The sequence below is a fragment of the Electrona antarctica genome (genome assembly GCF_951216825.1).
Source record: "Electrona antarctica genome assembly, chromosome: 12".
NCBI lineage: Eukaryota > Metazoa > Chordata > Actinopteri > Myctophiformes > Myctophidae > Electrona > Electrona antarctica.
In genome coordinates, this window is record NC_136793.1 from 18,253,343 (window position 1) to 18,376,184 (window position 122,842).

Genomic DNA, 122,842 nt, shown 5'->3' on the forward strand with positions numbered 1-122,842 from the left:
TTTCTAAAACTATGAAACATTTCAAAGATTCCTTTTCAGGCAAACATGTCCACCGTAAGATGAACCTAAATAGGTTTGAATGGGGATTCTAGGTGTAAGTATGTAGGACTAGTAGCATGCCAAAGTTATAATTTTTTTCGGACGGCATACTATAGCATGTCGTTTTTCGTGATTTTGGACTATTTGAAAAAAAGATGAAAATCATGAAAAAACGACATACTATGGTCATGGTTTCGGACGGCATACTATAGCATGTCGTTTTTCATGATTTTGGAGGATTTGAAAAAAATATAAAAATCATGAAAAAACGACATACTATAGTCCATGGTTTGGGACGGCATAATATATTTTGTTATATTTTCATGATTTTGGGACACTATGTCAGAGCCAGGACTTGAACCTGCAGCCTCCTGATTCCCAGGCAGGCTCTGTACCCAGTGAGCCACTGTGCATGCTGTTCTTAAAAGGCCGAATAGATAATGACAGAAGAGCCAGAGACTTGTTTCCATTGTGGTTCATAAACATTTGAACGTCTAGAGATAAACAACAGCAAAATAAACAATAGACAAATCTCCTGTTATTTTATTTTTTGTATTTTATTTTTGTATCAATGTTGTACTCAAAAGGGAACAGCAGACTGTGTTGTGGCAGGTAGCAAGTAGATCAGTGACTTAGCACACTGACTACATGATCTGGAAATTGTGGGTTCAAACCCCACTCAAATCTTTACTTGCCAAAATCTGCCAATGACCCCCATTCTGAATTTCTCAAATTTAAAAGCACTATATTTCTAAAACGATGAAACATTTCAAAGATTCCTATTCAGGCAAACATGTCCACCGTAAGATGAACCTAAATTGGTTTGAATGGGGTTTCTAGGTGTAAGTATGTAGGACTAGTAGCATGCCAAAGTTTGTGCTATTGCCATTGGGAATGCATTGGGCGTTTAACTAAAATAACTCAGAAACTACAAAACATTTCAAAGTAAAAAGTTCCAGCATGTGTCTCCACAGAAAGCTGAATTATAAAAAGTGTGAATGGAGTTTCTAGGTGAAAGTGCTTTTTTGACGTGCCAATATCTGCCATTGAGCCCCATTGTAAATGTCTCAAATTTGAAAGCACTATATTTCTAAAACGATGAAACATTTCAAAGATTCCTTTTCAGGCAAACATGTCCACCGTAAGATGAACCTAAATAGGTTTGAATGGGGTTTCTAGGTGTAAGTATGTAGGACTAGTAGCATGCCAAAGTTTGTGCTATTGCCATTGGTAATGCATTGGGCTTTTAACTTAAATCTCTCAGAAACTACAAAACATTTCAAAGTAAAAAGTTCCAGCATGTGTCTCCACAGAAAGCTGAATTATAAAAAGTGTGAATGGAGTTTCTAGGTGAAAGTGTTTTTTTGACGTGCCAATATCTGCCATTGAGCCCCATTGTAAATGACTCAAAGCACTATATTTCTAAAATGATAAAACATTTCAAAGATTCCTTTTCAGGCAAACATGTCCACCGTAAGATGAACCTAAATAGGTTTGAATGGGGTTTCTAGGTGTAAGTATGTAGGACTAGTAGCATGCCAAAGTTTGTGCTATTGCCATTGGGAATGCATTGGGCGTTTAACTTAAATAACTCAGAAACTACAAAACATTTCAAAGTAAAAAGTTCCAGCATGTGTCTCCACAGAAAGCTGAATTATAAAAAGTGTGAATGGAGTTTCTAGGTGAAAGTGCTTTTTTGACGTGCCAATATCTGCCATTGAGCCCCATTGTAAATGTCTCAAATTTGAAAGCACTATATTTCTAAAACGATGAAACATTTCAAAGATTCCTTTTCAGGCAAACATGTCCACCGTAAGATGAACCTAAATAGGTTTGAATGGGGTTTCTAGGTGTAAGTATGTAGGACTAGTAGCATGCCAAAGTTTGTGCTATTGCCATTGGTAATGCATTGGGCTTTTAACTTAAATCTCTCAGAAACTACAAAACATTTCAAAGTAAAAAGTTCCAGCATGTGTCTCCACAGAAAGCTGAATTATAAAAAGTGTGAATGGAGTTTCTAGGTGAAAGTGCTTTTTTGACGTGCCAATATCTGCCATTGAGCCCCATTGTAAATGTCTCAAATTTGAAAGCACTATATTTCTAAAACGATGAAACATTTCAAAGATTCCTTTTCAGGCAAACATGTCCACCGTAAGATGAACCTAAATAGGTTTGAATGGGGTTTCTAGGTGTAAGTATGTAGGACTAGTAGCATGCCAAAGTTTGTGCTATTGCCATTGGGAATGCATTGGGCGTTTAACTTAAATAACTCAGAAACTACAAAACATTTCAAAGTAAAAAGTTCCAGCATGTGTCTCCACAGAAAGCTGAATTATAAAAAGTGTGAATGGAGTTTCTAGGTGAAAGTGCTTTTTTGACGTGCCAATATCTGCCATTGAGCCCCATTGTAAATGTCTCAAATTTGAAAGCACTATATTTCTAAAACGATGAAACATTTCAAAGATTCCTTTTCAGGCAAACATGTCCACCGTAAGATGAACCTAAATAGGTTTGAATGGGGTTTCTAGATGTAAGTATGTAGGACTAGTAGCATGCCAAAGTTTGTGCTATTGCCATTGGTAATGCATTGGGCTTTTAACTTAAATCTCTCAGAAACTACAAAACATTTCAAAGTAAAAAGTTCCAGCATGTGTCTCCACAGAAAGCTGAATTATAAAAAGTGTGAATGGAGTTTCTAGGTGAAAGTGCTTTTTTGACGTGCCAATATCTGCCATTGAGCCCCATTGTAAATGTCTCAAATTTGAAAGCACTATATTTCTAAAACGATGAAACATTTCAAAGATTCCTTTTCAGGCAAACATGTCCACCGTAAGATTAACCTAAATAGGTTTGAATGGGGTTTCTAGGTGTAAGTATGTAGGACTAGTAGCATGCCAAAGTTTGTGCTATTGCCATTGGTAATGCATTGGGCTTTTAACTTAAATCTCTCAGAAACTACAAAACATTTCAAAGTAAAAAGTTCCAGCATGTGTCTCCACAGTAAGCTGAATTATAAAAAGTGTGAATGGAGTTTCTAGGTGAAAGTGCTTTTTTGACGTGCCAATATCTGCCATTGAGCCCCATTGTAAATGTCTAAAATTTGAAAGCACTATATTTCTAAAACGATGAAACATTTCAAAGATTCCTTTTCAGGCAAACATGTCCACCGTAAGATGAACCTAAATAGGTTTGAATGGGGTTTCTAGGTGTAAGTATGTAGGACTAGTAGCATGCCAAAGTTTGTGCTATTGCCATTGGGAATGCATTGGGCGTTTAACTTAAATAACTCAGAAACTACAAAACATTTCAAAGTAAAAAGTTCCAGCATGTGTCTCCACAGAAAGCTGAATTATAAAAAGTGTGAATGGAGTTTCTAGGTGAAAGTGCTTTTTTGACGTGCCAATATCTGCCATTGAGGCCCATTGTAAATGTCTCAAATTTGAAAGCACTATATTTCTAAAACGATGAAACATTTCAAAGATTCCTTTTCAGGCAAACATGTCCACCGTAAGATGAACCTAAATAGGTTTGAATGGGGTTTCTAGGTGTAAGTATGTAGGACTAGTAGCATGCCAAAGTTTGTGCTATTGCCATTGGGAATGCATTGGGCGTTTAACTTAAATAACTCAGAAACTACAAAACATTTCAAAGTAAAAAGTTCCAGCATGTGTCTCCACAGAAAGCTGAATTATAAAAAGTGTGAATGGAATTTCTAGGTGAAAGTGCTTTTTTGACCATTGTAAATGTCTCAAATTTGAAAGCACTATATTTCTAAACGATGAAACATTTCAAAGATTCCTTTTCAGGCAAACATGTCCACCGTAAGATGAACCTAAATAGGTTTGAATGGGGTTTCTAGGTGTAAGTATGTAGGACTAGTAGCATGCCAACGTTTGTGCTATTGCCATTGGGAATGCATTGGGCGTTTAACTTAAATAACTCAGAAACTACAAAACATTTCAAAGTAAAAAGTTCCAGCATGTGTCTCCACAGAAAGCTGAATTATAAAACATGTGAATGGAGTTTCTAGGTGAAAGATATTTTGACGTGCCACTATCTGCCATTATAAATTTCTCAAATTGAAAGCACTATATTTCTAAAACTTTGAAACATTTCAAAGATTCCTTTTCAGGCAAACATGTCCACCGTAAGATGAACCTGAATAGGTTTGAATGGGGATTCTAGGTGTAAGTATGTAGGACTAGTAGCCTGCCAAAGTTATAATGTTTTTCGGACGGCATACTATAGCATGTCGTTTTTCGTGATTTTGGATTATTTGAAAAAAAGATGAAAATCATGAAAAAACGACATACTATGGTCATGGTTTCGGACGGCATACAATAGCATGTCGTTTTTCATGATTTTGGAGGATTTAAAAAAAAGGTGAAAATCATGAAAAAATTACATACTATATATAGTCCATGGTTTGGGACGGCATAATATATTTTGTCATATTTTCATGATTTTGGGACACAATGTCAGAGCCAGGACTTGAACCTGCAGCCTCCTGATTCCCAGGCAGGCTCTGTACCCAGTGAGCCACTGTGCATGCTGTTCTTAAAAGGCCGAATAGATAATGACAGAAGAGCCAGAGACTTGTTTCCATTGTGGTTCATAAACATTCGAACGTCTAGAGATAAACAACAGCAAAATAAACAATAGACAAATCTCCTGTTATTTTATTTTTTGTATTTTATTTTTGTATCAATGTTGTACTCAAAGGGAACAGCAGACTGTGTTGTGGCAGGTAGCAAGTAGATCAGTGACTTAGCACACTGGCTGCATGATCTGGAGATTGTGGGTTCAAACCCCACTCAAATCTTTACTTGCCAAAATCTGCCAATGACCCCCATTCTGAATTTCTCAAATTTAAAAGCACTATATTTCTAAAACGATGAAACATTTCAAAGATTCCTTTTCAGGCAAACATGTCCACCGTAAGATGAACCTAAATAGGTTTGAATGGGGTTTCTAGGTGTAAGTATGTAGGACTAGTAGCATGCCAAAGTTTGTGCTATTGCCATTGGGAATGCATTGGGCGTTTAACTTAAATAACTCAGAAACTACAAAACATTTCAAAGTAAAAAGTTCCAGCATGTGTCTCCACAGAAAGCTGAATTATAAAAAGTGTGAATGGAATTTCTAGGTGAAAGTGCTTTTTTGACCATTGTAAATGTCTCAAATTTGAAAGCACTATATTTCTAAAACGATGAAACATTTCAAAGATTCCTTTTCAGGCAAACATGTCCACCGTAAGATGAACCTAAATAGGTTTGAATGGGGTTTCTAGGTGTAAGTATGTAGGACTAGTAGCATGCCAAAGTTTGTGCTATTGCCATTGGGAATGCATTGGGCGTTTAACTTAAATAACTCAGAAACTACAAAACATTTCAAAGTTAAAAGTTCCAGCATGTGTCTCCACAGAAAGCTGAATTATAAAAAGTGTGAATGGAATTTCTAGGTGAAAGTGCTTTTTTGACCATTGTAAATGTCTCAAATTTGAAAGCACTATATTTCTAAAACGATGAAACATTTCAAAGATTCCTTTTCAGGCAAACATGTCCACCGTAAGATGAACCTAAATAGGTTTGAATGGGGTTTCTAGGTGTAAGTATGTAGGACTAGTAGCATGCCAACGTTTGTGCTATTGCCATTGGGAATGCATTGGGCGTTTAACTTAAATAACTCAGAAACTACAAAACATTTCAAAGTAAAAAGTTCCAGCATGTGTCTCCACAGAAAGCTGAATTATAAAACATGTGAATGGAGTTTCTAGGTGAAAGATATTTTGACGTGCCACTATCTGCCATTATAAATTTCTCAAATTGAAAGCACTATATTTCTAAAACTTTGAAACATTTCAAAGATTCCTTTTCAGGCAAACATGTCCACCGTAAGATGAACCTGAATAGGTTTGAATGGGGATTCTAGGTGTAAGTATGTAGGACTAGTAGCCTGCCAAAGTTATAATGTTTTTCGGACGGCATACTATAGCATGTCGTTTTTCGTGATTTTGGATTATTTGAAAAAAAGATGAAAATCATGAAAAAACGACATACTATGGTCATGGTTTCGGACGGCATACAATAGCATGTCGTTTTTCATGATTTTGGAGGATTTGAAAAAAAGGTGAAAATCATGAAAAAATTACATACTATATATAGTTCATGGTTTGGGACGGCATAATATATTTTGTCATATTTTCATGATTTTGGGACACAATGTCAGAGCCAGGACTTGAACCTGCAGCCTCCTGATTCCCAGGCAGGCTCTGTACCCAGTGAGCCACTGTGCATGCTGTTCTTAAAAGGCCGAATAGATAATGACAGAAGAGCCAGAGACTTGTTTCCATTGTGGTTCATAAACATTCGAACGTCTAGAGATAAACAACAGCAAAATAAACAATAGACAAATCTCCTGTTATTTTATTTTTTGTATTTTATTTTTGTATCAATGTTGTACTCAAAGGGAACAGCAGACTGTGTTGTGGCAGGTAGCAAGTAGATCAGTGACTTAGCACACTGGCTGCATGATCTGGAGATTGTGGGTTCAAACCCCACTCAAATCTTTACTTGCCAAAATCTGCCAATGACCCCCATTCTGAATTTCTCAAATTTAAAAGCACTATATTTCTAAAACGATGAAACATTTCAAAGATTCCTTTTCAGGCAAACATGTCCACCGTAAGATGAACCTAAATAGGTTTGAATGGGGTTTCTAGGTGTAAGTATGTAGGACTAGTAGCATGCCAAAGTTTGTGCTATTGCCATTGGGAATGCATTGGGCGTTTAACTTAAATAACTCAGAAACTACAAACATTTCAAAGTAAAAAGTTCCAGCATGTGTAAGCTGAATTATAAAAATCACACCCGTGTGAACTGAGTGGTGTAAGGTCTTATATAGACTGATCAGCTGTGGTCTGACGTAATGTCTGACGTAATGAAATCACACCCGTGTGAACCAATGCTCATTTTTTGGTACGAACAGACAGACAGACACGTAAACTAACAAAGCCAGTTGTAGGAGTGGTTTACACCACTCAAAAAGTGTGAATGGAGTTTCTAGGTGAAAGTGATTTTTTGACGTGCCATAGAGCTGTCATTGAGCCCCATTATACATTTCTCAAATCGCTGCAGTTGATGCAACATATGATAAGTTTTAAAGTTGTTAACAGTGATATATAATATATACATGAACCATCGGATAGATATCCATGTAGTTTCCATGCAGGCACAAGCTGCATTTCCTACCTAATTATATGCGCTAATGAGCGGTGATGTCATCCTTTCTCAAAAGCTCCGTTTCACATGACTACACCTCCTTTTATATACTCTATGGACTACACAGATCCCCTGACCCGGATATTTTCGAAAATTCAATTATTTATCCGTTTCCAAAAACCTCCGTTGAGTGGCCGAAAAGTCCGTTTGCGTGTGGCTGAAAGGCCCAAACATACACAAAAATGTGTGTTTTGCTAAAAATCCATATACGTGTAGCCTGGGCCTAAATGTGCCACGTCTCTGTCTGCGTGCGCGCGTGTGTGTAATGCACGTAACCCGAGAACCATTTGACCCACCGACTTCACATTCGACATATGCGTTCCACACCCACACAGGGAGTGCAGTGCTCGGTATAGAGTCGGAGAACTGTGGGTCCGAACCCACAGTTCTCCAGAACCACCACAAAAGGCTCTGGTCAGGCTCTGCCAGTGGTCCTAATGACGCCAGCTCCTTTCGGCCGAATTGATTGCCAAGTACACTTCTCACAGCCAGGTTGCACTCTTCACACACAGGCACAGAGATCTCCAGCTATGTTCTGTGTCAAATGCATCCAGGCTGACAACAAGCCACCGTTACATAGCCGACACAGCAACACACGTCTAAAATTGAGGACTTTCGTTTATTAAGCTCCCAAGTTGCATCGTTCCCAAGTAGGCCGGTGGGCGACGGTGACGGGCACGCACAGGTCTAGTATTGATAATTCAGACATCCATGTCAAGTGTAGGCCTGCAATGTTTAGGGTTAACATATAGGGTCCTTTACACGTTTATCGTCTTATTTCCCAATTTCAGTTATTTGAACTTGTATTTGACTTTTTGAGTCATTGTCAGTCAATGCGATCATGAATTAGAAGCGATTAGAAGTAAATAAAATAGCACGTAAAAGCATTGCTTCCCTCTTGCTTCAAACAACTTGAACTTACCGATATCTCACACTTTATGGACTGTGAGAACGACGCCATCTACTGTTCAAAATATAATCAATCAGTCCATATTGAAAGAGGCAATAAGTGACTGCTATCTGTATTTAACTGACAACAAATGCTTAATGTCTTGAAGTGATTCACATTTGGGTTTTCCACAAATATTTGATTCAATGCGCACACACACACACACACACACACACACACACACACACACACACACACACACACACACACACACACACACACACACACACACACACACACACACACACACACACACACACACACACACACACACACACACACACACACGTATCAACAATATACAACAGAGTACAAATTAAATGTTTTGTCGTTTGAACATTAGTGTTTTACAAAAAATAAAATAGAGCGATTAACATATGATTAGGCACTTCCAAGCTCTTTGTTTATTTTTTTTTATGGTAAAAGAAAATACACAGATTAGAGGTCCCTTTAATTATGAAGATGACAGGTACATTATCTACCATACTCTCCTACTCAACCAGGTGATGCGTCAGACATGTAAACATTCTAGATCACCACTTTTCCCCCAGAATCAGTTGACAGACTCCCAAGTCCTTGCTACATACGTTACGTGAATGCAGCTATACACTAAAAAAAGCCTTTTACAATATACATGGATTTAAAAAACAAAACAAAGGAGAAAAACAAAATAACATAACAAAACAAATGGATAAAAAAAAAAAGGAGAAACAAAAGAACGTAACAAAACTAATGTTACAAATTAACATTTAAGCATCTGAGGAAAAAAAATAAAATTTGTAAAAATCATGCAATATGAAATTAAGAGCAAGATATGATTGGTCAAAAAAGGCTTTCTCGACAGTTCGTATTGGAACACAAACTGTGAACTGCTTGAAAGAGATACTGAGAGCAGAACAGAACAGAGAAATGGCTCTTTTCCACTACAGTGTAAGTGTAACCCAGAACCTTCTGTGATCTGAAACGTTCCAGAACCTGCAATGTCTTTTTGTTGTTTAAGTTTCCATCATAACCAGGTCACGAGAACCATATGATCTGAAACCGAGCTGTAACGCATATCGTAACAGATCCAGAAGAAACTGTGAAATACGTTTCATGGCGTGGTTCACTTAGCTCTTGTAGTGGAAAAGAGGAGAAAGAGACTTGGAAAAGCCGACTTTTAACAGGCAGAGCGAACGGCCACAGTTTGAGTGGACAGCTCTAAAGCAAACATGTGAACTCAGCCACATTTGTGTTCAGGATACCTAGCTAACCAAGACCGAGCAGGGGGGGGTTGGGGGTAACTATATACATTAAGAACTGGAATGTGACCCCATCCTTTGATTGTTTTATTCAGACATTGGAGTGCACACAAACAAAACGTCGGATAATGCATCTTGAATATAAAAAAAAAAGGTTTACAAAAATAAAACCAGTTCCCAACTTCTATAGAGCGTCGGCGACTGAATGCCGAGTTGAGGCCACCCTTGTGCATTTAACCACTTAAAGCCTATATATATGGTTGACCGGAGTCCCCCAGGGCTCTATACTAGGGTCTTCAGTTTTCCGTTATTGTGGGGAAAGGTTTAGCCACGTTGTGAGCTGCTGTCAATCTGCTATGTTTTGCGATAGCTTTCTCCACAATACGGATGCTGGGGTTTAACTGGTTAAAGACGAGCTTGTTTAACGAGTGCAGGGTTTTAATTGTTACTGAATTTTCTGAGGGACACACACAACTGGACACGGACAAACAGCAAGATCCACATTGTTCGTAATCAATTGACTTTAGAGTAAAAACTGTGTTAAACCACCCTGGCTGCTGAGAGGGCTCTCCTGGTCAGCTCTGGGAATAGTCTCTGGACCGTGTTAAGCACAGACAGAAGTCTGCTCATGTTCGTAAACTCTAATGAAGTATCCAAGTATACTACAGTACACATATCAGCATCAGTGACTGAGCAGTGAAATGTTTCAATTTATTTATATCTGCAATTTTCTATCTTTTGTTTAAAAATAATTTTAATGGCTTATTATATATGCACATGCCATTTGAGTTGATGTTCTTGGTCTAAATAAATAAAGGCTTATAACATTGTGGATTTTGCTGTGCAACCAAGAAACCAACGTAGGCCCTTTTAGTCTGCATTCAGCCCCAAGGTGGCTTGCTCCATCCATATAAACGTCATTAACAACTTTAAGCCCTATTTCACACTTTGTCATACGGGGGTGTTGTGTGACAAAGAAAATAGCAGAACTACAAGCTCACTAAGTGACACGTTGTGAGCTTGTTGATCTGCTATTTTTGTTTATCATTTTTGCCTATAATAACATGCTTGATATAGAGCCGTTAGGTAGAAAATTGGTTCGCAAGTAAAAACCATGATGGTTTGGAAGTAAAGGAACTTAATCACAGAAGCAAGCCACACCAGTACACTGGTGAAGCTGTATGAATCCCACTGCCCGTGCCAAGGAATCTCTAATGGCCTGATGGTTATTAAAGCACAAGGATATTTTGGTAGAGGCTTGGGTTGTGCAATTACCAGTCTACAGAAACAGTCCGCACTCACAAGATTATTCTTCTTTAGGTGTATTTGGACTTGTGGAATCTGATTTTGAGAATATATACCGTTATATTCCAGTAACTTGATGTTGATGTAATCATTTGTTTTAGGAATAAATCCCGGACTGGAAACCGGATCTTAAATCTATAAGGTTTGTGCTTAAGACTGACTTTGAGAGTAGTTTCCCTATACACATGTAAGTCAATGAGGAGATTTTGTAACTATTAATTCCTAAAACTATCTCGCCAATTGGTGTAGTTCAAGCATCACAACTATTAACTAACACAACCCAAATCTCTACCTCCTTCTGTTAGAAGTATCAAACTTGGCCATGGGGCTGGATCCAGGACAAAGCTAAGGCCAACTGATAATTAATATGTCAAACAACATAGTGTCAATTACACTTGGGACGCACTTTGCCTTTACATTGTTGAAATCTACTCCGACATTGCCATTTAAAAGACTAAGGTCCCCATTACAACCTGGGAAACCTAGACTTCAATTATATTTCAACAGTGTTTCCTGTACCCATGTTCTGCATTTCCAAAACAACCGGCCTGGTCTTGCTTTGTAAACCCACATACAGTATAGAGTACAGTTAGTAAACACCATGAGACCAGTTTTCAACAAGCCCAAACACCATCGTAAGAGCAGCGAGTATAAACAAGGATAGTAAATCTCAAAACAGAAATCCTCCAAGTATGTTTGGCAGAAGAAAGCTGTATCGAGGCTCACCAGAAGAACTTGCTAGTATTTCATTCCTATATGGTTATCTATGCCCTGTCATGCCCATGAATCTGTAAGGCCTTGTAGCTCCGTGCGTCGTCTCGTTCCAAAAACACAGCCGATCTTCAAGCTCACAACAGGTCGCACTGCGACGCACTGTGACCTTGTAGATCGCCACGGGACAGCAGCACACCACTCCGCATAAATCACCCTTTACCTGTACACCAAGTTGATGATTAATATATCTTGAAGTGAGTTAGCTAGTTACCTTGAGTAGATGATAGCATACATACTGAAGAAACATTAGATGTGACAAAAAAAGAAAAAAAAGAAAAGAAAGACAATGAATCGACGTCTCAATTTCAGCGTGTCTGATATCCAAACCATTGCCCCCACCCAAATGATTCAAAAGTTTGAAGAGAAGTCCTGGTCATTTTTCCTTATAGCAAAAAAAAGTGAGGGCGCCGAAATCACACAAGAAAGAGGTGGGGGGACATGAGGGAGAAATGAGATTTATCTACAAGGAGGAGAATAGAGGAAAAATAAAAGAGAGAGAAAGAAAAGGGGGTGTTATAAGGAGCAGCCCATTCCGAAAAGCTGAGGCAAGGGGGTAAACTCAAGTTATTCAAGTCACTACCCTTAGGGCCAGCACTCGTGTCTCTCCACCTTCTCCAATATGCTGTCATACCCATCCCTGCCACCAGGGGCCGCCAATAGGCTCTGTGCATGACTGTAGCCACTGGGTCTCCACAGGTGGCACACCAGTTCACTGTTCTTGTTCATAGTTACCACAGCTTCATTTGATTGGCTTAGCAGCAGACTTGCTGCCAAGCCAATCAAACTAAGCTATGGGACACTGGACCCGGAACAGGAAATGGATATGCCACCTCATGGAAACCCGGGACTCCGGTTATGCTCAGGGCTTATCTGAACCGACAATTTCACCGTTAAACCGATGTTCCGGTTAAGTTGGCGCACGGGGAGGGGGCGTGCGTCTTCATTTGGTGAAGGCAGCGACCACGGCCCAGAGCAGCTCGTTGGTGTTGGGCTTGGTGCTCTCGCCCTCGGGCTCCAGGTCGAGGAGCTGCCGCACTCGCTTCATGGCCAGGTCGTACTGCTCGTCGAGGAGCGGCGCGAACGCGTTCTCCAGCACGTCCGACGAGTGCGCCAGGAAGATGAGCGCCAGCAGCCTCTTGTCCATGCGGTGCGGGTCGTTCACCCACTTGTCCAGCACGGCCTCCTGGACCTTCTTGATGAGCCGCTGCTTGATGGTGTTGTTGGTCAGCGGGTGCGTGGTCATGTCGAACAGCAGGAAGTTCTGCTTCTCCGTGGTCAGAACGCCCTTCTCCACCAGGTTCTTGGCCAGTCGCTCGCGCACGTTCCTCAGCTGGTAGTGGAGCTTCAGCGGGTTCCATGTCTCCCCTGTGGAACACAGGCACACATTTAGACACATTTAGACACGAGGCCGATTCTAAAGAAAACACATTTCTGAAAAACTGTGTGTCAGTGGTGCTCAATTTTCTTTCATGTCAAGGACCCCCAGAATTATCTGAATTTGGCCATGGACCCCCATCTGAAAATATGTTGTTCCAGGGACCACCCAGAAGCAAAGATTTGAGTTAAAAACATTCGCTCTGAAATAATATATATATATTCAAAGATTTGCACCACATTTAAGATTTTTCAAAAAATCTACAAGCTCGTAGCGCGGCACTGGGTGCTGCGCTATAAGCTTGTAGATCTGCTATTTTTCAATAGCTAAAGTATAACATAATGCTTAAAAAACGAAAGGGGTTCCCGTCCAGACATGTCACAGACGTGGCTAGTGCACTGGTCCCCAAACAGTGGGTCAGAACTAATTTGTCGGTCACAGGCCAATTTGTATGGGTCACGAGTCGACTCAAGTAAAATCCCATTTTCTTTTCCTACATTTAGCGACACGTCGGAGATCTGCTATTTTCACTAGTTTGGGTCCCTGGCAAACGTCTAATTTCTCTTTTTTTTTCACAGGGTCACAGTTTAGGAACCACTGGGCTAGTGTGAGAGTAGAAGTCTGATGATAAATCAGTTTGCTGAAATGTAAATGGTCTTGTTACTTTATGTGAAAAGAGCAAAGTGTAACAGTGTTATTAAATTTAAAAGAGTAATTACTGTTAACCACAAAAAGTACTGTCGTTACAGCAGTGACACATTAGAGTGTTATCGGTCTATATTAACCAGATGAAGCTCCAACATCCCTTTCCTCAACATGGCATAATATTTAGTGAAAATCTATAAACTCACAAAACCTTTGTGATGTTGTAGATCTGCTGCTTTCGCCAAAGCATTTTGGTGTAGAAAAGGGCAAAAAGGGCTTAGGGTTATTTTGGCCAAAGAATAGGGTTCTGTCCATGTGGTTAAAGGTGGTGTAACTGATGTTCTTTAGTTAAAATAAGTGTTAAATAGCGTTAGTTCAGTAACAGGGACCTTCCTGCCTCTCCAACTCTTTAGTAAACCGGAAATATATTTTCAGGTCGGGATACCAATTTTATCCAATCCGGAGCGACACGTCAGGATAAAGGATAGACAATTGAAATTAGAAGTGATTAGATTAGAAGTGAATTAGAAGTGAAGAAATGAGCAGACAAAATGGGAACTTAAAATTATAGCTGCATTTTGGGTTTGCAGTTCCGAATGGATGAAATTGGGTGTCCCACCGACGCCGTGAAATAAAATTTCCTGGACAAACATGGAGATCTGTTACTGAACAAATACTATAAAGCACATATTTACCTGTATATCACAATATAGAGCATTAACCTTTTAACAATTAACTTTATAATCTTTTATAATCAAAAACATATCACTACCTTTAATATAAAATGCTTGCACTCACCACTGAGGAGTTCTATCCAGCTCTGCACCGTCTCCGGTGGCTGGGTCTCTTTGACGTGTTTCAGGGCTTCGTCCAGGAGCACGTCCCCCGTTGGAGCGTCTGACTTACAGATCACCTGCAACAGCACGGATAACGTTTACACCTGGAACACCTTGGCTTGTCCTCGTTAGACCTTTCAATCCGGTAGCTGTTGCCAATACATATACATTACACACATACACATACATTTGTTTAAAATGAAAAAGGTAATTCAAATCTCACTCCCACTCAAAATTACTCTTTTTGTAGCTCGGAGTCGTAGGGGTAGGCAACCTTAGGCACCGGTGCCAACATTGGCACCAAGGATGGTGATCACTGGCACACTGGCATAAGTGTGAGAGAGAGCATTTTTGGTAAACTATTTAAAAAAAAACGTAGTCAAATAAATAAAATCCTTCATATTTGATATTTGTATGTAAATTACATCCTGTACACAATTCTACATTCATTATTTGGAGGGAGTCTGAGAGATAGTTATTGCTTTGAGTCTAATGATCATTATAATATATATATCAGACATTACATTACATTACATTACATTACAGTCATTTAGCAGACGCTTTTATCCAAAGCGACTTACAATAAGTGTATTCAGACATTCAGACATTTAAAAGGTTATATTCGTGGACAATCAAAATTACAGTATGTGCATTTTGTATGTGGTGTCATTACAATTAACGTTGACAATTGACATGGCACACTGCCGATCTAGAAAATGAAAACATGGCACTTTGTTTCAAAAAGGTTGCAGTCCCCTGGGCTACAGTACTGAATGTAGCGGAGATTCTCACAGCTTTAACAGCGGTTTGAGAGCAATCATGTTTTCTGTCTAACCCCCTTATGGCTATTGACGTAATGAATCACGCACACGATCACGCACGCGCGCGGTCTTTATGTGCATCGCTGCGTAAAATGCGATGTTTCGGGCTTGATTAGAGCTTAATTTGACTTAGTTATTAAAATCAACGATGATCGCTTAGCATCCCGGACATCCGATAGTGCTGCACACGCCAAAGCTACTACCGGATGTTATTGTTCCTTAAACCGGAAGTGACATCGCCAGATTCGCTCTATTTGGTCAAAATCGGCATAATGGTGACGTTACCGCCACCATCAGGACTGGGTATAATACTATAGGATTGCCGTGTGAGAATGAGATGTAGTGTGTATATCACGGATTTTTCTATTGGCATTAAAATGACGAATTAAACATATGAATAGTGCAGGCAGAAGGCACAATCCACTGTTAATTAGGCTGGCCATAAGCCAGTTAAGAGACGAACCATTAAAAACAACCTGTACCTGCATGGATATTACTACAGCTTTAGTTTCTGCAAATCCTCGCCATGCATTTGCAAGCTTGATGACGCAGCAACGTGTCCCCCGATCTCACAAGATCCACCAGCACAGTTAGCACTTGATTCTTAATTTTTGCTGTCAAGTCTGTAAACTCTGTATATTAAAACTTTACAGTTTATAATATTCAGCAATCAATCTTTGCGATTTGAAATGCGAGTTCACTCACGCTTATAACTCAGGCTTTAAATGGACATTTCACTGCTGGACGAAACTCCAGTCACTCAATGTTAATAGTATTTGTAGTAGATAACAGTAGCACAATTAGAAATGTGCACTCTATGGCCTGAAAAATAATGTCTAGGGTTTGACTGGATTGCTAATTTGCTGGATTACTACAATGACCATAATGCTTTGGTGCACTACCCCACCACCGACACACACACACACACACACACACACACACACACACACACACACACACACACACACACACACACACACACACACACACACACACACACACACACACACACACACACACACACACACACACACACACACACACACATACTGGTTTTTGTGGTTTGTGGGGACCAACATTTTTTTCATCCCTCGTGGGGACCACCCTTTCTAAAGGTTATACAGCTATGAAAAAAATCAGGTATAACAACTATGGCTTTGTAAGCTTATACACGACTTTAAATATCAGAATTGATGAAGTAATTGCTGGACCATGCCATATGGGGACTTGTGAAAAATCTGGTTAACATGGTTGATGGGGACCTCATTTGAATATCATTTAAATAATTCACACAAGGTCCGCTCTAATGTGATTAATGGGGACCTTGCAACAAGTGTAATTACTAACTAGTAAAACGCCCTTAATGACTTAATACTAGTATTAAAATGTTATTGCCTTCTTTCATGTCCAATGAATTTGTAATTAAGTTATTAAGGTAACATACCATATGAATCCATTTGGGAAAATAATAATAATAATAATAATAATAATAATTCAAAACCATAACCAATTCAAAAATAGCTAAAACATAATTCAGTTTTCCAATTAAAAAATAGCCAACCTACAAGCTCAAAACGCATCAAAGCACAACACATTTTGAGCTTGTAGACTGCTATTTTTGCTATTTTTGACAGTATATGCATTGTGACCCCCTGGAGTGACTGAAAATATAGTGGCCCTCTCCATCATCAAAGTTGCCCAACCCTGACATAGATAATGCACAATGTTGACATAAATAAATGACACATAAATTGTAGAACAACAATTTTAATTGTACAAGCGAACAAATTGGTACTAATATCCTGACTACGCCACCTCCCGCTTGTTGAGGGGGCAGGAGGAACCCCTAGAGTGTAAACTTTGACCAACTTCCCCTTTAACAGGAACAATGTACGAGAGGCATTTGTGGAAAATGTAACAACTTTATTTATATATAACTACACAGTATATATTAAAAGGTTAGGGCAATACATCAGTGAGGCAGATAAGATAATAAAGTGAAAAGTATATAATTAGCTCAAATACATTTGGGGAAAGAAAGGGGACAGGCCTAGCACGGAAAACAACTTGTGCAATACAACAATAAAATCAATACAAAACATGCAGTGCAGGGGGTTAACAAATACACACCAATAAAACCCAAACCAATAAAAGACAGTCATACTAAATAGTAGATAGATAGTAGGTATTTAGAACACACTTTCAGTTCTGTGATATATGGGGACATTTAACACACTTTAAGCTAATGTGCATCACGGGGCCATATAAAAACACACACACAAACAAACAAACACACATCTTAAAACATGCATCTTGGGGACTCCGTGCTAAATGTGCATCATGGGGACGTCTTCTGAAGTTTCAATTATTTTGCCTTCAAGCTTGCATAAATACACACACACATCTTAAAACATGCATATTGGGTACCCCGTGCTAATGTGCATCATGGGGACGTCTTCTGATGTTTCAATTATTCTGCCTATTATGTGATCTACAATATTTAGACTTTTAATGCCCTTTACATTAGGCTAATGTGCGTCACGGGGACATACATGCTGTTAGAGTTCTCAACGGGCCTGACAATAAAGCCTGGACCCGAACTGGTCCAACCCAAGGCTTGGCCCGGCCCGAAACATTACCATAATGTTAAGTCTGATAAGCCCCAGTAAAGGAAAAAACACCACCAGTTGGCTGCGGCTATGTTGTTAAATTTACATCATTATACCGAGTGAGTGTGTGAGAGAACGGACAGTCATACTAGACATTAGGACATTACACAACATCCTTGTAAGGTGTGCTCTCCCCATTTACCTTTTCAATGGAAGTGGATGTCTTGGCAACTGCTGGAGCCATGTGTGTCTGTTGGGGAGTCTCCAACCCCTGTTGCAGGCATGTCATTCAACATCTGTTTAGAATAAGATTCATTGAATATTTAAAAGAGTTAGGCATGTGAAAGTAGTGCACTTGACTATCAATGTTGAATGCACTTATTGGAAGTTGCTTTGGATAAAAGCGAGTTCGAAATAACTCATGTAAGATAATGTTAGTAGTATTACAACATCCTGATGTAGTCCAATATACCATTTTGTTACATAGTAGGTATTTAGAACACACTTTCAGTTCTGTGATATATGGGGACATTTAACACACTTTAAGCTAATGTGCATCACGGGGACATATAAATACACACACACAAACAAACACACACATATCTTAAAACATGCATCTTGGGGACTCCGTGCTAAATGTGCATCATGGGGACGTCTTCTGAAGTTTCAATTATTTTGCCTTCAAGCTTGCATAAATACACACACACATCTTAAAACATGCATATTGGGTACCCCGTGCTAATGTGCATCATGGGGACGTCTTCTGATGTTTCAATTATTCTGCCTATTATGTGATCTACAATATTTAGACTTTTAATGCCCTTTACATTAGGCTAATGTGCGTCACGGGGACATACATGCTGTTAGAGTTCTCAACGGGCCTGACAATAAAGCCTGGACCCGAACTGGTCCAACCCAAGGCTTGGCCCGGCCCGAAACATTACCATAATGTTAAGTCTGATAAGCCCCAGTAAAGGAAAAACCACCACCAGTTGGCTGCGGCTATGTTGTTAAATTTACATCATTATACCGAGTGAGTGTGTGAGAGAACGGACAGTCATACTAGACATTAGGACATTACACAACATCCTTGTAAGGTGTGCTCTCCCCATTTACCTTTTCAATGGAAGTGGATGTCTTGGCAACTGCTGGAGCCATGTGTGTCTGTTGGGGAGTCTCCAACCCCTGTTGCAGGCATGTCATTCAACATCTGTTTAGAATAAGATTCATTGAATATTTAAAAGAGTTAGGCATGTGAAAGTAGTGCACTTGACTATCAATGTTGAATGCACTTATTGGAAGTTGCTTTGGATAAAAGCGAGTTCGAAATAACTCATGTAAGATAATGTTAGTAGTATTACAACATCCTGATGTAGTCCAATATACCATTTTGTTACATAGTAGGTATTTAGAACACACTTTCAGTTCTGTGATATATGGGGACATTTAACACACTTTAAGCTAATGTGCATCACGGGGACATATAAATACACACACACAAACAAACACACACATATCTTAAAACATGCATCTTGGGGACTCCGTGCTAAATGTGCATCATGGGGACGTCTTCTGAAGTTTCAATTATTTTGCCTTCAAGCTTGCATAAATACACACACACATCTTAAAACATGCATATTGGGTACCCCGTGCTAATGTGCATCATGGGGACGTCTTCTGATGTTTCAATTATTCTGCCTATTATGTGATCTACAATATTTAGACTTTTAATGCCCTTTACATTAGGCTAATGTGCGTCACGGGGACATACATGCTGTTAGAGTTCTCAACGGGCCTGACAATAAAGCCTGGACCCGAACTGGTCCAACCCAAGGCTTGGCCCGGCCCGAAACATTACCATAATGTTAAGTCTGATAAGCCCCAGTAAAGGAAAAACCACCACCAGTTGGCTGCGGCTATGTTGTTAAATTTACATCATTATACCGAGTGAGTGTGTGAGAGAACGGACAGTCATACTAGACATTAGGACATTACACAACATCCTTGTAAGGTGTGCTCTCCCCATTTACCTTTTCAATGGAAGTGGATGTTTTTTCAACTGCTGGAGCCATGTGTGTCTGTGGGGGAGTCTCCACCCCCTGTTGCAGGCATGCCATTCAACATCTGTTTAGAATAAGATTCATTGAATATTTAAAAGAGTTAGGCATGTGCAAGTAGTGCACTTGACTATCAATGTTGAATGCACTTATTGGAAGTTGCTTTGGATAAAAGAGAGTTCGAAATAACTCATGTAAGATAATGTTACTAGTATTACAACATCCTGATGTAGTCCAATATACCATTTTGTTACATAGTAGGTATTTAGAACACACTTTCAGTTCTGTGATATATGGGGACATTTAACACACTTTAAGCTAATGTGCATCACGGGGACATATAAATACACACACACAAACAAACACACACATATCTTAAAACATGCATCTTGGGGACTCCGTGCTAAATGTGCATCATGGGGACGTCTTCTGAAGTTTCAATTATTTTGCCTTCAAGCTTGCATAAATACACACACACATCTTAAAACATGCATATTGGGTACCCCGTGCTAATGTGCATCATGGGGTCGTCTTCTGATGTTTCAATTATTCTGCCTATTATGTGATCTACAATATTTAGACTTTGAATGCCCTTTACATTAGGCTAATGTGTGTCACGGGGACATACATGCTGTTAGAGTTCTCAACGGGCCTGACAATAAAGCCTGGACCCGAACTGGTCCAACCCAAGGCTTGGCCCGGCCCGAAACATTACCATAATGTTAAGTCTGATAAGCCCCAGTAAAGGAAAAAACACCACCAGTTGGCTGCGGCTATGTTGTTAAATTTACATCATTATACCGAGTGAGTGTGTGAGAGAACGGACAGTCATACTAGACATTAGGACATTACACAACATCCTTGTAAGGTGTGCTCTCCCCATTTACCTTTTCAATGGAAGTGGATGTCTTGGCAACTGCTGGAGCCATGTGTGTCTGTGGGGGAGTCTCCCACCCCCTGTTGCAGGCATGCCATTCAACATCTGTTTAGAATAAGATTCATTGAATATTTAAAAGAGTTAGGCATGTGAAAGTAGTGCACTTGACTATCAATGTTGAATGCACTTATTGGAAGTTGCTTTGGATAAAAGCGAGTTCGAAATAACTCATGTAAGATAATGTTAGTAGTATTACAACATCCTGATGTAGTCCAATATACCATTTTGTTACATAGTAGGTATTTAGAACACACTTTCAGTTCTGTGATATATGGGGACATTTAACACACTTTAAGCTAATGTGCATCACGGGGACATATAAATACACACACACAAACAAACACACACATATCTTAAAACATGCATCTTGGGGACTCCGTGCTAAATGTGCATCATGGGGACGTCTTCTGAAGTTTCAATTATTTTGCCTTCAAGCTTGCATAAATACACACACACATCTTAAAACATGCATATTGGGTACCCCGTGCTAATGTGCATCATGGGGACGTCTTCTGATGTTTCAATTATTCTGCCTATTATGTGATCTACAATATTTAGACTTTTAATGCCCTTTACATTAGGCTAATGTGCGTCACGGGGACATACATGCTGTTAGAGTTCTCAACGGGCCTGACAATAAAGCCTGGACCCGAACTGGTCCAACCCAAGGCTTGGCCCGGCCCGAAACATTACCATAATGTTAAGTCTGATAAGCCCCAGTAAAGGAAAAACCACCACCAGTTGGCTGCGGCTATGTTGTTAAATTTACATCATTATACCGAGTGAGTGTGTGAGAGAACGGACAGTCATACTAGACATTAGGACATTACACAACATCCTTGTAAGGTGTGCTCTCCCCATTTACCTTTTCAATGGAAGTGGATGTTTTTTCAACTGCTGGAGCCATGTGTGTCTGTGGGGGAGTCTCCACCCCCTGTTGCAGGCATGCCATTCAACATCTGTTTAGAATAAGATTCATTGAATATTTAAAAGAGTTAGGCATGTGCAAGTAGTGCACTTGACTATCAATGTTAAATGCACTTATTGGAAGTTGCTTTGGATAAAAGAGAGTTCGAAATAACTCATGTAAGATAATGTTACTAGTATTACAACATCCTGATGTAGTCCAATATACCATTTTGTTACATAGTAGGTATTTAGAACACACTTTCAGTTCTGTGATATATGGGGACATTTAACACACTTTAAGCTAATGTGCATCACGGGGACATATAAATACACACACACAAACAAACACACACATATCTTAAAACATGCATCTTGGGGACTCCGTGCTAAATGTGCATCATGGGGACGTCTTCTGAAGTTTCAATTATTTTGCCTTCAAGCTTGCATAAATACACACACACATCTTAAAACATGCATATTGGGTACCCCGTGCTAATGTGCATCATGGGGTCGTCTTCTGATGTTTCAATTATTCTGCCTATTATGTGATCTACAATATTTAGACTTTTAATGCCCTTTACATTAGGCTAATGTGCGTCACGGGGACATACATGCTGTTAGAGTTCTCAACGGGCCTGACAATAAAGCCTGGACCCGAACTGGTCCAACCCAAGGCTTGGCCCGGCCCGAAACATTACCATAATGTTAAGTCTAATAAGCCCCAGTAAAGGAAAAAACACCACCAGTTGGCTGCGGCTATGTTGTTAAATTTACATCATTATACCGAGTGAGTGTGTGAGAGAACGGACAGTCATACTAGACATTAGGACATTACACAACATCCTTGTAAGGTGTGCTCTCCCCATTTACCTTTTCAATGGAAGTGGATGTCTTGGCAACTGCTGGAGCCATGTGTGTCTGTGGGGGAGTCTCCCACCCCCTGTTGCAGGCATGCCATTCAACATCTGTTTAGAATAAGATTCATTGAATATTTAAAAGAGTTAGGCATGTGAAAGTAGTGCACTTGACTATCAATGTTGAATGCACTTATTGGAAGTTGCTTTGGATAAAAGCGAGTTCGAAATAACTCATGTAAGATAATGTTAGTAGTATTACAACATCCTGATGTAGTCCAATATACCATTTTGTTACATAGTAGGTATTTAGAACACACTTTCAGTTCTGTGATATATGGGGACATTTAACACACTTTAAGCTAATGTGCATCACGGGGACATATAAATACACACACACAAACAAACACACACATATCTTAAAACATGCATCTTGGGGACTCCGTGCTAAATGTGCATCATGGGGACGTCTTCTGAAGTTTCAATTATTTTGCCTTCAAGCTTGCATAAATACACACACACATCTTAAAACATGCATATTGGGTACCCCGTGCTAATGTGCATCATGGGGTCGTCTTCTGATGTTTCAATTATTCTGCCTATTATGTGATCTACAATATTTAGACTTTTAATGCCCTTTACATTAGGCTAATGTGCGTCACGGGGACATACATGCTGTTAGAGTTCTCAACGGGCCTGACAATAAAGCCTGGACCCGAACTGGTCCAACCCAAGGCTTGGCCCGGCCCGAAACATTACCATAATGTTAAGTCTAATAAGCCCCAGTAAAGGAAAAAACACCACCAGTTGGCTGCGGCTATGTTGTTAAATTTACATCATTATACCGAGTGAGTGTGTGAGAGAACGGACAGTCATACTAGACATTAGGACATTACACAACATCATTGTAAGGTGTGCTCTCCCCATTTACCTTTTCAATGGAAGTGGATGTCTTGGCAACTGCTGGAGCCATGTGTGTCTGTGGGGGAGTCTCCAACCCCTGTTGCAGGCATGTCATTCAACATCTGTTTAGAATAAGATTCATTGAATATTTAAAAGAGTTAGGCATGTGAAAGTAGTGCACTTGACTATCAATGTTGAATGCACTTATTGGAAGTTGCTTTGGATAAAAGCGAGTTCGAAATAACTCATGTAAGATAATGTTAGTAGTATTACAACATCCTGATGTAGTCCAATATACCATTTTGTTACATAGTAGGTATTTAGAACACACTTTCAGTTCTGTGATATATGGGGACATTTAACACACTTTAAGCTAATGTGCATCACGGGGACATATAAATACACACACACAAACAAACACACACACATCTTAAAACATGCATCTTGGGGACTCCGTGCTAAATGTGCATCATGGGGACGTCTTCTGAAGTTTCAATATTTTGCCTTCAAGCTCGCATAAATACACACACACACACACACATCCTAAAACATGCATATTGGGGACCCCGTGCTAATGTGCATCATGGGGTCGTCTTCTGATGTTTCAATTATTCTGCCTATTATGTGATCTACAATATTTAGACTTTTAATGCCCTTTACTTTAGGCTAATGTGCGTCACGGGGACATACATGCTGTTAGAGTTCTCAACGGGCCTGACAATTAAAGCCTGGACCCGAACTGGTCAAACCCAAGGCTTAGCCCGGCCCGAAACATTACTATAATGTTAAGTCTGATAAGCCCCAGTAATGGAAAAAACACCACCAGTTGGCTGCAGATATGTTGTTAAATTGAAATAATTATACCGAGTGAGTGTGTGAGAGAACGGACAGTCATACTAAATAGTAGATAGATTGTAGGTATTTAGAACACACTTTCAGTTTTGTGATATATGGGGACATTTAACACACTTTAAGCTAATGTGCATCACGGGGACATATAAATACACACACAAACCAACACACACACACATCTTAAAACATGCATCTTGGGGACTCCGTGCTAAATGTGCATCACGGGGACGTCTTCTGAAGTTTCAATTATTTTGCCTTCAAGCTTGCATAAATACACACACACACACACATCTTAAAACATGCATATTGGGGACCCCGTGCTAATGTGCATCATGGGGTCGTCTTCTGATGTTTCAATTATTCTGCCTATTATGTGATCTACAATATTTAGACTTTTAATGCCCTTTACTTTAGGCTAATGTGCGTCACGGGGACATACATGCTGTTAGAGTTCTCAATGGGCCTGACAATAAAGCCTGGACCCGAACTGGTCCAACCCAAGACTTGGCCCGGCCCGAAACATTACCATAATGTTAAGTCTGATAAGCCCCAGTAAAGGAAAAAACACCACCAGTTGGCTGCGGCTATGTTGTTAAATTTACATCATTATACCGAGTGAGTGTGTGAGAGAACGGACAGTCATACTAGACATTAGGACAATACACAACATCCTTGTAAGGTGTGCTCTCCCCATTTACCTTTTCAATGGAAGTGGATGTCTTGGCAACTGCTGGAGCCATGTGTGTCTGTGGGGGAGTCTCCACCCCCTTTTGCAGGCATGTCATTCAACATCTGTTTAGAATAAGATTCATTGAATATTTAAAAGAGTTAGGCATGTGAAAGTAGTGCACTTGACTATCAATGTTGAATGCACTTATTGGAAGTTGCTTTGGATAAAAGCGAGTTCGAAATAACTCATGTAAGATAATGTTACTAGTATTACAACATCCTGATGTAGTCCAATATACCATTTTGTTACATAGTAGGTATTTAGAACACACTTTCAGTTCTGTGATATATGGGGACCTTTAACACACTTTAAGCTAATGTGCATCACGGGGACATATAAATACATACACACAAACAAACACACACACACATCCTAAAACATGCATCATGGGGACATCTTCTGAAGTTTCAATATTTTGCCTTCAAGCTTGCATAAATACACACACATCTTAAAACATGCATATTGGGGACCCCGTGCTAACGTGCATCATGGGGTCGTCTTCTGATGTTTCAATTATTCTGCCTATTATGTGATCTACAATATTTAGACTTTTAATGCCCTTTACTTTAGGCTAATGTGCGTCACGGGGACATACATGCTGTTCGAGTTCTCAACGGTCCTGACAATTAAAGCCTGGACCCGAACTGGTCAAACCCAAGGCTTAGCCCGGCCCGAAACATTACCATAATGTTAAGTCTGATAAGCCCCAGTAAAGGAAAAAACACCACCAGTTGGCTGCGGCTATGTTGTTAAATTGACATAATTATACAGAGTGAGTGTGTGAGAGAACGGACAGTCATACTAAATAGTAGATAGATAGTAGGTATTTAGAACACACTTTCAGTTTTGTGATATATGGGGACATTTAACACACTTTAAGCTAATGTGCATCACGGGGACATATAAATACACACACAAACAAACACACACACACATCTTAAAACATGCATCTTGGGGACTCCGTGCTAATGTGCATCATGGGGACGTCTTCTAATGTTTCAATTATTCTGCCTATTACCATTTTCTTTAATATCACATCATTGCAGAGTCACTGGCTGCACTGCTACAGTGCTACACAGAAAGACAGCAGCTAAAGGAAGCTAATGCTACAACACTACAAACTGGACCAAACTCAACATATATACTTTATACAGTAGAAAGTCCTAACACAAAAACGAAATTGTATACCCATTCTGACTATTTTCACAGAAAATAATAGCAAAAAAAACGTTTCAGGAGCCCACATTGGATTACATTACATGAAATTACCACCAAACAACATCATCCTTATATCTGAAGCTAAAGTGAAGCTAAGTATCTTAACTTCATCACAAAATTATTTGTGTTACAAAACAGTAGTTTTAAGGTCATTACTAACCTGAAAGTACAGGAAAAGCAATCCCTCTAACTGATCTAAACTGTCTTCAGCCCATGTGAGCCATTTGAGCTAACTTAGCTAACTGAGCTAGCTTAATAATCAGAGCTAATTCACAAAATGTTATGAGCTAACTTAGCTAACTGAGCTATCTTAATAATCAGAGCTAATTCACAAAATGTTATGGTCAAATACTGGTTATAGTGATCTTTCAAATATCTGTGGTTGAGCACTGTTTTTATTAATTGTTCATTCAGAAAAAAATAGCTTACCTTGTGTTTTGCTTTTGCTTCCATCTTCACTGCCTTGTTCTGGAATCTCCTGTTCTGTTAACACTCAATTTGATGGTATAATCCCTCCTTGTGGGGAACAGGGTGGGTGGGGCCACATAATGATGTGGGTGCGGCCACAAAAGTGTGTGTGAGAATGTAATGAGTGCAATAGCAGCTAAAACCCTTAGGGGGAGATACTGAGCACCACTTACACACACATGATGATCAAAAAACGTCCCTTATGGGCCAAGGCTAAAAACCTCACAGGCACATATAAAGCATCTCCTGGGTTGGTTTTTTAACGGTTTCCCTCATGGGGACTAGGTTTTTTGTCCCCATACCGTAACTGGTCCCCATGACGTGACTGTGTAAACAGATTTGTGTCCCCACAAAGATATAAAAACCAGTGCACACACACACACACACACACACACACACACACACACACCTTTTTTTTCCACTCCCTAGACGTACATACCTTTCTGGCGAGGAGGCTTTTCCTCCTCATGCCACAGGCCTCCAGCTGCAGCCGTCCTCTCAGGGCCAGCTCTATGAGCATGCAGCCACGCAAACCCGAAGAAATGCAGTCATTCCAGAAAGACGTGTAGCCCTGCGATTAAAAAACACACACAAAAGCCACACGTTTGTCCACAGGGCAGCTGAATTTCACTATGCAGTCAAGCGAGAGAAACTGGATTAACTGCGTAATTTGCCTAAACAGGTTTTGTCGCCATCTTATTTTATTCTGTCCAGTGCAACTAAACATTTTCATTGGTCGGACCAGTGCAGCGTATTCTGTAGCATGTGTGTTCGTGGCCGACCAGCTCAGTGGCCTTGTGGCTAGAGAGTCCTCCCTGAGACTGGGAGGTCGGGGTTCAATTCCCTGGCCGGATCATACCAAAGACTATACAAACAGGACTCCATGCCTCCCTCCTCAAGGGTTGGATTGGGGGTAAGTCCCTGTGACATACTAGCATCATGTACAGGGTGTGTACTTATCAAGCCGCCTTACGCTACAGAAACAGGTGAAGTTCTCCTGCCCTGTGGGCCACATGACTCAGCCAGGTTTACTCACTCTGTGTATGTGTGCGTGTAACTAAATTATTATGCTGGTGCACCTATGAAAAGGTAAAACGCACCAGGGAGGCAACAAACTAAAAAGTCTGGAGTGGTTATAGCAGTCTGGTGGATAGATATTAGGAGCAGAGCAACTGACTACACTGTTACATATGTATGAAACATCTCCCTAGGCTTTTTCAATGTTTGTGAACTGAACCATTTAACCTCGACAGCTGAGCTTGTACAAATGGAAATATAAATGAGCAAAATGAAATATTGAAACATTTAACATTTTAAGGTGGGTTACAAATTTCCTTCAATCAACTTTATTTTTGTGTGGTAGAAAGACTACTCCTACAAAGGGAATGTTTCTGGATAGATTGTTTGAAAACTCTTGAAGAATGTAACATGTCTCCTTTCTTGTGAGTGGCGCCACCGGCAACGCCTGTTACCTTAAAAGGTGTCACAGTCATACCTACTCACTTTTTACATATTTATTAAAATATATATATATTATTTGGGCATCACCATTCCCCTCATGCCACCCAGATATTTTGTTGGTTTATTGTTGCTGTAGAAAATAAATTATTATCTATTCTAACGACTGAAGCTGGTTTATGAACGGCAGTGATGCCTGATGTCCTCAGTGACTTTGTTAGCTAATAACGCGCCACTCCCAGTCTGCAGTCATCCCCCAGGCGTGATCGTGAGGTAATCAGCAGTGATGATGTGCACCTGTCCTGCACATTGTTGAAAAGAAACTGACACACTCAACTCCTCAAACTGATGAAGGCTGGATAGCCGAAACATCTGTCTTTCAGTTATTATGTAACCAATGTAGGTTTTTCTTTTTAATCGACTCTTGCCACTGTGTGCGATCCAGTACCCTTTAACTCTTTAACTATCCATCCATCTTATAGACCAATTACTTGTTTACAAACATTGGGACTGGGCGCACGGGTGACTGTTTCATGTAATCAATTCCCAACAGATCTCCAAACCTGTTGTTTTGGGGAGTGCTGGTTTCAGTCCATTCAACCTCCTCTTGTGAGTTGACTAGTGAGGTGCACCCTAGGAGACATTTATACTTCAAAGCCCAACAGTATTGCGCACAGAGAACAGCTGATATACAAGCTCACATCGCATCGCAGATGCGACTGTTGTGAGCGTAGAGGTCTGCGTGCGCGACACCATCGCGGGACGAAGCATAAATTATACTTGATGGACTGCAGGTGCGCGTGCAGCCGTGCACAAACAGGCTCTGCTGCTGTGATCATGAGCGCACCTCCCGTTCTTATGACAGCGACTGGAGGTGTGGTTTTGAGGACAACTGTTTTGAATTGCTATTATTGTTCAAACACAACAGAAACCAAGGATTATATATTTCAAGGGCGAGAGATCACAATAGAAATCCTAATCATTCTTCCTCCACACTGGGAGAAAAACAGCATCTGAAAGTTTGATGGGGCATTTTTTACACGTGAGTGCAGTTAGAACTTTTCCATTGCATCTTATGAGAGGTGTTGTTCTTCTGCAGCCCTTATGCATGCTGTTTCTTATCAGTGTGACGTCGTCTGATAAGGCGTCTATACCACCACTTATTCAGAGTTGAGTCGCAGGGGTTATCCTTAACCACTGGGAACCACTGATCTGGACTACTTATGACATTGTCAGTGGAATTATGTTGCTAAGGAACAGCTTGGGTTCCATTTATTTCCCGTCTGCTACTGATAGTCACAGACACTGCCAACAGGAAATAAACGGAACCATTGGTTCAGTTTATTTCCAACGTTCATGTTTTCAAGTGAGAAAACATCAATGATTTTATAAAATGTTTTAGTCATGGATAGTGTTTTGTACCATGTAAAGCAACACTTACTACCTAAACACGAGATTTCTCGTGTTTAGGTAGTAAACCCACCTGTGCCAATGACGGGATTCTCGTCATTCTTTGATTTCTATTTAGCGGAAGATCCGTAATGGCCGATAACTACTTCCAGTTCACCAGGGTGAATTTGTGGTATAAGGAAGCAGGATAGAAATTGAACTTTTTACAGCAACTCTTTTACAAAGTCCTAGCATATTGTAAATGGAATGGAATTATCACACATCATTCTTTTAAGTCTTAACCATTATCATCAACTTTTATTAATATACCACCTATATATTGCATAAAATGAAGTCAAGAAGAGTAGAGCCCAGTGTGTCACTTTTTAGTCACGGAAAAACACAAACAAAAGGTTTGTGTCAGCCTAATATAGACTTGTAGTTGTGTGAGCAGTTTGTCTGCCATGCTTATCTCTCACCTATATCTCACACAGTTGATGCACTCAAGGGAGGCTAGGCTATCCCCTTTCTGTTCGGGAACAAAGTAAACCAACAGCAATGGCGAAGGGAAAGTCCAGGCTGTCCCACTGCCGTGACTGCCACACTACGCCAGGTCACAGATAGCTGCATCCTTTAGTAAACATGATTCATTATTATTCAATTATTATTCCTTATATAAACATACACTGTTTAGCCACTCAGGAGTAGAGTGGCCGGTAGAGTGGCCGATGGGAACAACAAGGTTCCCAGTTTGATCCCGGGCTCCCCCAAAGTTAGTGTCCTTGAGCAAGACTATGAACCCTAATTGCTCCCGATGTGCAGATTGGTGCCTTGCATGGTTTCCTCTGCCATCGGTTTATGAATGTGTGTGAGAATTAGGTATGTCACGGTGTAAGAAATTCTCCACCGTTTAAACGGGGCACATCAACACCGGTAACACCGGTAATACTTTCCCCTCCTGTCCTTCCTCTTTGTTGTCTCCCTTTTGACCGATACCTGTTCATTCAAACCTGTTCATTCAAACTCTAGACGGCCCCACCTAGACGGCCCCACCTCATCAAAGCCTGTACACTCAAGACCTGCTGCCACCCTTAGATCTCCATATATGGAGCTGACATGTTCTGACATTCCATGTCAGAACATGGGATACCCACTACACACTGGAACCAAAAATCACTGCTCATCTATGACATATCTATGACACTGACTTGAGCCCCATGGCAATATTAGAAGAATAAAATAAGATATAATCATCCCACCTCAGTAATCTAGGGAAGGTGCATTTCAAGACTAAACAGTATGGTTGCTGTTGGGCAGAAACCTTGTATCTCCATATTTTCATTTACCGGTATGTTTATTTATTTCTTCATAAATTGATGCCCTACTTTGCCATACAAGAATGTCACTTTACTTTTTGATTGCTCTTTCTGGCAATCTTTTTCTTTGTTTGCTGTGCTTGCTGTGTTTTTTGTTGTTTTGAATGTAACGCCATCTATGCTGCTGCATTGCTGAAGGAAGCCAAACAAAAAGTTTTACTCTTATGTACCTGTACTGTACACGACAAGATGTAACAATAAAGTACAACCTTGACCGGCTTGAACTGTAGCAAAATTTGCCAATCTATGAGTTCACAATGTGCCACATTGCAATCGTCTACTCTATTGTTTATATTTCTGAACATTTTTAACATAAAATTTGACATAAAATGTTTCGACCCGACAGTGAGTGACGTTACAGTCAGTACACCAAATAGTGCTGCCAACGAATATTCTATATTCAAAGGAATATTTGAATATATAAAATAAAAGAATAATAGACTATAACAAATTACGGTTTGAATAATAAAAAATGCCTAGGGAGTTCTCGCGAGACTGACCGCATGTAACCTGCTTCCGCGTTATATGACTGAAACAAGAGTTTCAGACAAGCGAGCCATGTATAAATGGTAAATGGTGCATTTATATAGCGCCTTTATCCAAGGCGCTTTACATAGATTGTGCATTACATTCACCCATTCACACACACATTCATACACCGATTGCGGCGGAAGCCATGCAAGGTACCAACCAGCACATCGGGAGCAATTTGGGGTTCAGTGTCTTGCCCAAGGACACTTCGACATGTAGACAGGAGGAGCCGGGATTCGAACCGCCGACCCATGGATCATTGGACGACCTGCTCTACCTCCTGAGCCACAGTCGCCCTGTATCAGCAGCATGAATGATGGCAGCAGAGGCAGACAGTTCTTCCTCCTCGCAAGAGGAGGATCGCCCAGTGATTTTCACCCCGGGCAATCTTAGAAGCGCCGTATGGAAGCACTTTGGCTTTTGGTCAGTAAAGAGCGAAGTTTTTAAGAAAATATTGTAGCCTATTGTTCAAGTTTGTCAGGGCTCACTCAGCTCTTACTTAGAGCGAAATCAAATGAATGATTCCAACTTAATACTGCCTCCATGCCTCATTTTGATAAGGCGTTATAGGATGGCTTATTTAAGAAAAATCCTGGTCTATCACCAATGCGCACTTGTGCAAAGAGAGAGAGAGAGAGAGAGAGAGAGAGAAAGAGCTGCGCCAGCTATGCGATCTTCTATAAATGTTTACACAATTGAAAACATGTTTACAAAACATTTTTTAAGACAGGTTTGTGTTGAAAAAATATATCTACACAGTTATGTATGTGTAAATACTGTATAATGATACAAAAAATGTTTTGAATGGTTCGAACCCACGTGGATATTTAAAAGGAACATTCGACTGTCATTTTTGGCCAATTCTTACAGCACCAACACCAATGTATGGTCAATGGTGCATTTATATAGCTTATTTATCCAAGGTGCTTTACAATGATTGTGCATAACATTCACCCATGCATGGATGGCTGAGGAAACCATGCAAGGCACCAACCTGCTTCAGTGTCTTGCTGAACCATGCAAGGCACCAACCTGCTTCAGTGTCTTGCTGAACCATGCAAGGCACCAACCTGCTTCAGTGTCTTGCTGAACCATGCAAGGCACCAACCTGCTTCAGTGTCTTGCTGAACCATGCAAGGCACCAACCTGCTTCAGTGTCTTGCTGAAAGACACGGACAGTAACTCTGGGGAGCCTTCCGGTTCCCAAGCTGCCGCTCTACCTCCTGAGCCACAGAACACAGCATCAATATAAACATACAGTTGGGTGCCACCGATATTGTCCCTTATCATTTGACCCATTTAGGCCTGACCTCAACATTTAAAAAAATCCTTCTAAATCCTTCTAAATATTTTCACGATTTTTCAAAAATAGCAGACCTACAAGCTCGTAGCGCGCCACTCGGTGGCGCGCTATGAGCTTGTAGATCTGCTATTTTTCAATAGCTAAATTATAACAATGTTTAAAACACCAAAAGGGGTTCCCGCCCAAAATGGGTTAACTGTCCTTTTGTGCAGATCACGCAAACCTCAGCAAAAAGAAAAGGACAATATCGATGGCCTCCAACTGTACGTATTGATGCTGTGTTCTTATAGTGTGGCATAGCAAGAGGCTAGCTGTCTATGTCTGTGTGTCCAGACTCAATCTCGCAAACCCAGGGTTCATGAAGGTATTTCTGTACACAGACAAACGTGTCCGTGGCTAGACCTGGCCTGGTCCGAGGCATAATTTTTAGATTTTGTTTTTACACACCATAATAATGTTCTTATTTTGATCATAAGACCCAGTTACTGAATGTCAGTTTTTTTTCAGAATATGTATGACACTGATTAACTATGATTGATGATGGTTCTCAAAGGTTGTATTTTCAAGGACTCCCGTAAAGCAAATTGTACACTCTCAGAGTTATATGCCTGTAATGGTTATTTCTGGCTAGTGTTTGTCAACAAAATATCGATGGCAAAATGTCGATTTTGAGAAAAATATCCACCAAAAGGCAGCATGGCGATAACCCCTGTGCAAACCACCAATCAGCGCCAAGCCTTGTATGCAGGCTTCCAGTAGTAGGCCATAGAAGTACCTCCACTAAAGTTTTCAAATGCATTTTATACTTAAATATTTCACAATATTTCATAATAAAGTAAATGGGGCTGTAATCGTGCCAAGTCCTTGTCTAAATTTGGAGTCATGTCACAGATATGTCATAGACCACCAGATGCCACACCAGAGTGTGGGTCTAAAAGTGGGGTCTGGGGCCCCGCAGAGGTTCTTGAGGGAGTTCCAGGGGGTCTCCAGCAAAAATGAGTTAAAACAGCATCAACATCTGTTTAACTACTTAACATCATGCCTATATAGCCAATCTACAAGCTTGCAAACATCAAATCTTGAAAGAAATAAGTAAACATTGGAATATTTTCTTGTCTGGGCCTATGGGGGTCCCTGGCACCAAATATCTTCAGGTGGAGATCTGTTGGCAATTACATATTAATTTAGGGGTCCTTGGTATGAAAATGTTTGAGAATCACAGTCAGAGGTGACTGACATGATGAAGACAGATCCATATTGAAGTTGAAGCCACACAATTGATATTATCAGGGTCCTAAGAGTCATATACTTTTCTTTGCACAGCCTATCAGGTTATTTAAATATACAGTTTACACTTTATTACTTATTATTACAGCTATACTTACAATAATGAAGTTATAACCTTCATCACCTAACTTCACTTATGTTGTATTACAACTAACTTGTTTTTATTACAGTATACTTACTCATATTATGCAAACCTGTTATGTTACAAAGTGGATTCGATTGTGCAAATGTACCAACATAACAATAACATGATACAGTAAAATACTTTGTTTGGTCGTTGCTTAGGACAGTGCAGTCTTGCCCTCGCCAAAGTTTTACTGCACACTTTTGTGATGATGTGACAGATAAAAACCTCACTAGAATGTAAATACAACTTCGAGTCTTCGACCCTCCCCAATATAAGCATTTTACAGTTTTAAACACTGACTCATCACCACACTGTCTGCACTAAACGTTTACTTTGAGTTATTAACTTCGTGTTTGTTTACAGCGAATATGACAGGATTACAACCGCCAGCGAAACCTACATTCAATATTGACACACAGAGAACATGGCAAGATCATTTAGATAAGATAAAAGTGTAAAACGGAGCAGCGCCACTCAGCAAAACAGATCAGATCTATACAAACTTGTAGATCTGATCTTTCAGCTGAGCCAGCCCAGAGCCATAGAGTACTCTGAGCTGAGCCACAAGGAGGAAGTTCAGCCCTCATCTCGGGCCAACAATACTTTGGTGTTAGCCGAGCCAAGCTAAATGCTAACTTGACGTCAACAACAACCACCAACTAGAAACGCCACCAACTAGAAACGTCAACAACTAGAAACTAAAGTTGTCAAATAATCGTAGTGGAGTTGAGGTACCATATTTGCCTCAGAAGTAACAGTACAGAAAATTGGAAATATTCCAGTAAAGTAAAAGAAATACCTCAAACTTTTACTCGAGTACATGTACTTAGTTACTTTACACCACTGTCAACAACAAACACTTTAAAACACTTTCCCAACTGAGCCATTAAGCTACAAACTGTGTAATAACTGACGAGCTATGACGGAGACATTTCAACATAAAACAAACAGGACAAAATAAAAACATGGTGTTGTGTGTGTGACTGTGTGTGTGTGTGTGTGTGTGCTGACCTCCCGGTCTTTGAGCCCCAGCAGCAGCACCTCCTCCATCAGGGTGAGGCGGGTCTCCTTGCTGTCCCCCTTGTCGTCGTCCTCCAGCCCGGCCTCGTCGCCTCCGGCACGCGGCTCGTAGAAGTCCTCGTCCCCGGAGCCCCTGTCCTTGTCGGCGGCGTTACGCGAGGCCTCGGTCCGCCTCTGCACCAGGCCCGAGCTCCGCTGTGTCAACGCAGACGAAGACATGGTGGCTGGCTGGCTGGCTGGCTGCTGCTGCTAAAGCTGCTAAGCTAACACCAAAAGCCCCGACCGAACCGACGACGAGCTAAAAGGCTGATCCTACTGGAGTACACGCCGGATCCGTGATCCAGACCCCCCGGCAGAGTGCTGCTGCTTCTCCCCCCCTGGATGACAACGACTACAACATGGATGTCTTTACATTAGACGATAATAACACAGCTCTGCTGCTGCCGACTGTCTGACTGGATGTTATGTCCAATATGGCGTCCTGTGTGTGTGTGATGACGACATAGGTGGATGTGGCACTGAGAAGGATCTCAACACACTCACTCAGCACACCGAGTTCTCCAGGTGACTGTGTGTGTGTGTGTGTGTGTGTGTGCCACACGTAATAAACGATCTGTCACTGTATGACACTGTTATAACTTCTTTATGTGGTGCGTGTGTGAGAGTGTGTGTGTGTGTGTGTGTGTGAGAGCGAGAGAGAGAAACTGTGTGTGTGCATGCAGTGTTGGAAAGTAACTTAAGTAACAAAAAAGTAAAGTACTTTCACATTTGAGTAATACATATTAGTTACTACTTTACAACAGTAACTCATTACTATTTTTCAAGAGCCTTTGGTGGTACTGTGGGCTTGAGTGTTTATATTCATCCCGTGCAGTGACGTAGAGTCTGTGGACCAGGGATCTCGGCCCCCATGAGGAATTGGACCTGAATATATATTCGCCTCGGTTCGTCCCGTTTGTGTCGCATCAGGTCGCGCCCGTTCGCGCAATTCTCGCTTGCATTGACTTTGTAATCGCGCTGCTCTAACCATCCAAGTCTGACACCTTAACACGTCTGTTTTCCTCACTGTCCGGGGCAGGGGGTGGTGGTGGGTGGACCGCGTTGCCTGTCCCTTGTACACATGCAGATCAGGCATTGAAATGCTAATCTGGGTGCTTAACCTGCCAGGTAGGTAAGGTATGCATGCATACAGTAGCCTACTGTACTCTGCTTCTTAGTAGATTAGTATATAGGCTATACAAGTTTGGCAGCACAGCCACCGTTCCTCTTTTTATACTTTTGTATAGCCTATGTGCAATGATGGGGGGCGGGGGCTGCGGGGGGGGGATTCATAATCCCCATGAGGATTATGAAAAGATTTCGTCCCTGATCCCGTGTGTTGTGGTTGTGGATGAGGATTTTAGCAGAAAAGGGGAAAAAAACTGATAATGTTGAAAATGCAAAGTAATAAAGTTGCTTTTCTCAGGGAGTAATATGTAAATATGATATTACTTTTTAAACAAAACAAGTAATATATTTCCGTTTTTGAGTAACTTCTTGCCCAACACTGAATGCACATATAAGTGAACATAGCAGGGGTGATGTGGGAAAAGTTCAACATTTTTATTGGGTTTAACATGTGATCCGTCGTGCTCCTCTAACCTGACCATTATATTATGCAATGTACGGTAGACTAGGAGTTAAGATTTCACCCAACAGTTAGTTCACTGGGCTATCCCTTTCTGCTGGGATATCCTGGATGAGTGGGTGGCTTCGGGATTCTGCTAATCTTCAAACTGGACTACGAGTGGGTTTAACTCCTGATCCCCAGATTACGTCCGTTCAGTCCATTCTCAAAGTTTCATGATGAATTTATGAATTTATGATGAATTCCTATTCTGTTCTTTGACTATATAGTAGTGTCTATCTGTACGTCTCTAAATGTTTTGATGAATTGAACATGGTGGACCCTCTTGTAAACAAGTGTAATGCTTAATTGGGTCGTCCACTCACAGTTAACAGTCTTTGTATTGAGTTTGTGCTTGAAATGTACTGTAATTCTGCAAACTGTTAATACATATTTCAATCAATCAATCAAAGATGTCCAAGGGTGCCTCCATGCAGCATTGCTGACGCAACACAAAGTAACATATCAATTAGCAAAAGCTGATTTATCTATTGCAATATATGTAGCATAGTGTTCACAATATACAGGCCATACTGAATATTTTAATCGGTTTTTATACTCATTTCCCATAGTATCGATACCATTAATATCATGCTCTCGTCTCTTATTAAATTAACTTTATTAGAAAGATAATTGAGTTACTTTTAAAGGCCTGATATAGTGATACTTCTTTAATCGCTCTGCAACGAAAATAACGCACCCACTACACCCACACCCACAGCCTTTAATTAATAACAAAAAATGTGGTATCGAAAGTTGTATCGAATATTAATATTTATCAAGTTTAGTTTTTTATCAAAGTTAGAAATCCCATTATTGTGACAAGTTACTGAAGCAGAATTACATGGACATACATATTAAATTGGCAGGGTTGGGCAATAACTGACTACACTTTCTGTGAGCTAGACAGGAAGAAATACAGGCAAATTCTAATCATTGGCTGCTGAAGCTGTTAGAAAGCATTGCTCCGGCCTGGGCCGTGGCTCAGCGGTCCAGGCACCTTGGCTGGTAATCCAGTCTGGCAGTGTGCCGCGGGTTCGACTCCCGATCCCGACGGCCTTTATTGCATGTCATCCCCCCATCTCTCTCCCCATTTCCTGTCAGCCTACTGTCTGTCCCTTCATAAAAAATATAAAATAAAGGCGAACGCCACAAAAAAACATTAAAAAAAAAAAGAAAGCATTGTGCTCCTTGTGTCACAGAGCTCAGCATAGACGCAGTGCAGTGACAAACTTGTTTGGCCGTGCACCCCCTGTTACCTCCTGGCCTATAGCTGACGCACCCCCAACGCTCAGTCTCGTATTTGGCCAAAAATTATACATTTTTTTAATATGATTATGGCAAATAATCACAGAATGTCACTGCACTGAGAGACATGCAGCTGCTGTATACTCCCGCCGCTGCTCTATACATCTCCTTACAACAGTGTTTTATGGGATTTTGCCATTTTGTGTTAAATAACACCATAAAACCACCATTACCCTTTTCATGTCACTCACCCCCCTAGAGGGTCTTCTCGCACCACAAGGGGTGCACGCACCACAGTATGGGAATCCCTGGAATGATACCATATGCCATGCAAGAAATGGGGGTAACTCATGACAGCCTAGAGATAGTCAAGAAGCCATGAGATTGCCTTCTTGTCTCAAAGACCCCTTTGTAATAAATAAAACAAAATTATACTGTGCTTTTTTTAGTACACAAAGTCGCTTTACAACAAAACTAAACTAAACTTTATTAGGAAGACAACAGTTACATTTTTACAAGGAAACAAAACATTTAGGATCTGAATTAAATCTGGGAATCAGGGAAAGCGAGTCTGAAAAGGTGGGTTTTGAGGGAGGCTTTAACAGGCCAAGGGGGGGGGGGGGCTTAGATGTGAGGTGGGAGTGAGTTCCAAAGGGAGGGAGCTGAGAAAGCACCGTCACCCCAGATGGGGTTTATTTTTTTGTTTAGAGGACGGAAGTCCAAGAGGTTGGCAACTTGGCATCACCAGACCTGAGGGAGCGTGGCATTTGTGGGCACCTACTGTAGGCTGCTAATGCCGCCTGACAGCGTGTCGCGGGTTTGATCCTGACGACCTTTGCTGCGCGTCATTCCCCATCTCTCTCTCCCCATTTCCTGTCAGTCTACTAAACTATCTCTATCAATAAATGCAGAAAAAGTCCCCAAAATATATTTAAAAAAACGCAACACGCAAAATAAAGGTCCATGATCTATCAACAAAGACTTAATACAGTGCATCTGTAGAGGTATATGCCAGGATGTTTTTGTAAGGATAATTGTATTTTAACAACTGTAAGTGCCAAAGCAAAATGTTCTATTGTAAAATGCAAATGTTGAGATGACTCCTTCCCCGCCAAGGACTACTTAGGACGACCTACATTTATGGTCACAGTATGCCAAGGACGACATTGGACGAAAATGTACTTTTATACTGAAAAAAAAAAATTGTAAAAATGTGAACGCACCAGTTAAATTCCATCCAGGTCCCGGCCTATAGCAGATTGAAAAAACTCATTGCATTGGAATTGAGCTCAAATTGAGTAGATCATACAAAACATCAATGTTTTTGGTTAATAAAAATAATTGGCGACCTCGTTGGACCGTTTCAGCTGTTGTGATCACTGACAAGGTATCTAGGGTGCACCCCTGAAATGCTTCAGTGTTCCCGGAAGTGCTTCAATTTTGTTGGTCTCGCTTCTTAAAGACGCTGCATAGGGCTAAAAACCGCAGCGCTCTGAGCCTTTTAGAGCCATTTAGTGGCGGCAGGGAAGGAATATTCAGTGATTTCACTTAATTCAAATATCAATTAATTTTGGGATTATACTCCCTACTATAGTGTGCTGACGTGACCATATAAGGAGTTCCTCCCTGTCCCCAGTTAACCCCTTGGGTTAAAAAAACCTTAGATTTAGTTTTTGGCTAGGGTTAGCCAGCCTTCATCCAATCAGAATGAGAGGGGCCTTCCTCCAATCATGATCGAGTGGGGGCGGGCCTTGGTGCACGTGCTGTTGGCCTGTTAGCGCAGGCACACTTCAGAGTCACCAAGATGCCAAAAGCCGCGAGCGGCAGGCGTCTCTTCCGGGTTTTTAGACAGCTGGTGGATGGAAATTAAGCTCCACCCACGCGGCAGAATGCCGCGGGGGCAAGCGCTTCCGGGAATCTGGCCGACGTGGCCGCACATGGACTCCCAAGTGTGCTTACACCCAGTGTCCCCCCAATGTAGAGCGTGTGCATGTGCACATCTTGTTACCGGGGCGGACTGGTTTTTTTTTCCAAATCACCCAAATCACTGAATGCTCCTTTAAAGAGAGAGCATTTGTGAAGCTCATTTTTGGTGACCGCATCCATTGTTTTAAGGTGCAATCTTTTCAACGTTTGCTTAGATTACAATTGTTTTGCAATCTAAGAGATCACTTATTACAAAACCTGCAATGCAACTTGTATTCAGTAATACATACACTACATCTTAATGTGAGTATAGAGCAATCTTTTATTCCAAAGTTGTCATGACAAATCTACAAATCTGCATTGAGATTTAACATTGTTGACGCCATCCGATGCATTTAGATGCTCATACAATGTGCAGTATAACAGATTAAGCATAGAACAGTATCAGTATTCTACATCAGTAGTGCAGTGAAAATATATATTTTTATATATATATATATATATCAAGATTCATAAAAAACAAAAAGTGACTATTTTATCGAACACCAGTAGCAAACAACAGTACATCTTTGCCTCCCTATTTTCAGTGGGCCTAAAAGCTTAAGGCAGACAAGACAGCATTAGTTTAGCATGTTTTATACTTTGTCGTGCGGCGGTATTGCATCGCAGCGACGACGATGTGTCGCGAGCTTGTATATTGGCTATTCCACAACGGCTCATGGTGCCGTCGTACACCGTTGCATAAATTAAAAAGTTAGGCAGCAGTAAGGTTGGTCCACTTCAAAAGAAACGTTCTCATATGCTTACCTCCACACAGCTTCGTTTTACATTAAGTGCATAAAGTGTCTGTGTCACAAGAACACATCATTGGTTTCACTGAGAGTGCGAAGACATTTTGAAACATGAGGTGATATAATCTACACATCACAAACTCCTCCTAATTCACGCACCTACAACTGTAACCATCAGTCGTAAATGTGGGGAGGTTGGTTTCAAGATCAAAACAGCCCGTTTCCTAAACCACAGTGTTCAAGACACTGCTTATTAACATGTATGAAACAGCTTATCAAATCATCTTTTTACGGGCATATTCATCATATGATAAATGAAATCTGAGATATACAAGATAAACACAACTCAAGCCAGCTGAGACTATACTCATTCTACTTACTTAACCAATACTGAATTCTGATTCTTTAAGTATAGCATTCAGGTTGACTTTTAAAACAGAATTACATTTAAACCAAAATTAGATTCCCCCCAAATACAGTAGCCTATATAGCATCACTTCCATATGCTAGATCCTATTAGTTATTTACAGTGTAAAGTTTTGTTCATTTGTGAATAATAACCATTCAAATATTATCCCCCTAAAACAAAAAACATTGTGGATGTAATAATCATAAACCATCCAATCTTCTGCACCATGTAAAAAGGATACATTTATCAAAATAACTTCCATATTAAAATAGCCTGGAATCTTAGAGCGCAACAAAAAATAGCTTACCCGTAGCTTTTGAAATATGCAGACCATGTATGCTTTACAATGTAAAGTTTACATGAACATAACATCTTTATAAAGGTTCTCTATAAGCGTATGTCTTTTCAAACTCCTGTATTAACCACTTAAACCCTGCATTGACCGGAGGCCCCCAGGGGTCTATACGAGGTCCCCTCCTTTTTTCCCCTCCACATCAAATATCGTTAGTGAAAGTAGCTGATCGACAAACATCCGTCGAAACAAGCTCACAGTGGTGTGAGCTTGTTTCGAAGGATGTTTGCTCCAGTCCAGAAGAGAGACGCTAACGTTCTTATGGTTAGGATTATAGAAATAAAGGTAATGGGTCGGTCGCACACACCAAGACTGCATTTTAACTTTTATTCTTCCATGATGGATCAATTACAGACGTTTCGGCCGAAACGTCTGTCATTGATCGATCATGCAAGAATAAAAATCCAACCTTCATCAGTGTGGATGGAATAGTGATTAATGGATAGAAGTCTATCATTTTGATCACTTGAAAACCCTGTCAAGTTAAGTGTGATTATTGTTGTGGCCAGCAGATGGCTCTGCAATTTATTTTCCAATTATGTGTCTTGGACAGTGTCTCTTTAAATCAAGCTGCATCTAAGCTCTCCCTCTCTAGAGGGAAAAAGAGAAGTCTTTGAATAAAATAATGTATACTGACAAAGTGAGTATCATTCTGATGGAAATGCCAAGATCCTAAATCATATCCCACCTGGCTGAACATTCAGCGATAAATAAAAATACAATTTTATATATATATATATTCTCTTTTATGTTTTTCTTTTCCTTTTTCTTCTTCTTCAGGAGTCAGGACAGATCCCTGGGGGATGTGAGTATAGAGCAATCTTTTATTCCAAAGTTGTCATGACAAATCTACAAATCTGCATTGAGATTTAACATTGTTGACGCCATCCGATGCATTTAGATGCTCATACAATGTGCAGTATAACAGATTAAGCATAGAACAGTATCAGTATTCTACATCAGTAGTGCAGTGAAAATATATATTTTTATATATATATATATAATATATATCAAGATTCATAAAAAACAAAAAGTGACTATTTTATCGAACACCAGTAGCAAACAACAGTACATCTTTGCCTCCCTATTTTCAGTGGGCCTAAAAGCTTAAGGCAGACAAGACAGCATTAGTTTAGCATGTTTTATACTTTGTCGTGCGGCGGTATTGCATCGCAGCGACGACGATGTGTCGCGAGCTTGTATATTGGCTATTCCACAACGGCTCATGGTGCCGTCGTACACCGTTGCATAAATTAAAAAGTTAGGCAGCAGTAAGGTTGGTCCACTTCAAAAGAAACGTTCTCATATGCTTACCTCCACACAGCTTCGTTTTACATTAAGTGCATAAAGTGTCTGTGTCACAAGAACACATCATTGGTTTCACTGAGAGTGCGAAGACATTTTGAAACATGAGGTGATATAATCTACACATCACAAACTCCTCCTAATTCACGCACCTACAACTGTAACCATCAGTCGTAAATGTGGGGAGGTTGGTTTCAAGATCAAAACAGCCCGTTTCCTAAACCACAGTGTTCAAGACACTGCTTATTAACATGTATGAAACAGCTTATCAAATCATCTTTTTACGGGCATATTCATCATATGATAAATGAAATCTGAGATATACAAGATAAACACAACTCAAGCCAGCTGAGACTATACTCATTCTACTTCCTTAACCAATACTGAATTCTGATTCTTTAAGTATAGCATTCAGGTTGACTTTTAAAACAGAATTACATTTAAACCAAAATTAGATTCCCCCCAAATACAGTAGCCTATATAGCATCACTTCCATATGCTAGATCCTATTAGTTATTTACAGTGTAAAGTTTTGTTCATTTGTGAATAATAACCATTCAAATATCATTCGTAATTATCCCCCTAAAACAAAAAACATTGTGGATGTAATAATCATAAACCACCCAATCTTCTGCACCACGTAAAAAGGATACATTTATCAAAATAACTTCCATATTAAAATAGCCTGGAATCTTAGAGCGCAACAAAAAATAGCTTACCCGTAGCTTTTGAAATATGCAGACCATGTATGCTTTACAATGTAAAGTTTACATGAACATAACATCTTTATAAAGGTTCTCTATAAGCGTATGTCTTTTCAAACTCCTGTATTAACCACTTAAACCCTGCATTGACCGGAGGCCCCCAGGGGTCTATACGAGGTCCCCTCCTTTTTTCCCCTCCACATCAAATATCGTTAGTGAAAGTAGCTGATCGACAAACATCCGTCGAAACAAGCTCACAATGGTGTGAGCTTGTTTCGAAGGATGTTTGCTCCAGTCCAGAAGAGAGACGCTAACGTTCTTATGGTTAGGATTATAGAAATAAAGGTAATGGGTCGGTCGCACACACCAAGACTGCATTTTAACTTTTATTCTTCCATGATGGATCAATTACAGACGTTTCGGCCGAAACGTCTGTCATTGATCGATCATGCAAGAATAAAAATCCAACCTTCATCAGTGTGGATGGAATAGTGATTAATGGATAGAAGTCTATCATTTTGATCACTTGAAAACCCTGTCAAGTTAAGTGTGATTATTGTTGTGGCCAGCAGATGGCTCTGCAATTTATTTTCCAATTATGTGTCTTGGACAGTGTCTCTTTAAATCAAGCTGCATCTAAGCTCTCCCTCTCTAGAGGGAAAAAGAGAAGTCTTTGAATAAAATAATGTATACTGACAAAGTGAGTATCATTCTGATGGAAATGCCAAGATCCTAAATCATATCCCACCTGGCTGAACATTCAGCGATAAATAAAAATACAATTTTATATATATATATATTCTCTTTTATGTTTTTCTTTTCCTTTTTCTTCTTCTTCAGGAGTCAGGACAGATCCCTGGGGGACCGTGGTCAACAAAGTATGCATGGTTTAAGTCCATACTATAGCTTCCCTTTTACAAACCTGCAATTTGCTCTAATGGCTCTTTTTTAGTTGCATATTAGCTTTTCTGTTGTTGCATATTTGGTCATTTGGCTCCTATAATACAGAAAGCAGCAGAAGGAGGGGAAATGGGCAAATGGCTTTGTTTCCTGATAGAAACACGCAGATATCATACATAGATTAGGGGGGAGGAGTCCTTTACACAGTTCATAGCAAGGTTTTGAAGAGATTCCATGTTTCTCATCTTAGGTGCTACTCCAAAAGAATGTCATCTCACTTCTGTCCATTCAACAATGCCAACATATAGATTGTTACCATGGCATTACCCTCTCCTTTAGTGGTCCCACAGTGCATCCATACACAGTGTTTAAGGTTGATCTAATCGAATGCTCTCGGAAAGAGTCTCAAAGCTCAGAAAATAAAAAATCTCCCTTTTATGTACCCGGCTGCACTTATTTGCATATTTCCTGGGGCACAAGCGGTATAGCTTTAGCCATCGGTTCTAAGGCAGTATAATTCTTACGTTTGGGTCACTGGGAATAAAATAAAATTAAGAGACTTTGAAACAACCCAATGGTAGACTGTTGAGTGTTGGTCTATTAGACCACTGGTTCTCAATGTGACCCCCAGGGGCCTTTGAGGGGGGGGGGGGGGGGGGCTCTCCAGCAAAATGACAAACATGTAAGCTCCATTTCTTTTTTTCACCTGTAAAAAATGCCTCGTTTTGACGCAGTGTGAGCTTGTAGATCGTTTTTTTTGTTGAAAAATCGTCACACATCATCTTGTATGGGTGCCTGGCACAAAATCTCGTCAATTGAAGGGGTCCTTAACATGAAAATGTCTGAGGAACCACTCTCGTCAGACGATGGATTCGGGATCGGCGTCGTCCTCTTTGTCTGCGAGGTTCCCCGACGCCATGAGGCTCTGCAGCACGCTGGTGGGAATGGCCGGCTTGTAGGACCAGTTGTGTTTCAGCGTGGTGAAGGGGAAGGACGACGACATGCGTACGGAGGACCTGCTGCCGCCCGTCTGGGGCCCCGTCGACGTGCCCGTCCTGGCCCTGATGGCTCTCTGCTGCTGCTGGTTGGAGGAGGAGAAGGAGGAGCCGCCATGGCGCTCCAGCCGCCTCTGCAGCTCGCGCACCTCGCCCTGCAGCTCCGACACCTTGCCGAGGACGGTGACGGCACCGCCGCCGAAGATCTGCACCTCCTGGATCCAGCGGAGGTAGCGCTGCAACCAGACCCGCACGGACGGACCGTCCAGGCAGGGCAGGATCAGGCCGTGGTGGTCCAGGGGCTTGCGCTGCCACGTCTCGTAGAACTCCCGGGTGGCGGAGGAGGGGTGCGGCGTCTCCGGGGACAGCATCCAGCGGCTGATCCGCTTGACGCGCAGCATCTTCTTGAGGCTGTCGGCTTCGTCTTTGAAGAAGCCTTTCTTTGGCGGAGTCTTGCAGGCGGTGGGCAAGGACAGCTGCCTCTGGTGCTGCATGTCATTTCATGATGCAAAGGACACATAATGTCATGTTTTGGCAATGGCAACTATGAAATGGAAACTTTCAGGATTTCTTATTGTTTCTGCTGGGCAGAAACCTCTTTTTGTGTTTATTTTATTTTTCTTGCAAAATAATACCCTACTTGATCATTGAATGTCACAGAAACGCATCAAAAGCAGCAGATCCACAAACTCGAAACGTGGCACAAATTTGAATCCTGAAATGTAATCGTTTTGGACATGAGGTTTCCACCAGACAGAGATATAAGTCTATCCTAGAAGACAAGAAGCTGGCAATATCCTTCTTAAATAAAGAATGCAAACATCTTAGTGAATTACTAGTGAAACTGATGGTGGACACCTGGCCAATGGCATACTTTACATTCAGCAATATTAACAGCAAGCAATATATCAATTTATGAGTTAATTTAATTCAATAATCGGATATACGACACAATATAACCAGGCTAATTTTTGATGTCTTCAGAAAAGGATTGGTAAGGTGCTTTAAGTGATTTTTGTTTTGTAATTATTTTAAAACTCTAAATTGTGATAGTATTCATTGTTTGCTCAGTAACAGGAGTCTCCCCGTCTCTCCAGCTCTTTTATAAAGTAAAATACATTTTCAGGTGGGCTACCAATTTCAACCAATCAACACATTTAACCAATACGAGCTTATATTTGGTTTAAATTCCAATTTTGTCTGCACACATTGCAGTTTATCCTGCATGAGTTTGCCTATCCTGTATGAGCTCTCCTGATTGGATGAAATTGGTATCCTGAACATGTATGTTCTGTCTACTATAGTGTGTACCAAAATCTCCTGGAGGGGGCGTCAACATATGCGTGGTAGCGGCCGCCATACTTGTTGGCTTGTCTGGTTTGTTTACATTGAGCGACTATCAGGTGTGCTTGTATACGTTCTTTTTTTAAACTAACCTCACAATGGTGCAGACTTGCTCAGTAAATAAGTGCCACAGCAGGTCACGTCGAGGGAATGAGCCAGAAAACGGAATTAGATTTTCAGCTTTCCAGCATGGAGACAGCATCAAGGAACCCAGACTGACGAGTTTACAAAAAGACGTAGAATGGCTTGGATCTCGGCTGTACGGCGCACGGGCGCAGAGACATAACGTTCAACAAAGTATCTAAGCACAGCCGTGTTTGTTCACAACATTTTCCTTGTCCTTGTAATGTATTTGGGCCTGACGTTCTTTCTATCCATCCTGGTGTTGGTTCACTATGTTGTCGCCAAGAACGAGCTCAATATTTACAAAAACATACCACCGTCACTCTATTCTGAGTGATGTGGGCTAAAATTGAATGCCCACGAGAGGGCCGTCCCTAGCTTTTCAGACGCCGCCCACCTCTTGGTGACGTACACGTTTTCACACGCTATAGAGCTGGAGAAACATGGAGACACCTGTTACTGAACAAACACTATCAGTGATTGCTTTGGGTTGGGCATATAGAGCTATTTAATACTAAACCAATATCACTTGCGCAACTCTTGCGCAACTTTAATTGGGCTACCAATTTCAACCAATCAACACATTTAACCAATACGAGCTTATATTTGGTTCAAATTCCAATTTTGTCTGCACACATTGCAGTTTATCCTGCATGAGTTTGCCTATCCTGTATGAGCTCTCCTGATTGGATGAAATTTGTATCCTTAACATGTATGTTCTGTCTACTATAGTGTGTACCAAAATCTCCTGGAGGGGGCGTCAACATATGCGTCACGTGGTAGCGGCCGCCATACTTGTTGGTTTGTCTGGTTTGTTTACATTGAGCGACTATCAGGTGTGCTTGTATACGTTCTTTTTTTAAACTAACCTCACAATGGTGCAGACTTGCTCAGAAAATAAGTGCCACAGCAGGTCACGTCGAGGGAATGAGCCAGAAAACGGAATTAGATTTTCAGCTTTCCAGCATGCAGACAGCATCAAGGAACCCAGATTGACGAGTTTACAAAAAGACGTAGAATGGCTTGGATCTCGGCTGTACGGCGCACGGGCGCAGAGACATACCGTTCAACAAAGTATCTAAGCACAGCCGTGTTTGTTCACAACATTTTCCTTGTCCTTGTAATGTATTTGGGCCCGACGTTCTTTCTATCCATCCTGGTGTTGGTTCACTATGTTGTCGCCAAGAACGAGCTCAATATTTACAAAAACATACCACCGTCACTCTATTCTGAGTGATGTGGGCTAGAATTTAATGCCCACGAGAGGGCCGTCCCTAGCTTTTCAGACGCCGCCCACCTCTTGGTGACGTACACGTTTTCACACGCTATAGAGCTGGAGAAACATGGAGACACCTGTTACTGAACAAACACTATCAGTGATTGCTTTGGGTTGGGCATAAAGAGCTATTTAATACTAAACCAATATCACTTGCGCAACTCTTTAATTCAAACGGCAACAGAAACCTGTGCGGCCATGATTATAAGACCTACATTTCCATGTCATGTGTTACATCTAGAGACATCCTCCAAAAACAAAACAATGTTTGTTTAAATGTAGGTAGAACACGTGTATAGACCAAGATGGCTGGCTCATTATGTAGGTTGTTTCTGATAATACGGTGTCTTAAATTACCTCAAGAACCAATATGTTTTACCGGTATTTGTCACTGATTTACAGGTACAAGCAGTGAAATGTTGTTGGGACTTGTCACTGCAGATTGTGCTACAATAAAAATGTATACAAATATACAGTTATAGGGCAGTATGCTAATACTTAGGGACTTAGTAGTAATCTAAAGGAGTCTTGGATTCATGGAGATTTTTGTTTTTGTGGCATTCCTAAGCCAATAATTGGATGACCGGAGTCTCCTGCAGAGTTTCTATACTGACCAATGACCCGTTGCCAAATTATTGGCTTCGGAATGCGACGAGAACTAAAAAACTCCCCATTAATTCAAGGCGTCATGGGGTGTCTAATTGATAGACAATAAGTAATGTTTCGGGTGAACTAGCCCTTTAACATAATCAGCAGTGTTTCCGTGTGCAGTTATTTTCACACAAAAAAAAGAAGCAATTCACCCAAATGTGCAAAGTGACCATGCGCAGATGCACAAAGCAACATGATCAATCAATGTGCAGGTGTCACGTACACACGTGTAGCATGAGCAGCATTTCTCAGACAAATTACCGTAGGTCGTGATCTTTGCACGGACTTGACGTGCTTGGGCTTCTCAGTGTACAGGGGGTTAAGGAAGAGGTCCTGGGCCCGGCAGTCGAATTGCACCGACCAGTCCCACACCGTGGGACAGTTCAATGGGTCCCTTTGTGAGTGTGGCGACTCAGCCTGCCAAGACAAGCAAGGGTGGGGGGGAGGGGGGAAGTTAGGGCTTTAGTTTAAAAGACTGCAGGATTTCATTCAACATTCTCTGAACCAGTGAAAATAGCCAATCTACAAGCTCACAAGGCGTTGTGAGACGTAACGTCTTTGATAGATAATATCATGTATATATTTATATATATATATATATTTTTTTTTTAATAATTAAAAATAATCAAGTACGTTATACAACCGTTTATTTTTTCATGCCATTGTATTTGTCATATTTCTGCACCCTCAGAAATGCAGCATAAATAGATCATGTCTACAATGTGCGGTACATCCTTGTACTACTGATCCACATAGGGATCAATGAAACAGGGATTAGGGCAGTGGTTCTCAAACTTTTGACTCTCTTTTACTCTCTTCTGAAAATAGCAGATCTACAAGCGCACACACACACACACTTGTAGATCGACTATTTTCACTAATCATAATTGTTATTTTTATTTATGGAATTTCTTAGATTTGTTTGTTTTAAAATGTATAAAGTTCTTTAAAAATAATTAAAAAAAACTAAATCTTTTGAAATGTATATATTTTTTCAAATGTAGGTAAAATAAAATGGGATTTTCACTTGGTCCATGACCCACAAATGGGTCCGGACCCACTGTTTGGGAAGTATATGCCTTGCTCAATGGCACGTCACAGAACTGAACCGGGTTCTTCTATTTGGAGGTGTATTCACTGCATGTCACCGCCAGGCAGAAACCTTCTATTTGGAGGTGTATTCACTGCATGTCACCGCCAGGCAGAAACCTCCTATCTCCATTATCACAACATTTTTGTTTTTTCTCCCCTTAATTAACATTTTGTGCCCAAAACGTCTGTGGACATCCTGGGTATTACCGCACGTGCATAGCCCAAGACGTCTGTGGACGTCTTTGATTTTTTATTTAAAAAAAAATCAGAAAAATCAAAACACTTTTTTTTAACACGTGGTGCCAAAGTTTGTGTTTTCGCCATTGAGAATGCATTTGGCGTTTAAATTAAATAACTCAGAAACTATAAAACATTTCAAAGTAAAAAGTTCCAGCATGTGTCTCCACAGTCAGCTGAATTATAAAAAATGTGAATGGATTTTCTAGGTGAAAGTGATTTTGGGCAGTTTTGCGTGGGCTCTCAATGTGTTAATTTTAATGCCCTATGTCATACAACAGCATCAAGCAAAAGTATTTGGATAAAGGTGAATGTCGTTAAGCGTGTCTGTGGGTTTTGTACATATAGCTCGTGACTAAATAAATCGTCTGTCGGTGAAAACCTCATATGTCCAAAACTGTTGAAATAGCAAATGTGTATCAGATCCACAAGCTCGAAACGCAGCGCAGATCTGCTACTTTTGATGCTTATGTGTGAAGATGTAGGATGAACAAGCTGGGCATTCATTGTTGAAAAAACAAACACAAAAAGTTAAAATATGCCCGACAGCAAAAAAAAAAGAAGATAACAGCTTCTTTTATCCCATTTCCTGAAGAGTTCACGGTTTTGGACATACAAGGTTTCTCCCCGACAGCGATGCTATTTTATATATAAATGAGTACAGTAAGCGTCACACAGCTGGCCCTACGGTGCCTTCCACAGTAACGCTCTGTGTTGCATAATGCAGTGTACAGTACAGTGGTCTACAGTGCTTCTCAGAGACGTGGGAGAATAGTGGTCGCTTGTGCTGCGGTGGCAGACTAGCCAGTCACTACTTGGCCATGTTTAGTGGCACTGTGCAAGCAGCAGTTAACAAAAAGCACAGTTCCAATCTTTACATACATGCAACGCAAACGTTAGCAGAAGTGTCTCTAGCCACAGAGAGCTACATTGTGGTGCACTTTTACATATACAGTACAGTAGTAGAGCAGTGGTTCTCAAACATGTTTGTCTCGGGTCATGCCTGTAAATAACCTTTTCATCCAAGGCTCACCTGAATTACATTGTTACTTTATAGAACCTTACATTTGTGTCATATTACGGTATATGTAAATATGTAGATCTGCCATTTTTGGTGAAGGAGGTTTGATGGTCCGTCTTACTAAGTATAGAGGGTTGAAGTGGTTAAACTGAAGTGATATCGATACGTTCCAAATATTATCCAAGTATTGAGCAGCACCCCTGGACTGTATGGTGCCACGGGTACCCACTTTGAGAAGCACTGGAGTTCAGTAGACCATGAGTGTTCAACAGGGGGAGAGTTATCACAGGGGGGACTGCCAAATCTTTGTGTGATTGAAACCTTTTAGTTTTTACTTTTTACACTAACCACTTTTGATGCAGTAAATGCCCTTATATATTAAAACGGTGTGGTCTCGTAAAATATAGTCCATAGCCAATATAAGCCATAATGCAATATTCTGTCAATAATTACACTATACTTGGTTACTGTGCTAAGTTGATCATGGTTGGTGAGAGACATGGCTCCAACATGTCCCTATGAGAAGCAAACACCTTCAGAAGTTCCCAGGGAAGTATACCTGTGGGCAGGCTTTGTTCTATACCTTTTGAGGCTCGGGTGAGGTGTTGAAGACACTTAGCATTCTTTTGTCTCAAGAAACCTTTTGAGGGACAATTTGTTTACCATGTGTTTTTCAATCTCTGTGAAGTTTCAGACTCCACCTCTGAATTCAATTCTGTACTATATCTTGTCATGTTGTCAATGTGAAAATCACTAGTGTTAGCTGGCTACGGTCAGTGCTGGGAGCTCCTGAGCTCCAGGCTCAGGGCCCACGGCAAAGCTCTCTGTCTTTGGTTTCAATAAATGGTCAACATGGATCTTCAGTTCATCTCTCTGCCTGCGTTTCTCGATCAGATGTAAGGTTTGCTTTAGATAGAGTTCAGTTTTCTCTACTTTAGTGAGTTTAGGGTTAGTTGGGTGTGAAAATACACCACAACGGTTACTTAAATCACTTTACGCTCAGCTGGGGGACCCACACAAAATCATGTGACCACACACAGGTCGGGAACCAGTGCAGTAGAGGAGTGGTTCCAAAACCTTTTAGCCTGTGACCCAAACGAAAGATTAGACGTTTACCAGGGACCCAAACTAGTGAAAATAGGAGATCGACAAGCACACAATGTGTCGCTTCGTCACCGCGTTGTGAGCTTGTAGGTCAGCTATTTTCACTACTTCTTAATCATTTGTTTTCTAATTTATGGAATTTCTTTGATTAAATTATGAAATTACTAAAATAAATATATATTATATAAATGTAGGAAAAATAATAATAAGACAGTGTTTTGGGAACCGGTGCAGTAGAGTGAGTGTGAGTGTGTGTGTGTGTGTGTGTGTGTGTGTGTGTGTGTGTGTTACCCGGAGGACAGTGGCTCTGTGGTGGTGGGTGTTGAACAGGAAGGTGCTGAACACGGGGACGTGGATGCTGTCGGACAGCACGGTCAGGTAGGTCTCAGAGAACTGGAAGGCCGGCGCGTGCTGGTGCAGCAGCTGCCACACACACTCCAGGAAGAGCAGGAACACTGGGGACGTGTTCTGCCATGCAGGGTGGGTGGGAGGAAGGAAGGAGAATCCAGTCACGCGTCAAAGTGTTGATTTCAACGGCACATTTTCATTTAGTTTTAAGGCCTATTCATACTCCAGTTTTAGGTGATAAGGTGCACCACCGAAAACTACAACATGACGTCACACCGCGGTGGTAAGCGACTCACCGCTCACCCAAACACATCTCTCTGAAAACTTATCAACTAAATGTTGATAAGTTTTAGTCGGCTAAATATGTGATTTTAGTGCACTAAATCTACAGTTGATTTAGTCGCCAAAAATCTATTTTTGGTGGGCCTTGATGGCGTCGCAATGGCAGATTTGACACTTGGTTGCATGCTGAAAATAGCCAATCTACAAGCTCACAACGCACCGCAGAAAGCTTGTAGAGCTGCTATTTTCAGAGCGCAACCAAGCGTAAAATGACTTGTCTTTTGGTTCTACTAGATCTCTTCTACACTAGTCCTTCCCTAACATTTTAGTCTAGTTTTTATTTGTTGACGAAATTGTCGACAGACATTTTGACATAGCTTCAGTGTCAGCAGTGCACATTACAAGCTCGTAGTGTGGTTCGAAGTGATGCGGTGCGAGCTTGTACATTTATGCTTGCTATTTATGAAAAATCTTGAAAGTGTTCAATCATTTTTAATTTCTAAATGACACACACACACACACACACACACACACACACACACACACACACACACACACACACACACACACACACACACACACACACACACACACACACACACACACACACACACACACACACACACACACACACACACACACACACACACACACACACACACACACACACACACACACACACACACACACACACACACACACACACACACACCTTAATGGGTTAAACCGCTTCTCCATAACTTAATTGTGTGTGGGATTTTTTCCCCTCGTACCTCTTTATCCTTGAGGTGCAGCTGGTTGCAGCGGTCCAGGAAGTTGTGTCCTCCCGCCACCCATTCCTTCTGGACCAGACTCTGGAAGCCTGGAAGAGTCCTGTAGAACGGGTCCAGCATCAGCTGCACCAGACTGGAGATGACGCAGCACAGGTCTGAACCACTCTCCTCTGAGCGCACGCACGCACACACACACACACACACACACACACACACACACCATTAGGCCCATCACAATTATGAGTGCCTGATCGCAAATATTTTAACTAATCGTCACAATCATTTCCAAAAAGAAAAAAAAAAGAGGTCCCAAGCCACTCAATGTGCCACGTTGAGCTTGCAGATCAAGTACTTCTTTTTAAAAAACAAAAACATGACTTTGTTTGCATTTTGTTTTGGCATGATCGTGACACTGACATCCCCAATGGTGTGGACGCCACACTGCATCAACTAGCACTATGGTGTGAAGACAGATGCCCTCACGCCACACTGCATCAACTAGCAGTATGGTGTGGACGCCACACTGCATCAACTAGCAGTATGGTGTGGACGCCACACTGCATCAACTAGCAGTATGGTGTGGACGCCACACTGCATCAACTAGCAGTATGGTGTGAAGACAGATGCCCTCACGCCATACTGCATCAACTAGCAGTATGGTGTGGACGCCACACTGCATCAACTAGCAGTATGGTGTGGACGCCACACTGCATCAACTAGCAGTATGGTGTGAAGACAGATGCCCTCACGCCATACTGCATCAACTAGCAGTATGGTGTGGACGCCACACTGCATCAACTAGCAGTATGGTGTGGACGCCACACTGCATCAACTAGCAGTATGGTGTGAAGACAGATGCCCTCATTTATCAAACTTGCTCAGACTGAAAAACGGGCGTATGCCAAGATCACCCAACATCCTGGATTTATCACTCCATCGTCACTTTGGTTTTCCTCTCATGGTCTTCCAGCCATATGTTTATAACTTCTAAAGTGCACATGTTTGCCGACTGTATAATTATGATAAAATGATCTTAGCGAACCAGCCTTTGATCAGTTTTCTCTGAGGTGTGCCCACCGGTAGCTGACCGGATGGTTCTTCAAACACAACCCCCTCGATCCTCAACCCCTCTCTGCCCACAATGTCCTGTCTTATACCCGTGGTTCTCAAAGTAGGGTTTGGGGACGCCCAGGGGGCCTTGTCCTTGCAAAACGATTTAATATAATATTTGTTTTTACATTTTAACAATGTAAATCTTGTATTGGGGTACCTGGCACATAATATTTTCAGATGGGGGTCCGTCGTCGAATACGTTCATTTGGGGGTCCTTGACATGAAAATGTTTGAGAACCACTGCTGTTGCTTTTCTGTTTTTAGTTGTTTTACTCTATGTCTTGATATATATATAAAAAGAGACATACTAAAGAGAACCACTGTTCTAATACTGTCCTATCCAGATCAAGTGTGAGTGAGTGAGTGAGTGAGTGTGTGTCTCGGATATCACCACCATATGCTGTTCTAAATGATGCTGGTGTTTCGCCATTAATGTATCTTGTACTATTCTGAATCCCTAGAATCCCATCCCTTTTCCCCCATAATGTACATTTTCTTTCCCCTTTTTACTTCCTTTATATGATGATTTCCTGTTTTTTCTTAGACACAAAGTTTTTGTATTGACTTGTAGTGCTTTCGTTTGAAATGTACCCATTCTACATACATAACAATACTGTGAAATAAAATGTTCAATCAATTATTTTATGTTAAATTTAAAATGTTAAATGATTAATAACCTACCGGTTATCAGGACATTGGTGTTTTCTGTTTCAAGGCACTCCACAACCTCCAGTGCTTTCTGAAGACACTGCCTGAAGCACATCAGCACACGTATTCAATACAACAAGTCCATATTCAATACAATATAGAAGAGAATTCAACAATTACATTGGGGGAGCTTTTGTTCTAGCGGACCTGATGATGTCCAGCCATCCACAGCTGTCTAATGATGAGAACCATTTCATATCGGACATCCAGAAGTCTGTTGTATTGTCTAAGAAAAGAAAGGGGAAGAAACAACAGGACATTAACCACCACAGTTGCACAGTAAGCTTTTTGAACTCTTGTTAGAACTCACCATTTCCTGTGTGCAAGACGCAAGACCAAACGTTTTGACAAATGACTAACAAGACCACAGCAATTAAACATATGGATACTGTCGGGTAGAAACCCGACGACAGTGTCGCCATATTTTCTTCTTTTCTTCAAAAGTGAATACCCTATTTTATCCTGTCATACAAAGATAGTGTCAATCACCATTCACCAGTAGCAGAAATAGCCATTCTACAAGCTCGCAACTGGCTTGTTCGCCTAACTGAGTCGTGTGATCTGGTTTAGAAGAAAGAAACTATAACGATAATGCAGTCACGCTACAAGTTAAGAATAAACAATGGACAAACCAAATGATTACCAAACTAAACACATTTTGAAAAATCATTTTGGTTCCGGTGACCTGATGACAAAGTAATCTCTGTTCCAGACTGGATCAAAAAACCAAAAATGGTATTGATCCCAGGCTAGGTTGGCACCACCAATGTGTGAGTAGCACTAAGATGTGCTCCACCTCAGGAATCCATCTCCCAGGTGCTTAGCACATTGAAAAGGAGACACCCTCATTCTAGGCCAATACCGACAACAAGCCACTCCGACCTACTTACTTACTTCACTTGGAAGAACACAGGTTATCTTTTTTGAAAATGACGGTTTTGGACATCCAAGGTTTCCACCCAACAGCGACAATATGTTTCTAATTGTGAACGTACACTGAAACGCTACTGGCAGACATCAAAGGGAACCCACCAATAAGGAAGAAGTGTTTGAACTTGCTGTAGGCCAGCTGGATGTCCTGGACAGTTGGCAGGGTATCAGACAGATCCTCTGTCTTCACTGAGAACAAGTAGTTGTGAGCCACTGCGGTCAGCATTCTGCACAGGAACAAAAACATGGACACATGACCACTTAGTCTTACAAGGACGACTTCACCCATTTCCAACCTCATCTTCATATAATAATAATAAACGTTATTTATAGTGCACCTTTCATGACAATGCAGCGTAAAGTGCTTTACAAAACAAATAAATATACACTTCTATAGGCCTATATATACAGTATATATATATTTTTTTAATATAATTGGTCCTCACTAATGCTCATTATGAGATGGGACTATTTCTGTCTACTCACTCTTAGTCTCAGAGCGGGCTATGGACAGTTCTGAAATATGCATACCAGTGACATCATCGGTAGGCAGGTTTGGTCAAACAACATTTAAATCATAATTCTTTTGATGCAAAGAACGCATGAAAGAAAGCAAGAACGCAAGAACAATTCGCATATATTTCAACATGTTAACTTTCCAGGAGAACAAGGCTGTATTTCAATTAGTTTGGAATCCCCGTCGATGATGTACACCACCTGTTTGGTCGTGCTTATTTTACTTGCCTTTAATTATTTTATTTTGTTTACACATTGTACACAAAGATATTATTTGGCACATTCGTACTTTTCCATATAAGCCTGTGCTATAGTGTCCTCCGGTAGAAGGGGCAGGGTCGATGTTTTGAAGAGCGCACATCCACTGTGATGGGACCAACACCACATCTGAAAGGACAAAGCAAGTCCAAACATCACCAAATGTCTGCACAGATGGGCCCAAGATGTAGCATGTCTCTCACTCTTTGCAGTGGAAAACTAATAGAACAGTGAAGAAGAGCACCTACTGGCAATCCCTTTCCGTGGAACTGACACATGTCTGCTTCAGTAACATGCGTTGGTACGATAAAGAACTGGGGCAAGCTGAAAGAAAGAAAGAGAGAAAGAAAGAAAGAAAGAAAGAAAGAAAGAAAGAAAGAAAGAAAGAAAGAAAGAAAGAAAACACATTAATATTCTTATACTATACCACTGTATACTATCTAACATTATTGTTATGCAATATTATATTATCTTACACGATTATATTTTGCTTCTAATTGTATTTGCCTGTATCTCCCTCTTTCTTGCCCCCCGACACGGTCGAGGCAGATGGCCGCCCACCCTAGAGTCTGCATGACGTTTCTTCCAGTTTTTCGTTACCACTGTCGCCAAATTGCTTGCTCAGAGTGGGATCTGTCGGGTCTCTGTTCTACATGTAAAGTGTCTTCAGACAATTTGTTGTGATTTGACACTTTAATCATTTGAATTGCGTTCCGTCTCTTGCACTAGAACTTGTGTATTTGACATTGACCACTTGTAAACTCTGAACTCACTCCGGCGAGAGCTCAAAGTTGTTGTTCTCTGTGACCAGGCGGCAGACACCCCTGCTTCTCTTCATGTCCAGATCCCAGTCCTCTGCACAGTCAAACATCATGGTCCTCTGTTTCCTCTGCTTCTCTGAAAACACAGCAAACACCGAATGATTTCACACACAGCATTATTAAGATACCATTCATGTAGACTCTACTCTACTTAATAATGCTATGTAAGAGCTGTGAGTGAAATGCAGAGTGTGATGTGTATTGTGTACACACTCACAGTCACAGTTGTGTGTCTGAGTGACCATGCCTGGACTGCTGAGCCACAAATAGACTAAATGTGACTGCATTCAAAAACAGTCGTTCTATCACTGGACGCCTTTCAGCCCAATTAGGCTGGCCTCACAATGGTGACATGTGAAACAATGTTTGTAACACATAGGGATGTGTTAGTCATTTTATTATGATCTAAATCAATATTTTAGTGTTTCATTAATCAAAGATTACATGGTTTGATGAAATGGCAATTATGTACTATACATGATGAGGACACGCAGCATGGCAGATAGTTATCTACAGTAGTAGATTAGATTGTGACAGCAAACCTCTGCCACATCCTAATGACAGTGGTGGTGGGATGGTCTCCATTTGCTCCACAAAGACTACATTTACACACGTTTGGCTCTACTGGGTTCCTGTAACAGTTTCACAACCAGGCATACATGCAGTCGTGGCTCCTCTACATCGCCTTCATCGACCTGTCCAAGGCGTTTGACACCGTAAATCGGAATCTCCTTTGGGACTTGTTGGGAAGGCTGGGGGTTCCGCCGAAGTTCCTCAACACCCTAAAACAACTGCACGATGGAATGCAAGCTTGCGTTCGCGTTGGAGGCCAGCAATCCCCCTCTTTCAATGTGAAAGTGGGGGTCAGGCAAGGCTGTGTCCTATCCCCTGTCATATTCAACCTCTTCCTCTCAGCAGTCACTCTCCTCTCACACCAAGCTCTGGAACCCACAGATGGCATCCACATACAGTTCCGGCTGGATGGCAGTCTTTTTAACATCCGGCGCCTCCAGGCCTTCACCAAAATCTCACAACAACACATCCTAGAACTTCAGTATGCTGACGACTGTGCTCTCCTTGCCCACACGCCAGATTCACTACAGCGTGCACTTAATGTGGTCTCATCCACATATAGTGCCCTAGGACTCAAGGTCAATATTGCTAAAATCCAGGTCATTGTGCAACACTCCACCCAACAGCCAGAAGTGCCTGTCTTCACCATTGATGGCCAGCAGCTCACCATCGTACCACACTTCACATATACCTACGGAAGTGTCCTGTCCCCCACCTGTAACATCGACCATGACATCCAGGTCGGTGTTGAGTTAGCCTCTTCTGCTTTTGGTAGGCTCAAAACCAGGGTCTTCCTGAATAGAAACCTGACAGTTTCTACAAAAGCAGCTGTATACAAAGCAGTCCGTTTGTCCACACTGCTATATGGCTCGGAAGCCTGGACCCCCTACCAAAGGCACGTCAGAATCCTGGAGAGATTCCACATCCGCAGCAACGGATCCTGGGTCTGACCTGGGAGGACAGGATCCCATATGTGGACATTTATGACCGGACACAAACACCCAGCATCCAAGTGTTCCTTGCACAGAAACATCTACACTGGGTGGGGCATGTAATCCGCATGCCCGCCCAGAGGCTCCCCCGGCAGATTCTCTACGGCCAACTCCAGGAGGGCCGTAGGTCCCCCGGGGGACAGCGGAAACGCTACAAGGACCACATAAAGACCCTCCTGAAGTGCTGTGCTATCCAACCCTCTGCACTGGAAGACCTGGCTGCTGATCGCCACACCTGGCGCACCATCAGCCACGAGGGCATCACACACCTCCAGGAGCAGACCACGGAGAGGAGAAAACAGAATACAGCGACACCAGCGTGCTGCAGGGGACCTCCCCTCATCTGAGGATTTCATCTGCCCCACATGTGGCAATCCATATGGCTCACGCATTGGCCTGCATAGCCACATGCAATGGCACCGTCGCAACCCCCCTCAATAACCCACGCTTGGAGCAACGGCATCATCGAAATCGATGGACAAGTAAAGGGAAGTAAGTAAAGGGATGGTCTCCATTTGCTCCACAAAGACTACATTTACACACATTTGGCTCTACTGGGTTCCTGTAACAGTTTCACAACCAGGCATACATGCAGTCCTGGCTCATTTAAATTAGGGACCCTGAGTGATTCACAGGCATTCATTCATTCTAAATAGCATACTGTATTCGTATCGGTTAATGGTTAATTAACCGTATACGTTTCTGTTACTGATAAACATTTTCAAAATGGACACCCCCGATTTCACATTTTATCTATATGTGGAACTGCAGTACTGTACCTTTGTTGGTATAGAACATAGCCAGCCCTAGGTGTCACATATATAAAGACTTTAAAAGGAAACGCATTATTAAAATGTATTTAGGACTGACTGAGGCCAATTCTAAAAACACCTTCTAAATCCCGATAATGAAATAATAATAATGAAATTAATCATAATAATCATAAGCTGTCTGAAATCTAATTTTGTTATTAGATAACTGAGACAATTGCATGGTGAACCCAATATGGTGCAATGCATGGATGGTGAGTTGAGTGAGTGGCTCTAGTCTAGGGCTCATGTGGTAACTGAATTACTTACCTGGACAAGCAGTGTTTTCACAGTAAGAAAAGGCAAAGAGATTTTTCAAAGACTTCGGCTCTAAACAGTGGTGTACAATTCCTTGGAAGATCTACAAGGTAAGCAAATCAACACAAACGTGTGTGTTATGCATGCAAATCTAACAGCAAATACATTGTTTTAGATATGCTATTAGCCAAAAAAGCAACAGATTAATTGAAAAATCACTGGAACCCAAAGCAGGGATCATAGAGTTCATTCTTAACATGTCTAAATGAAATGCTAAGCCTAAAATACAAAACATACATGCACATGCAACCATATACATGAACTCAAACTCTGTCTTTATAATACTTTATGGCCAGACCGCACCAATGCAACTATTTGCAACTCCTTGCAACAAACAACTGTGTGGAGTTTGCATGTTCTCCCAGTGTCCCTGGCCTGGGGTAGGTACCCTCACAAAAACATGCTCTATACCCATCTGGTCAGCAAGGGCAGATGATGGAGGGGAATAGGAACTGGTTCGAATAGCGTGTTCCTGGGGGAACTCCTCCCCGTCAGGTGATAATAAGCGGCCTGCTCACTCATCATCATGCATTGAAGGAAGCATGAGCTCAGTTCGGGGCTCTCCCCAGGTTGGCAAAGGGAGAGTAGCACCCACGATTACAACTTAGGCAATTGGCAGCAGGTGAAAAATGGGTTACAAAATTGTGGGATAAAAAAATAAATTAACGTAAGGCCAGTTCACATATCCATACTTAACCCCTGAGACAGACACACACACACACACACACACACACACACACACACATATGCCATTATGCCATGTGTCCATACCATTTTAGCATCTTTCTCTTCAGAGTAGGTAAGGACGAAGGTAAACACTCTCAGGTCTTTGCAGTGGAAGATGAGCTTAGATGGACACTTGTTCTTCACCAGGCTTCCTGTGGTGATCAACTTCCTCTTATCCTCATACCCTGAAACCAAAACCAACGTGATGACAATACATTACTCACACTCACACATACCAGACATTGTCCCACATAGTCATTAGTCAAAGACTGAACCAATCAAGCTAAGCAGTGTTTGCTCAGCTGTGTACCTCCATAGATGTGGTCCACGCATGACAGAGGGATGTCGTTTTGCCCGTAGAGTTTGTTTTTGAAAAGCTGAGTCTGAAATGGAAAAGAATGCCATTAGTCCTGATTTATATACCTAAAACCACAGATTCAGTAGAAGTGGATTAAAATGACCCCTTTCATTTATAAAACCTAATGTATACAAGTTGAAAACCCCTGAACCTAATTTAGTGTAATACAACTTCATAGATTTTAACCAAACTGCATGTTACAAGGGTGGTCTCCCTACCAATACAAGACCGGTCGCCCAAGACACCCCTGGTCAAATCCAGCCCCCTAAGAATGGTTAGCCTAACCTCAATAAAACTATGACTAAATGTATTGCTAAATGTAACCTCAGTAAAACTATGCCTGAACCCTGAACCTAAATTTATTCCTAACCTTATCATCAGTATCATCAGTAAGTGGGGGAAAAAACTGGGGAAGAGTGTGAATTTTTAGACCCTGCTGTCTGCCGGACAGGACTAGTGCTATTGCCTGAACCTCATAGCCCAATATCTCCCCTGCCCAAGTGGGCGTACTGTCTGATTTAGCGTCACCAGGCTTTCCACCTCGGAGGAAAGCCTGGTCTGTTACAAAATAGCTGTGTGAACCGATCTGGACTATCTGGAGCGGACTATCTTTACGTCATGTTGTAGTCATTGTTTTGTAGTCATCAGGCAGGAACACAGAATTTACAGGATATTGTTATTGTTACAAAGGAGATGGATTGAGGCAAGCAGTGCATGTAGGGTGCTTGATAGTAGAGGTAGTAGAGTGAATGCAATCAACCTATTCATGAATGAAACTCTATGGAAGGACAAACTTTTTTAGTAGCATCAAAAGCAGACTAAGGACACTATAGGCACTATAGAAAGACAATACTAGATTTGACTCAGTTTACACCTAAAAAGAGGAAACAAATATGGAGGAGAACTACTTAAGTAGAGCCCAAGAGAAATTTAGTACATGAGTCATTCACAAACTTCTCCAATTGCTTCAGTTATGGGTCAATGTGGCTTTCTCTGAGTATGTGTACTTCTTCATTTTCAGTACCAGAATATAGTCAGATATACAGGCTATCTGCATTAAATGTGTTTCCCCCGAAAACATCAACTAAGAAACTGCACTCTGTCGAGTGCCTACTTGCTTGTTGCACACAAGTAGGCCGTGCGCAAGCAGAGAGTGCAAGTACTGTAGACCGCTACAAACGTTCAAATCTCAGCCTCTCTGTGAAGGAACGTTTGCAATATTGAATTATTAGGTTTAGCTATTTGCTACGTACCTTGCTTTGAGGAGAAAAAGTAGTATTTTGAAGTATGGTAATGATTACTTATGCCTGTTATGGCAGTGGTGTCAGATTATATACATGTATACATAGGGGCATTACCTTTAGTCCACCCGACACTGAAACATGTCATCGTTACGTCACCATCGATAAACAATTATACCCTGTCATTGGTACATATATTCATCACGTCATATGCTCATATGTCTATATATGTGTATATGTCTATATGTATGTATATGTAATTTCTGAGTGATTAGTGGTATAATGTGGTTACTCGGGTGGTTTGATGCGTATGTCCCTTTTTTTAATCCACCTGACACTGAAACATATCATCATAGGCCTATCTCACAGCCCCCTTTCCACGCCCCCTTTTGGAGCTAGTGGTGTTATTTTTTTTTCGGTCCATAGGCTTCCATGTTAAAAGAGGTATTTTCACAAGCCACAAACTACCGTTTTGTAAAGGTAAGGTTTATTCTACTTATTTGAGTTGTTATACCATTGTGTTTTCCTCATATTATTATCGGTCTTTGACATTTTAACATTAGGAAATGTACTTAGATTCTCCAGAGAAAAAAAGTGTAAATGCCTAATGTTAAATGACACCACTATCTACCGGAAGTGGGCGTGGAAAGGGGCCTGTGAGATAGGCCTATTACGTCACCATCGTAAACCAATTATACCCTGGCATTGGTACATAATCTTCATCACGTTATGGGACATCCGCGGAAAACATACCTGCACGGTCTGCTTCCGTATGTCCGGGGCCAGCATATGACGTCATATCATATGCATTCTAAGGGACATTGGTACATATCTTCATCACGTCATGGGACATATGCTTCGTAGCATGACGGAAAACATACCTGCACGGTCAGCTTCGTGCCAGCATATGACGTCATATCATATGCTTCTAATGGACATACGCATCGTAGCACCTGACTGAAAACATTACTTGCACGCTCTGCTTGCGCAAGTAACTAATATAAACTATTAGTTTAAACTAAATTCAACATTTTTAATATTGAGATGTACTAACTGAGCATCAATTGAGGTTATTATTCCTTGTCTTTGTTGCCAACAACCAAGAAATGCACACACACACACACACACACACACACACACACACACACACACACACACACACACACACACACACACACACACACACACACACACACACACACACACACACACACACACACACACACACACACACACACACACACACACACACACACACACACACACACACACACACACACACACACACACACACACACACACACTTAAAGAAAAGAAAATATAAAAAGAGACTGCCTGGTCAGTGCGTTACCAATCATGATAAATTGCATCTGTTGACTCAATATTGCTGAACCCTCTGCAACAGGTCTTCAGATTGCACCTTACTTAGCCTGAAGTAATAAGCGTTAAAACTTCTGGATGATGATGTCCTGTACCGCTGTCAGGAGGACGATGATGTCCTGTACCGCTGTCCGGGGTGGAGGATATTGTGCCATGCCGATTGTTCCTCCCACAAAACTAAAGGTGATCGAGCCTTTGCCAGTTTCGCCCCCAGGCTATGGAATGATCTCCCCTTCCACCTAAAAGCCATGGCCTTTGTGGACCTTTTAAAGACTCACCTCAGTGCCAAATGTTCTGGGGTCTTGTTGCTTTGTTTTATTGTTGACATGTTTTGCTTTTATTGTTGTGAAGGGCTTTGTGAAGCAGGAAAAGGGTTTAACAGGCAGGCAGTATGAACACGCACTTAGGAGCATTTCACCCATTTTCTAGTACTAGATTTCCGTTACTCACTCTGCTTCTCATTTGTATGCAATGGACAGTTCAGAACCTGCCTAGCAATGACATCACCAGGGGATTGCAAGCTAATAGAAACTACAGCCTCTCTCTTCCTGGAAAGTTCGAATGCTATAATAGAAGCCAGAATTCTTGCACACCAATGACGTTACTGGTAGGCAGGAAGACAAATAAGCAGATAAAATGTTGGTCTCACCGTGTCTTCTGTAGGTTCCTCATCGCTAACAAACGACACACGGAAGTTGGTGCAGAGCAGCGTCCCAAACACGCCACGCTGGGACAGGTCGTCCTGGGTTTCCTTCACCACTGTGTTAGCACTGCAGAACATCACCTCGCCTGAAGGTGGCGCCACACATAGCGGTAAAAGAGAATGGTTTTTTTTTGCATGGTTTTCATAACAGTGTTACCAAGTGCTTTACAAAGTCATATAGGCAATCCACCGGACAGAATGGGATATGAGACACGTTTTGATGACGTCATCACAAAAAGGTCTGTTGCGCCGGCGTGCAAAGGGTTATGTGAAATTGAGTCCCTATTCATTACAATGGAGGGGGTGGAACGGTGAGGAGCGTTTCCTGCTCCGTTATGTTGTTGTGGTCGGCACTTTGGAACACTACAACAACGATTACACCGTTTTGACAAGCAACTCAGCAGTCGGTGCAGTAGCTGTTCAAAGGTAACTTTAAACGTAGGCAATCTAGCGTAAAAGACGGCCGTAAACGGTCCGCAGTTAACCTGTTAAAACAAAAGGTTTCTCGTTAAAATGTTATATTCTGATAGTAACCATAGCTAGAGAGCTGGGCCGGATTTACCCTCCCAAGGGCCCCTGGGCTAGACAAAATTTCAGGGCTCCCCTGGGCTGCCAGTGGTATTTTGCTTTAATTTCGCTGTAATTTTGGGGTACCCAGACCCCCCCCCTCCCCCCAAAAAGAGAGAGGCAGGCAGGCAGACAGACTAGTCACTGAATGAATGCAGCCAGTAGTGAACTAATGCAGTTTTACAGCAAAATATTTCACAATGTGCTCTAATAATAAAATCACAGCAAGAGAGATGAGCAATAAAGAAAGACTACAGCCACTAATAGACAGTGCACTAATGCAGTTGCCAGTTTTACAGCAACATATTGGGGGTATTTTGACACTTACAGCACCTTTAAATAAGCAAGGAAATACAATGTAATTTTACCTGGTAATAGATGAGGGCATTTCACCGTTTTTGGTGTGTATGGCCGCGGCGACTCTGACTTGATTTCCTGCAAATCAAAGGTGTCCATTTTATTTTGGTTTTTTCTAACACTATTCACTTGATAGTTTTTCCTTGTCTAGACGTCGCTATTATACTGTAATAACTGTATAATATTGTAGCTCACAGCCATAAAACCTACATAAACAAGACTAAGAGTCCAATTACCATGTCTTATGTCTTAATAACTGAAAACCTGGAGGCATGGCCATTACCGTTTGGCCACTCAAAATAGCGAAACAGCATTGGCCATGCCACCAAGTTATGTCATAAGACCTGGTAATTTGGTAGGACTTTTAAAGTTGTCGAGGAGTCATCAGATCGCTATTAAGTATTTCACACTACAACAGTCTCTTTTTGAAATCGGCTGTCATAATATCTTTGCGGTTTTCACACGATTGATCGCAGACATGGGATCACACACTGCAAGAGTTCACCAAGATGTAACCACACATACATTTACATTATTCATTTTAGACGTCTCCCAAAAACGTGCAAGGCTCCCGTGGCACGCGCACACACACTTAAATTTTCAACGGAAAAGCGAGAGCATGCACACACACGCGCACACACACACACACACACACACACACACACACACACACACACACACACACACACACACACACACACACACACACACACACACACACACACACACACACACACACACACACACACACACACACACACACACACACACACACACACACACACACACACACACACACACACACACACACACACACACACACACACACACACACACAGTGTCAATGACGTCATATTGCATTGTTATTTCCACGTCCCATGCTCTTACTCACACAAATAGATACATATTATGGCACATTCGGAGATTGTGGAATAGTTGTCTGGCTACGCGAGACTACAGTATTATAGGAACACATTCAGTGTCATTCGAAGTTACAGAAAGTTTCAAACTATGTATGTGAAAGAAAGCTAGTAGAAAGCCATAAGCTGTTCCCGGTAACAAAATACTTGTAGACCACACTGCAGGGGTTTAATAATATTTTAAAGTGCAACAGAGTGGCTCACAACCTCAGCCTGATGGCCTGCAAAGTCTAATGTCTCCACTGAGTCATAGAGATATCCCTTTGCATTAGTGGTTAAGATGTTGGCTTTCCACACAGGAGACCAGGGTTCGATTCCCGGGTGTTACAAAAGCAGTTGAAACTTGAGCTCTGTTCAAACTGCTGTCAGGCAGATATATTGTATCGCTTTCAAAAATCAATGTTGAAACGTTGGAATCTCTGCGCTTAGATCTCAGGTGGCGCAGGGGTGAACTGGTGAACTGGAAGTACGTGTCCGCCACCGAGGAGTCTAGGGGTTTGATTGAATCCACTACGGTGCATCCAGTTTGGATGAGCATATATACCGAGTTATGCTTTTATGATTATAATTGAGACCTTCCCCTGCTTCAACAGGCATTATGAGTTATGATGATAATTTTAATTTTGGACAGCTCCTGCTTCAATTGATTGATTGATTTTTTTGAATACTTTATTAGACAGAAATGCAATGCAAATTCAAGCACTTGGTCTAAAAGGATAACGCAAAAAAAAGTCCTTGCAGTCTCGTTTCCATTCGGATCCTATGCAATTCACATACAGTTAAGTATGCATTGAGTTATGATATTAATTATGGAGAGACCTCCAGTTTCGATAGACATACATGGGGCATTATGAGGCATGGCTTGACCCTGTCCGTATGGCGGCTGCATTGACACAATGCTCCAATGAACAGCAGCAGACACAGGAGCTGTCCAAAATTAAAATGAATTCCTGTACTGTTCTTTGTCTATATAGAAGTGTCTATTTGTACGTCTCTAAATGTTTTGATGATTTGAACATGGTGGACCCTGTTGTAAACAAGTGTAATGCTTAATTGGGTCGTCCACTCACAGTTAACAGCCTTTGTATTGAGTTTGTGCTTGAAATGTACTGTAATTCTGCAAACTGTTAATAAAATTTTCAATCAATCAATCAAAAGACAATGTGTTCTATGTGCATGTATATTCTAATCTACAGCCTTTTTAGGAGCTCATCTGAACAACAAGCTGAGCAAACTACTTATATTTACTACGGCAAACTACCATAGTAAATAAGTTATAATAATAACCAATGTTAAATTATTGCATCAAATAGTATTGGTCAAATTTAATTTGAGGTCAAAACTTGTCCTATACAGCAAAATCCTTAGTGTTCATTTAACTCTGAAGAGGGTACAAATGGAGCCATAACACTTTAGGTTCAGTTGAACATTGCACTTTGGCCAGCAGCAGCACAATGGTTGATCATGTGCTTCCACGGACTGTCAGCCTAAATGTTTCACACTAGATCCCAATCGATATATCAGTTTGACCAATATATCAGCCATTATATGACTTGAAGTATCAACAATTATTTATGCAAATGATGTGCCATGATTTTTAACCTGGTGTCCCTATTTTGGGGAAAGTTAAAAAATAAAAAGCTGATCTACAAGATTACAATGTGTCACAATGACAACACATTGTGAGATTGTAGATTTGCTATTTTTGAACGTTTAAAAAAACATTGGTTAAGCTTAGCTTAAAACGTTTTTTCCCCTTTTCTTTTTTAGGAAATAGAGGCTCCTCTGCCTCGCCTCCATTTTGTTTCATAATGGTTTCAACCTAAATGCTTCATACTGGTTTGATGCTTTGCATGGAGAGTGCTGCTGTTTATCTAACATTGACACAGATGACCCGAGGATGGACTCAATGGCTTGTGGCAGATATTAAAATTCTGAACACTACTGCCTTTCAAAGGCTACTGAAGATATACAAGATAATTTGGGCCAAATAATGGCTATGCAACCAGCCAACCACATGTGTCAACAATAAAGAGAGAATTTATCAAGACTCTCTGGATTATCTTTGCAGTGCCAGTAGGCTTTGACTTCCTCATTCATAAACAGTCAAACAAATGTCTGGAGAGAGCTGCCATGTGTAACTCTCTGAGTGTACAAATATGCAGGTCCATTTGGTTACAGTTTTAATTTACACTTGCAGTGTTGTGACACTTTTTTTGAATTCCCAATTTATTCACATTTTTAAAAGCTTAAAGCTTCACTATGTACCTTTTTAACCCATTTAGGCCTGAGGCCGATTCTAAAAATCCTTCTAAATCCTGACTTAAATTTTCTGAAAAACTTCTAATATTTATATAGCAGCATAATAATTTTGTATTTTTTTAATACTGTACATACTGTACAGAACCCCAAAATGGGTTCCAGGCCTGAGGGGGTAAAACACCAAAAGGGGTTCCCGTTGACTAATGTTAAATTATGAAAACAATAGAACCAATCTCTGTCAGATGGAAACTGGAAACCTCATATCAGTTACTTTAAAAATGAGAAAATATCAAAGGTAGCAGCAGCTCTACAAGCTCAAAATGCGTTGGTGAAGCTTGCAGATCTGCTACTTTTGTGTGACGCTGTAGCATGTTAGCGACGATAACTGCGACGGTTGTATTTGTTATCCTTGCTCTTCTATTGAGAAGGTTAGGCCTTCCTGCATAACTTCCTGGTTTGATGATGTCACGCGCATACCCTCTATAGATTTCCCCCCTCAAACTATCAGTCAAAAGCTCTATTCTCCAAAATTGGCATCAACATCGGATGCAAAACAAAACCGAGCGTTGGCCTCTAAACTTGTGGCACTTGGACATCATGTAATGTATTAAGTCCTCTATACTTCAGACCCCAAAATGAACATGGTATTCCCTGTCCAGTGTCTACTCTGCTCAGTTTCACATATGTAGGCCATCTATTCCAGTGCATGAGAGGTTCTACTTCTACATACAGTATAAAGCTGTAAATGACTTTCAATGCCTGCTACTAGGGAGTGTACTTTACTACAGGCAGAATTCAGGGCTTTCTTGTGCTTTCTTTCAAATGTACCCATTCAGCATACCGCTAATAAATACAATCCTTCCTGGCTGATGCTCTTTGCCACTTTTCTTCTACTTGTGGTTAAAAGTAGCAATTAGGGCCGTCACGATTACAAATCTAAGTTGACGATTAATTGTTTGTCACACAAAATTGCAATTAACGACTTAATTGTATTTTTGCTATTGAACATTGGAACAAAAACTGCAGGCCAGATATGACAAATAACTGAAGTATACAAAGAAAATATATTCATTATTTTTATACTTTAAATAAAGGAAAAACAAATAGCGAAATAGGTGATCACAAAGTGACAGGTTGTAAGCTTGTGGTTTTGCTATTTCAGCATTTTGGAAACGATTATGACAATATAAAAAATACCTTTCAAAATTAGTCAACATATATTGGAAATAGCTGATCTACAAGGTATCGTTCTGAGTAGCCGAAATATTAAATGGGTTAAATCGGTTCATTTATAGGCCAGAAAACACCAATGCAACTTGTCGCAACTCCTTGCAACAAAACTAAGGCCAGTCAACTGCCAATGGGGTAATGGACTGGACACTGGTGTGGTGACTGGACTGGCCTTATGTTTTGTATTGATAATCTAAATCTGCAATGTAATTTTCAATTAATACTTGTCTTGTAGTACAGTTGAAAGTGCAACAATTGCCTCAGATGTAGTGGAGTAGAAGTATCAACAAATGGAAAAGGATACTTATTAGGTTAGTAACTTTAGATTGTACGAATGTACGTGTAGGCCTACTAAGTTACTTTACACCGAGGTGTCTGTGTGTACAGGACATGCAGACACGGGGTCTGACTTTGTCAAAGGGAAAAGAGAGCAGTGACAGTTCTTTCCAACTGAACCTCACCATATCCTGCTTCCCGTGAGAAAGCTACTGACTGACTGTTACCAAACTGATTTACAGCCCTGGATGTTTATTATTAACCCTTTTCTATCGTTTCCAAAAAAAGTTATATTATGATCAACCGATGAATCAACCAGAACAGTGCAAAGTAACGTTCATGTAGTGTTCAGACATTCTGATCTAACCGTTGGTAATCCGAGAATATTAACAAGTAATCCAAGTTTGAAGGAGTTTATAAAGACAACAGTTGAAGATTAAAACAATAATCCCCAACGGCTCCCAGTCGGATCAGAACAGCTCTACTTGTGACAGTATGCGGTCTGACTCTGACACTACACAGCCCCGCCTGGCTCATTTATTGACGTTGCTAAAATCAGCGCTAGCAACATTTCAGCTAGCGCTGGTCAGCCGTGTTACACCGATATTGGTGACCGACTCCGACCGATTCCTTGACGCTAGTCATGTTCGTTTAGCGAATGCACTGAATTACAGATCGTTTTTTACACATAAATTACATTTGGTGGATGTTCTCACGTTTGTTCATTGGAAATTACAGTCAAGAAATGTAGTCCTGCATTTGGGGAAATGATTCGCAGTCGCACTCTCGATATATAGGTCACCGATGTGTGCCTAACCGCCTGGTAGCCGTTTGTAGTTGTAATGACAGCAGAGCCGAGGAAGCCTGCTCTGCTCTTCTTACCTCCGGAGTGACATAGGAAACGAACGATGGTTTTGTGGGCTTCGCATTCGCAGCCACGGTTCCTCTCAATATCTCCATGGCGGCGGCTAGCTCCACTCCCTGCGTTGTTCCAGAGAGGGAGGAAACAACAAAAACAAACAATAAAAACAACACAAGAACAAGGTTGGACGGCCGGGGACTCACTCACTGAGAGGAAAGTAGAGGGCTCTGACTGAACTCAAGTATGCACGCCCCTCAGTTTCTCATTGGCTCAGCTGGTATGTTACCCCGCCCTCTCCGTTTCTTTCTAGGTGTTTGCAAAAAATAACAGATCTAAAAGCCAAGGTAGTGAAGGTAACACTAACAACGCGTCGCAATGAGCTTGTAGATCTGTTTTTCCCCTCTCGTTTAAAAAAAATCACACCTGTGTGAACTGAGTGGTGCAAATCCCCCCCTCCCTCTCTCTCTCTCACTGTCTCTCTCTCTCTCTCTCATTAGCAGGCAACAGTGCAGCACTATCTCTCTCTCTGTTTCTGGCACAACAGCGCCACTTTTGGTACTCATTGGTACTGGTGCTCATTAACGTCACACACAAACATAGTCACACACATAGTTGAACGTCACACACATAGTTGAACGTCACGGACATCGCTGTTCCTTGGAGTGGTTGCACCACTCAAAAATAAATAAAAATGTACTGGCCATATAAGGAGCATATGTCTTGAGTGTACATGGTTTGGTGAGGTCAGCTCCATACTGTATATGGAGATCTAAGGGTGGTAGCAGGGTTTGATGAGGGCCCAGGTAGGGCCAGCCGGCCAGGCCTTAATTTCCGGGCCTGTTGAGAACTCTAGTTTTCGCCGGCTGCCAAGCGTGGCTGCACTAATAACTTTGGGGCAGGCCCGTCTAGAGTTTGAAATTTGAATGGACAGGCCTGAAGTCAAAAGGGAGACATCGAAGAGGAAGGATGGATGGGAAAGGATCAACATATGGAATGTCAGAACAGGTTCTGACATATATCCATATATGGAGATCTAAGTGTTTGACGTCAGATGTAGAGTTGCTGGCAAATATTGATGACATCAGGGATCTCCATGTATGGGCTTAACTGCGACAGCAGGTCACATTTACTATCAGGGTCTCCACATCTGAAATGAAATGAAATGAAATGAAATCTATATTTACCCAGGGTATCTGGGCTAAGCTCAAGAACTTGTTTCCAGCCAGGCCCTGCTCATAGAACACATTTCATCGTAGTGGTTGATGCCTTGTTCAAGGGCATTTCAGCGGTGGTAATTTTAACGTGTCGGACGGCTGATTCGAACTGGGAACCTTCCGGTATCTAGACCGCGCCGCTATCCGTTCGGCCACCGCTGCCACATCCCTGATGTCACATGTCACGAGACCTGGTGCCCGACCAACACACTAATGCCCGACACACTGATGGGAAATGCCCGATTCCATAGTTAACTGCGACCTTTGGTCGCAATAATCTGATTTGTATAATCAGAAAGAATGTAATTGACATGCCATCTGAGCATCTCTATGATGGAATCAAACATGTGCATTTAGTAATTAAAATAAAACGCCTGAGAGCGTTGCCAAATCAATGGAAATATACCTTCTCATTTGACCAAAAGAGTAATTTGTATTGACACATATACTTGAATAGTATGTTGGATTATTTACAGAGCCCCGGAGTGGCCATTGAGAGAGAGAAAAATAAATCATAAATTAACTCAAGTTAGTCCGGCAGCCGGGGTTGTGGAGTGGGACATTTGGTACATAGTCTTTTTTATTGGCCTAAAATATTGTCTATACATACATTCATGAATCCACTTGCTGACCGGCTGTCGGCATTGAGCAATTTGTTTAATATGTGACCAGGGCTGCGCATTGTCACCTATCCTGTTTGTGATTTTCATGGACAGGATCTCGAGGCGAAGTCGTGGCGGAGAGGGTATTCGGCTCGGTGACCTAAGGGTTGCATCACTGCTTTTTGCAGATGATGTGGTCCTGATGGCACCATCGGTCCAAGACCTTCAGCTCTCACTGGACCGGTTCGCAGCAGAGTGTACGGCGGCTGGGATGAGGATCAGAGTCTCCAAATCTGAGGCCATGGTTCTCAGCAGGAAACCGGTAGATTGTGCAGTCCGGGTAGGAAATGAGGCATTACCCCAGGTGAAGGAGTTCAAGTATCTCGGGGTCTTGTTCACGAGTGAGGGGAGGACGGAGGAGATCAGCCGGAGAATCGGAGCGGAAGGGGCGGTATTGCAGTCGCTGTACCGCACTGTTGTGACGAAAAGAGAGTTGAGCCAGAAGGCAAAGCTATCCGTCTACCGAGCAATCTTCGTTCCTACTCTCACCTATGGTCATGAAGAACTGCTAACTACTCCTATCCTCCTGGTGGAGACCTGTGCCCAGAAGGGCACTTTTTCTAGTTCTCTCTGTGCAGAAGGTCACGTAACAGCTTTGTGATCCTTGAAATTAAGTTTAGAGAAAACAAAACAGCCCCCAATAAGAGAAGGACAAATAATACTGACTGGTGCAGGCCAGGGGGCCATGGGCTGCTTTGAGTGGATGCGACAGAGGTGAGGGAGGGTCACGTGTGCTTGTCTATATATGAGAGTGTGCGTGCATGGGCACGCTGGTCCATAGCTCTAATGCCCTATGGCGGGGGGCACACTGGTCCATAGCTCTAATGCCCTATGGCGGGGGGCACGCTGGTCCATAGCTCTAATGCCCTATGGCGGGGGGCACGCTGGTCCATAGCTCTAATGCCCTATGGTGGGGGGCACGCTGGTCCATAGCCCTAACTCCCAATGGCGGGGGCACGCTGTTCCTTAGCTCTAATGCCCTATGGCGGGGGGCACGCTGGTCCATAGCTCTAACGCCCTATGGCGGGGACATGCTGGTCCATAGCTCTAACGCCCTATGGTGGGGGGCACGCTGGTCCATAGCTCTAACGCCTGGGGGGCACGCTGGTCCATAGCTCTAATGCCCTATGGCGGGGGGCACACTGGTCCATAGCTCTAATGCCCAATGGCGGGGGCACGCTGTTCCTTAGCTCTAATGCCCTATGGCGGGGGCACGCTGGTCCATAGCTCTAATGCCCTATGGCGGGGGGCACGCTGGTCCATAGCCCTAACGCCCTATGGCGGGGGGCACACTGGTCCATAGCTCTAATGCCCAATGGCGGGGGCACGCTGTTCCTTAGCTCTAATGCCCTATGGCGGGGGCACGCTGGTCCATAGCTCTAATGCCCTATGGCGGGGGGCACGCTGGTCCATAGCTCTAACGCCTGGGGGGCACGCTGGTCCATAGCTCTAACGCCTTATGGCGGGGGCACGCTGGTCCATAGCTCTAACGCCCGGGGGGCACGCTGGTCCATAGCTCTAATGGACCAGCCATAGGGCGTTAGAGCTATGGACCAGCGTGCCCCCCGCCATAGGCCGTTAGGGCTATGGACCAGCGTGCCCCCCGCCATAGGCCGTTAGGGCTATGGACCAGCATGCCCCCCACCATAGGGCATTAGAGCTATGGATCAGCGTGCCCCCGCCATAGGGCGTTAGAGCTATGGACCAGCGTGTCCCCCGCCATAGGGCATTAGAGCTATGGGCCAGCGTGCCCCCCGCCATTGGGCATTAGAGCTATGGATCAGCGTGCCCCCTGCCATAGGGCATTAGAGCTATGGACCAGCGTGCCCCCCGCCATAGGGCATTAGAGCTATGGACCAGCGTGCCCCCCGGGCATTAGAGCTATGGACCAGCGTGCCCCCCACCATAGGGCATTAGAGCTATGGATCAGCGTGCCCCCAGGGCATTAGAGGCATAGGATTGGCTGAGGGCGGACCGATCTGATTGGCCGAGGAATCTGTCAATCAGAATGATTGACAGATTCCCTCAGCCAATGATGACGTTCGTTAACGCCCAATGTCAGAAGAGTCTCAATAGTAGAGCAGCAGAGTTTTAGCACAGTCTCAAAGGTCTCACAGATTTGTAACTCACAAGTTCAGATTTGCAACTCACGTGAGTGAACTCACAGGTTCACATTTGTGTTTTGTATCCACAAGTTCAGATTTGTGTTTTGTATCCGTGTTTCGCATCTGTGTTTTGTATTTGTATTTTGTATTTGTAATTTGCATCTGTGTTTTGTATCTGTGTTTCACAACTGTGTTTTGCATTTGTGTTTCAAACACAGATGCGAAACACGGATACAAAACACAGATGCAAATTACAGATACAAAACACAAATACAAAACACAGATGCGAAACATGGATACAAAACACAGATGCAAATTACAGATACAAAACACAAATACAAAACACAGATGCGAAACACGGATACAAAACACAGATGCGAAATACAGATACAAAACACAAATCTGAACTTGTGGATACAAAACACAAATGTGAACCTGTGAGTTCACTCACGTGAGTTGCAAATCTGAACTTGTGAGTTACAAATATGTAAGATTTACCGTGACACTTTTGATACTGTTCGGACTCCATAGAAAACCCCCTAGTTTGACATGTCACGCGCTACTTAAGGCATAATGACATTTGACAAACCCCTAGACAAAGGGAAAAAAAGCAAGTGTGTCATGAATGTTATAGACATTAGCCATTAACCATGCTGTTTTCATGCTCAGCCCACCCACCCAGCCGTCCGTCCACCCACAGCTCCGTAAGGGAGTGGTTGCACAACTCAAAAAGATGTAAATTATATCTCTTCTCAAATTGTGGCTTATGAGGGGCACCTACAGTAGGACCGCTATAAACTCTGCATCTCCATTGTGATGAGAGGTCATATAGAAGGCAACCTTTGTCTGATCTGATGACTTTCTCCCCATTGTGCTTTATTCTATAGAAAATACTTATTTTTATTGTAGGTTATCACGAGCACACAAATATACGGTTTCTAAACTCACTTTATTTATTTGGTAGACTTTAAAACTGCACAGATAATCTATAAAGCAAGACATAAAATGCTTCCTGGTAATATTCAAAATAGGTTTAGGGATAGTAGGTATGAGCTGAGAGGTGAACTTAACTTTTAACAACCAAGGGTCGGCACTACTTTGAAGAGCATGTGTATTTCTGTTCGTGGGGTGAAGCTGTGGAATCGCTTGTCCGAGAATTTAAAACAAAGTGTAAATATAAATTTAAAAAAAAAAGTTGGAATAGATCGAAATAAACCATTCATTCATTCAACAGAAAATGCATTCTCAGGTCAGGATACCAATAAAACTCCTAAAGCATAATAATTGAAATTGGAAGTGATGACACGAAGTAATGAACAGAAAAGAAGCCGGTACTGTCCTAAAAATGCATTGTGTCTCAATTAAAGAGCTAAAGGTGTTTACTGAACAAAACAAATACTTCCTGAAGTACAGTTAAAAAAAAATAAAGAGAACGTTTTGACCAAAGCGACATTTGGGATATCCTCATGTATCCTCATGTATTAACATTAAATGAAATCAAGGAGCTCACATGAAGGCCAATGGTTCTTCATTCAGGAAATGTATTTATTCTGCTTACTGCAAAGCAGAGTGCAGAGCCGGACAGGCATTGAGAATGGACCTACATTGAACTGCAATTACAACATCAAAGTTACATTTCTTTCCCCCCCACCCATTTTCAGCTTTACAGATTACTCAAATGAACAAAAAAATAAAAGTATCAACCAAAAGAGGGCAAGCAAGCCATTAAACGTTCCAGGAATCTAAAAAAAACAAAACCAAAAAAAATATGTTAAAAGCCAGAACACAATAAAATTATCTAAACAGTCATGCTTTCAATAAACCATTTTTTTAGCAGATATAGCATTATTTTCATATAGTTATTCATATTAGAGCTAGGTTTAGGGATAACTCCACTAACACAAATGTCTCAGGAATTAGTCATTTTCAGAAATGTAGTACAATGCCACATAGATCTACTGCCACTTGCATTTTGCACAGAAGGGAGAAATTATATTCAAAAGCACAAATTGAGGGGGAAACAGTTGACCAAATTGGCTGTTTCACAACAGTCAACCTCTGAATACAACTATACAACACATCAACATAGGCATGTTAATTTGTACCTTTTGTTTGTGATCTAAGGTATAGATGTAACAAAGATAATCTGTCTACTTAAAATGTGTGAGGAATGTCTTTCCCCAAATAAAAAAGAAAAAATCTGGAAAAGGAATTGCAGAGCTTATTTGTGAAGCATAAAGGATAAAAACTTGGCTTAGCTAGGAAAAGTTTAGGTCCGAACCATCTATAGCTAAAACGTTACAGCAAAAGGACAGGTTTTGGTTTCTGCAGTACCTAATGAAGCACTAGTCACCACCAGGTTATGTCCGCTTTACATGACCAAGCAAAATGCAATACTGAGACTCAAGCCACTACACAGGAGGCAGAGCAAACCCATCTGTTAATTGCAGTGACAACATAGAGGTACATTTATATATACACATATATAGACTACTTTAAATTAGTATGGGAAGGGAAGGAGGGGGGGGGGGTTCTGCTGCTGCCTAGTAGCTGTCATAATCCTTCTTGTCTTTCTTTCCTTCGCCCTCAAAGCTGTCAGTGCCATCGCTGTTGTCACGCCGACGCTTTCGGGTGTTGCGGATATTGAAGCGAGGGTTGATCTGGGGCAAGGGGTCCATGCCGAGAACCTTGTGGATCTGACGGAATGCAAGCAGCCGCAGAGCAAACTGTGCAACGGACAGGCAGAAGAGGAAATTACACAGCAGAAGTGAAATTGATTTGAAAATTGTGCCCTTTTTTTGGACAAAATATCAGTGAAAACATTGGTAATCGTTGGGCTCTCCAAAATTGAGTGGACCAATTATCTGACGATAATTGGTCCACTCAATTTTGGAGAGCCCAACGACATCAGTCAGGCTCAAAATAAAGGATAGGAAAAAATAAAGAGGCTTTTCCTTTATGAGGAACAAATGCTAGCAACCTCATCCATGTCACTCAATAGGATGCAACTAATGAAGTACCTGTGCACTGGAGGTGATGTCCTCTCTCTGCTGCTCTCCCATGGTTGTCAAGGTGTCAGTGGGATTCTTTTCACAAGGATCTACCAAACCTGGACCACCTGTTGGAAAACACTTGTTACGAGCATATTCAATTTTCCTGGACAATACCACCTTTCAGTATATCCTTCTGACTTGTGCCATATTCAAGGTTCCCACACATTTCAACTTTTCCAGAATATTGAACCCAATTTCCAGGCCTATACAACAATCATTCAGCACAATAATGAATCTCTTACTCCTATGTGCAATGCCCAAAGACAGGCACTGTAGCAACAATAAAGCATAGGATATAGAATGTTATAATTCAATTCCAATGTTTTGCTACACCACCTACCCTAGGTGACATTAGGCTGCAATCACGCTGCCCGTTTGGTGAATAATTATGTTAAACATTTTGTGTAATGTTATACATGCTTTGGAAAAGTTTAACAAAAATAGCCTAAAGCAATGCATGGCCAACTATTTTTCCAGGACCCTTGATACATTCCAAACTTTTTCCAGGACTGGAAAATGTTTTCCAATTTCAAAATATTTCCAGGAATTTCATGCCCGTGGGAACCCTGCATATTAAAGATTACTTGTACCATATTAAAGATGAGCTGTAATCTACAGATAAGAGACCTGCCCCGGCCTCGAGGGTGCATTTTTCCCCAGCAACCAGGGGGTGTTGTGTTTCCCTCTAGGGGCCTGGCCTCACTAACTTTAGTTCTAGAACTAGTTCATTATTTTAGATTCTTGGAACCTTTGTGCTTTCACGGAACCGGCGGCCATTTTTTGTTTCCAGTTCCGAACCAATTCACATTCAGTGGAAACACTCTGAACTGGTTCAATATTAGGCAGGAAAGATGAACTGAACTGGTTCAACTCCCATGGAAAACCATCATTTGACCTGGCTTCACTCTGCCCTGGCTTCCCGTGCTGGAAAAACGAGCACTCTTATCATAATTCCCCTCGTTTCTCACAGCCCTGTGGGTCACACAAGGCAGGTCTATGTGAATATGAACAGAACCATATCTTACCGGGGAGCAAAATCCCAGAGGAAATACATTCAAAGACTCGTCTCAGTGCGTCACCTGGGCTGAGGGGGGCAGACGCACTGCTAATGGCCTTCTCCACCAACAGTTCCAGGGCCTGAAGAACATGGAGAAGAAGATAGAACATAGATCGTCAGTCAGCACAAGTTAAATGTTTGTCTTAAAAACTTAAAACCACTTCAATACTCTATACCGGAGTCTAGATTGTGTGATCAAAAGTTTGGGGCAAGTCTTTCAAGGAGCATTCAGTGATTTGGGTGATTTGGAAAACCACCCAGTCCGCCCGGTAACAAAATGTGCACATGCATGCTCTACAGTGGGGGGGAAGTTCAACAGGCCAACAGCATGTGCACCAAGGCCCGCCCCCACTCGATCATGATTGGAGGAAGGCCCCACTCATCCTGATTGGATGAAGGTTTTGCCACCCGCCACCAAAACTGAAACTAGGGTTTTTTGACCCCAGGGGCTCACTGGGGACAGGGAGGAACTCCTTATATGGTCAGCACACTCTATAGTAGGTTGGATTATCCAGAAAAAAAGAAAAAATAAGTGATATTTGAATTAAGTAAAATCACTGAATATACCTTTAACGGTCAAATGCTATGGAAAAGGTAACCATAACCAGGTCAAAATAGTTTGACAAAATGTCAAAAAGTGGCAAATATTGGATATAGTATTGACATGCATAATTAATTATTAAATTGGCTAATTGCTTTACAATCAAGTTAGCCCTACCTGTACATAATACAACTTCTACTAGCAGAGTGATATTGCAAACTATAATTTTAGACAAATATAACAATTCAAACAGCCGTTAGATGCAACAAAGACCACTTTAACTGGCAAAACCAAATGAAATGCTCAGCCTCATCTCTCAAGCAGTCCAAGGTTGTGTTCACAGCTGCCCATCACCTAAATGTACTTTACTCGTGTTAATGCATGTGCGTGTTCCGTCTTCTGAGAGACTTAAACATAAGGGCTACACAAGAAGCAGTTCTGAGATCCAATTGATTGATTGTTGCAGTTCTGTGTGCGTGTCCAACAGCAGTTAACTCTCGCTCACATAAAGCACGTATTTTCCTCCAATCCCCAACATTAGTTTTTTTGGAAGAAACAAAGAAATGTATATAATAAACAATGCAATGCATTAAAGGAGAATTGCATACTAAAAGGCTTTCTTACTTTTCTTTGTAGTTACCCCCCACCACAGAGGTCCAGGTGTTATTTTGTGCAAAAGCTCCTTATTGGCTATTTCCCCTACCATAAGCCCTAAATTAATTGCATTGCATGGGAATTGAATGGGGCTATGGGGTGTTGTGCTAATTTGCTTATTTCTATCGCTCAAAATAATATTTTGTGTGTATATATCCTCTCTTCATAATGTAAATAATATCCCAAGTGGCACACTTTACTACTTATTTCGATGGAAATAAGCGAATTAGCACAACACCCCATAGCCCCATTCAATTCAATGCAATTCATTGAGGGCTTATGGGAGGGGAAATAGCCAATAAGGAGTTTTTGCTAAAAAAAACACCTGGACCTCTTTGGTGGGGACGTAACAACTACAAAGAAAGGTAAGACAGGTAAGAAAGCCTTCTAGCATGGAATTCTCCTTTAAGATAAGAAGGCTTACTTTCCTATCTTAAGTACAAGTACATGCCTTTAGTGCCGACATCAGTCCAGGTATACAAAAGCACAATGGAAATGTGGCTTTGATATGGCAGCTAAAGAAGCTTTGATATGGCAGCTAAAGAAACTGACAGATAAGTCATTCCCTCCCATGTGAATCTATAGCCCTCATTCATCACACCCTCCGCAAAATGGCCAACGCCATCACATGACAAGCACTGGAGCAATGCAATCCACAAGGCAAAAGCAAAGTGGGTAAACCAGACCTCGAGGAGATCAGTCGCGACTAGTGAGGCAAAGACAACTAGACTATTGTTGGCTAGTGGTGGGTTCAATTAATCGATATGGCAATATATCAATTGGATATATACTCCAAACGATATGTGATCGATACAGAGGCTTGATACAGAGGCTGCTATATCGATTGTGTGGGCGATGCAGTTTTGATATATGGTGCACATATGCAGCTACACATGGTGTAGGTGCAATGTACAATAAAGCCGAATACCAACAAAGTCACAACTCGCCCCAGGCGTACAGCCGGCATAACTGCTCAGCCTGGTATTCCTAAATGGTTAAACCTAACCTTCATCTCAGTAAAACAGTGCCAAAACTTAACCCTATTCTTAAACTTAACCTCAGTAAAACCATGTCTAACCTTATTCTCAGTAAAACAAAATAAAGAATGCAAGAACGAGGAAAAAATAAAAAACTAGGACAGGCGTGTTTTGGGGTGAGCATTCTGGATACCATAAAGCCAAGAGGTGGCTTTTATTTTAATTTAAAGATCTGTTGTGAGCTCTTGTGGTAAATACATGGTCATTATTTGGAATCAACATATAATAATGTATATAGAATACAACAGTCTAATCTTATGTAGGATGTAGTAATATGGACTTCATAACTCACACTGATACTCACCCATCCGGGGAAAGCGGACCAGGTGGGAACTCGCTGGCAAAGGTCCCTCAGAATACGAATGATGATCACACATGACTGAAGACCGTTGGCTCTAGCCTTTTGATGCAGTGAAGTCAAGTTTAGTGAGTAACCAAGAGCCATAACAGAGAGACAGGGATCAAACAACTGGATGGATTCTGTCAGAGGTCCAAATACTACTGCGCAAAATGGAAGCTTCCGATTAGCTTTGGAGTAATTTGGGAGGCTATGATAATTTGCAATCAGCCACCATTCCCAGTAGTATTGTACCTCATCGTTAGTAAAGGGGAGTTCAAAGTTTGCAAGATGAACAAGGCAGGAGGTGCTTTCCTTGTCATCTTCTAAACCCTGACCTCAGGTTTCTCTCGAGTATCTCACAAACGGGTACTTAAAAAGTACAAGAGTCCATCTGAGAGGATAGTATAGGGACTGAAAGAGCCATGGAAATCTGCTTTACTTTTCTGGTGCATTTGCTTGAGCAGCATCACAGTAAACTAATCAGACATTCCTTTTTCTCTCAATCCCTATTCTACAAGTAAAATAAATCAATCACAAAATACAAACGCTCAACATGAAAGCACTTATTGATGACACTCTTATGCAAAGTATACTCTGCAGCCTTATGGAATCACATTGAACTAAAAAAATAAAAATAAAGTACTTAGGAATCAAAAAAAGAGAATACAAGGATGCCAGTTCTTTGTTTAGAGTAATATGGATAATTCTAATCAACTTAAAGGTTTAGCATCAATGTATAACAGACATTAACCTGGACAGCTACTGTAGTTCTAGGCGGCATCCTTGAATATTTGTATCGTTTTCAGATAGTTACGATTTGTTTTCAATTATCAATGTTCAATTTACCGTTAAATGAAAGTAAAACCAAAAGGGTAAAAAATTAAAATGCTATGCATAATCACATAAGGCTACAATAAGAAAGTAAAATGATGTTCCAACCTGGAACCACTTAGCGTGGCGCAGAGCAGCCAGGGCGTCAAGGCATTTTTGCCTGTCCAAGACGTCCGCTGGGTCTTTCACCATACCCGAGGTTACATCTAAAAATGGATTCGAATTGTCAAGATGGTGGATGAGGAATGGGTGTTTGACCAGGTCAGCGAGGCTGCCGAGAACAAACACATTGCCACACATACCAGGTGTTTTGGTCCCTCCCTCACATGACAATGCACTGTAGGCTGCTTCACAACTTTCAACCTGACACCCCTATTCTGGGCTTTGTTCTAAGAGTTATCAAAAAGGCAAAAAAGAGCATATCTACAAGCTCACAACCTGTTGCAGATGCAACACTTTGTGAGCTTGTAGATGAGCTATTTTCGCAATCCATCGTACAAAGTAATATGTAGGGCTTAAGTGGGTAACAACAGACATAATATACGTATATATGCGCACTGGCCACTGGATCTTACATCAACTTTGCCACCATATTAGTCCGGGAAACTTGCCATATCTCCACTGCAAGAAATATGCCTGTCATTTTAGTTAGGGCCATGTAGATTTAAACTTAATTGGTTAGATAAAGAGATTTGGTATGAAACACTATCTTTAAAGTAGCCAAAGTATCACATAGTTGTATGCAACATAACTACATGTGTGGCATTGTAACAAATCAAATGGTGTAAAATGTTTCATAGACAAACATGCAGCAAGGAGGCACAGCCTGACCGAACCAATATGGCGGCCACATTGACGCATCACTCCAATGAACAGCAGTGGCCAATGCGGTATCTACGTGTAATATCTACCGTTAACAGCCTAAACGTTATGTCCCAAAGGGTCACTTGGACTGATAACTGTACTTCACACACACAATCATGGCTACAGACATGTCTGAGGTTGAATGATGGATGTAGTTATTGTGGATTTGGCATTATGATTATGTTAGATCTTAGAAGGGATGCGTGTGTGTGTGTGTGAGAGATTAGGACTGGCATACTTTGCAGTCTAAACATTGCAGGAGAGAAAAAGTAAGTGATGTAATGGTAGTTATCTAAACAAAGCCAATACCATTTTATCAGGTAATTCAACAACTATGTCTTACAAAATAAATAAAAAGAGGGGTTAAACAAAGTAATCTTATCAAACAATGCTATAAAGGTAATATTTTCAATTAGATAAATATTTGAGTGCATTTGTGTGGTGCCAATCAGTAATTTGCCCTGAGATTTCTATGTTGAAGGCTGAATTTATGAAGGCTGAATTTATACTTTGTCGTAGGATGGTGTTGCATGCTGAAAATGGCTATTTTTGGCATGCGACAACATCATACGATGAAGCATAAATCAGGCTATGGGCTACCAACGGGCGAGGTCATGGTTATTCGAATGGACATGGTAACGAGGAGGAAGTCATGAGCGCAGTAATGGCTTTCTAAGATATGACCTGATAAATGTGGCGTGGAGATGGTAGGTGTGGCAAAGTGTTTGGGGTAGTGGGGGAAACCTTGGTCAAAAATCCTTCCGGAGCTGGTTGGGCCACACCAAGCTTCTGATGGCAGACAGGTCATTTACAGAGCGAGGTTTTTCTCTTTTGTATATTTTACCCCACCCAAAGAAATAAGAGAGAGGGACTTTGGGCTGGACTTGTAAGAATAGCTACGGATACAGAGGCAGCGTTGCGTGCTGGAAAAAATAAAACGAAAACATGAAAGCTCCCAGCAAACAAAGGGGGTTAGGACATCACTGCATGCATACCTAGCATCAGTAGGTTGGCAATAAAAAAAAAACAGTCATTGTATACCGATGGCTGTACCCAGGTCCAACCAAAGATTCCTCTGTCATAGTCTTCCTCCCTGAAGTTGACCAATACTCCCCTAAGGATGCTTGGAAATATATAAACTGAAAATCTCTAGCTTATATGCATTTGCCTTAACCATCCATTGCAAAAAAAATAAAATGATTTTAACATAAAAGCTATTTTACAGAGTTACTCAATTAAATCTATAACACACCCAATTTGAGTCCTACGATAGAGTATGGAGAAGGACACCAAATCCCTCAGGGGAGCACTTCTGAACAGGGCACCTCAGTGAACTTCTCGTCAGACAAAAGGAAGATTTGTTTCCTGTGGGGACATGTGACCCAGCTTCCGCTAGCCAACATCCTCTGCCTGGCTGGTTGGAATTCTGCCCTGTGGCTAAATCCTAATTTGACAAACGGATGCACAATTCGAACCTTTGCACAAATGCTCTGATGAACATTTATGCAAAATGTCGAGTGGCACACAAGTATGTCAAGTTAAAATTCTGCCACTTGCTAATCTGTTCTCCACAATTAATGACTTGTTTTTTTTAGCTTTTCATTAAGACAATTAGAAGAGTATGGAGCCATCAAATCAGAAAGCTGCAACCACCACAAAATCATAGCTTGTAATTTAGATTTGTACCAGAGCAAGGTCTGCTTTGTAATTTGATATTCTCTGAGATAAAGTACAAATCTAAACAAGGCACCTAGAGATGAGCATACAGTATGCAGGACAAATGGCAAACTTCCACTTCGTCTATGGTGGAGTTTAAATGAACTTCCTCCAAAACTGAATATTTAACTCTTCTAAACAAAATCCCCTACTGGTCACAAATGGACATGAACACTTACAAAGCCATGAGGCTTATCACCGTCCTTAAATTGGACCATATGTCATATTCTTTATATATTTCATGGCTGTGTGATGCGATTAGTGGGTTGAGTCACTGCAGACAGTGACATACATCCACAGATGGCCAGAATACAATAGTTTAGATACTGCTTTGCAGCTCAACTAGTAATACAATTTGACAGATGAACAATGAAGCGATTACTATAGGGCTCCTGCATATTATGCAGGGCCCTCATTTTAAGTCAGACATTACTTGGGCAGAAAACACAAAGTTACAAGACATGGGCACAGGTACAAATTTAAATTAGAAGCTGTAAGGGTACAGCTTTTGCGTTGATAGTAGCACCATAGAAGACATGTATTTTAAGGAGCAACAGCTAGAAGAACGTGTGGTACCGCTTGTTGTAAGTGGAAACAGAATCCCCTTGAACACAGGAAACAAAAATGAATCTTACCTGGGCGATAACTAGACTCAACACAATGCAAACACTGATCATGCGTCGTTTTAAAGGGATAGCATTTGAGAGGCACTAGAAAGTTACAGAGCAGAAGCCTAAGAGCAACGCTGCTGGCATATTGACCCCGCGCCGCCCCACTCCTGCTGAACTCACTGTGATTAGAGAGCTTGCATCACTGTAACTGAAAAACTACTATGTGTCAAGTATATATTGAGGCTAGTTTTATATCACAGCAAGCTTTGACACACTGCAATCTAATCACATTGGAGCAAATGGCGCAGAGGACCACAAAAAAGATTATTTTAAAGAATAAAAGGGGAAGGACCAAGACTATTCAATGTTTGTATTCAAACTTGTGGTGGGCATGAGGGAAACAAATTGCTCATTCTAAATTGGTACCCTTTTCCAAACCAACTGTTGATTCCTTTAAGTGCCAGCAGGGTCAGGCTCTTCAGGACATGAATCAAAATATGGAAATTAATCTCATAGGGATGTGACAGAGAGAAAGAATTGAAAGAGAAGAATAATTGAGGAAATAAGGTTGCGGTGGCTTTTCCAACCTCCGTCCCGTCCGCCCTCCTCTCGGATACTGGGTGACGTCAGCGTGATCGTCACTTGCATCTTGGGCTCTGCGCCAGACATCAGGATAATGGCCGCTTCCTCAATGGAGCCTTTAACCTCGTATTTTTCTGGCGTAACAATCTATAAAGGAAGACACGCAGTAGACCCCAACAATGTTAACGCTCATTGTGTGGCATGACGGCAGGCATTGCACATTTGTAGTAGGGCTTTGGGTGAAAATAATCAAGAATTGACATGTGACATTTTGGCGATACCGTCAGTTGCTTGGGAAGGTGCTCAATGATGCGGCTAAGGAGGCTCTTGGTGGGTTTCTCAGAGCAGAGGAGGACCAGGTTGACGTTCTTGTCCCCACGAAGGAGCAGACCTTTGGCCAGGACACCAACCCTCATCACTCCCTTCAGTGCTCTAGATAGGACAAAGACAAAAACATTTTTTTTAAACCAGCAGTGATTTCAATGCTTGAAGTTTAAACACAGAACCACATAACACAAAGAGACATTGAGGAGCTCTCAGATGCCTCACCTGTCTTTAGCCACTTCCTTCTTCTCCTTATCTTCTTCCTTGACCTTGTCCTGGTCAGTGATTATGTCCGACACCAGTTTGAGGGCGCGCTCGGTGATGGACACAATCTTTTGGATAGCTTGGAGTTCATCTTCTGAGGGATAAATGGCTGCATGCTTGGTCATTACGTAGCGATCGTCTGAAGAGTCCGGGCGACGAGGTGGCTAAAAGAAAAAAAGAATAAAAACAATTGTGGGGAGGGGGAATAATATTCATTCACATGCCAAAGGAGGAATCACAATGAAGTTTTCAATTCAGTTAATGTAAAAAGTTACTCCATTACTTTATGAAAGCAATGTAATGAGTTAGAGTAACAACCCAAAACTGCATTTAAAAAAAAAAGATCTACAAGCTTGCAAGCGTCGTAAAAGCTGTGCCTTGTAATCTTGTAGATCTGCCCTTTTTAAAGATTGCCTACTGTCCATGTTCATCTCACAACTCCAGACTATATTTTTGCCCAGGACCTACCACGGGTCCCTGAGGCTGAGGGATGGGCATGCCAGGACGGACACCCAAGAGACCTGGTGGACCAGGGGGCCCATGAGGATAGCCACCGTCGGGCATGCGACGCCGATCATCCCAGTGGTTCTCTTCTTCCATGCGTCTCCAGTACATGTCCTCTTCATAACGCCTGGACAGGTTGAGAAAGAAAACAGTGACCAGGGAGTTCAGCATATTAGACAGAAAACTTCCACTAACCCAGGGGTCTATACTTGTTTCCCGTTTAGATCTTTGCCGAAAATAGACATTCTACAAGCTTGAACGTAGTGCAGCAGGTCTCATTGTACCTCATTTCCATTCTCCAGCGCTCCTCCTCCTCTCTCCTCCTCCAGAACTCTTCTTTCTGCATCTGCTTCCTCATCTTCTCCTCCTGAATCTTGCGGGCACGGATGCTAGGCTTCACCTCCACCTGAAGGTCAGGGTTCACCTTTTTCTACAAGACCAAGTGAATAGAAAATGGTATATGATCAACTTAGGACCTATTGTCAGTCCAGCGTCCTGGGCCATTTAGATTACTCGCTTTGTAATCTAAAAACCTGTCACGCCAAATAAATTGTTTTCCCAGCTATAACATGACTAGAAGATCAGTTCTTGTCAGCAAGCAACATCAAGCAAAGGTAATAAATTAGAAAAATTAAGAACCTTGTACTGCAGTCGATGCCTCCTTCCCTTCAGATGCATCTCCTTGGCGTTGGGATCGTTGAAACTGCATTCACACAGCTTGCAGTGGAAGCGGATGACTTTGCCTTCATCGTTGCGGACCTAAGGAGATGTGTTACACAAACATTCAAAATGAACATTCAAAATGTTCAATTCCATCTATCGCAGTGGGGCTTTTTTAACTACGGTTTTACAGAACAGGGACAATTTTTTTTTAACTTGGAAATGATATGGCTCTTTGAATTAACTCCAATGTGGAGTTAAATCTGTTTGCATGCAAAGTTTAGCACTGATTGGTCCCGTGGTTTGTGACAGACCCTCTCATAGACAGGTAGGGTACTGCAGAGCAATGCCGTAAAAAGAAAAATTGTACAGCACTCAGAGCCATACATTTTAACATCTATAAACTCATTTGGTAGAGTACAATATGTAGGATTACAGCCCCACATCCACAGCACTGGCCTTCTCCTCTGGTCAATGGGGCTGGTTAGGGAAAAAAGAAAGTGAAGTGAGGGGCGCTCTTATCATTTATCCTCTCATTCGGTGGTCTCACCCCTCACTTCACATGGTGCTCTTATCATACATCACATTCCGTGCTGAGCCAATCATAATTGTCATTCCGACCAATCACAATTTGCATCCTCACTTTTGTCTTCAATATTTGTGTTTACACAAACCCGGAAAGCTGGGCACAGGAACCCCTCAAAAAGCAGCGGTCTTAAGTGTTGGGGGAAAAAACTAAACACTTTTAGTTTTTGCCTTGCTAAAAAAACAAACGACAATTTAACAATATAATGTATACCCTGTAGTATGACTGTCGACTTGTGATGAGACACTATAGCATGTAGATCAGTTATTTTTCCCAAGTGAGACATGAGCTGTGGTGAACTGTCAGAATACCTCTTCAACGTAGTCGTGTCCAACAGGCTGCACGTCATTCTGCAGTGCAGCCAGCGCCGCCGCAGACAGCGAATCAGAATCATTCTTAGTCTCTAGGGCAGCCGAGGATGGTGCCATGGGCTTTGATATCTCCACCGCCTTTGTCTCATCCGCTTTCGCAGTGGTCTGCAGTTTACTTCCTCCTGTAAAGGGGGGGGGGGGGGGGGGGACCTTTAGTCTAATATCAAACCTTGCATCTCAATATTTCATAACCAATTTAGTCGCGAAAATAGGTGACAGAATGTGTTGTGAGCTTGCAGATAGCGAACAGGTAACAAATACGATGAAACCTCAAATCGTAGGTTAATATGCCTTGCATGCCTATTACCAACCAGAAAATAAGAAGTTTGTGCCATGAGTACATTCACACAAGGTAAAGTCAATAAAGCAACATACTGTATATATATATATATATATATATATATATATATATATATGGTTTATTTTTGTACAGCTTATAGAAGGAGAGCAGGATAGCATGGTATCAACCCGTGTCCACTAATGACTTCCTTATCTTATTGTAGCCAGGCCTTATCTTTCAATCAAAAGTTACTGTAAACTTGTCAGACATTAGCATTAGTGAACACCCAGCCACTAATTGTAAATATACAGCCAAAACTATCTGAATTGATTAATCAATAAGAATTTGCAAATAAAACAGTTGATCATGCAAAAACAAAGTTATAATAAAATAAACACAATTTTCTATTAATCTCATTCAAAGCTTCTTAGTATTGGTTTACTGCTACATTCCCTTTTATCTGAAATGAAGAGTCACTAGTCCAGATGCTATGACAAATGCAATAAATCACATTAAAAAGGAATACAATGACCGTTTCCATTTTCAGGGGCCAGGATTAGGAGTGAACTCACCACTGACATGTTGGCCATGTTACTTTACGGGTCATAGAGTTGTTATTCTACAGGGCACAAAACTTGAAGAAATGTTTGGTTTGGTAACACACGGCTGGTTGCCGTCCATCACTACACAAGTTGGCAGACTTATCCAGACACTGGCATGTAGCCTTTGAGCGCAAGACGCTCTCTGGGAAAGCAGCTTCAGTCTTTCTTTATTAGTGATGAGTGTTTGAACCACTTTCAACCTGGTGTTCACATTTTCAGTATTATAGGTGAAAATTGACAATATAAATTAATTATCAGTTTTTTGCTGAATGTTTGCCTACTTGACATGACATGCCCAGAAAGAATAGGGTAGGATTCATGTGGTTGAACTGGTTAAATGGAGAGCTGTGATAATCAAACAGGATTACAGCTTCAAAAGCACAGAATGAACAAGGTGAACAGTGAGCTATTGACATCAGGAGAGACGTCAACACTCAGCGGCGACCTACTAACCGACAAAGTTGATCTTGGGGGCTGAGGCCTTCTTGACGGGAGCGGTGGAGTTGGCAGACGACAGACTGTTGCCGAGCGCGTTCTTGCCGAGCGTCCCTGCACCACCGCTGCTGCTCACTATGTTGACCGGCTTCAGGTAGGAGGAGTTGTGGGTGGAGGCAGAAGCACTGGAGGAGGTAGCCATGGACAGGGACGAGGAGGTTGTGCTGGAGCTGCCCAGGCCAGAAGAGGGGGTCTTACTGGGGGCAGCCGTGGTGGAGGAGGAGGTCTGGGTGACCACGCTGGGCTCTGTGGAGGGGATGGGTTTCCCCAGCTTGGTGTGAAGCTTCACCACCTGGGGAACGGCGCAGAGCAACATAGTTGAGGATTTGCCATTAAAAGCAGCTGTCCAAACAGCGTTCTAAATTACAATAAGTGTATTGTAACATGCGTTTGTTTATGACACTTTAAAAGCTAAAATAAATTCTCAAGCCATCAATTCAACTTGTCACTGTTGTTAATTTGCCACCCTATGCAGCATGATAGCAAAATGTTTCCAGCCATTGCATGAGCCTCATGCAGATTTGCTTTGTGGCTTTGATTGAGATTGAATACATTCCAGTGTACATCAGTACAGCCAATGCTCCCATATCATAAATCTCAGATTTGGGAACAGAACATGCAACACACATGCCAACTTTGCTTTAGTTACCAAAACACATTAAATCTAAAGTTCCCCTTCTGACTTATGAAGCTGTAAAAAGATGGCACAGTCCCATTATATGACTTAATAGAAGAAAAGAGACGATCTGATACAATTCTTTCCTTCCAAACACCTGAACCAAGCAATGTAAGAATGGTGTCACTTGTCAAAAAGAACTGATCTATGTGAGCGTGAGCGGATGATACATGATAGTATGGCCCTTTCTGAAACCAGTCCCTTGACTTGAAGTGCTCTCTGGAGGTTCCCTCGTCAGGAAGTGCCCCTCCAGCTGAATCAAGTTCCCTTGATTAGGGTGCATGGGTATATAAAAAAAAACTGTTTGGAAATACACTCGACCTCCTTGTGCAGAAACAGGAAACGGACACCATTCGTTGCCATGGTTAGCATAATGCAATTGTGTTACCTGTTATTTTGTTTGTACAGTTATATTGCATCGTGTATGTTTGTGTGACATGTGGATTTCATGGAAAAAGGAAATACAGCGTGACTGTCAAAAATGACATGTCATATACATCCATGGTGTTTATAAATCATTGTTAAAAGTTGTGTGGTTTCATTTATAGTTTTTTCACGGTGGGGTAAATAAAGAGCCCTTGTGAACATCAGTTGGAGCGTTGTCTATTCTGCATCAGATGAAGATTGTTTAGGAGGAGTTTATTTATCATTTATTTGTGGTGGTTCTTACATTTGTAGGTCGCGGTTTCCATGCGGACACAGAGCAGGGCTGCACAAGGCAATCGAGTCTAGATCGGCACAGACTCGCTCTTGAGGGCTTTATAAGCCACTTCCACTCAAGGCTGCTTGGTTTCGGACGACACTTAATATGGCGCAGCCTCGCGTGAACGCGCATATCGAGGGCAAGTGTGTAGAGCGAGTGGCGAGGAGCTGGTTTCAGAAAGGGGGTAATAAGTGTGTATACATGGGTTGGGAGCATAACATAAGGCTTTTACCTTCTGATGCTTGGCTCCACGGATATGTGCGGCGTAGGCGTCAGCTCCGGTGCAGGAGACGTCACACAGCTCACAGCGGAGCTGGTTCTGGACGCCACGGGCAGAGCTGCTGGTTCCTCCACTGCTGCTGCTGGTGCTGCTGCTCTGAGACACCTTGAGGGCCGCTTCCTTCTTCTTGTGCTTTTGGCCCTCCAGGTGCTCCTTGTATGTCTGGTTGGAGAGGGAGGGCAGGGGAGGTTTACCATTCTTCATTTGAGATGTAGGACTTATAATGCAGGCCAAGCATGGTGTTTCAGCATAAAATCGAATCAAGTCATTTGATCTCCTCAACTGCAATTTACAATTCAACTTCTGTGCTTTCGTATTGAACTATAGAGAACAGGAGTGAAAATGCCCCTACTGCAAAGTATGTTAAACAATCTAATTCGATGTGTGTGAATGTAGAATTTATATACAGCTTTTAAGAGGTACTAAAAACAAAACCGCTTGTAGATCAGCTTTTCTTTTTTACATTTTGGACATGCTGAAAATGGGGAGGTGTGGTTAAAGTGCTTAAAATTCCCTCCAGTCTAAAGGCAAAGACCAAAGACCCAACACGTCGAGTATGCTCACCTGCGGGCCGGCACAGCTGATCTTACACACGTCACAGTAGTGGATCTGAGGGGGTTTCGGCGGCTGCTTAGGTCGGAGCTGCTTGCTCTGGAAGGGCGGCTTCTTGGTGAAGGTGCTGCCCGTCCAAGCTGCTGTGGCGGCTACTGCAGCCACCGCCTGCTTCTGTTGCTGCTGCTGCTGCTGCTGGTAATACGACGAGGCAGCCGAGTACACAGCAGCCTCGTAGCCCGAGTAAGACGTACCTACGGGGCAGGAGGAGAGGCAGACAGGCAGTGATGATGAAATACATTTAAATCATATAACCATATCATTTGTAAAGACACCAATTCTAATTCTGCAAGCCACAGATTTTCAGAAAGAAATTAAATGAATGCCAAAGTGTTTCACAGCTGTGACCTTTAGACATCTTCAATCCTAAATGTCTAACTCAACTGTTTTGAGTGACAAGATTCTGCATCTACGCCCAATGAAACACTGCATACATTGAAGGTTGAATAATGTTCAACCGAAGCGAGTTTTGTGGAAGCAAACCGAGTGACAGCCTAATAGTTTGCATTAATCCATTCTGGAACCTCTTTTGGTGTTCTAACCATTCTGGACGGGAACACCTCTTGGGGTTCTGTACAGTATTCAAAAATGTAACATTTTTGATGCCGCTATATAAATATTTGAAGTTTTTCAGAAAACTTAGGTCAGTATTTAGAAGGCGTTTTTATAATCGGCCTCAGTCCAAAATGGGTTAAAGCAAACATGTTGCAATACGTTAACACCCAGGACGAAGTTCTTTGTCCTTTCTATTAGTAACGCTCGACGCTCAGGACGAAGTATTGTCCAAAAGACGAAGTTTATTGATACGAGAACAGATCGCATGGCTGTATAGCCCAGGCGCGCCTGCTGGGCTCTCCTCGGTGACGCGCAAGAGTGAGGCGTCATCGAAAAACTCCCCTGTTTAGCTGATGAAAACGAAAATCTTAAAACGTTCATAAATCGCGATCTAAATCATCCCGTCTTTTTCTGAAAAAAGATCCTGTGTTAGACGGCTCTCCGCGGTCCAGTCGCTAGTCTCGATAGATTTATTCTTGTCTCCCGTTGTTGTCGATCGACTCTATAGTGCTGTGGCTATTGTTAGCTGCTACACAACATCATGAACTTCCGGCCGGTCCGTCCGGAAAAGGCGTCCGTGTTTATAAATCGACTGGGCGCATGAATGTAATGGATTAAATAGTTCCGGGCAATTAAAGTGTTAACATGTAAAAGTAAATAAAACTTGTAATTGAATTAACAGTCTATTGCATAGCACCCAATTTAGTTTTTAGGTGGGTATCAATCTGTGGTGTGGGTCTACTTACTAATTTGCATTCATACCTCACTTTTGAAGTCTAAATGATTTCCACCCAACAAACAATGAAATGTTATGCTTGAAACTTACTTAAACCCAATTACTTAGGGAGGGGGTCCCCCAGGGCTCTACTAGGTCTGCTTTTTTTTTTTTTTTCTCAATGAAATGCATTTTCAAATTCCGCGGTTTGGGTTTATTATGTGAGAAATGTAAAACATTACATTTGTTTGGTTTTTAGGATTCATAAACAAAAAATAGGTACACAGTGCAGATATGACAAATTACATAATTGAATAGCATACTTAAAATATCTGTCAGTTTCCACCATTTGAGAAAAATGTTTGAGAATATATGAATATGATTATGACGATTATGCAAAACAATATTTCAAATAATTGCCATTAGCCGATTATGTAACAATTGTGACAGGCCTAGTCACTGCTGGCATTTCCTTACCAGAATATGTGATAGCGTTGGTGCTGTAGGTGGGGCTCTGGGAGTACGAGGGCACTACGGAGGCTTAGTATGTGGGTAGAAATTGGATTAACAAAACTTTCCCCACAGATACTGCTAGGGCATGACATTTTACTTGACAATTGATTGTCACTCCAAAAATTGCAATTAACGATTAAATTGCATTAAAAAAAAACACATTTCCATTTGTTTTCATAAACAAAAAAGGTACAGTGCAGATATGACAAAAATAATGACATTGAATGAATTTACACTTGAAATAATACTCAAAACATGCCTTTTCCACAACTTAGCAAAAGTTTTGAAAATATATGAACATGATTGTGACAATTATGCAAAAAACGGAATTGATTATTTCAAATAATTGTGATTAGGCGATTATGTAATAAATGCGACAGGCCTAGTTACTGCTGGCATTTCCTTACCAGCATATGTGACCGCGTTGGTGCTGTAGGTGGGGCTCTGGGAGTACGACGGCACTACAGAGGCCCCAGCAGAGGGTACGGGCTGCACAGTGGACGACACCGGGTAGATGAAGGTGGAGGTGGCCTGGCTGGGTGTGGCCGGTTTGATAGCAGTCACCTGTCGTGTCTGCTGGGCCTGGGTGTATGGCGTCATCCCTTGCGTGTAGGCCGGTTTCGGGGCTATAGGGAATTAGAATAGTAGTTTCACTGGTTCTGCCCTGGCAACATGTTGTGGGCATGTACGTCATTGTGAAACCATGTTCAAAAGTAGCAGATCTACACGTTTCGCAAGAACCACACTTTTAGATACTTAAATCACTTCACACTAGGGGGGCACAGACCCACAAATGCAAGCGAATTGATTTGCTTCCATGTGTACACTCTTCAGAGTTATGGTTGTCCATAGCCTAATGCACACCAAACTGGAGGTCATCAAAGTTTAACAAAGCTTGACAAGCACAGCTCTAGGAAGATGAGTCCGGTGGCGTGTTGAGCGTACCTGTCTGATAGTAGGACTCTCCCACTGTGGGCTGGGGCTGTGCTGCAGCCACAGCTGATGTAGCGATGGGCTGTTGGTAGTATTGCTTGGGGTCATAAGCAACAGCCGGAGCTGTAGACCGCACATACGAATACGTGTCCTGCAGAAGACAAACGCAATGTTATAGTACAGGCCATTTGAAAACCAAACTCTGCTAGGTTTCATAGCACAGTCAAACAACCAATATCCGACACAATCAGCCATAAGGAAATGTATATTTACAAAAAAGGGAAGATTCTCAATGGTAGCTTTTTCCTTGATTTTATTGTTCCCTCGTTAAAATTCCAAGCACCGATCCACCCCATGGCAAATGAGACAGCTTTTTCTATACACTTAGTACATAGTCTGTGCAATACATGGTCACCACTGATGAACATGGGGAATTGTACTGTTGCATCTTGTGTGAAGGCTTTTCCACCTTTTATAAAAGTATTAGTTATAAGAATGCCAGACAACAAATAGTTTTTCCACATTTGAATATGCAGTATATAAAATTATGATGCAGCGAATAAACCTTCAAATCAGGGTAGGCTACACGGTATACAATAGAAATGGACGACCACAAGTAAAACATTTCAGTTTAATCCTTTAAGGGTGGATGATTAATCGGTTGTCATCATAATCAGTATTTGCAAAGTCTGCCTTAAAAATGCAATATCCTGGGCTGAGCGGTCCAGGCAGTAATCCAGCCCGATGGCGTGTCACGGGTTCGAGTCCCGAGCCCGTCTGCCTTTGCCACATGTCTCCCCCCTCTCTCCCTTTTCCTGTCGAATTACTGTACCCCATCAATAAAGGCAAAAACGCAAGAAAAATGCAATATCGAGGCCCTGGCCGGCCTATTGGTCTGGATGCCTGGGCTCCTGGTGCAGCCTGAAAGCACAGTCGAATCCCGTACCTGACGAGCTTTGCTGCTTTTTGAAACTAGCACCTCGCCACTCATCCTACACACTTCCACTCGGTTTGAGCATACATATATAAATAATAGAGACAGCACTGGATGGGAGGGGAATCCCATAGCTGTCTCCATTATTTATATATCTATGCTCAAACCGAGTGGAAGTGTGTAGGGCGTAGGGATGCCAGAAAGTGACCATCAGCCAAATCGAATAATCGACAGCTCTGCCGATTAATAATCGATTAATTGAACTAGGCCAACTAATACTTCTAATAATTCAGAATCATGAAAACCCCCCTAGTTTGACATGCTTCTTAAAGCATAATACAAATGTGATAATGTTTTGCCTTATAGGTTTTAATGGTACTCTCAACCCCTTTCAACCCCTGAATTTACCATGATCCAAAATGTATATAATACTCAATTTTTAATGTTATTTGGATGACCCTAAGGATCATAAAAACGATTACTATTGCAATTTATTTGGGGTCAAATCTTAGATTGACTGGACTACTGGTTTCCTGCCCATCTCCACTTTCCACCATGAATAAAGGCAAAATAAAGGGGGGAAAAAAAAAAAAAGGCAAAAGAAATATCAAACCGATATAAAAACCTGGACCCAGAATCAACCCCATTGGACACCTGTACAAGTCAACAATATCAGTATCGATCCATTTGACCATGCAAATAATCGGTAATGGGAGATTACCGATTATCGTGCAAAATAAAAGGCATAGAGCAAAGAAGAGGGGATTAATCTGCGGCATTCAGCTGCTTTTTGTAATAACTGAAGCATCTGGATACCAGAAGGCAATTTTGAAAGGACAATATAAAAAGCACAGTATGTACTGTATCACAGCTTCTTTCAATCTGTCTTAAGTTCTGACTGGAAAAGCACTTCTTAAATCAATTGTAGCACTGGTATGACGCAAGCAATAGATTACTACATTGTGATCCCTGCCCACTTTCCAGAATTCTGCCCTTCTCAGCTGGCGCATAAAGGGACAAAGAATTAGACAAAAACAGTCAGTGTTTCTAGTAAATAACCAAAGTTAATTCATGAATATAATTAGATATTCATTCATATTGTACTGTATAATTTCCACACACGCTGACTGTTGCCCTTTATTGCACGTCTAGTTATCTATGCTGTCAGCAGAATGCATTAGACCCCTTTCACAGGATGTCACAAGCACAGGGTCATGTTCATTTTGAAGGACAATTAAGTTTTGAAATAAAAGTGAGTAAAAGCTTGTGATTTTCTATGCTGCTTTTAATACAGAATAGCCCATCTACAAGATCACAATGCTTCAACATGACAAGCGCCATTCATATTGTTGCCCAAGGCTAAAGTGCATGTCCAAAAGAGAAATGCTAGGTTTAAAGTACCGTTAAGTGCTCCAAACAAACATTAAACATCCCATAGACTTGGCTGACAGATGACGTAATCTTCAAAAGCCATGCATTGGAGGCCCTCAAAAAGACTGGCAGTGACTAAACGCAGCCAGAAATATGGCAGTCAAATAATGCGTTAAAATCCTCTTTTTTTGTATCGATAAACCTTTGCACACCCTTATTTTTGTATTCATTTACATACAGATGATATGGTGCAGGGACTTTACCTGGTAGTTCTGAGAGGTGACTGGAGGTGGGGGTGGAGGAACTTCAGCTTGACGCTGGGCGTAGGCGCTGTAGTCCGTTGCCGCATGCGTCGGCTGGTACCCTCCGTACGCTGCTGCAGTGGCAGCCGCCACAGACACCGGTGCCTGCCTTACAGCTACAGTGGCAGCCGAGGGGGCATAGGCGGCCGCCACGCTATGAGCTGCCACTGGGGCCTGGTGTACAGTATAGCTGGCAACCGTTGTTGGATGAGTGTAGGCTACCCCGGCTCCTGGCTGCTGACTGTAAGGAAACAGGAGTAGGTATTAACTGGTGTTCCCTCAGGCAACCAGTTTGTGATAGGACTTGTGTTCACTTTGAAGTCTATGTAATATCTATGTACCAACGGTTTGTTCTTTAAACAACAATTTACTTAAGACAACACGAACCTGAGTAACACAGGTTAACCACTGAAGCCAGACACAATCATGCAATGAATATAATAACATTTACACACTACAATGGCTCACTGCTCATCCTTAAAGCCTTGTGTTTTGGTATCTCCGACTTGTGGGAGGCATTTTGTCTGAATTAGCCAGTTAATAATTTAGACCACTTCCTGAGGTTCTTCCACATTTGTCCAATAGCTCCCTTGTTGCCATCGCAGCAAACAGCCAGCTGAGCATGGAAAATGTGTCCGTTTCTTTTTAACTCCTTCAGCAGCACATTTAATATCAAGTTTTTGTCGCAAATTGCCACGAAGAGCCACCAGCTGATTTGATGAACCGGAAGTAACAAGCAATCATTTCTAGGGCACTCGCTTGCGTTCTTTTTATTTTATCACAAGCACTGATACGGTACCGCAAGGTATTTTTATTGAGCTCCTAAAACATCAATGTTTTGTACGATAACAATCTGAGCCTCAATTCCGAGATAAATGCCGCTAAAGTGTGGATGGAGGTAAAATAATCAATGATGTCACAACTGTTGCCAGGCGACGGAGACGCCAAGAACCGGTAAAAATTATTCAAGCGATGCTGGATGCATTATAAATGCCGTCCAAGGCGATCTAAGACTTTTATAAAAGGTCGTCCAATGTCGCCCTAGGCATAGAATGAGTAGATCCAGTGTAGATTAGGTCAGACGGGCTGCTGAATCAAGCACGGCCAGTGACGTTGAACTGTTTTCAATGTAGTGGGACTCCGAGTTGATTCAAGTGGAGTCCCACGCTAACATATGTGGATGTACTCAAGAGCGATGCAGGAGCGCAAAGTACCAACGAACTGGCCAGATGTATGGAGAACCGGGATGACTGGAAACGACGATGGAGGGCTCGCCTGAGGACGACCTAGAGAAGTAGGTCCCAAGGAAATATAATGGTTCCCAAATGAAATGTTAGTTTTTGTCTTTGATCTTAATGGTTATATTCATGCATGTAGAAATGATAAGAAATTTGCCAAATTTCAAACTTTATTTATAAAATAAAACTAAACAAAATGTGACATAATCTAAGGCTTTTAAACAAGTTCAGAAATGTAATTTGACTTCGGTCTCAAATTGCCAATTTTTTATTATATTTGAAATTTGATGATGGTGCACAAAATGTATGCAATAACTATGTATGTAATAACTGGTTAGCACTCGTGAATCGTTACCAATTGTTTATAAGTTAACAGGGTTCATTTAAATAATGTTTCCTTGTCGTTTGACTTTGGACAGGCCAACAAGTACTGCAGTGTGACCCATTACACCTTCTAATAGTTATTATTGAATACTTTCAAACATGAAATAATGACCATATCAAACATATAAGCCAAGAATGCATCACATTGCGACGTGATGCTAGCGTGTAGATTAGCTGTTGTACATTAGTGATACAGTCAGTCACACGTCAGTAGCATGAGGATGAAGCGTAACATCACTGTTCAGTGCGACGTTGCCTTCAGAAGTAGTCAGGAATAAATTAACGTTAACAGACTGGAATTGATTATGTAATGTCGATGCCGAATTGCCCACATCCGCATTACAATGCATCTTAAAAACAATGAATTTCAACAAATCTGCTCACTCCCATTTCAAAGTGGTACACGGTCAGGTGTGTGCTGTGAGACAGTGGTGCATTTGTCCAGGGGCCCAAGAGCTGAGTTAACAGAGAGAGGCATTACCCTGGCTGATAATGCTAGAGATAATAGAGTTGGCTTTGCATGAAAGAGCTTTCAGCTGCAGCCAACACGTTCTAGCCATCCATTTTGATTTGAGCACCAAGAATGTGCCCATAAAATGCTTGAAGATGCAGTACAACTAGATAATAGTTTTTCGGAATAAATGGGTTAGGTTGTTTAAAACATGAGTCAAACCATTAACTTTACAGCATGGATTAACTATCAAGGCTTGATTAGACTTGCAATAGGCACGAGTGTCGGTAACAGACAAGCCTAAATGTCGATGTCAAACCTTGCTGGGACCTACAGTAGTTTTGTCAGACCAGACACATATTTAAACAAGATACAGGCCTATGTGCATCAAAGAACTTCTATTTTAAGATAGACATTTTGGCTGCACTGAAAAATCCACAATTAGTCATTTGTTGGGTTAAGCCTATCCAAGTGTTAAAATCCTTGTCAAATCAATGAATGCATTTTCTTTTATAGCATCAAATCTTGGTAGAACCAAACAACAACCTGGGTGGAGACTGGAGACCAAACAAATCTTTAGGGTTGGGTATCAACATTTTGTTCCAAGTATGAACCAAATGCAAAATGCAGAGTAAACATAAAAGTGACTGAATCGGAATGGATTCAATCCTAATCATTTAAGTCTCCAGTAGGTTTCCTATAATGCGTACAAAAATCTTTAAATGCTACCGCTTTCCATTGTTGTTGTTTCCATTGTTCCATTCCAAGGAAAACACATGAGGTTGCCATTACATTTTAGTTGACAATATGATATAACATTGGTTTACAGTAACAATTGTGTGTATGTGTATATATCGTTTATACTGGTACGAGTATAATCTGGTAGATTTAGTCTGTTAATGAATGAATTTTTTTATCTAAACATTTGACCTAATTTCACCATTGTGGCGGCTCTAAGAGAGATTCCCCCACAGTGGCCAGGGGAGATATGTGTGCCCTCTGTGCCTCAGGCAGTACCAACTTGTCAACCAGTGTGTCCTAGCTGACAGCAGGGCCTAGGCGTCTCAATGGATGAGTACTGAGAAGAGAGCTCACCTCCAACCACTAGGATTAGTAATACTTTTAACATACTCTGCCATACAGATGGGTTGAAATAACGTTTTATTCAAATAAAACATTCGGGTGGCAGCTTTAAATGAGCACGGAGGGTTATAGTATTATGCAGCAGTTATAGCTGTGGTGGTGGGGGATAGAGAGCAGCCTGCCGCCGCAGCAGCACAGACGGACTGCGGCCCCCTCCCCCAACCTGGAACAATGGCGAGCATCACCATCACCAATGTCACCAAATAATCTGTGCGACATGAATGATGCAGCCCTGATGAAAGCAACCACTACGACACGGGGGATGGGGGCAAAACATTCTAACCTCCTGCACTTCTTACCTGTACTGCGCAGCACCACCGTGGGTAAATCCAAAGTAGTTGCCGGTAGCCATTTTGGCATCTTCACCAAGCCGGCTGGGCACTGTGGAGAGAGAGACGGAGGGTGAGCGCTACATGCTAAGGCTGCGCTAAGCTAGCCAACGTTAGCATTGAGCTCCATGGAGACCCTGGCGGAGGGGTTAACGCTATGCTATAACTACGCCAGGCTAGCCAAAGTTAACATTTAGCATCACGGACTGGAGGAGACTCGGGTGGGACGTGATAACGCTAGGCTATTAACGACTCGGCGGTGTTGTCGCGAGCGCCGCGGAATAGCAGAGCTACAGGCTCACAGCACGTCGTATCGGCGGGTCGTTGTGAGCTTGTAGGTCTGCTATTTAAGCGCTAGCAGCAGGCTATAGCCAATATTAGCACGGCGGCTAACAGCCGCGGAGAAGCCAGGCAGACGGACTCATCGCGGGGACTCACCCCTCCAAGGACACATGAACAAATACGCATGCATAACATGCCGTTAACGCTCCGTAATTATGAGTGTTTCTAAGGATCCCTTGTTGACATGTTGTGCTTCGCAATAAGAATATTATACTCACCATAGGTGAAGGACACTACTGGACATATGGGAATCATTGGGGTTCTGTTCGCTCTGTGACGATGTTGAGCGTGCAAACCTTCTTATTTATAAGATCGCCGTGCCCGGAAACACCGATATAGCGCATGCGCACTGTAATGGGTGCGTGGTTATTGTAGTTCTCCGTTTTAGTCAGTATTTCCCTTCCCTACAGCAGCATAGCCTCGGTCCCAGGCTTACTTTTCTGCGAAAAGACAGCAGTAACACACGAGCCGACACGCGTTAAAGTAGGCCTACATACAGTTTGTATTGTTTGATTAGAATGTCACAATTTAAGGAAAAATACCTCCTCAAATTCAATCAGAAATATTATCTAATCACTTACTAATAATGATTAAGGTTATATGTGATCATGAACACAAATCTAAAATGTTCGCACTTGGCCAGTTAATTTGAGTACTCATTGCGTGTTTTGCGTTCACACGGGCAGATGTAAAAAGACGCAGTGTACCATTCATTGTCAATGGAAGCCAGCGACATGACGTTGCAAAGACGCAATGATGCATGATGTAGCTGCTGCTGCTCCAGAGTCACAACCTATGGTCACAACCCTGGTCACAACGCGTCTTTGCATCGTTGCAGCCACTGCCAGCCAGGGTGTGAACGGGTGTGAACGCACACCAGGGATTATTTTCTACACTGCGCAATGACGTCACCACGGCGACCACGCAATGTCAACCGCCATTTATTCCGGGTATTTATTTAACAACAAACTCGACCTTTACATTCGGTCCGCAGCGTGTGGTGAAACTCCAATGACTGGACGTGCGTTCTAACATAACAGCCATTGTAGAGCGGACAGTGGCGCTTTCATCCACCTATCATGTCTCTACGCACGATCCTGGCGTCCTCCGGGATAATAGGTATGGTATTGGCCGGCTACGGAATGTGGGAACTGATCGCTCCCGGAGAAGAAAGGAGGAAAGAAATAATAAGGGTAACTTGCACTTCATTCATTTACATAACACTGTGTAGTGTGTAGCCTAGTAAACTAGTATTAGTATAGACTGCTGCAACACGCAAACACACACACACACACTGACCCACACCTAGCCTAGGCTGCAGGTGAGGTCCAGTCACAGTGTCCACTGCATGACACTTTACTGCTAAACTAGTGGGGGCTAGGTTCTGGGGCTGAAAGAGGGTCCAAGCAAGTCAGTTCAAGTCAGCATTACTGAAACATGCTGCACAATGCACATAATTGTAGACCGTGAACTTCTTGTACTTCTTTTCCATCCACCAGCTGTCTAAAAACTCGGAAATAACGTAGGCTGGGGAAGGGGTGCGTGCATTAACCGTGTTGGTCAAAATAGCCACACATGTTTCTGGAAAGTGGACGCAACATTAAACATTGTGTCTTCCCCTCAGTCAATAACCAGGGCCTTATGCTAAACAAAAACACATGTGTCCGCCCCTCTTTGGTCTGCAAAGCTTCTGAAACAAAAAACAATGTATGATGTATGTGTGCCAATGTGCAAGTATACACTGACACCACGGCGCGTAAACAGCGCCTCAAACTGTGACTCCGCCCACAAACGGGGGAAGTTGTGATTTTCGCTCGTTCACTGCAATGCAATTTGCGGCATTTTCAAAACAATATTGAGCAGAGTAGCAATTATCAAACGTATTTGCAATGCCATACGTTGAAAGATCTGTTGCCCGTGGACAAGGCAGGCTACCTCCGCAAGTTAGATAGCATCGGCATAGATGTTTGTCCGTATGTGATTAAGGATTGGACCAAGTTGCATTGGCAGCCATAGAAAATTTACCCCGGATGTGACGTTTTTGGGCGTTCCTGTCTAGCGTGGTGTCAGTGTATAGGTGGTGGTCAACACTATAAGCTCTGTGCATAAATTAAGGATTCCATAAGAATTAATAAAGAGAAAAAGAGGGGGGACAAATCACACCGTAGAGAAACAAGAATGACTCAGTCATATTTGCCAGCTGCAGCAAGCTCTCGTTTATGAACATCTATAATCAGTTTGTGTGCCGCAGCCTCTGCCTCAGCTCACAGCTTCATGCTGCAGAGTTCAGAGTATGCAGCCAATATGACTTCATGTTGCAGCGTTCAGAGTAGAGCCCGACTGATACGTCGGTCGCACCGATGTATCGGTCATTTTGGGCGCCGATGCCCGACATCGGACATCAGTGTTTATTTAATCCGATGTCCCGATGTTTATAGTCAAGTCATAGACATGCAGCGCGGCAGCATGCTCCGCTGTCCGCTCCATAGTGACGTGACAACAACCACCACCACCCCCCCCCCCCCCACCAGTGTTGTACCCGAACGCGTTCAAAGAACGATAGTTCACGAACGCGTTGATATTTTGCCTGAACGTGAACTGAACGTACTGTATTTCTGCCTGATGAACGTAATTGTGAGCGCGTTCATTTCTGGCGTGTGTGAACGTCACTTTCTCACGTTCAACTTCGTTCAAGAGTGAGTGAGCCTTCCAGGTGACACCCCCGCTAAAACACACCCTAACCTGTCCTTAATATCTAGCGGAAAACCCACCAATAAGCCCTTATCCAACACAAATTAACTAATCTTTCTCAAGCCGCACAATTTCACTGAAGCGCTCTCCTTAATTGGAGCTTAATTTCCATCCACCAGCTGTCTAAAAACCCGGAAAAGAAGCTGGGAGACAGCCGAAAACGTCCGCGGCTCCTTGGTAGATGTGGCTACAGCTATACAGTGTTTCCACACCTGAGCGGAAAACGGTCGACAGCCACGGACAGAAGAAGCTGTGTTATACGTTATTTCCGAGTTTTTAGACAGCTGGTGGATGGAAAAGAAGCTCCACCTCCGCGGCTGACTGCTGCGACGGACAGATTCCCGGAAACGCTCTCCTCCGCGGCAGTCAGCCGCGGGGGTGGCGCTTAATTTCCATCCACCAGCTGTCTAAAAACCCGGAAAAGAAGCTGCGGACAGAAAACGAAAACGACACGGCCTTTACTGCATGTCTTCCCCCATCTCTCTCCCGTTTCCTGTCAGCCTACTGTCTGTCCCTTCAAAAACCAATAAAAGGCGTAAGCCGCAAAAAAATATCTTAAAAAAAAAAATATATATATTGTATTCTATTGTTAACTTGAATATAATATATAAAACATCGGCATCGGTGGTGTAGGTCTCTCCAAAATCGGTATCGGCATCGGACCCAAAAATATGGCATCGGTCGGGCTCTAGTTCAGAGTATGGGTTTATGGTTAAGTCTCACATTTGGCTTAGAGGCAGCCAATGAGGAAAAAAAGTGCATGTCCAGGAGAGGCAAAAATCGAGGTAACTACATGTATACACAGCATAATCAAGCTAGTACTGTATGTAGGCCTACATGATACAAAGCATACAGTGCATAAACATAGCATATATGGATCTACATGACAATAGTCAAATAAGCTGCAAAGAGAGTGTCAGTCAGTGCATTGTCAGGTTTGCACCACATCTTATATATTATACTGTATATGGCAAAGGTATACGCCCTTTCCTGGGGCCATCCTCATAGGGGTCCCCACATTCCATTGCTATGCTTTCGCACATTACATGTCAAATTATCCAACTAAACGCAACTAAGCATTGCAACACTGTATTCCAATTATAACATATAATATACATTTGGCTCTTTGTGCCACATTTACTTTCTTTGGCACATTTCGCCTCAGTGGCGAACCACACCGGAAGGAAATGCCGTTGGCATCAGTTAGCCTTAACAGCTAACATCATTACACTTACCTACCAGTTCTTTGCAGTCACTGGAGATAATGTCGGTATTCCATTATAGCCACTCCAGTCCCGTTCATATTTCCGTAATGTTCGTGTCAGGTCATAACCTTGCAGATTTTCCAAGCAGCGAGAAACATACCAATACCATTACTAAGGACTCATCAGTGATGTCATGTCACTGTGATTAGCATTTGCAGTGTTAGCAGGTTAACAGCTTTGAGTCTGTGGCATAATTTAGCAACTTTAGGCATAATTATTTCCCCTTTAGGCATACTGTAGTTTTTGTCCGACCTATGTGGTCGGTTAAGACTAAGGTTAGGTTTAGGCATAGTTTTTGTGAGGTTAGGCTCAGAGTTAAAGCTGCTATAAGCAATAATATGTCAAAATATGAATGACCTTTTTATTTTTTTGGTATTCAGACAGCCAGCAATGGGTAGAACGCTCCCAAAAATAATTTAGTCTCTGTGACACATCTAGGGGCCGCAATCTCCATTCAAAGATGTTCCTAGAAGCTTTGTCATTGGTCGAAGAAAAACCCGGTCGCAGTGACTAACCAATCAGGAAGCAGACAGGCAAATCAACCAATGACAAAGCTTCTAGGAAAATCTTTGAATGCAGATTGCGGCCCCTAGATGTGTCACAGAGACTATTTTTTTTGGGAGCGTTCTACCTATAGCTGGTCTTTAAAATGTTGACATATTATTGCTTATAGCAGCTTTAAGGTTAGGTTTAGGCATAGTTTTCTAAAACACATGGCAGAAGTCTCATAAGGCACAAAGTCTGCCACTCAAAGTGACTGCTCTCACTGATTGGATGGGCAGGAGAACCAATGCAATTCAATCCTGCCCTCAGAACAACACATTCCAATAGAGCATCACAGTCCCGCGCCTTTCTGAACGACGAGGGCACCAGGAAATAATTCCCCACACAAATGTGTTTTGTTGTCATGATTTGTCAACTCGGCTGTTGGCTTTGTCCGAGCCTTTAAATAAATACTTTTGCTAACGTTTATGGGGAAAATGAATGGGGAATTATTTCCTGGTGCCCTCGTCGTTTTGAAGGGGGCGTGACTGTGATGCTCTATGACTATACTGTGAGTCTAACATGTGTGTGTGCCGGCTGTTACATCAACATGCTGCATGTGTACATCTATGGACACAAAAACATGTTATATGCAGGCAGTGCATTGCTGTAGGCTAAATAGGCGGCCGCCTCAGGCACCAGGGTATGCGTGTGACATCATCATCATACCCGGAAGTTATGCGGGAATACCTATTGAGTGGCAAAAAACTACTTTCTGGCCATGACAGCCCATACATCCAAACAGAAAAGTCCTATCTGATTGTGTTAAACGACGTTAAACTCACTTTGCCACTCACTTTTTGCATGCGCAAACCCTCTATAGTGGAAATGGAAGATGTACATGCTCAAGTGTCACATCGAAGTATTGTGAGCTATTTTCACTTTATGTTGCATTAAGAAGTACTGTATATAGGGCTTAGATGGATAAGAACATACCCACCCCTCCTACTTTTTAAGAATCAAACCCTGACTAGCTCCTTCTACTCTGCCCTCCAGAATCTGCCTGAAAACAATCCGGCCAGAATGGAAGAGACAAGGAAGAGGAACGCGCTTGTGATGGCCGCACTGAAGGAAGCTGCGGAAACTGACGTCAACATTGCGAGATCCTCCACCTGGTCCAAATAGCTACACTGGTAGTGTACTGTCTAGAGTAGACGCTGGACTGCTGGGTTAAACTTTTACAAGTGAAATATGCTTATCACATACTGTGAAGGCTGGTTAATTGTTTGATTATGTTGTAATGTGTTTGACATTAAAACGTTTTGCACACGTTTTCGTTGCCTGAAATAGACATATGGAGTCTACTGTACTGTTTGGTAACATATGCTGACTTTAGCAGGGATGGCCAGTGGCCACAAACCTTCTTTTCTTTAATAAGCCATTTTATATCAACATCTTCCTGTTCACTTTTTTTAAGTGGTGCAACCACTTCCTTAAGTGACTATGTGTGTGGGTGGGTGCGTTTGAGCACGAAAACAGCATGGTTGTTTTTCACCACCTGTGCGCAACCTAACACACACAAACACACGCACATATTAACGGTATACTGTATATGGTGATTTCGGGTGTGCCAGTACAGTGACAGTACAGTACAGTAGAGGGACCCCCACACGGTAACTCTGTCATTTCTCAACCGTTTCGGACCCCTGACTCCGCCACATGGAAGAAGCTTTAAGCTCACAATGCGTCACACTGTGAGCTCGTAGGTCGGCTATTTTCAAATGGCCAAAATGTATATACGGACTAAGTAGTTACCGGTAATGTATGTTTTGCAATAAAACAAATCTAAGTAACTAGTAACTGAAGATTTCAAATACAGTACATGTAGTGGAGTAAAAGTACAATATTTACCTCTGAGTGGAGTAGAAGTAAAAGTATTGGAAATTGGAAATACTCAAGTAAAGTGCAAATACCTCTAAATTGTACTTAGTTACTTTCCACCACTGCTCGGTTGTAACGAGTCAGGTCGAACCAGTCTGACCATTCTCCTCTGACCTGAACAAGGCATTTCCGCTCATAGAACTGTTGCTCACAGGATATGTTTGTGTATTTTTGCACCATTCTTTGAGATGGTTGTGACTGAGTGAAAATCTCAGATCACCAAGTTTCTGAAAGAGTACTTTCCCACTAGGGCAAAACCAGGGCCACACAATCCGTTGGAACTACTCCAGAACTACTCTGCCAGGGCTGGGAGGTACACTTCTGGCGCATGGAGGGACTAGGCTATGTGGGTTGTCCCCTGTCCGGGCCCCTCCTACGTCTCACCAGGTCCACTCCTGCTCTCACCAGGCCCAGGACCTGTGCGTTGCACCAGAGTCCCAGCACCAGACAGTTCATTCAGGAGTGGTGGGCAATGGTTCCGCAGGGACATGGTGCTGTGGTTCCGCTTGCTGCTTGCATGGCCCTCCCAAAGGCCTCACCGAGGGTTGTTGGGCTTCCTCCTCACGGAGGACACAGGCTGGGGCGCTAACCCATACTGCTCACCCGGGTGCCGTCTACATTCCGGCTGTCATCCGTCTCTCCGGTGGTCACCAGACTATACCTGGTTGTCACATAGTCTATTCCTATGAGTCACTATAAATAGGTTAATGTTAAACCATGTTTAAAAGACGTATGTGGATGACGTAACCAATTTAAGTTTATAGTGTGTATATATATATATATATATATATATATATATATATATATATATATATAGGGCACGGTGGCACAGTCGGTAGTGCTGTCCCCTCACAGCTAGAAGGTCATGGGTTCGAATAACGTTTTCCTTCCACATGCTACGTCCGGCTGGGGAAACTCTCCCCTGTCAGGTGAATTAGAAGGAAGCATGAGGTCAGTCTGCTGCCCCCCCAGGTTGGCAGAGGAAGTGTAGCACCCAGGATTACATTAGATAATTGACACTGGGTGAAAAAATGGGTTACAAAATCGTGGGATTAACTATATATGTCTGTAACTTGATTGGGGTCTGCTTATAGCGCAGTAGTTGACGGTGGAGAGCCGGGGCGCCCAACCGAATGTAAGTTAACAAGAGTCAGAGATAAGATGTGCACTCTGCTCGTGGCACAAGTAGGCCATTCATGGCCAACTTGTGTGCAAAGCACAAGTTGGCAGCTCAACGGAGTGCATTTCTAGTTCTGCCCCGTGTGAATGCAACATAAGGGTCTCCATGATGTCACGCGATGTCACAATGCGTGATGGATTGGCAACCATATATGGAGGCATGACTAACGGACGGATGGGTTTTGCAGGTTTTCATAGTATTTAGGTCGCAGTTTACTATGAAACCTGCATTCCCCGTCAGTTGGTCGGTCACGCCACCATATATGGTCACGCCTCGTGACATCATGCCTCCATATGTGGTCATGCCTTGTGACATCACGCCTCCATATATGGTCACGCCTTGTGATGTCACACCACCATATATGGCTGTCTCCATATATGAAGATCACGACACTGACTCATCAAATCCTGGATAGCCATGCATGGAGAAGACTGGATCATCACCTAGATCTCCACATATGGAGCCGGCCAGCAACTCTACATCTGCCCTCAAACTGTTAGATCTCCATATGGAGCTGACCTGTTCTGGCATTCCATATGTTGATCCATCCCCACCCGTCACTCCTCTTCGATATCTCCCCTTTGACTGATACCCGTCTATTCAAACTCTATAGGGCCCGCCCCAAAGTTATTTGTGCAGCCGCGCCCGGCAGCTGGCTAAAACTGGAGTTATCAACAGGCCCGAAAATTAAGGCCCGGCCCTACCTGGGCCTAACCTGACTCTGCCAGATGGGGCAGTAGAGAGTACACAGGGGGAACCTGCATGTACTCGCTACTGCCACCCTTAGATCTCCATATATGGAGCTGACCTGTTCTGACATTCCATATGGTGATCTGACCTCATCAAACCCTGTACACAAGACATGCTCCAATATGGCCAGACCTCATCAAACCCTGTACACTCAAGACACTGCTCCCGCTGCCAGCCTGCCACCCTTAGATCTCCATATGGAGCTGACCTGTTCTGACATTCCATAATTATGTTGATCTGACCTCATCAATCCCTGTACACTCAAGACGAGCTCCATATTTGGCCAGTACATAATTCATTTCATATGTTGATCTGACCCCCCCATGCTAAAGCGCCAGCGCTCGCCCAGCAGTCTGCCGCCACCCAGGCGGATGCGTGCACACTGCACGCAACCTCGCTTCTCATCCTCAGCGCGTCTTATTATTATTATTATTATTATTATTATAGCAAGTTGCATTGGCATCGATTGGCATTCATTAATCATGCCTAAATTCAAACTCAGTCCAGAAACTCAGTTTCCCAGCAGCACGTCCGCCTCGCGTGCACAAGGCAAGCAGCAGATTATTACCCAGAATTAATTGCGCTCCACTTCCTTTCCTTCCCGCTTCTATCAGTGTCCAGCATCCATCCATTATACATGTAAGCAGCGTCTTTTTACTTTCATGCAAAAGATATATTTAAAAAAAAAAAACGTTCAGCTAAAGTGTGTATTTTGTCGCAACGGGGGGCTGTACTAGTGTAATTAAAATGCAGTTTTGTGGCGGTGTCGTTGTGCTGTCGGCCGCCGAACAGCCAGTAGGCAGCAGTAGCTAGCGGTTTGATGCTACCTCCTCCAGCAGCAGCAACCTGCCTGTGTGTGTGCCGTGTGTCGTCTAATGGTCTGGAAGCTACATGAAGGCTTCATGTAGCTTCCAGACCATTAGACGACACAGTCAGTGACACACGGGACATTAACATGAACACTAGCTTCATGATGAAGCTAGTGTTCATGTTGGCAGGCTGCTAGCATCATCACACCGAGCAGCCGTTATATAACCTCCATTATGCACAATTGCACATTAAAGCTTGTGTCCAGGTGTTATTTATACTAAAGATCTGCATCTTTCTAAAAGCCTGGGTACCGAGGCTACATTTTTCTTGACTGGGGAGTGGGGAGCCACCCACCGTTTTATGGCAAAGTAGACAAATCTCAGAACACAAGGGTCATAGTTTGGTTTATTAGAGTTAGGGTAAGTGATGTTTTTTGATGAAAGGTCAAAACATATTTTGATTTTGACTGAACTGAATGCCTCAAAGAGGCCTTTTCTCCTGTGCCTGAAGGGATTGACAATCAATGCATAACTAAAATGTGGAAAAAGTATGAAACAAACGACACAAGATAAAAGGCTAGGGGTGGGTAAGGGAGTCTATAAGTGACCATAGTATTAGTTCCCCCAAATGACCACATGGTGTCATTGTTGCACTTCACATGAAATGATTTGTTTCCTTTTCAGCACAATGCCTAAATCAAAGGAAGTCCTGTCATCCACATCTGGAAGTGACTCCGACAGTGAGGTGGAGACCAAGGTATGTACACACTGGCTTCTGACACTTGCTTTGCTTTTGCCTTGTGGCCTCCAAGCATGGGGCTACATCACATCTGGTGCAGTAGGGTTCATGCAGCTGTAGTGTTGACTGTTTTAACATGTCTGCATTGTTGGGATGGGCAATTAGTTGGTCTGTATTAGCTAATGTTGGCCTTAAAATGCCATATCGGTATTAAATTGATCGGTTTTAGAAGATTTTATAATATGTTGAAAAATAAAATAAGACATGCTGGAAAAGCCTGTGATGATGATGGCTGCAGATTATATCAGTTATTTTCTCTTATGGAAAGCTGGAACATGTTTAAATAAAAAAATGCTACATTCAAGCTCTATGTTGGGATAAAATGTGTACAGTGTACACATTCCACCAGTAGAGGTGTGACCCCACCACACACATGCACAGTTTTTATTTTTTGGTGCAAAATAAAATACACACTTTATTACTTTTGATTCGTTTGTGTTGTGTAGGGTTGTTTCACCCCATAATGGCTGTTAGAATTTGTTTTTGGACAAATGATTAAAGACATTCTAAGTTATGGCAGGTTTTCTCATTCAATGCAGTGTTCTCATCAGCTTTACCCCATACCTTTTTTCATGCCTGGCTGAGATCATAATGAGACAAACCAAATGTATTTTTCAGGCTAAGAGAAAGAAGTCAAGTGCACCAGAGAAACCAGCCAACAAAAAACAGAAGAGTGGAGAGAGCTCCAAGCCTAGTGGCTCAGCCAAAAGTTCCGGTGGAGGTGATGATAACATGTTTCAGGTACAGCTCTAATGACAACTACTAATTATGGAATTGCCCGATCACAATTATGAGCTTATTGCAATTATTTTGCATATTAGTTTGAATTGTTTCCATTCATCTGAATAAAGACAGCTGGATGAAATTAACAAGTGTCACATTTTCATAATTTCCTCATCGTCCACTTTCAACCTGGTGTCCCCATTCTAGGTGTGTTGATACATTTTCAAAAATAGTAAAAGGGAGCAGATCTATAAGCTCACAAAGGTCATTGTCAAGGTGCGACATGTAAGTTTGTAGATTGGCTGTTTGGACATCAAAGACACATATGCGTTTGTTTATTGGTGTTTGCCAAAAAAAAGTGGAAATGTGTATACATTTTGGGTCTAGCACTCCACTGAGAAAATCCATTGTTGATGTGCAACCTCCATTTTCTTGTTTCCTAAACATGGTTTTACCCTTTGACTCAACTTACCCTGATCATGGCTCTTTATCAATTCTGTTATTGATTTAATTCTATATTGTTTTCATTAATAGGCTTGCCTTTTCTTCATTCACTCTTTGTTTTAATGTAATTTTGTATCAGTCTTCCGTTTTCCTGTTTAAAAAAATAAATGCAAACAAAACAAAAATAAAGTGAATTGAACATTGAGTTTGGTTTGACTGTGATGTACTTCTTTGTTCAGATTGGTAAGATGAGGTTCGTCAGTGTGAGGGACTTCAAAGGCAAGTCCCTGATTGACATCAGAGAGTACTGGATGAACTCAGATGGAGAGATGAAGCCGGGCAAGAAAGGTACATGTTTTATCCAATTAAAACACATGTACTGGATCAACTTTAAACACTTGAACTTCAACCAGTATCATTCCTAAAAACATCTAACAATATCATTGAGTATGTTTACTATGTTATTGATTGAACATGGTATTGTTGAATCTTTTGTAATAAAATGACCAATCATCCCTATTTTGGGCATGTCATTAAGGTAAAAACTTTTAGAAATGGCTGAACAAGCCATTTCTAAAGCCAACAAGATGACATCAGGGATCTCCATATATGGGCTTTATTGCGACAGCAGATCACATTTACTATGACATCAGATGTCATAGTGATGTCACGAGACCTGGGCACCATATATGGGGGCTTTCCTATGTATGTGGATTTTGAGTGATACACTGACTGACGGGAATTGCACGTTTTCATAGTAAATGCGACCTGGCTGTGGTCGCAATAAAGGTTGGAAAAAGTTGAACTTGTATTGACCACCTCCTGTGTCAGTAGCATTCACTCCTCCATAGACAATGCATTGAAACTCAGCACTTTCTCAGAACGCAGGAGATCAGTAAAGTGTGGCAGTAAAATAGCCTGTGTATTTCTCCACAATATGGACACAATGAAACGATGACATGATCAGATTTACAGAATGTATGCCTAATGAATGATGTGGATTGAGGTTTAAAATGGACAAAGTTTTCCTTTAACTTTTATAGAGACCATTGCCTGAGGGAGTTGTTTGCAAAAATGTGTCCTAAGGCCCCATTTAGACTGCAGCCAAGTCAAATCAAATCGGATTCATTTCTCAAATCCGATCTTTTGACCCGACTGTTCACACTGCATTTGCAAGTGATCAGATCTGTCAAAGATCTGTGTGTTCAGACCGTTTAAACTACGTCAACTCAAAGCCGCCCTGCGTTGACATATCCGTTTTGGTTACCTTAGTAACGACTTAGGCGCTAGTTGATTACGTTCAGGAAATGTGACAGACAAAACAGACAAGTGACGACAACAAAATCAAATGCATGAATTCATCATAACAGTGGAAAATGATATCTCAGCTCGCACTCTACACCGTAGCACACATGATGAACTTTTGTTTTATTTTCATTGCACACCTTGCCACTCTCGTAAATCAAAATGCTAACGGATTACTCTGATTTTCGGGTATAGTTCCAGACTCTATAGCATTCAGGAGGTGTAGTTCCAGACTCTATAGCATTCAGGAGGTGTAGTTCCAGACTCTATAGCATTCAGGAGGTGTAGTTCCAGACTATAGCATTCAGGAGGTGTAGTTCCAGACTCTATAGCATTCAGGAGGTGTAGTTCCAGACTCTATAGCATTCAGGAGGTGTAGTTCCAGACTCTATAGCATTCAGGAGGTGTAGTTCCAGACTCTATAGCATTCGGAGATTGCGGAATAGTTGTCTGGCAACGCGAGACTAATGGCATAGATCTGGATTTGGCTGCCAGAGTAAATGGGGCCTAATGCCGAGGCTCCACTGTCGCGTTTGGACTGCATCAGTAAATTAACCCGGGCGAATGGGTGACGCCGTCCAAACGCAACGAGCAGGGCAACGTCGGCAGTGGAGAACCCTTCATTGATTAAATAAGGGAATATTGCCTACGATGACGGACGCCCGATGGCTGCAGTGGAGCTCCGGCCTAAGAGTCTCCCTCTAAATATGTTGATAAAATGGTTCAGTTGTCGGTGTGCAACAAGATGACACCCGTCCCGGCAGTATCGCGCCACAATTTCCAAAGTTCAGATAATATTATACAGTATTGGACACACGACGGGACCAGAAGATACTACACATGAAAATAACAACAATATTGGAAACACCGGAAAATAACACAATGCAATATGAAACCAACAGAACTTTTGAAGACGTTTCTGCCCATCAGCAACGATATAGGGATTAAGACAGTGGTTAACTAGTTTAGGGGATGATTCCTGTAGTGTGATGCTTGGATAAAAGGATGTCTTCTTTCTTTAATGATTTCCAGGTATCTCCCTGAATCCTGAGCAATGGAGCCAACTTAAAGAACAGATCTCTGAAATCGATGATGCCCTCAAGAGATTATAGGCAGCTTCTGCTGCCCTCCCTGTGAAATGTATTGTCACCCCAAGTTTTGTTTGGCATAAAGGTTTTTTGTAAAAAAACAAACAAACATAACACAAAAAAATACTTATACTTTTATAATAACCTAGCTACTTGTCGGTTCATTGGCCATCATTGTGTTGAATTTGTCTCCTGTGCATGTGCAGTGTACTTGTGTTTTTGATCTATTCTTAGTAACTGCGTGGGTGAATGTGTGGGCAGTGTTATTTTCATTGTTGGGTATGACTGAACCATACAGTCGACTGTTCTTTTGAATTTAAATCTTCAATAAAAAAAAAGCCTACAGGGCTCTAGCTTATTAGTTGTTGAGAAATATTTAGTTTGACATGTCATGTGAAGTTATACTGTATTCAGTGTATTGTAGAGTGTAGTTCTCAGTGTATAGTTGGTGTGCAGTTGGATTGTTGTCCAAGTAATGGACATAACACCTTGGCCTAATTTTGTTACTAATTTTCATGTTTAACCCCTAATGAGTATTTCTTAGGGACAAACTCCAGATAAATCATTACATTAACTTGGCTGTCATGTCGGACATTGTATTATTTTATTAATTTAGACTTATTAGAAGAATTGACTACTGCTGAGGTCGTGGAAATAAATGACTAAATACGAGCTGGCACCTTTGATCCCAACCCCCACCCCCCTCCACACAGGCTTGCCTTCATGTGATCAGACACTAAGCAGAGCATCCCCAGGTTTCTATCAGCCGTGAGACTGCAAGTCATCTTGCATGAATCTGTTTCACACCCAAATTAAATTAGTCCCATTTGAATCACCTGCTCAGTCGCCAGACTCGCCATTGACGTGTCCTATAAAAAACATTGCAGTGTCAATGAATGTAGGCTTTTTCAAATAAGTTATTTTCAATTAAAAGGACATGCACTATTGGCCACTAACTGAGGTCTCCACTAGCCCCTCATTTCACCCCTCTACACCAAATATATGTGCTGGATGCTCTACAAGCTCACAACATGTTATAACGCAACGTGTTGTGAGCTTGTAGATTGGCTATTAGTCCCAGAATATAGATGCTATAGGGTTGATGAGGATACTATGAAGCCTTAGGATGTGGATGTCTATTGGGTGTTAATGTGGTGTAAGGGGTTGGACTGGGATGAAGAGAATGAATCACACTGCCAAGGCTTTAAGGTGGAATAAATCCAGTTGGTATAGTACTGGAGTGTGTGAATTCTTTCTTTCTTGTGTGTTTCATCCAGATATCTGCATCTCATAGGGCTGGGACAATAATATTGCCACTGTCCGGCAGAAACCTGGCATGTCCAAAATGTTTGGGAGAAAAGGCCTGTGTTCCAATGGAATGAAAGTCGTTATTTAGTCACAAGCTGATTGCGAATACTTTTAGTTGGTTCCGTTATCTGGGCATTCTGGTGCAATGTGTTGGGATCTTACACAGGCTATTTTTGTGTGAAACTGACACTAAAAGTAGTAATATTAATTACAAAAGAAAAGTTGATATATGCAGGGACGGATTAACCCCCCAATTTTTGCAGGGCCCCCATTGCGCGCGTGCGGGCGACATTTTCGTGTTTTTCAGTGTTTTTATCACCTTTTTGACCTACATTTAACAAAATCAATGGCCAATGAAGGGCCCCATGAGCCCTTTTCAGGGCGTCAAACCCAGTACCTCACGGTCCAATTTCCCTGAAGGGCCCCTGAGAGCCAAGGGCCCCTGGGCCACGGCCCCACTGGCCCAATGGCTGATTTGTCCCTGGATATATGGAGATACAAGGTTTCTGCCCAAGAGATATACAATTATACACAATGAGACTAACCACATTTTGTCCTTGGATAAGTGCCTGGCTTTAATCACTTAAGCACTGTTTAATACTATTGATATGTTTTGAACATATCAATATTATTGAGCCGTCCTTAAAAAGCCGCCCCTGCTGTTAACTTCAATTAGTCAAAAATTGTATTATGCTATATGCTCCTCGGGGGAGCATATAGCATGCACACATTTGACAGGGCAAGTTTCAGTTGTAGTTGAATAATATTTGACCTGGAGTATGTATACTTTGACTCAAAGGGATTGAGTACTTTGTCCTCCATTGCTTTCTACTGTACTGCACAGAGGCTATTCCAAACCATGACGGTGCAGGCAACAAGCTGTGGGCACATTACGTGAGTACACAAAACATTAATGCAAAACACACCATCTCAGCATGCCTGACAGATGGCCACAATTACATCAACTCTACTAGATTGAAACAAGCAATGTTCATAAACCCAGCAGCTTTATTAGATTAAATGACCAAAAAAACAACTGGCTGTGGCAGAGAATTATAAAATGCATACAAGCAACAGTGGTCAAGTGTTCTCCAATAGACTAAGACCTCGGAAATGTGTGTTGATACATTTAGCCTTGGCACATTTCTCAATACATTTTCATGGCCGTTTCAAGTGGTGGAAAGTAACAAAGTACAAATGTACTTATACTTAAGTATTGTGTTTTTGATACTTATATACTTGTATATATACTTGACAGCCTTAGTAACTTGTTAGTTTGCAGATTTGCCTTGTTATTACACTGTTTTATTGGCTATTTGAAAATAAATAGCCACTATAAAACTACCTATAGGCCTACTTATAGATCTGCTTTTATTGGAAGATGTTTGACACATTTTCAAAAACAGTTGAGTACTTTTACCTTTGTACTGTCAGTATATTTTTAAATGTTGATGCCATTGCTTTTATACCTATAGTTTTGAATGCAGGCCTTTTAACAGAAATGCCTTGTAACAGAGCATTTCAATAGTGTGGTAATGTTACTTTTACTCAAGTAAAACACCACTGGCCGTTTCCCAGCGGTAGTTTGTGAATGACTCTCTGCACAGGGCTAGGTACACCCGTGGCTATAAAGGATGCCATAAAATTAGACAACAAAGTGTGTAATTAAGGTAAATGACCCTAATTGCAAAATATCTCCAAATTGCTCGTTGCTGTAATTTTGAACAACCCGAGAAAAAAAGCGAGAGCACAGAGTCCTGCCTAATATTACGTCAATGCCTATTTTTTATGCTCGGTTAATTATCTAGTGGGTTTTTAAATGTGATAGAGGACTGTGGAGAATGTTGGCCTGTGTGTCAGTGAATTACTCTGCACTGGTCTGGAGGACTTGTTAGCTCTTAATGGCCCATGAGAAATTCTTATTTCTATATTTAGGTTTTTGCGGTGCAGCAGATATATCGAGTTGTTTCCATTTCTTCACAGTGTGCCACATACAAATCTGTCGCTTAGGTTTGACCTTTAAATGTCAGGTCTATAGTGCTGGTTCTCAACACGAGGTCTGGGGGGCTCATAGGGGTCCTTGAGGGCTTTTCAGTGGGTCCCCATTCCCCAATGTTAAATGATACTGTAGTGTGTAGACAAATTAGGAACCAATTTGGACACTTATTGGTCTGTACCTCTGAGAGTGTATACTGTATAAAGGTCCATTTGATTCCATTTGTGAGGATTTCGCTGTGAAGATTGGGGGCCCAGAGATAACACGTTATCAAATAGATGTCTGAGGCCTAAATGCACATCAAACCTGGGGGTCCTTTCAAACAACCCTTTGTTGTGTGTCCCCACCACTAGATGCTCAGTAAATGTCCTAGTGTCCTCGTCTCCACAAAGCTCACAGGATGTTGAGAATGTTTTCATGCTCCAATCTACAGGGATCAATGAGGATACACTTCTGTTACGAACAGCCACACTTAACATTTCACAAGAATCCTAATCTAATCCTAATCCTAATCTAATCCTAATCTAGGCTCCGCTAAACCACCACTATGACCTCATGCTTCAAATCACACCTGATTGTGATAATAGTGTGTTTTTTTTGTCTCCACCAGGCCAAAGGCATGGGGGGGAGAGTATGTTTTACAGCCTGTCTGTCCAGGTGTGTCCTCCCGTCTGTAATGAGATAATCTGGTTTGATCGCAGCCAAACTGTGCACCCAGTCATGGATGGCACAGCTGAACCTCAGCCCACATTTTTCAAATGGGCCTGATATAGTGCCACCAGGAGGCCAAGTTTTGCAAAAAAAAGTTTTGACAGTACACCTACAGATTTTGTCCAAACATCACGCAAATCGGTACACAGTATCTCTCTCTATATATATATATGTTTATATGATTTTTCGGCATGGCAGGGTCGGTATTGCAGTCGCTGTACCGCACTGTTGTGACGAAAAGAGAGTTCTGCCCCGTTTTGAACAAAATGCCTCAAATCATGAACACACACTAGAGGCTAAGAAAAAACCTTCACTACTGCCTTTTATAGCGCCACCAGGAGGCCAATTTATGTAAAACACACTATTTGTATATTACTCCTTCATATTATTCCACACAAATGTGTACACATGTCTATAGTCTGTGATCAAGAAGAATGTTTGAATTTTCATATTGCCATCTAAAGTTTACAGGAGTGGCCCGTTTTGAACAAAATGCCTCAAATCATGAACGCAATGTCCTTTTACTGTTTTCCTTTGTGATCATGTCAGAATAAATCATCTACCTCTACAACACACTACAAGTTCCTTCTACTGTAAGTTTGTCTATTGGCTATTAACTGCTACATCTATGCACATCCAATACCAAACAATGCACGCCCACAACAAACATTCCTGCCCTTGTGGAGACCCATGTGCCCTTTTTCTAGCCTTTGTTGTTGGCCCCCAATGGTGCAGATATAAATAAAAAGCTAATTATTATTATTTCCCATAAATTATGCTAAATATCAACTTGTTTGAATGGGGCTAAATTGGTACTTACTCAAAAACATGATAAACATGGAGTTAATGTGTTATTATGAGTGTCTGAATTGTTGGTTTTGAATATTCACTGTGTTGTTGCACTGCACATTACTTAGGTTTGACTTTTATATATCTGCTGCTTTATATGCATAGACTCCTTGAACCACTTTCAACACAAATATTCATAAATCTTTAAAAAAAAAATTACTACAGTTTAGGGGGGAAATCATTTACTCATGAGTTTCAAATGTAGTCCTACACCTGCCATGTTGGGGACCAAATTAGTTCTACGCCAATCAGACAAATTGAAACACCTGTGTTGGTCCTCAACATGTCAGGTTTAGGACTACACTTGAAACTCATGCATTTACTCCGGTCAACTAAGTATAATAGCTAGAGGTTTTACTGGTAAAAAGCAGTACTGATTGTTGTGTGTCCCTGCCACTAGATGGCACTCACTAAATACCCTACTGGTGCTCTCTAAAGTGCACAATTATCTTGTATGGAGGCAAAGAAAAATCCAATGTGAACAACATGATATCATCTGAAAGTGCTTCTCAAATGAATATGTAGGCCTATTTGGCCGCAGTCCCAAATCTGAAATATTTTTTGTTAAAATCTTTCAGAAATATTCCAAAAATGTTTGTTTTATGTTTTTAAAAATAGCCAATGTATATTAAAAAAAAATCACACCCGTGTGAAGTGAGGGGCGCTCTCAGAATTAGAGTCCTCACTTTGTATCCTCAAGTCCAATCCAGCTCATCACTTGTGGCGTCCTAAATTTTCTGTCCTCACTTTTTAATCCTCAATACATATACATTGCTCAGCCAATCAAATCATCGCTATGGAGTGCTAGATCAAATAAACGCCATGGGGTATGGGGTACACACAAACACATAAAGCTGGGCAGCGCCCCTAAAATGTGGGTGCATTTTGCTGTTGACCCCCTGAAACCCCCTCAAAGACACATGGGGGTCCCCACTTTGAGAGCCACTGATCTGAAGGGGGTATTTGAAACGTTACAAAGGTTTAGATGGATTACCTCTGGCATACTGTCAGACAATATAAGATTTTGGTTAGGTCTTAAGACTCTTAACCCTAGAACACTAAACTATTTTTGTTACACCATCACTAAACACGGGTATATTTTACTCAATATAAAATATTCCATAAAAAACATTTCTCATCAAAATATATTGCAGTTCAGCAACATGGCAGCTACTCTTCTTTAATATTTCATCATGACTTTTCACCAAAAAAAAAATATATAGATTTCATGGGGGGGCAAAATCGGTGAAAAACATGTATATTATTTTTTTTAAATATTACTTAGGGAATAGAGAAATTATTCAGGGAACTTCTCCTTTGGTCCACCCATTCCTAAGACATGTGAGAATGGCCCAGTGAAAAAAAGAAGGAAAAAAAAGTCCATTGTGGGTGTATTGGATTTTTCTCTATCACACTATTAAATAAAATCACACCCGTGTGAACTGAGTGGTGTAAGGTCTGTCTGACGTAATGAAATCATGTCTGACGTAATGAAATCACACCCGGGTGTGATTTCATTACCTGGCTTTGTTTGTGCAGAAAAAATGAGCATGGTTGCTATGTTCACCCTGTTCACCCGGGTGTGATTTCATTACGTCATTACAACAGGGTGAACATAGCAACCATGCTCATTTTTTCTGCACAAAAAAGCCAGTTGTAGGAGTGGTTTACACCACTCAAAAAACAGAGATGTGGGCAGGGAAATTCTATGATGTCACTGAGCATCATGAAGGTACTGAAAGATCCACCCACCTCAGACATCAGCAACATTATGAAAATTGCAAAAATATAATCGTCTGGGTGAAAATCACCCATGTTTAGTGTTCTAGGGGTGAGTTCCTATTGT

The 122,842-nt window shown here is 41.8% G+C and overlaps 4 protein-coding genes across 5 annotated transcripts; 1 reads left to right on the plus strand and 3 right to left on the minus strand.

Annotated features, from left to right (window-relative positions):
* Positions 1-8,649: 8,649 nt before the first annotated feature.
* On the minus strand, positions 8,650-35,831 carry golph3a (golgi phosphoprotein 3a). Its single transcript, XM_079516474.1, has 4 exons — positions 35,285-35,831; positions 27,242-27,373; positions 14,407-14,521; positions 8,650-12,953 (listed from the first exon to the last, which is right to left on the minus strand). Exons 1-4 carry the CDS (start codon positions 35,510-35,512, stop codon positions 12,529-12,531), a joined length of 900 nt encoding a protein of 299 aa, XP_079372600.1. The 5' UTR covers positions 35,513-35,831; the 3' UTR covers positions 8,650-12,528.
* A 6,664-nt stretch (positions 35,832-42,495) lies between these two features.
* Positions 42,496-71,951, minus strand: mtmr12 (myotubularin related protein 12). The gene is made up of 16 exons (XM_079516240.1): positions 71,781-71,951; positions 66,222-66,288; positions 65,233-65,372; positions 61,915-61,987; positions 61,650-61,789; positions 60,831-60,921; positions 58,139-58,262; positions 57,614-57,689; positions 57,397-57,494; positions 56,694-56,818; positions 55,809-55,887; positions 55,635-55,705; positions 53,841-54,010; positions 52,729-52,905; positions 49,245-49,400; positions 42,496-46,077 (listed from the first exon to the last, which is right to left on the minus strand). The coding sequence occupies exons 1-16, from the start codon at positions 71,856-71,858 to the stop codon at positions 45,454-45,456; spliced, it is 2,289 nt and encodes a 762-aa protein (XP_079372366.1). The 5' UTR covers positions 71,859-71,951; the 3' UTR covers positions 42,496-45,453.
* A 4,720-nt stretch (positions 71,952-76,671) lies between these two features.
* Positions 76,672-102,960, minus strand: zfr (zinc finger RNA binding protein). Of its 2 annotated transcripts, none has more exons than XM_079516401.1 (21): positions 102,813-102,960; positions 102,223-102,304; positions 98,669-98,948; positions 96,113-96,251; positions 95,575-95,793; positions 95,132-95,194; positions 93,337-93,578; positions 92,725-92,934; positions 91,072-91,405; positions 89,677-89,858; positions 88,759-88,878; positions 88,404-88,549; positions 88,084-88,246; positions 87,577-87,779; positions 87,309-87,459; positions 87,033-87,174; positions 83,363-83,460; positions 82,388-82,483; positions 79,820-79,931; positions 78,762-78,859; positions 76,672-78,467 (listed from the first exon to the last, which is right to left on the minus strand). In XM_079516401.1, the coding sequence occupies exons 1-21, from the start codon at positions 102,847-102,849 to the stop codon at positions 78,285-78,287; spliced, it is 3,300 nt and encodes a 1,099-aa protein (XP_079372527.1). In that variant the 5' UTR covers positions 102,850-102,960; the 3' UTR covers positions 76,672-78,284. The 2 variants fall into 2 exon arrangements, with proteins under 2 accessions (XP_079372527.1, XP_079372526.1); XM_079516400.1 differs by having other exon boundaries at positions 82,376-82,483.
* Positions 102,961-111,484: 8,524 nt separating this feature from the next.
* sub1b (SUB1 regulator of transcription b) lies at positions 111,485-116,490 on the plus strand. Its single transcript, XM_079517185.1, has 5 exons — positions 111,485-111,603; positions 112,458-112,530; positions 113,191-113,313; positions 113,979-114,087; positions 116,077-116,490. Exons 2-5 carry the CDS (start codon positions 112,462-112,464, stop codon positions 116,154-116,156), a joined length of 381 nt encoding a protein of 126 aa, XP_079373311.1. The 5' UTR covers positions 111,485-111,603; positions 112,458-112,461; the 3' UTR covers positions 116,157-116,490.
* Positions 116,491-122,842: the final 6,352 nt, after the last annotated feature.

Coding starts and splice junctions, on each gene's coding strand:
- golph3a (XM_079516474.1), bottom strand. CDS start 35,512: ATGTCTTCGTCTGCGTTGACACAGCGGAGCTCGGGCCTGGTGCAGAGG. Junction 14,522..27,241: donor AAAGCCTCCTCGCCAGAAAG/GTATGTACGTCT, acceptor GTGCTGTTGCAG/GTGATCTGTAAGTCAGACGC. Junction 12,954..14,406: donor CTGGATAGAACTCCTCAGTG/GTGAGTGCAAGC, acceptor TGTGTTCCACAG/GGGAGACATGGAACCCGCTG.
- mtmr12 (XM_079516240.1), bottom strand. CDS start 71,858: ATGGAGATATTGAGAGGAACCGTGGCTGCGAATGCGAAGCCCACAAAA. Junction 57,690..58,138: donor AACTTTGAGCTCTCGCCGGA/GTGAGTTCAGAG, acceptor TCTTTCTTTCAG/CTTGCCCCAGTTCTTTATCG. Junction 55,888..56,693: donor CAAACACTTCTTCCTTATTG/GTGGGTTCCCTT, acceptor TTCTTTTCTTAG/ACAATACAACAGACTTCTGG.
- zfr (XM_079516400.1), bottom strand. CDS start 102,849: ATGATTCCCATATGTCCAGTAGTGTCCTTCACCTATG. Junction 83,461..87,032: donor GGAGGGCGGACGGGACGGAG/GTTGGAAAAGCC, acceptor ATCCATTTTTAG/ATGTAACCTCGGGTATGGTG. Junction 78,468..78,761: donor ACATCACCTCCAGTGCACAG/GTACTTCATTAG, acceptor TCCGTTGCACAG/TTTGCTCTGCGGCTGCTTGC.
- sub1b (XM_079517185.1), top strand. CDS start 112,462: ATGCCTAAATCAAAGGAAGTCCTGTCATCCACATCTGGAAGTGACTCC. Junction 112,531..113,190: donor ACAGTGAGGTGGAGACCAAG/GTATGTACACAC, acceptor TGTATTTTTCAG/GCTAAGAGAAAGAAGTCAAG. Junction 114,088..116,076: donor GATGAAGCCGGGCAAGAAAG/GTACATGTTTTA, acceptor AATGATTTCCAG/GTATCTCCCTGAATCCTGAG.